This window comes from Mustelus asterias, chromosome 9 (assembly GCF_964213995.1).
Source record: "Mustelus asterias chromosome 9, sMusAst1.hap1.1, whole genome shotgun sequence".
NCBI lineage: Eukaryota > Metazoa > Chordata > Chondrichthyes > Carcharhiniformes > Triakidae > Mustelus > Mustelus asterias.
In genome coordinates, this window is record NC_135809.1 from 38,926,163 (window position 1) to 39,070,341 (window position 144,179).

General features: G+C 40.7%; 2 protein-coding genes across 8 annotated transcripts; both read right to left on the minus strand.

Annotated features, from left to right (window-relative positions):
• Window positions 1-883: 883 nt before the first annotated feature.
• Window positions 884-100,484, minus strand: LOC144498633 (protein kinase C and casein kinase substrate in neurons protein 2-like). Of its 7 annotated transcripts, none has more exons than XR_013498736.1 (12): window positions 100,333-100,473; window positions 54,450-54,550; window positions 46,475-46,631; window positions 37,894-38,129; window positions 36,525-36,680; window positions 32,021-32,193; window positions 29,225-29,345; window positions 20,534-20,661; window positions 19,255-19,362; window positions 17,025-17,215; window positions 1,735-2,688; window positions 884-1,679 (listed from the first exon to the last, which is right to left on the minus strand). XR_013498736.1 is itself a non-coding variant. In XM_078220048.1 (12 exons), the coding sequence occupies exons 3-12, from the start codon at window positions 54,501-54,503 to the stop codon at window positions 2,576-2,578; spliced, it is 1,437 nt and encodes a 478-aa protein (XP_078076174.1). In that variant the 5' UTR covers window positions 54,504-54,550; window positions 56,364-56,442; window positions 100,333-100,449; the 3' UTR covers window positions 884-2,575. The 7 variants fall into 7 exon arrangements, 5 of the variants coding, with proteins under 5 accessions (XP_078076174.1, XP_078076172.1, XP_078076176.1 ...); XM_078220048.1 differs by adding an exon at window positions 56,364-56,442 and having other exon boundaries at window positions 884-2,688; window positions 100,333-100,449; XR_013498737.1 differs by lacking the exon at window positions 19,255-19,362.
• An 11,307-nt stretch (window positions 100,485-111,791) lies between these two features.
• On the minus strand, window positions 111,792-136,036 carry snrpb2 (small nuclear ribonucleoprotein polypeptide B2). Its single transcript, XM_078221182.1, has 7 exons — window positions 135,924-136,036; window positions 131,254-131,341; window positions 125,759-125,931; window positions 121,098-121,232; window positions 120,016-120,072; window positions 113,514-113,602; window positions 111,792-112,044 (listed from the first exon to the last, which is right to left on the minus strand). The coding sequence occupies exons 2-7, from the start codon at window positions 131,324-131,326 to the stop codon at window positions 111,885-111,887; spliced, it is 687 nt and encodes a 228-aa protein (XP_078077308.1). The 5' UTR covers window positions 131,327-131,341; window positions 135,924-136,036; the 3' UTR covers window positions 111,792-111,884.
• Between the last annotated feature and the right edge of the window lie 8,143 nt (window positions 136,037-144,179).

Below are 144,179 nucleotides of genomic sequence, written 5' to 3' on the forward strand. Positions count from 1 at the left end.
GTTTTCAATCTGTCATTTGTCCTCCCACCAAAGCAATCACCTTTCATTTCTTGAATATTGCCTATTGTACACTTCTATAATGGTTTGAAATTTTTGATCCCAGGTCTTAATTTCTCCAACATTCACCTCATCAGTATCCTGAACTTGGGATTAGAATTCATGTCTCTGGATCATTAGTACAGGCCTCTGAATTACTAGATCAGCAACATAATTACTATGCTATCATTCCCCATCAGTTATATTCAGTAATATTTTAATGTTAAGCTGTTGCTAAAGAGAACATTGCTGTAAACGTGTTGCTATGTTTAAAAAAAAGAGAAAAGTATAGCTGAGTTCACAAGACGTTTTCCCACTAATGCCGTGACTCACTTAAAGAATTTTGACATTTTGGGTACCGTCAATGCTGAAAGATGACACTAAATTTTTAAACAAAGTTTGAACTCACAAAAAAGATGTTGAAAAATTGCCATTTTAAAAAGTAAATCAATTTGTTGGAAACGTAACATGTTAGAGAAAAGATTTTACCCCTCTAAATAATGTGAAACAGAGACTAACAACATTTATTGACCAAGGATGCTTTAACTCCATTTCTCCAACTTTTCACCAGAGTAAATGAGACGAGTTGCCAAGAATCATTTCTAAGATACTTTTCAGCATTTTGTACAGTCTTAATTACAGATAAGGAAGAATAAAAAAAACAAGAATATGACATGCTTAAGTTACCAACCATTTTTGAATTATTCCAGTTTATTACAATCGTAATCTACTTTATTCCAATAAAGTTATCTACTCACCTGGCATTAACACAGTTCCTCCATCCACGTTCAACATTGGGGATTGTCCAGCTTTGCATTTTAAAATCACAAGTCGACATCACTGTTACTACGTATAACTTCTAGTTTAATTCTCAGTGAAGATTGATTGGAAGGTTTTACAGAACAAAAAATTACCAAAAAAAACTTATTGTTGATTTAATTGGCATACAATTCACCCATGCTTAGAGTGATTACAGCCCACTCTTATGCCCCTCTCCATATATATATATTATATATATTACACAATAATTTGAATCAGAATATTTTATGACATTGATAGAGCAAAGTATCAACAAAATTTATCTTATTCACGTTTTTAAACAGTCCTTAGATTGAATAAACAATGCAGTTGAAAGCATTCTCTTTTCCAATTATCTTCGTTCAAGTTGAAATTTTATATGTACAAATGCCTATGTAGTTTTTTCTTTAAATAGTTCCAACAGTAAATTTAGCGTGGATCTTCAAATCTTTCAAAAGCTGTTCAATTATTTGAGGTACTTGCTGAAGGCTGTACTAGCAAATGAAATAAATGGAACATTGATGTGTATTCTCTTCAATGTTCACCATTTACAGGCAGTTTGTCTCCAAACCTAACCCCATTCTGAACATGACAGCATGTTCAAAATACTTTCTGGAATCATATTAAAATCAACAAATTTTAGGAAACAGAGTGTTTGAGTTTTAAGGCTGTACTTTCAGCTGAAAGTGAGCTTTGAAGAAATAGGCAACATTGTAGTATGTAACTAACTACACATCCCAGTGTTTCCCTGACATGCTAATTATAGTAAGAAGTCGCACAACACCAGGTTAAAGTCCAACAGATTTATTTGGTAGCAAATACCATAAGCTTTCGGAGCACTGCTCCTTCGTCAAAGGATGACGAAGGAGCAGTGCTCCGAAAGCTTATGGTATTTGCTACCAAGTAAATCTGTTGGACTTTAACCTGGTGTTGTGAGACTTCTTACTGTGTTTACCCCAGTCCAACGCCGGCATCTCCACATCATGCTAATTATATGCAGTTGGCTGTATGAGGTTTTGCCTTCACATTAAAGCAGCACATGTTCTTGCATAAGGGTGAGGGATAAGTGATTGAATGGATGTGCACTTGGGGAAGAAATTAAAGTACAGCATGACCTCATACTTTCATACATCATATTACCTCATGCATATAAAAGAGATTTCTACTGAGCAGGACCGGCAAGGGAGCTGAATTGCTAAAAAGCTAATCAATGGATAAATATTGTGAGACCCACCTTTAAAAATAAAGTAAAAATCTGGTCACAACAAATATGTCATTTGTTTTTAAAATGAAAAAATATCAGGGATATTACTTAAATAATATACAAAGACTGAAATAGGTCAAGGATAAACATTTAAAATTAGTATTCAGCAGTCACACAAGGCAAGTTATTAAATCAATTTTTACAATCCTTTTGTCAATGCAACTGAAGCTGCCATAGCTATGGACTGTAGATAATATTTAAAACTGGTGTCACAGTAACCGTGAAGCTTCAGCTAAGAACTTCAAAATACAATACAGGAGCCTGCTAAAATGCGCATTTTTCACTCCAATGAATAGTAGATTCATCTTATCAAAGCAAAGCATTACCAGAAGTAATCATAATGCTCAATGTAATGAATATGTACATTCTCTACACCGATTCACCATTTTCATTTTAGTTTGTCGTTTTTATTTAAGTTGATGTAACTGTATATTTAAATGTGAAATTGCTGTAGCATTTTCTTTGCTTCATTCTGCATCATGGGATTACTTCAACATAATTGGCAGGGTACAAGCCAACTTGTCCATTCTCCAGTCGCCCCTTACACCAGCCCTGCTCATCTTCATCTTCTACCTTTATCAGTTCATCACCTTTTACAAAAAGAGAAGTGTGTTAGTCAGGATACAGCAATGCACTTAACGCAATCTTAAAAGGAAAAAAAAAGGACAATTCCTAAAACTAAAATGGCATTCATCAAAATTGCACATTTCAATCATTAAGCAATGAATACAAAGTTCAATTATATTAATAATGTAGCACACATTATAGTACAAATTATTTTAAATGTTTAGCAGTAACCTGTTAGAAATATTGCACAAGAAGGTTCTTACTTTGGTAGAAATACAGAACTGTCTGTAATTGTTCACAGACTCAGCTCCTTTCTATTCAAAAGACTTGGTTAATTTTATCTAGCTGATTCTTAACAGAAGTATTGATTGTAGAACAACCTCCACAAAAATCTATAGCAAATATATTTTGTTACAAGTCATGAAGAAACTTTTGTCAAAACATTAATAAAATTCAGTGCATTCTGCCCTTTTACGAGAAAACAATTCAAGGCTTTTGAAGTTCTGATGAAAGGTTATTGACCTGAAACGTTAGCTCTGATTCTATGTTTAAAGTTTATTTATTAGTCACAAGTAAGACTTACATTAACATTGCAATGAAGTTACTGTGGGATTCCCCTAGTCACCACATTCCGGCACCTGTTCGAGTCAATGCACTTAAGCAGCACGTCTTTCAAACTGTGGGAGGAAACCGGAGTACCCGGAGGAAACCCACGCAGACATGGAGAGAAGGTGCAAACTCCACACAGATAGTGACCCAAGCCAGGAATCGAACCTAGGTCCCTGGCGCTGTGAGGCAGCAATGCTAACCACTGTGCCACCGTGCTGCCCCTAGTGGAGTATTTCTAGAATTTTCTGTTCCTCATTCAAGGTTTTTGTTGTGCGACTATAGTTTGCTAAAAAGATAGCTAATTACTGGCTTATGTGAAACTGGAGAAGACTTCCTCAGGTCATTATATATAGTGATAGTATAAATGTATTAATGATTATTTCCTCTGGTCAGTAATACTTGTGTGAAATCAACTCTTTAAATAAAAAGTTGCTTTCTACTCAGCAAAACGAAGCAATGTCATGAATTTAGCATAATTCTCAATGTAATGAATATTTATTTACTAAAACCTTGAGTTCACTACACAGTGACAAAAACAGTTCATAAATTTCATTCTCGATTTATAAGATCTTAGTCCTTGTGAAATTAGTTGTGGTGGGGACTGGTTGCGGAGAACGGGAAGAGGACCTGGCAGACCTGCTGAGTTTTTCAAGCATTCTCAGTTCTTGTTCCACAATATTGTGTTCATCCTGGAGATATCAAGTGGAAATTATTTCTCCTGAAAATGTCTATCACAGAGGCATTGCACAAATCTTAACATCTTGTAATTAATTAGCATTGTTCTAACTAAACTGAACAGAGAAACTGCCTATGCCCTTGGTTACAAAAAGATGCATCATACAGGAAAATTGCAAAAAAATAATGGGAGGAAAGAAGAGAATTTACATCAAATATACAATCCGCAATATTTTCAACTGGTGTAGCCATATGTAGAATAAAGTAAATAATTCAACCTGCAGGATCATTCCATAAGGAATTTATTTCAAAAGTGGATATAGGATGTCTTTTTCCCAAAGAGATAATTCAAGAAATCCATTTTAGTGAAATTAATATGATGATTCTTTTCCTATCCTCTTGCCTCCCAATTTTCAGATTCTCATATCTTTATACACTCTAAGTGTTGACTGCTGCCCTTTGAACAGTATTCACAAAACTTGAGATAAATGTTCACTAACAGTAGTTTTATCCAAAAGAATATCTTATCTATTAATTATTCTAAGCTACTTGAATGATACGATGTCTCCAATGCATCTTAGTTTATTCCTTAATAAGGGAGGACCGTATTCTTGGTTTGAGCTATTAAATATTTATTTAAAAATGAGCAAGTATTTATATATTCCATTAACTATTTCCGAGAAAGAAAATAAAAGGGTGATCCATACACTAAACTGTTCTTCCATAATTAAATGGTTTTTATTCATTCATGGGATGTGGGCATCACTGGCAAGACTCATTTATTGTTCATCCCCAAATGCCCTTGAGAAGATGGTAGTGAGCCACTTTCTTGAACTGCCTCAGTTTGTCTGGCAAAGTTACATCCACAGTGCTGTTAGGAAGTGAGTTCCTGGATTTTTTACCCAGTGACAATAGGCAAATGGTGATATAGTTCTAAGGCAGAATGTGTAACTTGAAGGGAAATCTGCAGGTGGTAGTACTTGTATGAGCCTGCTGCCTTTATTCTCATAGATGCTAGAGGTCAAGGGTTTGCAAGGTGCTGTTGATGAAACCGGTTGTTGCAGTGCCCTTGTCCACTAAAGTCACAGCGCCCCAGTCCCAGCAGTGAAGGCTAAAAGTAAAGTTTATTTATTAGTTGCAAGTAAGGCTTACATTAACACTGCAATTAAGTTACTGTGAAATTCCCTTAGTCGCCACATTCCAGTGCCTGTTTGGGTCAATGCACCTAACCAGTACGTCTTTCAGAATGTGGGAGGAAACTGGAGCACCCAGAGGAAACCTATGCAGACACAGGCAGATGTGCAAACGCCTGTTCTATTCCAGACAGTGACCCAAGCTGGGAATCGAACCTGGGACCCTGGCGCTGTGAGGCTAACCATTGTGCCACCATGCCGCCCATGGTGGTGCATGGGGTGTTAATCAAGCCTGGATGGTGTCAAGTTTCAAGTGTTTTTGCTGCTGCATTTATCCAGACAAGTGGAGAGTATTCTGTCACATGCTAAGTAGTTGGTGAAAAGGCTCTGGAGAGTTAGACGATGAGTTATTCACCAGAGAATTCCCATCCTCTGACTTGCTCTTGCAGCTACAGTATTTATTTGGTAGGTTCATTTAAGTTTCTGATCAATAGTCACCACATGATGTTGATGGTGGGTTATTCAGCATGGATAATGCTGTTGAATGTCATTGTCAAATTTTATGCCTTGATGTGAAAGGCAGTAACTCTCACCTCATATCTCAAATTCAGTTCTTTACGTTTGGACTAATGAGGTCTGGAGCTCAGTGGTCCTGGTGGAATCCAAAATAAGCAATGATGAGCAGGTCATTGCAATGCAAGTGTCACTGAATGGACTCCCAGCCATTTGCCGACGATTGAGAGCAGACTAATGAAATGCAAACTGGCCAGATGGAATTTGCCCTGCTTTTTGTGGACTAGCCATACTGGACAACTTTCCACTTTGTTGTAGTGTTTCAACTGTACTTTAACAGCTAAGAACACGGCTAGTTCTGGAGCATAAATCCTCAGTGCCACAGCTAGATATTGTCAGGCCCATAACATTTGCTGCATCCACTGTCTTCAGCCATTTCTTGATATCACGTGGAGTGAATTGAATTAGCTGAAGTCTAGATTATTAGATAAGGCCAAGAATAATTATCCACTTGGCACCTCTGGCTGAAGATAAATGTTTCTGCCTTGCCTTTTGCACTTGCATGCTGTGCTCCCCTCATTGAGGATGGGGATGTTTGTGGAAACTCTTCTTCTGCTTAATTGTCCAGCACCACATTGGAAAGCAGAGTTTTGATTTGATCTACTGGTTGTGGGTTGTTTAGTGTACATAGGCCGATGTTGGAGCAGGTTGGTACCTCATTTTTCAGTATACCAGTTGCTGCTCCTGGCATGCTTATTTACACTTGTCCTATAACCTAGGTTGATCCCTTGGCTTGATGTTAATAATAGAGTAATGTATATGCTAAGTCACAAATTTACTGATTGTGATTGGATACAATTCTGCTGCTGATGCTGGCCACAGCACCTCATGGATGCCTAGGTTTGAGCTGCTAACTCTTTTCAGAATCTATTCCATTTAGCACATCCACATGGTGGATGTGTTCTCACTGCGAAGATAAGGCTTCACCTCCAAAAGGATGGTGCTGTGATCATTCCTACTAGTATGTTCAGGACAGTTGCATTTGTGACAGATATATTGGTGAGGGTGTAATCATGTTGGTTTTCTCACCACCAAAGGGAAATTGTGTTTGACAAATTTATTAGAGCTTCCTGAGGATGTAACAAGCAGGATAGATAAAGAACCATACCACCAGTAGATTTGGATTTCCAAAAGGTATTTAATAAGGTGCCACATAAAAAGTACGAATATATTAGCACAGGTAGAGGATTGGCTAATCAAGACAAAACTGAGTCAGGATAAGTGGGTCATTTTCAGGTTGGCAAACTAACTGGTGGAGTACCTCAGGGATCAGTGGTGGGTCCTCAATTATTTATGATCTATAATAATGACTTGGATGATGGGATCAGCTGTTTTGTAGCCAAATTCGCTGATGATACAAAGATAGTAAGAAGTCTCACAACACCAGGTTAAAGTCCAACAGGTTTATTTGGTAGCAAAAGCCACTAGCTTTCGGAGTGCTTGCTGCTCCTTCGTCAGGTGAGTGGGAGTTCTGTTCACAAACAGGGCATATAAAAGACACAAACTCAATTTACAAAATAATGGTTGGAATGCAAGTCTTTACAGGTACGGTACAGTAGCACAGTGGTTAGCACTGCTGCTTCATAGCTCCAGGGACCTGGGTTCGATTCCCGGCTTGGGTCACTGTCTGTGTGGAGTTTGCACATTCTCCTCGTGTCTGCGTGGGTTTCCTCCGGGTGCTCCGGTTTCCTCCCACAGCCCAAAGATGCGCGGGTTAGGTTGATTGGCCATGCTAAAAATTGCCCCTTAGAGTCCTGGGATGCATAGATTAGAGGGATTAGCGGGTAAAATATGTAGGGATATGGGGGTAGGGCCTGGGTGGGATTGTGGTCGGTGCAGACTCAATGGGCCAAATGGCCTCTTTCTGTACTGTAGGGATTCTATGAAAAGTCTCAAAGGTACAGACAATGTGAGTGGAGAGAGCGTTAAGCACAGGTTAAAGAGATGTGTATTGTCTCTGAACAGGACAGTTAATGAGATTTTGCAAGCCCAGGCAAGTCGTGGGGGTTACAGATAGTGTGACATGAACCCAAGATCCCGGTTGAGGCCGTCCTCATGTGTGCGGAACTTGGCTATCAGTCTCTGCACTATCGTGTGTCGTGAAGGCCGCTTTGGACAATGCTTACCCGAAGATCAGAGGCCAAATGCCCGTGACCGCTGAAGTGTTCCTCACCAGGAAGAGAACATTCTTGCCTGTGCAGAACTTGGCTATCAGTCTCTGCTCAGCGACTCTGCACTGTCATGTGTCATGAAGGCCTTTCACAACACACGACAACGCAGAATCGCTGAGCAGAAACTGATAGCCAAGTTCTGCACACATGAGGATGGCCTCAACCGGGATCTTGGGTTCATATGTGTCTTTATATGTCCTGTTTGTGAACTGAACTCCCACTCACCTGACGAAGGAGTGAGCGCTCCGAAAGCTAGTGGCTTTTGCTACCAAATAAACCTGTTGGACTTTAACCTGGTGTTGTGAGACTTCTTACTGTGTTTACCCCAGTCCAACGCCGGCATCTCCACATCATGGATACAAAGATAGGCATGCAAGCAATTTGTGGGGAGGATATAAAGAGTCTGCAAAGAGACCCAGTTAGTCTAAGTGAGTGAGCAAAACATTTGGCAAATGGAGTATAATGCTGGCAGGAAGAATAGAAAAGCAGATTATTATTTAAATAGAGGGGGATTGCAGAATACTGCAGTTAAAAGGGATGTGAGTGTCCTTGTTCATGAATCACAAAACTTTAGCACACATATAGAGAAAGTAATTAAGAAGGCAAATTGAATATTGGCTTTTATTGCAACGGGGATGACATATAAAAGTAGGGAGGTCTTGCTACAAACTGCAGAGTGTTTTAGTAAGAATGCATCTAAAGTACTGGGTATAGTATTGGTCTCCTCACTTAAGGAGCAACATAATTACATTGCAAGCAATTTAAAGGTGGCTCATTTGGCTGATTCCAGGGATGAAGGGATTGTTTTAGGAGGAAAGGTTGAGAGGTGGGGCCTATACTCTTTGGGGTTTAGAATAATGAGGGGGGATCTTATTGAAATATAAAAGATTCTGAGGGACTTGATAGGGTAAGTGCCAAAATGATATTTTCCCATGTGAGGGAATCTAGAACTAGAGGCACAATTTAAAAATAAGGGGCCTCCCATTTAAAGTGGAGAAGAGCAAACTTTTTTCTCAGTTGTTCCCCAGAGAACAGTGGAGATGGGGTCATTGAATATATTCAAGGCTGAGTTAGACAGATTTTTGATATACAAAGGAGTCAAGTATTATGAGGTCAGGGAGGAAAGTGGAGTTAAGGCCGTAGTCAGATTAGCAATGATTTTATTGAATGGCGGAGCAGGCTTGAGGGACATAATGGTCTCCTCTGGCTTCTTTTTCTTAAGTTCAGCTGCCAGAGGACCAGAATGGCAACTGTATCATTCAGAACTCAGCCAACTCAATCTGTAGTCATGCTACTGAGGCACTCTTGGAGATGAACATTGAAGTCCTCATAGCTATCATACATTGTGTTCTTGTTACCCTCAGTGCTTCTTCCAACTGTTGATCAACATGGAGTAGTACTGATTCTTCACCCGAGGGAGGGAGGTAGATGGTAATCAGCAGGAGGGTTCTTTGCCTATGTTTGGTCTGATGCCACAAAACTTCTGAGGGTCCAGAATCCTTTTCAAATGTATACCACTGTGCTATCACCTCTGGTCAGCCTATCCCGCTAGTGGGATATGACCTACTCAGGAATGGTGATGCAGTAGTCTAGGACATTGACTAGAAGGTATGATTCTGTGACAATTACTAAATCAGGCTGTTGCTAACTAGTCTGAGACAGTTCTCCAATTTTGGTATAATTTCCCAGATTTGAAAGAGGAGTTCTTTGACCGGACTGGGTGTGCCTTTGTTAATGTTGGGTGATACACCCAGACTGTTCTTAACTTGACTGAGCAAGAGAATTATCCCCAGTGTCCTGGCCAACATTTACACCACGATCAGCAACACCTTAAAAAAAATTAATTGATCATTATCAAGAGGATAGTCAGGAGCAATGTAGGCTCTTTGAAAACTATAATGGTGATGTTGTCAATAAAAATAAGGAAATAGCGGGCATATTGGGGTGGCACAGTGGCTAACAGTGCTGTCTTTTGGCACCAGGGACCCGGGTTCAATTCGAGCCTTGGGTGACCATCTGTCTGGAGTTTGCACGTTCTCCCCATATCCTCATGGGTTTCCTCTGGGTACTCCAGTTTCCTCCCACAGTCCAAAGATGTGCAGGTTAGGTGGATTGACGATGCTAAATTGTCACTTAGTGTCCCAAGATGTATGGGGTAATTATGTGGGGTCACGGGGATAGGGCCTGGATAAGATGCTGTGTCGGAGAGTCGGTGCTGACTCGATGGGCTGAATGGCCTCCTTCTGCATTGGACGTATTCTATTCTTCTATTCTAAATTGCTGTTTGTAGGAGGTAGCTGCGTGCAACTTGGTTGTGCATTTCCTACATTACAACAGCGACCACACTGCCAAAGTACTTCACTGACTTCATAATGTTTGGGATGTCCTGAAGTTGTGAAAGGCGCTATATAAATGCTGTTCTTTCTGGAATGTCGCTGTTCACTCTTTATGCACTTTCTGAATGATTGAAGACTTTAGATTTTCATAACTCCTAGTCAGCATCAAAACAGAACCAATTACAAAATACATGTATATATAATTGCATGCATGTTAGTTAGTTCCTTTCCCAAGCTTGTTGCCTTGAAAAAAATGCTTTATGTAATTGAGATATTTACAGAGCCCTAAGTTTTTATTTTTATGCCTGAATTAAGGTAAAGATGTTTTATTTTTGTCAGTGATATTTAAGTTCAGTTTAATTAAACTCACGATAATCGTAAACTAAACAGAATTCTGAATCAGTGCAGGCTTATTGTGAAACTCAACATAATGTATTGTCAAATTCAACATAATGTTTGAAAGGAAAAAAACGCGAAATAGCTATGAGGGTTCTAGTTTTCGGCAAGGCTTCCTGCAATGGGATGTGACAGAGACTGTCCATTGTAAACAGGGCAAAGTAAAATGACACAACATCAGTGTTAGGTTGTTGAAAAAATAATTCAATCTGATTTGGTTTTTATATCTCTAAGGGGCAAGAGTTTTACTTGCCAAAATGACAAAATAAATAAGAGTTACAACACGGGAGTAATGAAAAGAAACCTGCAAGGGATATCAAAATCAACACAAAATATATTTATAATTGTATTTGGAAAAAGAGGATGGTCAGGAGCAATGGAGGCTCCTTGAAAACTATAATGGTGATGTTGTCAATAGAAATAAGGAAATAGCAGATACATTAGTGTAGATTTTCCATTCCTGCCCACTGTGGAAATCGTCACGGGTGGGATGAAAAAATTGACAGATCATTGAAAGGCCTGTTGACCTTGGGTGGGAAATTCCAGTCTCGGGATGGGCAGGATCAGGAAATCCTACCCACTGAATAATTACTTTGCGTCAATGTTTACTGTACAGGAAGACGTCAACATACCAGATTTCACAAGGAAACTAATATTGCATCAGGGATAGGGACTCATCAAAATTAACATAAACAAAGTAATATTAATGAAGAAAATAATGGCACTAAAGAGCGATAAATCCAAGGAGTCTGTTCACGTTTTAAAGGAAGTCGGCGAAAACACGGTCGATGCCCCAACTACAATCTTCCAAAATTGTCTCGATTTGGAAACTATTCTTTTAAATTGGAAAATTGTGCATGTGACCCTACTATTTCAGAGAGGCAACAGAGGAAAGCATTGAAATTATACACCAGTTAGCTATTTTAGAAAGGTAACAGAGAAAAAGCAAGATGATCTGCTGTCATCAAGTTGCTGATGTCCGTAATTTATAGATGAATTCCACCCAAAGAGTGGTGAGCCTGTGTAATTATTTTCCACAGGGAGTAGTTGATGCCAAAACATTGACTGTATTCAAGAGACGGCTAGATGTAGCACTTGGGGTGAATGGGATCAAAGGTTATGGGGAAAAAGCAGGATTAGGCTATTGAGTTGGACGATCAGCCATGATCATGATGAATGGCGGAGCAGGCTTGAAAGGCCAAATGGCCACCTTCTGCTCCTATCTTCTATGTTTCTATTTATAGGTGGTCAGGCACCTTGAAGGCTTTCAGCTAATCAGAAACAGCTGGTATGGATCTTGTGAAAGGTAGTTCATGTCTAAAAAATATGATACAGTTGTATTTTGAACAGATGACCAAAGTAGTACACAGGAAAAGTCTATGGGTGTTATTTATATGGACCTTCTGAAGGTATTTGATAAAGACCCCTATAAGAAACCATTAGCTGCAGTTGAAGCGCCTGAAATTGAAGGCAAATTATTTATTGGCACAGAAAATTAGAGTGGCAGAAGACAGAATCGAAACAATAGGCATGTTCTAAAATTGGTTGTATGTGACCAGTGGTGTCTAGCATGGATCTGTGTTGAGGCCTCAATCATTCCATGTAGTTATTAACAAATTATATAGAATCCCTATAGTGCAGGAGGCCATTCGGTTCATCAAGTCTGCATCGACTCTCCAAAAGAGCATCACTTTGGAATATAAAACGAATCTCAAGACCATGACAACTATCTACAATTGTTGTAAAACACTTTCGGTTCACTAACGTCTTTCAGGGAAGGAACTCTGCTGTCTTTACCAGGTATGGCCGACATGTCACTCCAGATCCACAGTAATGTGGCTGGCTTTTAACGGATTTCTAAAATGGTTTAGCAAAGCACTCAGTTCAAGAGGCAATCAGGGTTGGGCAACAAATGTTGGCCTGACTGTTGACATCCAGTTCCCATGAACATATAAACCCCCCCAATATCCACCGTTTAATTCTGCATCCTTAACCTTGACAAAATAAATGCAACATCCCTGGAGCGAAAGTAAGAGTGTAAAAACAGAACTGGAACAAATTTAATATTGAATTTAAGGTGGCAGAAGAACAGGGGTCATAGTCATACTTTTGCCTAGATTCATGTGGTGAATGCACCTAAACTAACTCTTTCATAGTCATACTTTTGCCGAGATGCATGTGGTGAATGCACCTAAACTAACTCTGTTGAAATATAGAAAGTTCCAAGCTCCTACATAATAAAATTATAAAATACTGCAGTGCAGAAGAGTCTTCACTGACTCTTCTGAAGAGCAATTCAGTTGGTCCTAATCCTTTGTTTTTCTTTTGTACCAATACATTTTTTTTCTCTTTCAAATATTTATCTAATTCCCTTTTGAAAGCTACTATTGAATTTATTCCCACCACCCTGCCAGGTAGTGCATTCCAAATCCTGACCACTCTTTATATAAAGACGATTTTTTCATGTCACCTTCGATTTTTATGCCAATCACCTTATATCTGTGCCCTCCAGTTACCAACCTTTAAAACATCAGAAACAGTTTCTCTTAATTTTTCTATCTGAACCCTTCATGATCTTAAACACATTTATCAAATCTTCGCCTTAGCCTTCTTTGCGCTAAGGACAACAACCTCCAGCTTCACCAGTTCATCAACTAACGTAACAGTAATCCCTCAACTCTGGAACTCTTCTAATTAATCTTTTTTGTACATTGTCCAAAGTACTTGCTTCCTCAAGTGTGGTACGCAAGTTTTGACGCATCCTCCAGTTGTGGCTGAACTTGTGTTTTATATTGGTTGAGCATAACTTCCTGGCTTTTGTATTTTATGCCTCTATTTATATAGTCCAGAATTTCACCTTCAACAGAAAGTCTGCTGACTCTCTTTCCACTCTCTTTCCTCTCAGCTCTGACGGAGTCATCTGGACTCAAAACATTGGCTCTACTCTCTCTCCACAGATGCTGTATGACCTGCTGAGATTTTCCAGCATTTTTTCTGGTTTTGTTTCAGATTCTAATATCCACAGTATTTTGCGTTTATCTTCATGTTTAAAATTATTCCATTTGGGTTCCATTTATTATTCCATTATCTCTCCTAATTTCTCCTGCCAAAATGCATCACCTCGCACTTTTCTAAATTTGGTGTCATCTGCACATTTGAAATTGTGCCTTGTACCTCCAAGCCCAAATCATTAATGTATCTCAAAAATTGCTGTGGTCCTAAAATTGAACCGAGGGAAACACCACTAAATATCCTCCTCCAGTCCAAAAAACAGCCATTCACCACCAATCTATTTTCTGTCCTTTAGCTAGTTTTGTATCTCTTAGCCAATTTTGCATCCTACAGGCTTCAACTTTGCTAGCAAGTTTGTTCTATGATACTTTATCAAACACCTTTTGAAGTTCATCTTCTTGTACTTTTCTGTTACCTCATCAAAAAACTCAATCGAGTTAGTCAAACACGATTTTCCCTCAGCAAATCCATGCTAGCTCTCCTTTATAAGTCTATACTTACCGTCCTCAAGTTAAGGTGCTAAACTGGGGGAAGGCTAATTACAACGATATTAGGCAGGAACTGAAGAATGTAGATTGAGGGCAGATGTTTAAGGGCAAATCAACATCTGGCATGTGGGAGGCTTTCAAGTGTAAGTTGATAGGGATGCAGGACCGGCACATTCCTGTAAGGATGAAGGATAAGTATGGCAAGTTTTGGGAACCTTGGATAACGAGAGATATTGTGAGCCTAGTCAAAGAGAAAAAGGAAGCATTTGTCAAGGCTGGGAATACACGAAGCAAGTGTGGAATACAAGGAAAGTAGAAAGAAACTTAAGCAAGGAGTAAGGAGGGCTAAAAGAGGTCACGAAAAATCATTGGCCAGCAGGATTAAGGAAAATCCCAAGGCTTTTTATACACATATAAAGAGCAAGAGGGTAGCAAGGGAGAGGGTTGGCCCACTCAAGGGCAGGGGAGGGAATCTATGCATGGAGCCAGAGGAAATGGGTGAGGTATTAAATGAGTACTGTGTGTCAGTATTCACCAAAGAGAAGGACTTGGTGAATGATGAATCTGGGAAAGGGTGTGTAGATAGTTTGAGTCATGTTGGGATCAAAAAGGTGGTGGTATTGGGGCTCTTCAGAAACATTGAGGTAGACAAGTCCCCAGGGCCTATCGGGATATACCCCAAAATACTGAGAGGGGCAAGGGAGGAAATTGCTGGGGCCTTGAGAGAAATCTTTGTATCCTCACTGGCTGCAGGGGAGGTCCCAGAGGATTGGAGAATAGCCAATGTTGTTCCTCTGTTCAAGGAGGGTAGCAAGAATAATCCAGGTAATTACAGGCCAGTGAACCTTACGTCAGTGGTAGGGAAATTAATTCTTCGAGACAGGATTTACTCCCACTTGGAAATAAGTGGACATATTAGCGAGAGGCAACATGGTTTTGTGAAGGGGAGGTCATGTCTCATTAACTTGATCGAGTTTTTCGAGGAAATGACAAAGATGATTAATGAGGGTAGGGCAGTGGATGTTGTCTATATGGACTTCAGAAAGGCCTTTGACAAGGTCCCTCATGGCAGACTGGTGCAGAAGGTGAAGTCGCATGGGATCAGAGGTGAGCTGGCAAGGTGGATACAGAACTGACTCAGTCGTAGAAGATAGAGGGTAGCAGTGGAAGGGTGCGTTTCTGAATGGAGGGCTGTGACAAGTGGTGTTCCTCAGGAATCAGTGTTGGGACCGTTGCTGTAATGATTTGAAGGAAAATGTAACTGGTTTGATAAGTAAGTTTGCAGATGACACAAAGGTTGGTGGATTTGCGGATAGTGATGAGGGCTTTCAGAGGATACAGCAGGATATAGATCGGTTGGAGAGTTGGGCAGAGAGATGGCATTTGGAGTTTTAATCCAGACAAATGTGAGGTAATGCATTTTGGAAGGTCTAATACAGATAGGAAATATACAGTAAATGGCAGACCCCTTAAGAGTACTGATAGACAGAGGGATCTGGGTGTACAGGTACACAGGTCACTGAAATTGGCAACACAGGTGGAGAAGGTAGTCAAGAGGGCATACGGCATGCTTGCCTTCATCGGTTGGGGCATTGAGTTTAAAAATTGGCAAGTCGTGTTGCAGCTTTATAGAACCTTAGTTAGACCACACTTGGAATACAGTGTTCAATTCTGGTCGCCACACTATCAGAAAGATGTGGAGGCTTTGGAGAAGGTACAGAAAAGATTTACAGAAAATACATAAAATACATGAGAGGCTGGAGAAACTTGGTTTGTTCTCACTGGAACGATGGAAGTTGAGGGGCGACCTGATAGAAGTCTACAAGATTATGAGGGGCATGGACAGAGTGGATAGTCAGAAGCTTTTTCCCAGGGTGGAAGAGGGGGCATAGGTTTAAGGTGCGAGGGGCAAGGTTTAAAGGAGATGTACGAGGCAGGTTTTTTTTTTTACACAGAGGGTGGTGGGTGCCTGGAACTCGCTGCCGGGAGAGGTAGTGGAAGCAGATACGATAGTGAGTTTCAAGGGACAACTGGACAAATACATGAATAGGATGGGAATAGAGGGATATGATCCCCGGAAGGGTAGGGGGTTTTAGTTCAGTCGGGCAGTATGGTCAGTGCAGGCTTGGAGGGCCGAAGGGCCTGTTCCTGTGCTGCAATTTTTTTGTTCTTTGTACTTGTTCAAGTGGCTGTTAATTTTCTCTTGCATTATTTTTCCTATAGGCTTATCAACCATCAACATGAAATTTACTGGCTTATTATTGACAGGAATATCCCTCTCTCCTTTTTGAGCAAGGATGTAACATTTGCAGTTCTCCAGTCCTCTGGCACTCCACCTGCATCGAAGGAAGATCATCAACAGCACCATTACAAAATCCGTCTTCCTTCCCTCATCAACCTCGGTGCATTCCGCTGGACCAGGTGACTTACCACTTTTAAGTATTGCCAGTCTTTTCAGTATCTCTTAAATTTTTATCTTATCCAATATCTTGACAACCTTTAGCTTTTGCAAAGACATATGGGGGGGTAGCATTTTCCGGCCGCGCTCACCCCAAAACCGAAAATCCCACCCGAGGTCAAGGGACCTTTGCATGGTCCGCCCCCTGCCTGCTACGATTCTTGTGGTGGGCGGGACGGGAAAGCTCCCCCCCCTTGATCTGGACCCAAGACAGCTACTTGCTGAATAAGGCGACATGCTTTTAAATTAAACCAAACATCCCTGGCAATCAAAAATGTATTTGCTACCAAATAAACCAGTTGGACTTTAACCTGGTGTTGTGAGACTTCTTACAGGAATCAAAAAAAAAGGCAACCATCTTTTTAACCAATTATACTGAGCATTCTTTCCACCACAAGCTAACTGAAAACATGAACTAATTTAATAATGCCTGCCCATGACATGCAGTTCCATCTACTAGGATCCTGGAATAAAACTAGATTCAAGTTTAAAATACATGGATACTTACCTGCTTTAAAACTAAGCTCATCATGTTCTTGTCCTTCATAATCATACAATGCTCGCACTCTGACTTCTGATCCTGAATGATCCTCATCAAAAGGATTATCACCATTTGTTTCATTGCTGTTGAATGGATTGTTTGTTTCATCATCTGACCATTCTGTGGTGTAGTTTTGGTTCTTTTCGTGGCTGCTGACACTGATCAAAAATATAAAAAATTTGTTACTATACTTGGCAATTAAATTATCAGAAGGATGTACATTTCTCAGACCAACTGAAACTGACTATTTTCTAACGTAATTTTCATCTCAAAACACACGGATTACAACTCAAACTGAACAGTGCATTATAAGAGCACAGGGCAATGTATTGGCACTCTAACATCAGCAATGAAAAAGTCCAGGATAATCACTGAGCAATTCCCCACACAGTCATCCATCTAATCTCTGCCATAATTATGGGAAAACGCAGTAAGAAGTCTAACAACACCAGGTTAAAGTCCAACAGGTTTATTTGGTAGCAAAAGCCACTAGCTTTCGGAACAGGCAGTTCCTTCGTCAGGTGGATGGGAGTTCTGATCACAAACAGGGCACAAAGACACAAACTCAATTTACATGAATAATGATTGGAATGTGAGTCTTTACAGCTAATCGAGTCTTAAAGGTACAGACAATGTGAGTGGAGGGAGCATTAAGCACAGGTTAAAGAGATGTATATTGTCTCCAGACAGGACAGCTAGTGAGATTTTGCACATCCAGGCAGGTTGTGGGGGTTACAGATAGTGTGACATGAACCCAACATTGTCTTTACCTTTAAGACTTGATTAGCTGTAAAGACTCACATTCCAATCATTATTCATGTAAATTGAGTTTGTGTGTTTGTGATCAGAACTCCCACCCACCTGACGAAGAAACAGCCTGTTCTGAAAGCTAGTGGCTTTTACTACCAAATAAACCTGTTGGACTTTAACCTGGTGTTGTTAGACTTCTTACTGTGTTTACCGCAGTCCAACGCCAGCATCTCCACATCATAATTATGGGAACTCAGAGATCATGATGGGAAGGTGAGGGGAAAACAAAGAGAAGAGCAAGAAAGTAAGAAAATCACTCTGGTCACTTTCATATACTCTTAAACAACTGGTTGCAAGGACTAGCAGTAGGTCACCAGCCTCCATTTCTAGTGATAGACTACCACCAACAATCATTACAAGTCCACTGACTCCCACAGCTACCTCGACTACAGCTCCTCACATGCTGCTTCCTGTAGGGACTGCATCCCATTCTTCCAGTTTCTCCATCGTTCTTATGATTCTACCTTTGAAAAAGGGGCTTCTGATATGTCTGCATTTTCCCTGAACTGAGATTCAACCTTCTGATGAAACATGTTTCAACCCTCAGGAATTGAGTTCAACAACTTAAAACTGAGACGTTTCTCCTCAATCTTAATTTTTTTACATCCCAATCATTTTTTGTTCCAATACAAAACCCTCCCCCACAATCTGTCACTTGTTCTTAAGTTTTGCTACATCTTTGTTGCAATCTCTACCAGCTCCCACTGATCCCTGACCTTACACTCTGATCCACCTCCTCTTATACAGTATATGATCCAATACATTTCCCTCTCTTTAATTCTGAAGAGGAGTCATATGGACTCAAAATGTTAACTTTGTCTTCTGTCCCTCCGGATGCTGCCAGACCTGCTTTCAAACCTGGAGTTTTTCCAGCATTCTCAGTTTTTGTTTCAGTTTCCAGCATAAATATCTTGCTTTTATTTAAGACATTATTCAATCTTGACTTTTCAGCTTTACTGATGAGTATAAAGACAGCTTTAATTCTTTTCCTCTCCTCCCACCAAACTGATTGAAATTTGTAAAAAGAATTGAAAATTCCAAACGTTTTAAAAATTTCAGCATGCAAACACACACCAAGTATTCACATTCGATAATGTGATAGATTGCACTAAATGAGAAGAGCCACAGGAATCAATAAGATAACCATTGTTAAGATGGCAAGTAGTCCAACAAAGTTAGAAACAAAAGCTGGTAAGTATAAAGATGGCAACTCGAAGTTAAAAATTTGTTTCAAAGAAAGAAGGAAGAGGTATATTTAGAGCAGCATCGACCACAGTGCACAAATCCATGCATTTGTCAGTACACTGACTTTGTGGAACCTAGAATAAGGAAACGTTAAGCAGCAGCATGAAAGTGTGAAGCTCATCAAAAACAATCTTTCACCAACTTTTTGGTTATTGTGTTCTCCTTCTCATCAACAGGTTTGCCATTCTCCTCTTCCTCAAATGGGTTACAACTGGAACGTATCGAATTAGTAGTACTCCGGGTAAAAAGACTGCCATTTGGGAAATAACATCATTAAGAGCAAGCTCTTTTCACAATAAAATTCAAACAATAACGTATTCCATTAGCTAACACAAATATGTCAGTTATGCCACTGACCAGCTTCATAAATTACATTTGTTAAATACCATTATTGTGACTTGACTAAAGGCAAATAGATTCACCTGAACAACACAGGGCATCCTGTAATAACAGCAAAAATTTATTCCTGCAAAATTAGATTCTGAAAATTAGATTCACACAAACAACCTTTCAAAAATTCTAATATAAAGGGTGGAATTTTACACTAGCGGATTTTATGCCCCCACCACAATGAGGACGTAAAATTCCACTCTAACTTTGGTAGTAAAAGTTGTCATTCTGGGATCAAAGGTTTCATGTGCAGCTGCATCACAAATTTTAGTCAAACTTCTGCAGTTATTTAATCCAGAATTTCTGCACTAAGTAAAACTGTGATATCACTTGGTAGTGGCACAACATAAATTTTCTGAGACCTTACTGCATGGTCTTGTTTACAATGGGAAACTTACAGGAAGTTTTTGAGATTGCTGCATGTGATTTTTCAAGCCACACAGCATGTGAAAACTCGCTGCTGCTGAGGGATCTCCATACTCTAAGTATGATTCAGGCACTAGTGGCAAGGTTGCACAAGTCACAAAAATGTGCATTATTTGCAAATTGTTCTTGATCGTAAAGTCAAACTGTACAAGATGACTTCTGAAATGGTAGATTTCAGGAGCCGCTGCTTTTAATCATTGACTGATAGATAATTTGCTGCAAACTTAAACAGAGCTATAAAAAACGTATTTGAAATATTTAGTGCAAATTATACAGAGGTGAATTTCAAAATTACCAATAAAATAGACAATTCATGACTGAAGCATTAATCTTTTTGGTTCATCACTACATGAAGTCATCTGGTTCTGTATAAATCTGTTGAGAAGAACTGCAATAATTGCCTTAAAAAGTATCCAGTCTTCAGTATAAAATTCTCAAAACATAAGCACTATATAATTTGATGCAAGAGAATTATCTACAATAAGCAAAAATTCATATGTATTTAGTTACTACAAAGCTGCATAGTTTGCATTATCAGGTGCAAATTCTTTATTATTTCTCTCCTGTGAAACTGGCAGTAAATGCAGAAATTTTGATGCTCTTACCTGTTGTATGTGGGTGGTTGGGACGCTTGATCTCCTGTCTGACTGATACTAGTCAATGTCACTCCATCCCCAGTCTTTTTAGGCTTTTCCCTCCTACTCAGTGTGCGATTGAGGTCGGCACACCATTCCTGTTTAATTATAGATAAGAGTGCATGAAAAATAAAGAATTTTCTGGCCACAATGTTGTTGTCTGCTAAATTAAACATTTTCAAAATGATAACTATGGCCATTTTATAGGTACAGCAAACAGTCTTGGTGTACTGTTTTTAAATGGTGGGTTCAGTTTCCATTACTCTGTATTATGAGCAAGATAATTGAAAGTTTATGTTCAATGTGGCCATGGAATGCTATTTCTAACCCATTTCTTCCCTTCACCTCTCCAGTCTAATCTTGAAGGTTTAAGTTCCTCCTGTCATCTATTCCAAATCCCTTACATTCAATCTTATATCAATGGGCAATCATTCTTGACCCTTGAACTACTGGAAATGTATGCATCTATCTGCCTTATCACATCCTTTCATAATTTTAAACACCATCATAATATGCAGTCAAACTTTTCATAGCAATCAAAATCTAAAATAGTAAACAACTGCTAAACACTATTTTGCAAATATATTGCTGCATTGTTAACAACTGCACACTGGCTTATGGAGTTTTTGAGTTAAAAGTTTAACTCATAATAAAACACACATCCTCCCAGAAGGAAAAAAAACAATTCAGGCCAGTCGTCTTATTCCAACATTTTACTGTTTTTTTTCCCTTCTGGGCTCATATTGCCATCAAAATTGAGACAGTTTTTGGGTTCCCACATTGCTCATATATGGATGAAGACAAAACTTTTGATACGCTCATTATCGACCACCGGCCTATCTCGAACCTTTTCCTTGGAGGTCTTCAAAAATATTGTTGTCACCCACCTCAGTTCATTTCTCTGTTCAGAACAATTTCCACTCTGCTCACAGCACTGAGACTAAAGTCATGAATGACATCCTCCGTGGCCGAGACATTGGTGTATTAACCCACCTATCCTCTTCTACTTCCCTTGCAAATTTCAATATAGCCAATTATGCTATTCCTCTATACACTTCTTTTGTACAGCCTTCACATGTTCCAGTATTATCTGTCTGAATACAGCCAGCTTATTTCCAACAAGGACTTCTCTTCCTGTCCTTTCATTAGTATGGATTGAGATTTCGCTCCCTCTTCTTCCTCATCCACATTATTCAGTAATGTTCCCAGCAGGCAAAGGATCGGCTTCCTGTTCACACTCCGATCTACTATTTCCTTTGACCCACAATTGCCTCTGTGCTGTCCGATGTCCTGTCTGAGCTATGTCATAAATAAATAAAATTCCAATTTCAGCTCCTGCCATAAACACAATTCCCTTGCCACTATTTCCTTCACCGATTACCTGATCAGACTACATCATGTGCATCTTGTTTCACCCAAGTTTCAAACCCCATATCATGTCCATCAACAAGACCACTTAAATACACATTCACCTGTTCTGCTGTTGAAATCTTTATCCACACTGTTATCACCACTAGATTCAATTTCCTCAGTATCATTATTGCCAGCTTCTCAAACTGCATTCCTTCAGAGATTCTAACTCAGTTGATTGTCACCTGACTCACTCAGCGGAAGCTCTTGTCTGAGGTGAGATTTTGGCTTCCTACCCACTAACCAATTGAATTAATCTAAATTCTGATTTTCAAATCATCCACAGCCTTGCCCAATTTTCCTCTCCAATTTCCCCCAGCCTTTAACTGGTGAATTTCCACTGTGAATGGTGACAGCCTTCAGCCATCTTGGACCTAACCTTTGGAACTCCTTCCCTCAACCTTTCGGCCTCTTCCTACATCTTAAAAAAACTTACTTAAAATGCACCTTTTCAGTTAGGGTTTTGGTCACCTCTCCCAATCTCAAATCATTGCTTAGCTTTGTCCCTTTTATTTTTGCCCTGCTGTGCTAAGCACCTTGGGTCCCACCATAAACACTAGCAGGCACCACAGTCAAATTTGAGGCTGAAAATGAACAAGTCACTATCAGCTTAAACAGTCTTCACTTGACCTCAATCACCAACTGCTGACAGGTTTTCCTACAAATGTGCTTTTTAAAAAATAGACATACTCTTTCCCTATGCTTCCTTTTAGGCCCGCTAAAAGCCAAATTAGAAGGAGTGTCTTTCAAAACGGCATACAAAGAGCAGCTAAGATAGAAACGGGGCAATGGTGTGTCAAATAAGCTCAACTGGTAGCATTCTCACCTCTAGCTCACAAGGTTGCACATGTTCAAGCTACACACTTCCTTGTGTGTAGTCTCAATACAGCACTGCTGCAGCTTCCATCTTTTGGATGAGATTTAAATTAAGAAAGAGCCCCACCACCCACCACTTCTGGGGCATTAAAAGATCCTATAACAATTTTTGAAGAGTAGGGGTTTTGCCTGGTAATCTGGAGAGCACTTCAGCTTCATCCTTTTGGCCATTTATTCACAAACTGTCTGTGGGAATCTTGCTGGTCAACAAATTGTCTGCGTAACTAGTTGAATGATGCTTCAAATTAGGCCACGATTGTTAGGACGGAATGAGGAAGCAGTAAGTGCTGTATGAATGCATGCACATTGTTTCTTTAAGTGGATTGTTTTTGGCTTTCACATTTTTCTGCTTCCCAGTGAAGAAACTACAGCTCGAGGGAATAGCCTCATTCAGGGAATGCATTCTGAACACTCTGAATCATTCTCTAAAGAAGATCTTTCAACAACCTGTGTTGCCTGTATTCAGCAGATCAGTGAACATAAGTTAACTGATTAAACACTGGAGTTACTTGAACCATTATAGAACATTCTCTCATTTATAATATGATGAAATTTGCAAAGTTGACAGGTTAAAGAAAACTTACTTCATCCTGTTAAGTGTTAGCCAGAAAAAGGAGAAAAAGGTTAAAAAATGTATTATCTAGTCTATTGTTAAATAACTCTTGAAAATGTCAGCATATACTATGCCAAGATGTTAGAATAAAGTTCATTAAATTTGATAATTGGCTTTTAAATAAGATTAAAATACATGACATTTTTTAAAGAACCTGAACTCTTCAAACAGCACAAAGGTTTTAAAGATTAGTTAAAATTGTTATCCTGGGTCTTGCCACAGTGACTACACTTCAAAAGTACTTAATTGGCTGTAACACATTTTAGAAAGGCGCTATAGAAATGCAGTTTTTTTGTAGATGTATTGTATCTAGATTTTCAACAGGGTATTGATAGGGTGCCCATTACAGACAAATAAATTGGGTCATAGAATGCAGAGTCAAGGCAGGATAGACTGCTTGATGTCAAGCAGAAGGCGGAAAATGGGAGTAAAGGGTAGTTATTTAGAGTGGCAGAAGGTGGGAAGTGGTATTTTACAAGGATAAGTGCTGGGATCATTACTTTTCACAATTTGTATTAACAATTTGAACTTTGGAATCAAACATAATTTCTAAATTTGCAGATGACACCAAATTGGAGGGGATAGTCAGTACTGAGGAGGACTAAAACATATTACAGGAGAACATTAATAAACTTGCAGGATGGGCAAATAATTTGCAAATGAAGTTCAATGCAGATAAATGTGAGGTAGTATATTTTGCAAGGAAGAATAGGGAGATAATTTACTATGTGGAAAGGACAAGTCTAGGTGGGGTAGAGGAACATGGATCAAGAAACAGACATACATAAATCATTAAAAGTTGATCAAAGCCATAATTTAAAAAACTTTCAATTCCACTCAGGTTATACACAGAAGCAGGGATGTGGGACTAAGTACGAATGTTCCTTTACAGAGCCAGTACAGGTACTCGTCCAGTCTGAATGACCTCCTTCTGAGTTGCAAGTTTCCAAGATTCTAAACAGAACAGTTTTACCACTAAAAGCCTGGTGATCTTCCACATAAACTATTGCACAGCATTTTATACAGACTAGCAATTCAGTCTTGAGAAACATGCAATTATATGCGAGCATGCCTTTGAATAATTTTGAAGCATGCACACCCATAACATCAATTGCAGTCTTAGACTTATCAAGGCAGCATGCGTTTGCAAAAGGAATTAGAAAAATGTATAAATCACATCTGAAAAACGCACAGAAAATGTCGAAACACACATGGAGCTCTTACATTTACTTCCAGCTTCAGTTGTATTCAAACTTAGCGTGTCTGCTGTATTGTAGTGACTGAGGACAGATTCAAAATTTCGCAGGATTTACAGCAGGGATCTCAACCTTTTTGCTTCTGAAAGTCCCCCTCCCATGTTACAAAAATTCCAGAGACCCTTTTGTGACACAAGTGTTTCTTAATAAAACTATTCTCTCAATACTGCTCCCACTCACCATGTTTTGCAGCTGCTATTTTCCCAATATTACAAAAAAACTGGCCTCTTATACCTTTCCCACTTGCTCTTAATCTGCACATGAGCCCCAGTCACCTGAACCCAGCCTCCCTCTTCTCTCCTCAAACTCCAACTACTTGACTACCTGGTCCAGGTACACTAGCCAGTCCCAGTTCTTGGTTTGATTGACAGCCAAATAACTATTTCCCCACACCACCATTTTCTTAATAACGAATAAAAAAATAAAAACGGAACAAACATGGTCTCACTTTAATATCAAATAGCATATAGCAGTCTTCAGATCAATGTTTTATTCCGAGCAACTCCGGGAAAATCCTGAACGGTTGAAATTCTAGTTGGGGAGGCAACACTGGGAAATAAGCAATCAGGTCTGCTAGAAACACTCCGTTTGAAATGAAAATAAAGACTGCTAACACTCAAGGTATATGCTTGCAGAAGAATGAAAGTAGTAAGGCACCATAGGGCAAGAAGCACCCTTGTAACCACAGAACATTGAAGACAGCAGGAGAGAAAACGGGTGCAAATTAATGCAGAATTTTAAAATGTGTTTGCACACAGTTTGCTGATAGTGTGTCAATCCCAATAGCTCCGTAATACTGACACATTCTGCTTTTTTCCCTCCACAAAGACTGACTCGCTGTTTGATACCATCAGCTCCCCCTCTCCTTGCAGTTACCCCTTATTGCCTTGTCCTGTTTTAACTGCACAAATAAGAAACATAGAAAATAGGAACAGGATGTGGCCATTTGGCACTTCAAGCCTGCCATTCATTAGGATCATGGCTGATCATCCAACTCAATAGCCTGATTGCTACATGAAAACAATTTGCATATAACTGAAAAAAGTGGTCACTACGATGAAAATAAATTAATGCAAATGATATGCAAAATCTGGGGCTGATGCACAGATAGAAATCACACTAGCAGATATGTCATTTTGGCATAATTGGCCAGCATTCCTAACCTGTCCGTTAAAGATTCACAATACTGAAATTTAAATTGGAATATGTCACTCTATCCCTCACATATATCACTGCACTGCAAATAATGTATGACAAATCATTCCCTAACCCCTCAAACAATAGGGACCTCATTCAAAAAAAGGTCACTTTGGATTTAACAACTGCAATTTACAATATTTGATAATCCCTCTGGGTACCATTCGCTTAGCGTATTGGAATACTATGTTGAATGTATTGAATGTGTTAGTTTATAACATCTACTGGTCAAAGTCATATTGCTTGGATCGTTTTCACAGAAGTTGCGTACATTTTATTTTGGCTCTCTCCACAGAAACGTTTGGAAATTTTTTTTCAAAAAGGCAGCTTCAATTATTCTGTCATAATTATACTCACTGACATTGAATTGAACATAACATTGTTTCAAATAAATGTCCATTGACTTGGAACAGATGCATATCAGAGAAAATGTTCAAAAACTCAGTAAACATGTCTGTCTTCACTATTCTTCCCATGACCTACATTATCCTCTATCATTAAGAGTAAACAAAACATGCCAGAGATACAAACCTAACCAGTAAAACCTGGTGACAGCAGAACTTAGCTCAAATAACAAGACCAAAACATTGGCCTGCACGGTATGAAAGTTGACACAATCACAGCACTTGGGTAATTTACAAAAATCCTACAACAGTGACCTGTATGTAGAAAACTGTCAAAATGACTCTACTTGCTTTCAAATTAACAATGCTGTGGCCATGCAGGGACACGATATAAATGTAACAACATTTAATAGTCACAAATTAATGAAAAGTTAACCTAAGGAGCAACTTCTGTTGCATGATGCCAGACATGAACTCAAAGATTCAAATGAACAACAATAACTTTGTAAAATTATCTTTAATGTAGGAAAATATGCCAAGGCAATTCATAGGGGTATAATCAATCACCGAGTCAAAGGAGGGGATTTTAAGATAGCTGACCAAAGACTCGGTTAAAGACGTAGGTGTTAAGAAGGGTTTTAAAGGAGGAAGAGGTGGAGACGTTTTAAGGGGAGAATTCCAGAACTTAGGGCTTATGTGGCTGAAGGCTCGACCACCAGGAGCGCCGCAAAGGGAATGGAGGATGTACAAGAGACCAAAATTGGAGGAAGGCAGGGTTTTTGTAAAGTTATAGACTGGAGGCGGTTATGGAAATAGGAAGAAACAAGGCTATCATGGGATTGTACACCAGGGTGAGAACTTTAAAATCATGTTATTGGTGGACCAGAAGCCAGTAATTACGCCGAGGGTGAACGGGGGAAATGAGATGAACATAACAAACAAGGAGTGGGCTATTCAGCTCTTGAGCCTGCTCCATCATTTAACAAGATCACGGCTGATCTGATAGAAACTCATAGCTGTTTTAACCACCTACCCCAGATAACCTATCTTGCTTACCAAAAATCTATCTACCTCCGCCTTAAAAATATTGAAAGATTCTGGAACTCTTTTTCCTGAATGGAAGCAAAGACTCACAACCCTCAGAAAAAAATTCACCTCATCTCCATTTTAAATTACGATCCCTTATTTTTAAACAGTGACCCCTACTCCTAGATTCTCCTACAAAAGGAAATAACCTCTTCACATCTACTTCTGTATTCAAGTTCCCTCGCAACAAATAATACATTCTATTAGCTTTCCTAATTACTTGTTATACCTGCCTTTGTGATTCATGCACTAAGACACCCAGATCCCTCTGCATGAGTTCTGCAATCTCTCACCATTTAGATAACTTGCTTCTCTCTTATTCTTCCTGCCAAAATGGACTATTTTATGTTTTCCCATCTTAAACTACATTTTCCATATCATTATCCACTCATTTAACCTATCTATATATTTTTGTAGCCTCTTTACGTCCTTATCACTACCTACCACAAATTTGGCAATCATTCCATCCATTTCGTCATCCAAGTCATTTATATAAATTGGAAAATTTGAGGTCCCATCACTGATCCCTGTGGCACACAACTCATTACATCTTGCTAACCTGGAAAGAGACCCATTTATGTCTATCCTCGGCTTCCTGTTGGCCAGCCAATCTTCTATCCATGCCAATATGTTACCCCCTATAGCAGGTGTTTTTATTTCCTGCAATAAGCTTTGATGTAGCACCTTAACAGATGCCTTCTGGAAATCCAAGTACAGTACATCCACTGGTTTGCCCTTTATTCACAGCATGTTACTTCCCCAAATAACTTCAATAAGTTGGTTAAACATGATTTCCCTTTCACAAAATCATGTTGACTCTGCCTGGTTACCTTGAACTTATCCAAGTGCCCTGTTAAAGGTTCTTTAATAGTAGCTTCTAACATGACCTGATGCAAGTAGGATGAGATGAAGGGTACAAAATGAGTGACAGCCTGGATAGCACTGATATAGTTGAACCTGAAGCCTACAAAAATCAAGGATTAGGGTTTCAGCTGCCAATATGCTGATACAGAGTGAAAGGAAAACAGTGTTAGAGTTGTAAATAGCCAGTCTTTGTGATGGAGAGGATATGGATTTGAAAGCTCCGCTTATGGCGTCAAATGAGACTGCAAGGTTCCAAATAGTCTGGTTCAGGTTGACAAAATGGCAAGGGGACAAAGTTGGTGACCAAAGACAGTGGCTTTTGTCTTTCTCATTTGTATTTGGAGTGTACTGCAGCTATTTCAGGGCTGGATGTTGGTCAAGAAGTTTGATAACATGGAGGTTGTGGAATCTGATGTTTTCAGATTGTGTTGCTGAAGCAAATTAGAGCAGAAATAGAAGGGGCCAAGGATACATCTTGAGGGCACGCCAAAGGTAATGTCAAAAAATTAAATGATCTGAAACAAGCTGCTACAGTAAGTCTCCTACTTACTAATAATGAATTATTTATTGATTCAGTCTAAATTTTATTTGTAATTAAGCTTTTTTTGGCATACTTCATTCATTATTAATGAAATGTCATGCTCAAACGATGACACAATGTTATTGAATTCTGATAATGACTCAATAATGGGGTCAGTTAAATACAAGCACCATTCGGTTGTAATGAAGTGACAATCATAAGAAATTAGAAACATGCAAAACAAATGGAGAAATCAAAATACTTAATTTAAAAACTAATCATTTCTTATCAGGAAATAACCGCCATTAGAATGAACACCCCGTTGAGAATGCCGAGTCACTTAAGTAATCTCATTTCATCCAGTTAACTCAGCAAGAAATAGACAAAACATGTACTCTAGCATTCAACTCTAACTATTATTAGGTGAAAGTAAACAAATGTGATGAAGTAGGTAAATTTCTAACTGTGATATTGCAGTCAAATCAAATAACATACCTCAAACTGTGGCCAGTTCATGGGCATTCCTGGACCATGTGCACACCTGAACCATTTAAGATCCTCCTCGGGGTCTGCTGACTTAATAGTATGTTCCAGCTCTTGGTATATAGTGCTATAACTGTGGAAAAAACAAAGCTGATATTTGACAAAGGAATGGGTATTTATTAAATTTTCATCACTCATTAGAAATAAAAGGTTTTGTCTCTTCAGTATGGTAATATTGTACAATGCTACAATATGTGTGTGAATGTGATTCTCCCACTACCACCTCACTGTGCTGTTTGTAGAGCACATAATTCAAAATACATCTGTAAAAAGCTACTTTTATAAATCAAGATACTCAAGAATTAACAAATGGCTGTTCCTTTTTTAAAACCACAGGAAGGTATAATGGTTTCCAGCAAGAAATAGCAAACAATTGTTTCTTTTTTAAAACTGCAGGAAAATATATCATGGTTTCCGGTTTAAAAAAAAATCCACAGGCTTCTGCAGGTTCTGACTCGAGAAAACTCACCAAAAAGCAGAAACCTTTACAGCTTCTGCAAATCCTGTCTACTGGTCCAAATTATAAAATGGAACAAAATAATTATAAATACAAACCTTTTTATAGCTAGATAGATCTTTTAATGGAATTAAGCTGCCTGTAAGTTTCAGATAAGAAATTAACTCACATCCAAATCATGGCTGGAATTCTCCGGCTGTTCACTCCAATGCACTCCCGCCCGCGGGTTTCCCGTCGGCGTGGAGTGACATCAATGGGAATTGCCATTAACAGCGGCAGGACCAGAGAATCTCACCACGAGCAAACAACGCGCCACCTCCCGCCGGCAGGAAACACGCGGTTGGGAGGCTGGAAAATCTTGCCCAATATCTGTGTTTGGGATGTGATCTGGACTCAATTGTTGTAAAGTCTTTGCTTTAAATAGTCTCTGTTCCATCACTTTATAACTTTGAGCACCTCTGGCAAACTGGCTTTCTTGAATAATTCTTCATAGTTCATCATACAGCTTTAGCTTTATGCAAAAGACCAACTAATAGGTCAAATTTAAACATATGCAGACACTTGAAAAGATAAATAGTTACCAGTGGAGTAAATATCATTTCCATCATTATAAAGTGTCAAAATTAATTTTATACATTTGGCAACCTTTGGCAAGGCTGGAGGCAGTGAGAAACGGTAGACAACAATGAAGTGAAAAGAACCTCAATGCAGAGGCATGAAGTGGATTATTTGGAAAAATGACTTACTGGTATAGCACTGCTTGCTGGCTGACATAATGGCTTTGCACTTGCATGCGGTAGACACAGTGCCCAAATGCAATATATATTAGGGCACTCAAAAGATAACAGCAAAGCATCATTCTGCACAACAGACATGACGGGTTGAACACTTTAAACTACTTGCAACTCACAAACAAGAAAAAGGCACATTTTAAAAGGAATGTGCTAGCTGTCCAATATTTACCCCTCAACCAACATTAGGTTTCAATCAACACTGCTAAAATACTATCCACTCATTCATCCCTTCCATTACTGTGGGATTTTGGTACGTGCAAAATGGCTGCCACATTTGTCTACTTTACAACAGTAAAGGACACTGTAAAAGATATCAGCTCTGACACGTTGAGAATGTGAAAGGAACTATGAAATAGCAGGTATTTTTAAAATACCTATAAAACATTATCTACTGCCATGACTGAAATTTACATAACACAAGGAATTTACTGTTCCATATTTATTGTTTGCCCATGCCATGCCTCATTAAACCTTTATCACCTTCACTGCACCTCATGCTTGCCGACACCTCAAAGGGCACACCTCCAAATGATAGCAAAAGCCATTCAGGCCGTGAAGTCATTGTAAATCAAGTCTGTAAATAAAGGCGGGCCACAGAGGTGGGGGAGAATGGCGGGCCACTCAGAGATGGGCGGGAGGTTGGACAGACTGAGCTCTGGTTTGCCATTATTTTGAGGAGAAAAGAAGCATGGTAGTGCTTCTACCATAAAAGGCAGGAGTCCCAATATTCCTGAGCATAATGGTACAGCCAGAAAAGCCAGGCATAAAAACCTATGATGAAATAGTACAAATTTTAGGAATGGGAATGAACCGGGTACAGAAGTTCTTGGACAGAACGGAAAATCAGATGAAAGCGATGGCCCAAAATAAAACTAACTATAAGCAGGATTAATGTCCTAAGCAAAATGTTTCAGGCTTGAGGAAGCAGTTTAAGTAGTACAACAATAAAGACAATAATCCCATGGTTACTACTACAGCTACATGCTAGACAGTGCAGGGACAATTAGGTTAGAGGGGTAAATGCATGCATACTTTCTCTCGTGCATAATTTAGGCTGACTCTCCAGTTCAATTCTGGGACAGCACTGCACAGTGATGTAAACAAAGTATTTATGCTCTCTCTAGGGGGGGATCAATGTTCAGGGCATCACCTGAAGATCAATAGGGCAGGTGAGGTCCTGTTTACAACGTATCCCTCAATCAGCATTACAAAAATGTTTAATTTGTCACTTATCAGCCTGGTGTTATTGGGATCTTGCTATAAATAAATTGGCCCTTACATTTCCTTATATTGAAACAGTGTTTACAGCCAATTAAATACTTTTTGAGTGTAAAGTGCCTTGGGGTTGTGTACAGCCCTACATAAAAACAAGCATTTCTTCTGTAAATTTTATGTCATTTAAAATGTTGAATATAATTGTGTCTGAAACTATTTTTAGTGCAAATATTCAGTGTTCAGTTCGAATTGCTTCACAGCACACATTATATTATTCTTTACCTGGTAGCAGAAAGGTCAAGATGTTGCTTCACCTCCAACAGGACCTCTCGAAAGAATTCTAGCCGTTTGTTTTCAAAAAGCTGACACTGTTCAAAGACTTGCTCCATGTTTTCGATATATTGTGGTGTGGACTTATTCAGTTCATCTAGATTTTTCTCATACTTTTCCTGTGTCTAAAAAAATGAAAAAACCTTTAGTGAAATCCATTTCAGAGGATGTGCCATATTCCAAACAGCATGATTCATGAAACACACAAGGACTTGCAAAGTATTCTTACACGCAATAGTTCATTTCCATTATAGTAAACCAACCCTTTTGCTTTCAGCATTTAACATCACAGTTGAAAGAAAGTGGATGGCAATCTTCAATTCCTAAATAGAATCTCACCATCTTTCAGGTCTGTTTTGTAGCTACTCATCAATATTATCATGGGCAAGTACGTTTGCAACAAATAGATTGAGAAGGACAAAGGGCAAAAAAGGACATTATTTCTTTTGCTACGAGAGGCAGGCCAGGTAAGGAGTGCTGAGAAAATGTTACAAGCTTATGAATTAGGAGCGGGAGTGGGCTACTCGGCCCTACGAGCCTGTTCTGCCATTCAATAAGATCATGGCTGATCTGCTTTCAACCTCAACTCCACATTCTTGCTTATCCCCAATAAACTTTCACCTCCTTGGTGATTAAGAACCTATCGACCTTTGCCTTACAACATATTTAAGGACTCTGTCTTTTGAGAAACTGAGTTCCAAAGACTCAGCCCTCAAAAAAGATTTATCCTCATTTTTGTCCGTTTAGGACAAAATTTTTTTTTTTTTTAAAACACAGTACTAGATTCTTCCACCAAAGGAAACATCCTCTCCATACCCACCCTGTCAAGGGACCTTATATGTTTCAATCAAGCCGCCTCTTCCTATTTTCTAAACTCCTGCAGACATAAGCCTAGCTTGTCCAACCTTTCCTCATAAGACAACCCGCCCATTCCAGGTATTCATTTAGTAACTGCTTCCAACACATTTACATCTTTCCTTAAATGAGATCAATACTGTACATAGTACTCACCAACGTCCCAGGTAATTGCATTCAATTCCCCTTCCAATAAATGATAACATTTTATTTGCTTTCACAATCACTTAATGTACTGCATACTAGCCTTTTGCGATTCTTGCAAGACATTCAAGGCATCCAGATCCTTCTGCATCTCAGAGCTCTGCAAACTTTCACCATTTAGATAATATGCTTTTTTATTTTTTCCTGCCAAAATGAACAATTTTACACTTTCCCATGTTATACTCCATTTGCCAGCTCTTTGTCCAATCACCTAACCTATATACATCGCTGTGTAGCCTTCTTGTGTCCACTTCACATCTTACTATCCTACCTATCTTTGTTCCATCAGCAATCCTTCATCCAAGTCATTTATATAAATTGTGAAAAGTTGAGGCCCGGGCACTGATCCCTGTGGCACATTGTGTGCTGCCATCCAGAAAAAGGCCCACTTACTTATGCCTACCCTCCGTTTCCTGTTAGCTAGCCCAGCTTCAACAATACCCAATATGTCACCCCTACGGCTCGAACTTTTATTTTTCACAATTACTTTCAATGTGGCACCTTATCAAATTATTTCTGGAAATCAAAGTACAGTACATCCCCTTTATCTACTGCACGTTACTTCCTCAAAGAACTCCGATGAATTGGTTAAACATGATTTCCCGTTCATAAAACAATGTTGACTCTGCTTGATTAACCTGAATTTTTCTTAGTATTCTATCATTTCTACAGGGTGAAAAAGTTTATAAAAAAAGCAAAGAAACAACCTCTTTACCAAACTCCCAGGTATGCATTCAGTTTCAAAGTTGCTCTCATTTGTTGTTAGACATTGAAAGGCCAGAGCCCCAAAACCGTCAAAGCCTTTGCTTCCTCCAACATGAAGGAGTTACGATTCATCAGTTTGGTGGGTGAGGGTGTTAGGTACAATAAGCAGGGGGTTTCTTGGATCTTGCTTAACTTGAAACCGTGAGACTTCATGGAGTCTAGAATCAAATTGGAGTCTCAGAGCCGAGCCTGCCAGATTGACTGTAGAATCAGGATTTTCCAGCTCTGCCTTTGATGGGCATTTTCCAAGCAGGACAGGAAAATTTGGAGAGCTGTTAAAAGTCAATGGTTCTCTAAATTTTCCTATTCTGTCTGCGATGATACCTGCTGGTGGTATGATAGGAAAATCCTGGTCCATATAACTGTTTCTCCCCGGAAGGTGAGCGTTTTCTGCTTCAGAGGGGATAAACCCAGGGAGGATAATAGAGAGTTCTGGGTAATAATGATACTTGACTTGTTTATCGAACAGATTATTCAACCTCAACACCAGCATTCAGATATTTGAGGGAGATTCTATACAATTAACCGGGATGGGATTGTCTGCATCTAATCTGTATTCAACATATGGGTCATATTAAGTGGGTCAGTCTGATACTTTTCTTTACAATGGTGTTCTGTCTTGATTTTCATTAACTGAAGGGCTTGTTAGGCCACTTCACAGTCAACGGCGCATTATGAGATTGCAGTAATAAGCTCTAGGCTTGTTAGGGATGTGAGCTTTCCTTCCCTGAAGAAAATTAATGAACAAGTGGAGTTTGTAAAACAATCCAATAGCTGGTTATTTCACGGTGCTAGCTCATGAACTACTCAATTTATTGAATTTAATTACACAACATATGGAATAATGTCTGTGTAAAAATGCAGACAAAATGTAGCAAGAGAACGTTAAGCTCTTATTACATTCCTGTGTGCACTAGTTTCCAAATGACACCAATGCCCAAATGTTACTGAAGATATTGCGGACTTGACTGGATTGTGTGGGAGAGAGAATCGGACATCGGGTGGTGTGGGTCAGTGGGGGCTCAAGTTCAGTTGGGGGGGGTTAACAAATCCCATGTAGCTGTGCAGGAGGGGGCATGGGGAATAACATGGGGATGGGGTGCTTAGTCGCTGCGGGCTGATCCCCTTGGAGATCAGGGGTATGTGGGATGTACTAATTTCTAGCCTTGTATTCATCATCACTTTCTGCACAAATATTAAGAGACTCAGACATGAGAAGGTTCAAAGCCAAAGAGAATCATGTAATTGTCGCACATTTTATGATATGTAGTGAATGCTAATTCTTTCAGCCTACGTCAAATAGAATTACTAGACTTCACATGGATAGAAATTCTAGTTTTTCCATTGTTTACCTTCTATTACCACCAAGACTGTGGACTAATGCATTGGAATCAAATTATCAAGTGATTTCAGCATTCAATGCAATTAGTGAATGTAATACAAAATGAAGTCCCCACTAACAGATAAACTTGCTGGATCATGTACGTGCAAAGTGAAACAAGGGACTATGACACTGCTTTGTAAACTGTCTTCCAGTGTGACCCATTTTAACTCAGCATCTCCTTCTGAAGAGCAACCAAGGATGGGCAGCAAACGTCCACATCACATGAAGGAATATATTTTTAAAACTCTCAAACTAACAGGACACTAGACACCAGCAAAACAGCAATAAAGCAGCTTACTAACATTTGGTATTTAATTAATGTTACTGTACTTCCAATATCGTACAATATGAAAATCTGTGTCTTTAAAGTACTTCATAAAAATATTACTTCATATAATCTAGTAGTTTTCAGTCTAGCTTTCGCCCACCAACCGGCCCTGCCAAACCCTACTAATACTCAAGCACCACTGCTCTTTAAAGTTTAAAGTGTCACAAGTAAGCTTACATGAACACTGCAATGAAGTTATTGTGAAAATGCCGTAGTCGCAACACTCTGGCGCCTGTTTGGATACACTGAGGGAGAATTTAGAATGGCCAATGCACATAACCAGCACATCTTTCAGACTGTGGGAGGAAACCGGAGCACCCGGAGGAAACCCACGCAGGTACAGGGAGAAGTTGCAGACTCCACACAGACAGTGACCCAAGCCAGGAATCGAACCCGGGTCCCCGGCGCTGTCAGGCAGCAATGCTAACTACTGTGCCATCATGCTGCTGAGACCTGGGCGCCACCAAGTGGCCGGTAGTAGAGTGCGCTCTCCCTGTGGGATGAGTGGCGACTCCCCCAAGCCTGCTCCCCACCTCATCGCTGGCAGAGATTTTGCAGGCTTTGAGATTCTCTCTTTCTGCCTTTTGGTCACATTGAAAATGGCAGTGGTCGGGGGGAGCCAGAGGTTAGAAAGAAATTAAAAGGGCAGTATTCCATTAGCTAAAAGTCAAAATTCTGTCAAATAGTGGAATTTCTCAACTCTGGAGACAGCCAGAGGTAGTATTCCTGCTTTCCTCTCAGTGGTCTACATTTTCTTTTGAGTACATCTTAAATGCCAAAATATTATTCTGCAATTTGGCATATCCATCCATTTCACAACAGTATGATCTATGGAATGCAAATGGTTGTGCATTCTACTGTGTTACCCAGTTTGTCACCTTGGGATAGTTTGAGTACATAAAATAGTAGCATATTATTACCTTTTGAACATCCTGCTTGGATTTTTCTACTTTATCCTGCACTTTCTTCAGCTGTTCTGGATTTACATTTGAATCAGCTTTGCTGTTTGATTCCCTGGATATTGCTATTTTTTCTTCTTTACAAGCTAGGTGATAGGCCTTCTTGGCAGCTTCCACCTCAAAAAAGCAAAAAAGTTGTTTAGTTAATTACCAAATAAACTTTCCTTTTAAAAATAAAACAAGCTGCAAGATACAGCTTGTGAATTACCACATGTAAAACTTTGGCCATAAAAGGACATTTTTGGCAAAACTAGGTAAGAATTTGTAGCACTGATGAAACAATAAATAAAACTTTATGGCAATTGTTTTCAATATATGAGATTTATTCTTATAGAATTCTTGAACGGTTTACCTTTATTGGCAAGTTACTACTAGAATGACATGGAATTTACTGAACCAAAACAAGGGCTTCCTCTCACTCCATTTACTTCTTCTCATCCTATGAACACACTTCCTTTTTTGGTTTGCGAAATGTTTTCTTTTAAACATTTTTTCCTACATTTTTGGAGGCATTCATACAATAAACTACAGTGTTGATGGAAAGTGGTTTCAAGAACAAAGAACAATACAGCACAGGAACAGGCCTTTCGGCCCTCCAAGCCCGCGCCGCTCCCTGGTCCAAACTAGACCATTCTTTTGTATCCCTCCATTCCCACTCCATTCATGTGGCTATCTAGATAAGTCTTAAACGTTCCCAGTGTGTCCGCCTCCACCACCTTGCCCGGCAGCACATTCCAGGCCCCCACCACCCTCTGCGTAAAATACGTCCTTCTGATATCCGTGTTAAACCTCCCCTCCCTCACCTTGAACCTATGACCCCTCGTGAACATCACCACCGACCTGGGAAAAAGCTTCCCACCGTTCACCCTATCTATGCCTTTCATAATTTTATACACCTCTATTAGGTCACCCCTCATCCTCTGTCACTTTGCACTGGACTAAGCCAGGATCAGAAAATATCACTGTTTCCTTTCAGAGCCTGTCTGTATCTTTGTGCAAGTGCATTCGCCTTTGTGCCTATCTTAAATTTATAGGGCATGACTGTATGATAGATTTCCCTGCATCTCTTCTGGCCAAAAGAATGGACAAGAAACTCATTAGTGGTCCTCTGTCAATTTCCCTCAGAAACAGTTTCATCTGAAGATAAATCACATGATTCTTCCTCACTCTGTGACCAGATTGAAGATAGATCTTTGGTTTTCCCCTCCTTTTGTGGTCTTCACTCCGCACCTAGAAATTCACTTCAAATGTGTTGCTCAGAATGCATTTGAAAAAGTTTGTGAAATGCTAATTATAGTCCAATTTTGACCAACCATTTGTTACTTCCTACCTCCTTCAATTTCTTGGCCCAGGGCTTCTGTGCCTTACGGAATCCATCATCTGCCTCCTTTGTTTCTTTGAAGTTTGCCATCATTTGCTTGTGGTAGGCCTCTTTCTGCCAATTCTTGATTTTTTCAAAGTCTTCGCTCATCAATGCACCCTTGACCTCTAGGTGCAACTCACTGACCTTTTCTGCCTCAGTCATTAACGATAACCATGCTTTCTCTAAAGTTCCGTACTGTGGTCCTGCAATATCATACGTCAACAGATATAAAAAAGTTCAAGCAGATGTATGAATTATATTGGCTATTTGAAGCAATTCCTCAAAATGTTACATTATCCACACAACTTCAATTTTACTTAATACAAAATTATATTTCACTGAATACAAAATCATATTTTTATTAAATAATACAAAAAGAAAGGATGATTTGAACAGAAAGGACAAGAATATAATCTGGACAAAGCTCAATTGTACTCAGGCCTCCAATTTATCATGAGGTGGCAACAGAAGAGATACAGTTGATTACATTGGAAATGCAGCCTCCACATAGTTTATGGAAAAATCCTTTGAGCTGAATAATACGTCAAACTGTATCCGTTTATACTGGCATACTGGTTTATGAGTCAGGAGCTCTCATTGTATTATGAAATTAAACAGCTATTCTCTACCCTGAGCATCAATCCCAGGTATCAACTATTTAAAAAGTTAGAATTGGGTAAGACTTGATCAAGAGAGGAGGCAGACAACATTCATTTTTAGAATATAAATACGAATAACTGCAAAAGACTATTTTCTTTACCATCAGCAGAGGTGACAGTATTTAAAATGCAAGTGGGATATTTGCTGCAAGTTTTGAGGCAGCTTTAAAGATTGTTGCTTATGCTCCAATTTCTTTCATGCACATTGATGATGCAGGTGGCCAATCTCCACACAGCTTCTGTCAATGGCACTCTGAACCAGGAGTCGCATGGCAGAGGTTAGCAACAACTCTCCCAAGTTTCCATTTCCAATTTGACATTTTGTGACATTAAAAACTCCTTGTCATGAGGAGGAAATCAAACCTACATAATACAATGCTAATGACACAGCATATGTTTGTGCTCCAGTGCACTGTGCTCGCAACATAGGAATTAGGAGCAGAAGTTTTTTGTTTCATTCATGGGACATGGGTGTCGCTGGCTGGCCAGCATTTATTGCCCATCCCTGGTTGCCCTCGAGAAGGTGCTGGTGAGCTGCCTTGAATCGCTGCAGTCCACAATGCCACTGGGGAGGGAATTCCAGAATTTTTACCCAGCGACTGCGAAGGACAGCGATATATTTCCAAGTCAGGATGATGAGTGACTTGGAGAGGAACTTGCAGGTGGTGATGTTCCCATGTATCCGCTGCTCTCGTCCTTCTAGATGGAAGTGGTCGTGGGTTTTTAAGATGCTGTCTAAGGATCTTTGGTGAATTGCTGCAGTGCATCTTGTAGATAGTACACACTGCTGCTACTGAGTGTCGGTGGTGGAGGGGTTGGATGTTTGGAGATATGGTGCCAATCAAGTGGGCTGTTTTGTCCTGGATGGTGTCAAGCTTCTTCAGTGTTGTTGGAGCTGCACCCATCCAGGCAAGTGGGGAGTATTCCATTACACTCCTGACTTGTGCCTTGTAGATGGTGGATAGGCTTTGGGGAGTCGGGAGGTGAGTTACTCGCCGCAGTATTCCTAGCCTCTGACTTGCTCTTCTAGCCACTGTGTTTGTGGTCAGTCCAGTTGAGTTTCTGTCAATGGTCACCCCAAGGATGTAGACAGTGGGGGATTCAGTGATGGTAACACCATTGAATGTCAAGGGGCAGTGGTTGGAGTGTCTCTTATTGGCGATAGTCATTGCCTGGCGCGAATGTTACTTGATACTTGTCAGCCCAAGCCTGGATATTGTCCAGATCTTGTTGCATTTGGACATGGACTGAGTCAGTGTCTGAGGAGTCACGAATGGTACTGAACATTATAAAGTCAGAAGTTGCTGATGACTGCAAAATGAAAAGGTGGTCATTGATGAAGCAGCTGAAGATGCAGACCATCCCAATGGTATAGATCCCTCCTGTTCCAATACTGATGCCAATGCCCCATGAAATGGAACCGCTCTTTCCCACACAACTCCTTCAGCCAAATGTTTACTTCCTTAATTTTCTCATCCCTATGCCAATTCGCACGTGGCTCAGATAGTAATCCAGAGATTATAAACCTGGAGGACCTGTTCCTTAATTTAATGCCCAAAAAGGTCCTCTTTCCTAGTCTTGCCTATGTTGTTTGTCCCAACATGGGCCATGACATCTGGATCCTCCCCCTCCAATATCCTTTCAAGCCGATCACCTTGGCACCAGGCAAACAACATACCAGGTGGGACTCTCGATCCTGCTTACGAAGGATGTTATAAATCCCCCTAATTATAAAATCCCCTGCAACTACCACTTGTCTTTTTGCTCCCTCCTCTTACATAAGAACATAAGAAATAGGAGCAGGAGTAGGCCATCTAGCCCCTCGAGCCTGCCCCGCCATTCAATAAGATCATGGCTGATCTGACGTGGATCAGTACCACTTACCCGCCTGATCCCCATAACCCTTACTTCCCTTACCGATCAGGAATCCATCCATCCGCGCTTTAAACATATTCAGCGAGGTAGCCTCCACCACCTCAGTGGGCAGAGAATTCCAGAGATTCACCACCCTCTGGGAGAAGAAGTTCCTCCTCAACTCTGTCTTAAACCGACCCCCCTTTATTTTGAGGCTGTGTCCTCTAGTTTTAACTTCCTTACTAAGTGGAAAGAATCTCTCCGCCTCCACCCTATCCAGCCCCCGCATTATCTTATAAGTCTCCATAAGATTCCCCCCTCATCCTTCTAAACTCCAACGAGTACAAACCCAATCTCCTCAGCCTCTCCTCATAATCCAAACCCCTCATCTCCGGTATCAACCTGGTGAACCTTCTCTGCACTCCCTCCAATGCCAATATATCCTTCCTCATATAAGGGGACCAATACTGCACACAGTATTCCAGCTGCGGCCTCACCAATGCCCTGTACAGGTGCATCAAGACATCCCTGCTTTTATATTCTATCCCCTTCGCAATATAGGCCAACATCCCATTTGCCTTTTTGATCACCTGTTGTACCTGCAGACTGGGCTTTTGCGTCTCATGCACAAGGACCCCCAGGTCCCTTTGCACGGTAGCATGTTTTAATTTGTTTCCATTGAGATAGTAATCCCATTTGTTATTATTTCCTCCAAAGTGTATAACCTCGCATTTATCAACGTTATACTCCATTTGCCATATCCTCGCCTGTCCAAATCTCTCTGCAGATCTTCTCCGTCCTCCACACGATTCACTTTTCCACTTATCTTTGTGTCGTCTGCAGACTTCGTTACCCTACACTCCGTCCCCTCCTCCAGATCATCTATATAAATGGTAAACAGTTGCGGCCCGAGTACCGATCCCTGCGGCACGCCACTAGTTACCTTCCTCCAACCGGAAAAACACCCATTTATTCCGACTCTTTGCTTCCTGTCGGATAGCCAGTCCCCAATCCACTTTAACACACTACCCCCAACTCCGTGCGCCCTAATCTTCTTCAGCAGCCTTTTATGGGGCACCTTATCAAACGCCTTTTGGAAATCCAAAAACACCGCATCCACCGGTTCTCCTCCATCAACCGCCCTAGTCACATCTTCATAAAAATCCAACATGTTCGTCAAGCACGACTTTCCCCTCATGAATCCATGCTGCGTCTGATTGATCGAACCATTTCTATCCAGATGCCCTGCTATCTCCTCTTTAATAATGGATTCCAGCATTTTCCCTACTACAGACGTTAAGCTGACCGGCCTATAGTTACCCGCCTTTTGTCTCCTTCCTTTTTTAAACAGCGGCGTAACATTAGCCGTTTTCCAATCAACCGGCACTACTCCAGAATGCAACGAGTTTTGATAAATAATCACTAACGCATCCACTATTACCTCTGACATTTCTTTCAATACCCTGGGATGCATTCCATCCGGACCCGGGGACTTGTCCACCTTCAGTCCCATTAGTCTACCCAGCACTGCCTCTCTGGTAACATTAATCGTATTAAGTATTTCTCCTGCTGCCAACCCTCTATCGTTAATTGGCCTTGAACAAGGCCTCTTGTACCATGGTGCAGTGGTCAGCTAGCTCATCCTCCCTACAGCCCTTTTCCTCTTCCACACAGGGAGCAAGTACCTCGTACCTGTTGGTGCTACTGTTTTATCCATTTCAGTACTGTATTGCTACTGTAACAACTAAAAGAGCTATTTATCACAAAATTAGTTTCATTTAGACCAAATGATTAATACTTGTGACGGCTTTCACTGAGCGAGATTCCAGGCGTCAGTACTGTGGCTGAATTTATCCTAATAATGTAAGTTTTCCTTCATAAAAATAATAGTTCTTAATAATAGAAAATAAAAAATAAAAATGTTATATGTTTTGTAAATGTTGTCTTTTTCCAAATCCTATACACAAAGGAAACTTTAACCATTACATTTTGTTAGGGGTATAATTATTGATACATTTAAGCACAGAGGTAGACATTATTGTGGAGACAGATCACAGTAATGTCTCATCAAGTATGATGTCTGCCACAAGTATTTATTTTAGTGGAAGATGCAATATAATGCCATCATTCAAACAAATAGATTTATGATGAAATAATAATTAAAAGTACAAACTAGTCTTCATTCACATTTGCTTTTGGTTTACAAAAACAGTGGCTAACCCATCGGGAACTGCATACTGGAACATTCTATGCCTAAAGGCAATGAGTAGTGTTGACTCATTGGCTGAAACCTTCCATCCTTCCTTGTTCACGGCTGGGATTTTCTGGTGCCACTGAAAAGTGAATGGAGTTTAGGCTGGAACGCCAAGTTTTCCATTCTTGCTTGCAACGGGTCCCATCAAGGACGAGACCCGAGAATCCCACCCTTTATCACAGATTCAGTCAGCCGTTCTAATCAATTGTACTAAACTGCTGGGTTAATCAATAATATACTTTGCAGAGTAAAAACTGAGCAGAATTCACTCTTAGGGCCTGATTTTACCATTTTCATTCTAAGTGCTGAATCTGGGCGCAATTCAGATCTGACTTGGAAATCTGCTTTCAGGCGCCCCCATACGCACTTAGCCTGAACAAAAAAAATCACGGGTCTGAATCGTGCTGAGGGCAGGGTTTAGCACACCCGAAACGATCAGAGCTCTGAACTGCGCATGCACAGTTAGAAAAAATTTGAAAAAGCATGCCCGTGTCAGATCGCTCCCAGGCCGCAAAAAGCGGAGAAAGCAGCCCAGGAGTGATGGTTCCCCACAGGCATCACCCCCATCCCCACAGACATCACTGTACCCCTTATCCACTCCCCCTGCCCCCCCCCCCACCCGCTATCCAGACCGATCGCGACCCCCTGCCCCCTTTCATCCTAACCAATCGCCCCAGAGTGACAGCGGACCCCCCGACCCCCCCACCAGTGAGCGATTGGGCCTCCCTCCTCCCCCCCCAGAAATGCATCTTACCCGCTTCCCTCCTCTCCCTTCCCACCCCCCCCAAACCAGAGAATGATCTGGCCTCACTCCCCTCCCCCCCCAGAGGTACATCTGACCCGCTTCCTCCTCCCTCCCCGCCCCAGAGAATGATCTGGCCTCACTCCCTCCCTTCCCCACACTTCCCTTCCCCCCCCCAGAGATTTTTAAGTTTCATCCATTTAAAACAAAAACACTACAAACACTACAAGGTCAGGCAGCAATCATTGAGAGCACACAAATCAGCTTACATGTGATGTATAAACTCTTCCTCAATAGTTTTCAGGACGGGTTTACACCTCAAACATGAACTGACGTATGTTTTATCATCTGATGCTCCCAGATTTACAATTCCCAGCAGTTGTAGCATTTCGTCTTCGTCCATACTAATCCATTTAATTTCCCAATGAGTTTAGGTATTAACCTTTTATTCAGTAAAATTTTCTGCAAAGCAAAAATGGTGAAAGGAAGGAAGCATTTTACTTCTTAATAATAATTTTATTTAATTTATATTATTTTATCATAATTTAAAGACTAAGTCAAGATTTTTCTTAAAAACCTTTTTTATTTGAATACTTAGTACTCTACCAATGAGGAATATTTTTAGGGCCCTCTAAAAAATTTGAAAAGCAAGTTTAAAGATGGTTAATGCTGCATAAAAGTACAAGATCTGGAAAAAGATCGACCCCAATAACATCAATAATCACTAAAACATCTGTAATCCAAAACTTCAATAACAGCAATGATATGAATTTCACAGCAGCTTCATTGTAATGTTAATGTAAGCCCACTTGACTAATAAATAAACTTTAAACTTTATCTGACGTTTGCTATTGCTAAGTACCTCAGCAATTCTGAGAAAATAGCTTGATCTTAGGATCTCAGCTCCTAAGATGTTGGACTGCTGAAATTGTGACGTTCTCAGACTATTTTTAATTTCCCCATGGTCTTGAATGTATTTCTCCCATTTTTTTATATCCCCTTCAAAATCTCTGTGGAATTAATTTTTATATGTGCAACTCTCACCTTCAGTGGCTTATACTTGTGATGTCGTGAACTTTTTTTAAAAAATGCAGCATCATGATCTGAACATACTGTGAAAGGCTAATTCAATAGTGACCTTGCAAGGGATGAAATAAATACTGAAGAGTAAAAAAATGCAGGGCTATGGGGAAGGAGACAGGGGGAAATCAAACTAACTGGATAGCTCTTAAGAGCTGAAACAGAATTATTGGATTCTGAGCTATAGTATTCTAAGTTTTGAAGTCAGCACGCATGTTTTTCCATGTCAAATTGATCAATTACAGTGTGCATGGGCGTAAGAGTATTTATTTGCATTATCACTTACATTGTGCATTACACAGGCATGAACATTTAGATTAACTTAAAAATTGACAAAGCAAGACAACACATGTACCTTTCATTAAAACTGAGTTCATCAACTCATCTCTGTCAATGAAAAATATTTAGGGTAATCTGACAAAAATTTTGTATGAGAAAGATGCTATACAAATGCAAGGTCTTTCTTTTTATTAACTGTAAAGGTTGTGTATCCTCAAATTAGGTGAAAAGTACCATAAAAATACCATTCAAACCCACTGTAGGACATTATTATACAAATCATAGCATAAGATGATTTACAAACATTGAAACGGATGTATTGTGTAAAAATGGTTGTGGTGTCACCATGTGTGCAACAAGCAGGAGAAGTGGACTGTGGGACATCACAACTGGAGAAAGCATTTGACCGAATAACTTACAAAAGCCACAGTGCAATAACAATTTTAATCTTACAAAGAACTAGGTTGATCAAATCGGTATTGAGACAACGACAAGTAAAGTCCGACCTGCGATGACCAATAAAATGATTGAAAGCCAATCAACTGAGCTGAAACTGGCTTTTGGACGAATATGGTTGGAAACAGTAAACATATGGAGATCACGATAGTTAGAATGTAGCCAAGAATTTAAAATGTCGGAGCAGGAGGAGGTCTGTCTTACAATCAGAAGGAGTGAGCTGGTCAGTCACTGGAAAACGTGCAAGGAATCATTGGTGGATCGACCACCTGGGGCAAGCTCCAGCACGCAGAGATACTAAGCAAGTGGTAATTACTGTTTTCTGTAACTTGAAAATAAGGCTGAGTAAAGATGCCATCGCACGCAAGTGGAAATAATACTCTATCTGTCATTATTCTAAATGTAGGGATCCAGCACAAAGTATTAATTCCTAATCTATCCTTCACTGAATACTTACATAAGTTTGAGAAAAGAATTGCCAGGGAACTGAGTCGGTATAAATTTGAGAAATTACACTGGTTAGGTTCAAGATTTCAATGCACCAGCACAATCAGATAGCATAATAGAACATAATTGTTTATTTTTCTTCTTCCTGTTAATATGTGTTTTAGAGTAACCTGATGGAGATATATTAATATAGCTGAATATGGGTTGGACCACCACAAAGATCGTATTTTTAGTCAAGATGTCCAGCCCTCCACCTGCGGGGAACCGGATTTAAAAATCACTGAAAGTAAAGAAACAATTTGCGAAGCTTTCTGACCTAGTGCAATTGGTGAAATCTTTCTAATTTGACCTTGGGTGTAGCCAGTTTGTGACCAGGATCAGAATCAGGCAAATTGAACCAATGGAAAAGATTATTGAAAACAAAAAAGTTTAAGAATCTCCAATCTTTTGCACAGTTTCAACATATTTCACATGGATAACACTGAATGTATTAGTCCGAAAGACAAGCTGGTTAGGTGTATTGACCATGCTAAATTCTCCCACAGTGTACTCGAACAGGCACCGGAGTGTGGCGACTAAGGGATTTTCACAGTAACTTCACTGCAGTGTTAATGTAAGCCTGCTTGTGACATTAATAAATAAACTTTTTTAAAAAATGAGTTTCAAATAGTAAATCTAACAAACCAAAAAATACGTAATATATAGCTTTAATTGACAATAATGCCTTTTCAGAATAATTTAATATGAATAATCATAAGGCAAAAACTCAACCATTACCTTTCTCTAATATCTGTTTCCACTTTTTGGCCCATTCTGTAAGTTGTTGAGCATAACTCTTCTCTATCCGAGCACGGTCATGGAGGCAACTCATGAGGTCATTACAGAGTCTGTGGCCATCATCAAAGCGCTTTACCGTGCGCTTATAATTTCCAACCTATACATACCAAGGAAAAATAGTTTAATAGTACTTGGTAAAAATTATCGGTGTTAGGTAGCGATCTGCAAGGAAAATTAAACAGCCAACTGCATCACATTAGCATGAAGTGTTAAACTCAGTGGTAGCATTCTTGCCTTTGACTCAAAGTTGAGAGATCATATACCTATCCTCCACCCACTCCACATAGTGCATAAAAGTGAGTGCTGCACAGTTGCATGAACCATCTTTTGGATGAGACATTAAACCAAGACCTCAGTTTGCCTTCTCAAGTGGACAATATAGGTACAATGAATCTATGTTGAAGTAGTATTGAGCAGACTTCTCTCTGGTTTTCGGGCCAATGTTTAACTCTCAATCAGCATCTCTAAAATAAAACAGATTATCTAATCTTTATCTCATTGCCGTTTGCAGAACTTTGCTGTGCTCTAATTAACTGTTCATTGAATGTTGCCATTGGATCTTTTATGAGGAGATAGCCAAAGTTTTTATTTAAGCTTGCCATTAGGATTTGGTTCTGAATGTCTACCATGCTTTAAGCTTTATGTCCAGGAGTACTGAAACCAGCCAGTAGTGCAATATAGGTAACTGGGTGATTAAAAGAAATAAACATGACGGAAATATTATTTATTATATGAACAATCACATTTTATATGAATGCTATCAATTTGTGTTCAGCAAATCCTCTTGGTGTATTCTGGGATGCAATTCTTTGGTTTGGTGGATGCTTTTAACTTGATTAAGGAGAATATTACAGTGCTGTTCAGAGTGGTTACAATTTATCTGGTTAAAGTCAAGAGACAATAGAGATACCATTACACTGCTGGGTATATTCTATAGGCTAACAACTCGTGGGAAAAATAAGAACACATTTGCAGGGAAATATAGATAAATGAAAAACTATATTGGTGTGATAATGGAGACTGATATAATGGAGACTGATAAACTGGAGCAGCAATACTGTAAAGGGCAGGGTTTCTGAAACGTGTTCAGGAGAATTTTCTAGAATTCTCTGGCCCAATGAGGAAATCAACATTGTTGGATAAAGTGTTTGTTACAGAACACTAAGCTAAGAATGATCATAGTATCATAAGGTTTAGGTTAGCTGTGGAAAAGCATAAGTAATCTAGAGTAAAAGCTCTTACAAAGGCTGGCTGTACTTAAATGTCGATAAAACACCAAGACCAGATGGGATGCAACTGTAGATACTGAGGGAAGGGAGGAAATTGCTGAGGTATTGGCCATAATCTTCCAAACCTCCTTGGATACAAGGGTGGTGCCAGATGATTGCAGAATTGTAAATGTTACACCCTTATTTGAAAACGGTTATTAGAATAAACTGAGTAACGACCGGTCAGTCACAGTTTGACCCCAGTGGCGATAAAGCTTTTAGAAATAACGATCTGAGATAATATTAAAATATCACTTGGACAAATATGAATTATTTAAGGATAGGTAGCATTGATTGGTTAAAAGTAGACTGTATTGAACTAATTGTTTTGAGTTTTTTGATGAGGTAACAACATAGGCTAATTAGGGTATTACAGTTGATGTGGTGCATTTGGACTTGCAAAAAGCATTTGATAAGAGTGCCACATTATAGCCCTGCCAGCTAGAAACCCATGGAATTAGAGGGATAGTGGCAGCAGAGATACAATGTTGAATGAATAACAAGAAACAGAGACTGGTGGTAAACAGTTGTTTTTCAGACTGGAGGAAGGTGGGGATCTCCAGAGGTCAATAAATACTAGGACCACTGTTGTTCCTCATTTACTTAATGACTAGAATAGGTATGCAATTTAAAACTTGGACAAATTACAAGTTGAGTAGGATAGTAATAGACTACAAGATGACATAAGTTGATGGAATGGGCAGACACGTAGCAGTTGAAATTTAATTTTACTGGGAAAACTAAGGAGAGGCATTAACGTAAAGGGTGCAATTCTAAAGGGGCTGCAGAAATAAAGACACCTGGTATGTACATGCATCAACTTTAGAAAGTGGTAGGACAAGTTGGAAACAGCTAGTTAATGAGGCATTTGGGAACCTGGGCTTTATAAATAGATGCATCGAGTATAAAAACAAGGAAGTTATGAAGAATCTTTACAAAACACTATGCCGGCCTCAACTGTAGTACCATGCCCAACTCTGGGCATTGAACATTAGGAAGGACATGAAGACTTTAGCGAGGATGCAGAAAGATTTTGGAGAAGGTTCCAGTGACTTGGATAGATTGGAGACGCGTGGGTTGGAGAAGTAAGCTCCTCAAAGAAGGTTGAGAGGACATTTGCTTAAGCTAATCAAAATCATGAAGGATCGAGACAGAGTGGATAGAGAGAAACTATTCCCAGTGACAGAAGGGCCAAGGATGAGAGGACACCAATAAAAACATAGAACCCCTACAGTTCAGAACCATTAGCATAACCAAATTATCCCTCCCTTAAGCAATTTACATTTTCCAAATATTTTAAAATATATAACCAACAGAAAACATTCTAATTTATTGTCATGTTTTCATGTCATTACCATTTTCCTAGCATGTTTTGTAACAATTCAATGATTCTATACAAAAAAAAAAAATTTCAAAATATTTTGGTGGATTAAAGGTGGTGAGCTATGGCAAATACAGCAAACACTACTAATTACCACTCAGCAGCCATATCAACTTACATTAGTCCTCTTTAACTGCCATCATGGCGGATGAGTTGCTCTCTTTGCAAAAATTATGTTACTAGGATGTGAAGAGAAGCATAGGAATATTTAATGAAAAAATGGGCAATTCATCTTGGCCAATGCAACATTTGATTGATGAGTCAGTCAGGCTATGATGTTCCAAATTTGATCTCCATTCTATTTTGAATTAGGTGTTTTTTTAAAAATTCATTCAAAAGTTGTGGGCTTCGTTGGCTAGACCAGCATTTATTGTCCATCCTCAATTGCCCTCAAGGTGGTGGTGAACTACTTTCTTGAACTGCTGCAGAACAGGTGGTGTAGATACACCCACAGTGCTGTTTGGGAGGGAGTTCCAGGATTCTGACCCAGCAACAGTTAAGGAACAGTGATATATTTCCAAGTCAGTAATGAGAGTGGTTTGGACGGGACCTTCCAGGTGGTGGTGTTCCCATACTTTTGCTGCCCTTGTCCTTCTAAGTGATGGGCGGCACGGTAGCACAGTGGTTAGCACTGCTGCTTCACAGCTCCAGGGTCCTGGGTTCGATTCCCAGCTTGGGTCACTGTCTGTGTGGAGTTTGCACATTCTCCTCGTGTCTGCGTGGGTTTCCTCCGGGTGCTCCGGTTTCTTCCCACAGTCCAAAGATGTGCAGGTTAGGTTGATTGGCCATGCTAAAAATTGCCCTTAGTGTCGTGGGATGTGTAGGTTAGAGGGATTAGTGGGTAAATATGTAGGGATATGGGGGTAGGGCCTGGGTGGGTTTGTGGTCGGTGCAGACTCGATGGGCCGAATGGCCTCTTTCTGTACTGTAGGGTTTCTATGATGATTCTTTCTATGATAGTGGTCGTGGGTTTGGCAGGTGCCATCTAAGAAACCTTGGAGAGTTCCTGCATAGCATTTTGTAGATGGTACACACTGCTGCTCTGTGTTGGTGGTGGAGAGTGAGAAAATTTGTGGATGGGGTGCCAATCAAACGAGCTGCTTTGTCGTCAAGCTTCTTGAGTATTGTTGGAGCTCCATTCATCCAGGCAAGGGGAAGAGTATTTTGTCACACTCCTGAATTGTGCCTTGTAGGGTGCGGACAAGTTTTGGGGAGTCAGGAGAAGAGTTACTCACCACAAGATTCCTAGCCTCGGACCTGCTAAAAGTAAAAGTAACTATTCTCCCTATTCCTAAGAAATGAGAGACAGAGGTAATTAGTTGGCGTAACTGTTCTGAATTGCCAGTGATTTGTACTGAATACTAGGCAGGCAGGGTCAGGTTTGGCTGTGTTGCCTTCCCCTCCTTTGCTGAATAGCATGTCAGGCTCTCAGATGAAAATGGCCCTTAAGGTGTGGTACTAGACCAGTGCTAGCAATAGCGGAGTTCAGTTCATTTAAAAGAGCATTCGACCATCTAAACACAAAATATACAATAGGAGGAGCTGGTGAATCCATGTGATATTTAATGAAAATAATCTGAAGCTGCTCAAAATGTGCTCTGGCTGGATTAACATTCACAAGAGCAACAAAGGCTGACATTTTAGGTGTGACCCTTCAAAAAAAAACAATTCAGAAGAAGGAAATGTTAAATGTTAATAAATTCAATGTTAAACTTTCTTCCTTGGTCAGATGCTATTTAATTGGCACTGTAATTTCTACAGTAACAACTTTTACTTTTGTCTCCTATATTGCCAATACTTTTTGTTTTGCAATTTCAGCAGCCAGAAGGACAAGACAGATTCAAATCTTCATGATCTCATGGTATGGTCCTCATCAGAGCTTCAAAGAAAGCAATCTGCAAAGCTCCAGTTTACACTGTAAACTTCACCTGACAAGTAACTGTGTGCTGAAAAATATCACCTCACATTACCTTGGTTTATCAAGTTTTGCAGCGTAGGAGGTCTTCACTCTAGCCATTGCACCTCAACTGACTTTCTGAAAATGTTATTCCTTACCCATTCCCTGTAGCCTTTCGAGTTGACACCTCCAGATGTTGAAAGATGCCCTCATATGAACAGCATATGGCGCTCGACTCATCGATCGACAGTTCCGACGCGCCACAGCGAAAAACCGCACCAACCTCCTCAGGAGACAAACACGGGACACGGCCACCAGAGTACCCTTCATCGTCCAGTACTTCCCCGGAGCGGAGAAGCTACGACATCTTCTCCAGAGCCTTCAACATGCCATCAATGAAGACGAACATCTCGCCAAGGCCATCCCCACACCCCCACTTCTTACCTTCAAACAACCGCATAACCTCAAACAGACCAGTGTCCGCAGCAAACTACCCAGCCTTCAGGAGAACAGTGACCATGACACCACACAACCCTGCCACAGCAACCTCTGCAAGACATGCCGGATCGTCGACACGGATGCCATCATCTCACATGAGAACACCATCCACCAGGTACACGGTACATACTTCTGCAACTTGGCCAACGTTGTCTACCTGATATGCTGCAGGAAAGGATGTCCCGAGGCATGGTACATTGGGGAGACCATGCAGATGCTATGACAACGGATGAATGAACACCGCTCGACAATCACCAGGCAGGAGTGTTCTCTTCCTGTTGGGGTACACTTCAGCAGTCATGGGCATTTAGCCTCAGGTCTTCGGGTAAGCGTTCTCCAAGGCGGCCTTCACGACACACGACAACGCAGAATTGCTGAGCAGAAACTGATAGCCAAGTTCCGCACACGAGGATCTTGGGTTCATGTCACACTATCTGTAACCCCCACGGCTTGCCTGGGCTTGCAAAATCTCACTAACTGTCCTTGCTGGAGACAATACACACCTCTTTAACCTGTGCCTAACCCTCTCTCCATTCACATTCTCTGTACCTTTAAGACTTGATTACCTGTAAAGACTGGCATTCCAACCATTATTTTGTAAATTGAGTTTGTGTCTTTATATGCCCTGTTGGTGAACAGAACTCCCACTCACCTGATGAAGGAGCAGCGCTCCGAAAGCTTGTGGCTTGCGCTACCAGATAAACCTGTTGGACTTTAACTTGGTGTTGAGAGACTTCTTAGTGTGCCTTTTGAGTTAAATTTCAGTTAGAACTAATTCTACCAAGTTTCCAAAACTTGAGCATTTCTTTTCTTGTGTTCTGATGTGGATGGATTTTTTGTGCATTTCTAACATTTTCTATTCTTATCTAGGAAGCATAATTATGGGGGATAGGACCATAATGATCCAAGACTACAAAAAAAGCACACTGTGCAAACATGGTTTCACTTGCTTGATCTTAAATGAAGCCTTTGCTTATTTTTCAGGGTTAATGGCACTGCCCAACTACTATAGCTTCCCTAAAGCTGTGCCAAACAGCAATGATTTTTGTTCATTGGTGTACTACTTCCAGATGATACAAGCTGCAAGACAAATTTAGCTCTTCATAATAATGATTAAAACATGCAGGCTAATGTTCTGAATTGCCCACAAAGTGTTGAAAAACACTATATTTATAGTAATATGTGTGTTTTTCAACACTGCTGCAAAACAATTATTGCCATAAGCATCGGATTTACAGTGCTTTGTATTTGTAGAATGGAGTATTCCAAAATGTTATCATTGTGCCAAAACTGCTTTTCAAAATATCACTGCAGCTAAATGGCACTAAACCTGTTGGTTTTTAATGAGATCCATTAATACAGAGCAAGAGTTCGGGAAATTTACGTGATATTTTCCTGCATGTCTTCTCTACACATGCAGATAATTATTTAAGTATTGTATTCAATATCAGATGTAGTTGGTGACGGAGACCTTGGTCAGACAGCATTAAATGAAATACGCTCTAGCAGCAGGGATGCAACTACTAGAAATGCATATGCCACTTAAAAAGGTCCAATTTGTACCTCTGGCAATACTACATCATTAAAAACTTTCCATGTACTCTTCAGAAGATGAAAGTGTTGACGTTTCCTCCAACTGAGTGATTTCCATTTTCTTCTTCTATTCAGCCAAAAGCCAACCGTGGCTTAAATGATATTTTGTCATGTTTCAAAGTACTGAATAGAACCCAAGTAAACTTATGTAACCATATTTAGCAATGAGCTTCATTAATAATTTGTTAATTTAATTTCCACAAGAAATCTACCATATATACTTCAGTAATGGTCGATTTCACCTAAACATCAATCCCTGGCTTTTGTACAAAAAATAGTAACTCTCTAATTTTCATCTGCTCGCTACCAAGTCAAACTCACCCTGATGCAAACCTATTCATTGATAGAATCATAGAATAGTACATTAAAGGAGGCTGTTCAGCTCCTCGTGTCTGCTCAGTTCCTCCTGCCTGCACTTCTCACGTCCTCGCTGGTGCATGCTGTGTTGCTGAAAATGCCACCCTTTGTGGGAGGTGGGGCGTCTAGAACAAGGGGCCAAAATTTTAAGATACGGGGTAGGCCATTTAGGACTGAGATGAGGAGAAACTTATTCACTCAGAGCATAGTGAGCATGTGGAATTCTCTGCCAGATAAGGCCATGGAGGCCAAGTTTCAGAATATATTTAAGAAAAAAATAGGTTTCTAGACATAAAGATATCAAGGGGTGTGGGGAGAGCATAGGAGTGTGACGTTGAGTTAGAGGATCAACCAAGATCATAGTGAATGGTGAAGCAGGCTCGAAGGGACAAATGGCCTAGGCCAGCTGTTATTTTCTGTGTTTCTAATATGGCAACATGGTGTCCAGAAGGAAAGACAGATAAACAGCCCAGTTCAGACATAAAGGTGAGATTGCTCAGCAGACAAAGACCCTTACAGTAGCTACAGAATCCAAGATATCAGAGAAAAATGTTGGGAGATTGGAGGAAACACTCGACACTTAATGACACATAAAACGGCTATTTGGAAGCTCCTTGCACAGCTGTAACATCTCAATACTGTACGTCCCATCTTGTTCCCACTACTCAAGAACAACAAATTTGATGATTGAAGCTAAACTGCATGTAACAGCATCACGAACGAAGGTGATGACTTTGTAACTTTTTAAACATTGTTGATCGAGTCTGCTTGCTGTTCTTCATGTACAAGTAAACTTATGCTATATCGTGCTTTACAATGAAAAGCAACCTAATGAACAATAGAGATGACTTGAGAAAGCAATGACATTAGAATTAGTAGGATGCAGGATGGAACATAAGGAAGATAGCAGTTCAAACATACCTCCCAGAAGCTATCACTGGGTGCTTCATTCACAACTGAATCATCATATGACATGATTGTGCTCAAGTGTTGCCGAGTTGGCAGTTAGCGATCTTCCAAAGCTAAAATAGTGGAAAAATAAGTATTAGTGGAAACATCACATAAAATAACACAATAAATAATTACTTTTCTAGCACATTTGACAGATTTTTAGATTTTCTTGGCAAAGTTAACTATTTGAGCAGAAAATAAACAAATTGAGCAGCTTCCTGCTGTCATAGAGATAGACCTTCACAGCACAGAAAGAGACCCTTCAGCCCATTGTGCCTGTGCCAGCCATCAACAGGATTAGAACAGAATTACCTATTCTAATCCCATTTTACAGCATTTAGCCCGTAGCCTTGCATTTCAAGTACTCATCTAAATACTTCTTAAATGTTGTGAGGGTTCTCAGGGTGACACAGTGGTTAGCACCGCTGCCTCACAATGCCAGGGACCCAGGTTTGGTTCCCGGCTTGGGTCACGGTGTGTGGAGTTTGCACATTCTGCCCGTGTCTGTGTGGGTTTCCTCGGGTGCTCCAGTTTCCTCCCACAGTCCGAAAGATGTGCTGGTTAGGTGCATTAGCCATTCTTAATTCTCCCTCGGTGTACCCGAACAGGCGCCGGAGTGTGGCGACTAAGGGATTTTCACAATAATTTCATTGTGGTGTTAGTGTAAGCCTACTTGTGACAATAATAAATAAACTTCAAAAACTTTAAACCTCTTTCCCCTTTCAGGCAGCGAGTTCCAGATTCCCACCATCCTCACATCTCCTATAAGCCGCCTGCCCCTTAAATTAAATTATGCCCCCTGGTTATTGACCCCTTTGCTAAGGTGAAAAGTTCGTTCCTATCCACCTGATTTATGTCCCTCATAATTGTATACACCTCATTCAGGTTCCTCTCAACCTTCTTTGCTCCAAGGAAAACAACCCCAACCTATCCAGTCTCTCTTGATTGCTGAAATGCTCCAGCCCAGGGAACATCCTGGTGAATCTCCTCTGCACCTTCTCTAGTGCAATCAATTCCTTCCTAGTGTGACGACCAGAGCTGTACACAGTACTCCAGCTGTGGCCTAACCAGTGTTTTATACAGCTCCATCATAACCTCCCTGCTCTTATATTCATAGCCTCGGTTAATAAAGCCAAGAATGCCAAATGCCCTCTTAATCACCTTATCTACCTGTCCTGCTGTCTCCAGAGATCACACACCAAGCTCCTTCTGATCCTCTGCACTTACCAGGGTCCAACCATTCATTATATATTTCCTTGCCTTGTAAGCCCTCCCAAAATGCATTACCTCACACTTTTCATAGTTAAATTACATTTGCCACTGTTCTGCCCATCTAATTAGCCCGTCTATATCATCCTGTAATCTGAGGATTTGCTCCTCACTATTTCCCACACCACCAATTTTTGTGTAATTTGCGAACTTACTTATCATACTTCCAACATTCACATCCCGATCATCAATGTACACTACAAACAAGGAGGGACCCAGCACCGATCCCTGCGGAACACCACTGGACAAAGGCTTCCAGTCACAAAAACAGCCTTCAACCATCACTCTCTGCCTCTTACCACAAAGCCAATTTTGGATCCAGTTTGCTAAATTGCCCTGGATCACATGGACTCTTATCTTCATCAGCCTCCAATGTGGGACTTGTCAAAAGTCTTACTCAAGTCAATATAGACTACATCAACCGTACTACCCTCACTACCCTACAAACCTAATCACCTCCACGAAAAATTTAGCCAAATTTATAAGACAGTCTCTCCTTTTGACAAAACCATGCTGATTACCCTTGATCAATCCTTCCCTCCATTGGTGGAGATTAACTCTGTCCCTCAGAATTTTTCCAATAGTTTCCCTACCACTGAAGTTAGACTCACTGACCTGTAATTTCCTGGTTTTTTCCTACGTCCCTTCTTGAATAATGGTACATTAACTGTCCTCCAGTCCTCTGGCACCTCTCCTGTGGCCAGACAAGGATGGAAAATTGTCAGAGCTGCTTCAATCTCCTCCCTTGCCTCCCACAGCAGCCTGGGATACACTTCATCTGGGCCAGAGGATTTATCCACTTTTAGGCTCATTAAAAGCATTAATACCTCCCCTTCTCAAAGTTACGTTGTTCAAGTAAATCACAATGCCCCTCCCTGGTATCTATACCTACATCATCCTCCTCCATCGTGAACACAGATGCAAAATACTCATTTAAAATCTCACTTGCATCTTCCAGGTCAACACACAAATTGCCACGTTGAACCTTAACGTGCCCTACTCTTTCCCTGGTCATCCCCCTGCAATTAATACACTTATAAAACACCTTTGGATTTTCCTTTATTTTATTGGCCAATGTTTCTTAATGCTCCCGCTTCGCTCTCCTAGTTTCGTTTTTTAAGTGACTCTCTGCACTTTCTGATTTTCTTCAAAAAATGCCATGAGATCTTAAACATCAATGTGACCATCAGAACAGGCAGATAAGTTTGGTTTACTTTCACATCCAAAGGATGACATTGTCCAATAATGCAGCCCTCAGTACTGAACGTAGTGTCAGCCGAAATTATTTGCTGAAATCTAGGAGTGGGTCTTCAATTGCAAAATATAAGAGGGTGAGTCAAGTAGACAATATAACTGCAGAGTACAAGTTTATTTCATTTTGAACAAAGTGGAGAATTCTTCTCTTCGCATTATATTTCTACAAACAATGAAACAGGTTGGCCAATTCAATTGATATCTGGTTATGTAAAAATACAAAATTGTGTATTTTGCACATTAATTACTTGCTGGTATGTTGCTCAAAATTTTCTCTTCTAGTCTCAGACTTGTACAGTTCAATGCAATGACAGCTTCCATACTTTAGGTACATACACATTGTTGTGTGCTGAGGCATCGAGTTTGTCAGTGAAATATCGGAAAGTTGTTTTAGTTTATTTATTAGGGTCAAAGTAGGCTTACAATTAACACTGCAATGAAGTCACTGTGAAAATCCCTGAGTGGCCACGCTCCAGTGCCTTTTCGGATACACCGAGGGAGAATTTAGCATGGCCATTGCACCTAACCAGCATGTCTTTCGGAGGAAACCAGAGCACCCGGAGGAAACCCAAGCAGATTCGGGGAGAACGTGCAGACTCCACATAGACAATGACCCAGGCCAGGAATCAAACCCAGGTCCCTGACGTGGTGAGGCAGCAGTGCTAACCACTGTGCCACCGTGCACTTACCTGGTCTCACTTTTATATACACACACATTGTTTCTGACCGCAACACATTTCTTTTGCTGTAGGGACAGTAAAGATCAAAACTTCCTATGCTGGTCATCAGGAAATCTTGTACTGCAAGAACTATTTTTGATTCCTCTTCTCTTTCTTTCCTACTAAACAGGACCACAGAGTAGTATTTAGGATTTTAAGTCTTAATGCAGACTTCAAAAGCTGTCTTTCAGTCAACTCACAGTGAGACTTAATCTTGTTTGCCCTATACATCAATTTTTTTCACACTCTCACTCTACCCCCTTAACCAGAACTTTCAGTGGATGGCACCACATTTGATTCCACTCTCTTTGATAAATCTTCAAGCCAATGTATTGTGTAGAATAACAAAGCCAATTCACATTGGAATCTACAAATTCCAGTACCTAATTCTTTATATCTTAATAATGTTGATTACTCTATGGGGAGGCGGTAGCATACTGGTATTGTCGCTGGACTAGTAATCCAAAGACCCGAGTTCAAATCCCATCACAGCAGATGGTGAAATTTGAATTCATTAAAAATCTGGAATTAAAAGTCTAATAATGATCAAGAAACCATTGTCGATTGTTGTTATAACCCATCTGGTTCACTAATGTTCTTTAGGGAAGGAAATCTACTGTCCTTACCTGGTCTGGCTTACCTGTGAATTCAGAGCTCCAGCAATGTGGTTAACTCTTAAATGCCCTCAGGGATGGGCAATAAATGCTGGCCCAGTCAGCGATGCCCACATCTCAAGAACAAATTTTTTTAAACTCTCAGCATTTTATCTCAAACTATACTGAAAGTTCCTGAATCAGATTTTCTTAATGGAAAAACCCTGCAGTACCTGTTATACCTATGCTGTGACTAGTATTTACAGCGTTAAAATCTGCAACATGCCTTAGAAATATGTGTACACATCATATAGGATAATAGCGTGAGAATCTGCAGGGAAACATGATCCCAAACTCCAATTTAGATCATGCTGTAGCAGGTTTATAAGAACCTGTACCAAGCATAAAAGTACAAAGTGCAACCAATACTTTGGCATATCATAAAGCTGATTATTTATAAGCTACATTCACTTTCACTAACCATTTCCTGAACCACGCGGTTTTCATTTTTATGCCAGCATGGCAGTCCAACCTCTGTTTTGGTCAGAAAGAAATTATTTGCCTTAAATTGCCAAAACTATTCCCCTGCCTTGCTTGCCAACAATCTAAAACAGTAGTCATGTGGTAACACCAGATAATTATATTGCAGCATTTAATTCCTGACTTTGCAAGACATGTTCGAAATTGGCTGCCACCCTGTTCATGAACAGAAAAACACCATCAGCAATTCCCCATCATCAAAATGACTAACCAAGAATGAGAGAAGTTATGCTGCCATCATCATGTCCCCTCACATTAAGAACAGAATTTTAAAATTATGTTCCCTACCAGCAGTTCAATGTGCTATTTGAAATCTAGCCACCCAACTAAGCAATTAGTGAAGCCTGCTTTAGTTCACATTTCACACCCCAACACTATCAGGATGAGGGCTGAACATTTACCTTTGCCACAGTCCCCAATAGGATGTCTAATGGAACTTCGATAACAGCTGTGGATGTATTGGAGGTTTTGAAATATGGAGTAGTGGAAAAGATGGTCACAGGCTGGGAGATGACAACAGGTTAAATGACCATGCAGAGAAATGGGAGGTTAGAGTTTGCAAGGGTGGCGAGGTCAGGGATTTCTTTTCTAAGGAGAGGTGATGAAAGTAAATTTCAGAGAGAGGGACAATACTTGGAGAGAAAGAACATGAACAAAAGTGGCTGTCGTGGGGACCAGGAGGTGAAGTTGGGTAATCAGCAGTTTAGTGGGAATAGGATCAAGGAAGCAAGAGGTGGGTCTCATGGACAAGATGAGCCCAGAGAACACATGAGGGGAGATAGGCGAGAAACACAAGGAGGAAGAGAGGTCAGGGCTAAGGAAGGAAGGAACTTGAGAGGAAACATGACCCTGCAGACTTGGAGGGGGAATGCAAGAGGGGCAGCTGATCAGATGGTCTTGACAAAAAAGTCCGAGTTCCCTGCACTTACTGTCGGAGGTGATGCGAACATATGAATTAGGAGCAGAAGCAAGCCCTTCAAGCTTGCTCCGCCATTCATTATCATAGCTGATCTGATAGTGGAGGAGAAAGCAGAAAGGGTTAAAAGACATGAAAAATCACTATTTTTACTAATTAATTTTTAGAGGTGAATGATACTTTTAAAAAGGTCAGGCAAGAGCAGATATATTTCACGATACATTACCTTTCTTCCACAATTTGTTTCAAAGTTACAGCTGAAATCTTTTTTCTAACCTCTATAATTACATATTATAAATTCAGTAAGATGCGCTGAGGAACACTATCCTCCTCCCACCGCCCAGCCCCTCCCCGGACCCCCATTGGATACCTCACACCCACGCTTCCCCCTGATCGTCCCATTCTCTGACCAATTTACCCCCAAACACCCTCCCGCCAACTGATCCACCTCCACACACCCTTCCGTCCCAACTGATTGACCCTCACACATCCCCACCCCCCCAACCAATCAAACCCCATGCACCCCCTCCCCCCCCCCAACCGATAAACCCTCACATACCCCTTCCCTTCCAACCATCCACCCCCACACACCTCTTCCCCTCCCAACCGATCCACCACCAATACACCCCTTCCCCTCCCAACCAATCCAACCCCACACACCCCTTCCCCTCCCAACCAATCCATTCCCAACAATCAATCCCCACACAATCTTTCCCCATCCCATTGATCAACTCCCATATACCCTTCCCCCCTCAACCGATCAACTCCCACACCCCCACCGCATGACTGACCCCCAGATCAACACCCCACTCCTGCCCCCCCAAAGCAATCAACCCCACAACCCCCCCCATCCGGGGAGTAATTTCTTCTCCTTCAGGCATGACCATTTTACCATGGCTGCATTGTCTTGCAACTAGTTCGACAGATTTTCAGATGCTCAGTTGGAATCTTTTATGGTGTTTCTCTGCTCAGAATAGTTTCTGCTGTAACTTTTAAAAGCAGGTACAAACATGTCTGCCTTCACCATATCACCTATAGAAGTCCAAAGAACATTCCCAACTAAGATGTACATCCTGTGTTGCTGCCTTTCAAATTTTGGAGCATTTTGAGATGAGGTACCATCACAATACACTGAAAGGTTGATAAGATGCATTTCACATTTGTTTAACAACCATCGAGTTTCGATGTAATTCTTCATATTTTACTCAGGTATTTGCTGGAGTTTCAGGAATTGTCCAGATCCAATATGGCCAAAATTATATGATGTGTTGTCAGCCACCTTAAGAACTGCTGTACCCATTTTACAAAATACAGCCTTAAATTTTTTACCACCTTCATTCCTCTATTGGGCATGATAAGGTTTACTTTTAAAACATCAAATGCAACAGTTCTAGCCTAACAGTTTTTAACTTGATGATTCTGCTGTTTATATAACAAACCTAGCTCTGTAATCTTTTTAGCACTTCAGTAATCATGTGCTACTGTTTTGGGCCTTCACAAATTTTTAACAGGATCTGGCACTACGCAGTTCGAAATAAATTGCTATCATGTGGCCTTCAACCAAAGTTGTATTTATAGACATCTGGTTAACTGCCAAATCATTAGGTATGCTGTAGTTGCTGGCTCATTCAAGTGACGTAAAGGTAGATCTACATAATAGACGCATAAGCAAAATTTAACACATGGAATAAAAAGAAAGTATTAGCTTCGATACAAAGTTGGCTAATGATAGGAAGCAGAGAGTAGTGGTGATTTTTTTTTCAGATTGAAGCAAGGTATAGAGTTTCCCAGTGGTCATTACAAGGGTCACTACTTTTCTTTATATGAATGAACTAGAATTAGGTATGCAGGGTACAATTTCAAAATGTGTAGATGACACAAAACTTGGAAGTATTGTGAACTGTGAGGAGGATGGCAATAGACTTCAAGAGGATACAGGCAGGCTGGTGGAATGGGTGGGCATGTGCAGAGAAGTGTGAAGAATGAGGTGTAGTGTCAAAAGAAAGGCACAATTTTAGAGGAGGTGCAAGAACAGAAAGGTGGCAAGGTAGGTTGAGAAAGTGTTATTAAGACAGACAGGATCCACGGCTTTATAAAGTGAAGCACAGAGCACAAAAGCAATGAACGCATAATGAACCTTTGTAAAACACAGCTTTGGTCTCCACTAGATTATCATGTCCAATTCTGGGCACCACCCAGAAGGGTGAAGAGTGCAAGAGTCATGAAATTCATTTCAAGCTTGAATGACTTCAGTTTATGGATGAATTGGAGAAGCTGGAGTTGATTTCCTTAGAGAAAGTTAAGAGGTGTTCAAAATCATGAGGGGCCTAGACAGAACAGACAGAGCAGACAGGGAGACACTACAATATTCCTATTTGCAGGAGGGTTGAGAACCAGAGGTTACCGAATTAAGCTGATTGTCAAAAGAATCAAGTGACATAGGGGAAATAAAACTTTTCAATGCAAACAGTGGCTCGGATCTGGAATGCACTACTCAAGTATGGTGGAGGCAGATACAATTGGAGCTTTCAAAATGGAATTGGCTAAGCAGCTGAAGCAAAAGAATTTCCAGTGCTATGGGGAAAGGACAGCTAGGGGAGTGAGACTAGTTGAGTTACTCTTGCCAAGAGCCAGCTTCCTTCTGTGCTGTAACCATTTTATGCTTCTATGATCTACAAAAAAACTCAATAACATTAGTACAGTACATTTAGGATGTTGCAAAGTACTTTAGTTTCAGTCGTAATTAATTGGTCCCATCATTTTTATATAAATATAAGTGCCAGGCAATTTGTGCACATTGTTTCACAAACAGTAATAACATAATTGACCAGTTAATTTGTTTTGGTGTCGCTTGTGGAAGAATTTAACATGAATTTAACTGTACCATAAGTAAGATCTTTTACCCAAGGCTGTCAGGTCTTCAGTGACAATGCTAGAACAGAATCTCTTTTAAGAATAAATCAGATCTTGCATCAGAGTGATTTGAGAGCAGGTGATGCTCATTGACGCTTAAGAGCTGGTTTTTGCCCAGAGGGGAGATGCTTCTGGACAGAGAAAGGATTCAGAAGGGAAGATAGGAAACTGATATTTGTACTGAACTATAGTACAGTTGTGAACCACAGAATGTCTTTTGCAGTCCGATTCAGTAAATGGATACTCACCTGTTTTAACATTCGGTTTAAGACAGGATTGGTTAAATGGTAAGAAATGATGGACGAGTACAAGGAGATGCGGCTGAAGCATTTAGAAAAAGAACTGAATAATATAGGTGGTGAATTATTAACAGATATAGTGGGAAGAATTAGTCCAGGCCTTAAGGGATTATTTTATGAACAAAGACACAAACTACTGGACATATTTTCACTGGAGAAAAGAAGCCGAGGGGCATCACGGGACAGATTTTCAAAATAAATGAAATATATGCATGAAGGGGGAAAAAATCAATTATTCACTACGGCAAGAGGATACAAATTCACAAGTCATAAACTAAACTAGGAATTAGAAGCAGTCTTTCTCTTTCTTCCTGCTCTCTCGCACACCTTCCCTCCCCCCCCCACCCCCGCTCGATTTTCCTCTCGAGGATGGGAGTAAATTACATTGTTCCCTAAATCAATAGTGATATGGGGCAGCACGGTGACACAGTGGTTAGTGCTGCTGCTGCCTCATAGCGCCAGGGGCCCAGGTTCGATTCCCGACTTGGGTCACTGTCTGTGTGGAGTTTGCACATTCTCCCCGTGTCTTGTGTGGGTTTCCTCCGGGTGCTCTGGTTTCCTCCCACAATCCAAAGATTGCAGGTTAGGTGAATTCTCCCTCAGTGTACCCGAACAGGGCCGGACTGTGGCGACAAGGGAATTTTCACTGTACCTTCATTGGAATGTGAATGTCAGCCTACTTGTGACTAATAAATAAACTTTACTTTTATATACTGCATCCAGCAGTCTAGTTGGGCTGAGTGGCCTTGGAGGAGGCGGGGGGGGGGGGGGGGGGGAAACAAAAATATGAATCTTTCAATTCTTCAAACATGTTTTTCTTGTGATGAAGGCCATTTACCTTGATGGCTTAGCTTGAGTCATTCTTCATCCAATGTCATTATGGTCTCAGTCACCTCAAATCTCTAGTGGAACTTAGGATGTATGATGGCCCCTGTTTGCTTAATCCCTAAACTAACATTCATACCCATGTTTTCTTTCCTTGTTCAGAAACATTCATCTCTCTATAAAGCCCATGTAGCATCCAAGTTATGAATCTTCTTCAACTGAGAAATGAGTCATTCATCAACCTTCTCACAATTGCGGACCAGATAACAAAAAAAAACGTTTTATCCTACAGGTCACCTGTGTTTCCCTATCCCTCTCTACATTTTTTAATCTGTCCTTTTAGCATTACTGCTGCAGTCAATGCTGGGCTAAAGATTTTTCTCAGCTTCAAATATGCTGTCCTACATTCCATATATACCTTCACTATGTCAGCTGCAAGTGCTAATCAAAAGCTAAATTCCATTCCCATAAATACTTCTGTTATCTTTCAAAAACATAAAAACATTGAACACCAGCATTCCAATCCGATTAGAAATGGACTACTTTTTGTGTGGAAATGCCTCTTCAATAACATGGTCAAATTCCTTATCTGTCGCATCCTGAATTAAGTGAATTGACCACATCTGGCTATTTCCTGACATCACCAGAGAGGAGCTTCTATATTAAAAAATACACCAAACAGTGATTCATGCTTCAAAATATAATCAAGTTAATTTGACTTGTTAATATGCATACTGTGCCAACAGTTTGCAAAATGCAATACATCAACAATGCAGAATCACTCAACTAGAAATGTATCAACAAGTTTCCCGAATGCTCACTTTTAAGTTTCCCCCTTTAAAATCATTTAGTTACCGTGGAACAACTGCTGAAAATTACCTTTTACATCTGCAAAGTATCTTTACTCCTCTCTGCATATTTTAAACTGCTGAAACCACTTCTCATACTATTTGGCCCTGAGATTCACGACAATAATTTAGAACGATAAGCCTTTCAACAATATCCTTAACAGTTTCAAAACACAAGAGACTGGCCTTCAAATAGATTATATTTTTTCTCCCTTTATTGCCAGTTTTCCTGGAGTAATTGAAAGCTGAGTTTTGAATTCATGAATTGTGCTGCACATTAACATTGCAGATTGCACACTGCAAAATCCAAATACTCCATTGTCTTGCAGCCATTTTGACTGTTCGGGGGGTGGGGGGGGGGGTCGATATGAAGAGAAAGCTTGGGAAGTCACTTGGAGTTCCATGGCTCTGGAAGTTTGGGAAATCCTGTCCTAAAGCACTTCACATCTTACAGAGTACTTGAAAAGGGACTATAGAGAAAGATTAAACAGAATGTACAAGAGATAAATTAGTGGGGGATCCAAAGGAGTAGCTGCTAGAGGGACAGGAAGAAGAAGAAGAACTGAATGATTACCAACTATTTAGACTTGAACAAAGGCGACGAAAGACATTCCACACCATTAGCTACTGTAGTTTTCTACAATTTTATTTAATCACATGTACAAACTGTATTCAATTATAAAGATATTAAATAGCAGAGTCACAATTTGACCTAAAGAGTGCAGTCCTTGTAATATGCCAAGTACAAGTTGACTGCATCACATGAATGGTTCTGTTCACAACCAACCAAGAACACATGATTCAGCTTTGCTCATGTGGAAATAGTTTCCAGTATACTTAATGTTCAACAGTTTTCAAAGGAAAACAAGCTGTATTGCTGGTTGGATATGCTGATGTCCCAGATATCAATAGTAGAATCTCCATTTCAGTTAAACAAGGCATCTACACAAATATGAACTAAAAGAATGGAATCAAGTGTTATTATCAAAACAAGACTATAATATTTAAAAAGTAACTCAATCCACAGCCAATCAAATTATGGCTGATTTTCTACCTCAATTCCACTTTCCTGTCTCAGCACAAGCTGGCCCCTTTAAATTACCATGCATGTGGACTGCATAAAAATGATCTAACAGGGTTCGCACTTAAGGAAATGATTTGTGCACTCAAAAACAAAGGAACGTTGCTTGTGAGGCAGCCCAAAATAGGGATGACAAAGGTAATTGCTAATAACTTTAACAAGGAATTCAGGATAAAGTTCGTCACTCAAACTGGTTATAATGTGGAAGTCACTCTACACATTGTTGAAGCACATTGCATGAATACACTTAAGAGGATGCTAGACAAGTACATGAGGGAGAAAGTAACATTTGTATATGTTGATGGGGTTAGTCCAAGCAGGATGGAAGGAGGCTTGTGTGGAGCATTAACACCAGCACAGACCAATTGGAGCAATGGACCTGTGTTGTAACTTTTAGATAATTCTACGTAATTTCTGCAAGTATATAAACAATCTAGATTTTGCAATCCTGAATAGAACACAGTCCTAAAGGGCTTCAAGTGAGATTTAATGAATAAAACAATTAACCACCCCAGGCGCTGGTCAGCTTATCAAATGTAGCCAACTTATTTTATGATTCACTTAACAATTTAATTAAGGTCCTCTATCATCTTCCCTGCATCTGTCTTTAATGGGCCCAACATTCCCCTTTGTCACTATCTCTTAACATATTTATAAAACCTCCTACTCCCTCTACTAGTTTCAAGCTTTCCCCTTCTTTCTTAACTCTTCCTGTTTCCTCCATGGATAACCACTTACTCCAGGCTAGTTTCTCATGGGGATTTTTCATTGCAGTGCTAATGTAAGCCTACTTGTGACACTAATAAATAAACTTTAAAAGAAGTTACTGACAAGAGGCGATTAATCTTTGTGCCACACAAGTGCCAGACAATGACATCTCCAACGAGAGAGAATCAAACCACCTTCCCTTGACATATAATGGCATTACAATTGCTGAATCCGCTCTCCCTCTCCATCATGGGAGTTACCACTGAACAGAAACTGAACTGGACCAGCCTTATAAATACTGTAGGTACAAGAGCAGATCAGACACTGGAAATTCCATAGCAACTCACCTCTTGACTCCCCAAAGCTTGCCCAGCATCAAACAAGGCACGTTAAGGAAGTCTGAGAATGCAGCTTCAACACTTAAGCAGCTCAACAACATCCAGGACAAAGCAGTCTGCTTGATCAGCACCCATCTGCCACTCTAATCGTTCACTCCCTCCATCACTGGTGCAGTGGCACCAGTGTGTACATTTACAAGACGTACTGTAGCAACTCACCAAGGCTCTTCAACTGCACCTTCCAAACCTGCAACATGTAACATGACCATTAGTAGGTTCCCCTCCAAGTCACACATCATCCAGACTTGGAAATATACCATTGTTCCTTAACTGTTGCTGAGTTAAATTCTTGGAACTCCGTCCTTAGCAACAATGTGGGAGTACCTACATCAGATGTTCTGCACTGGTGCAAGACAGCAGCTCATCACCTTCAAAGAGAATTAAGGATGGGCAATAAATATCGGCCTTGCCAGCAAGTCCCATATCAAAAAAACAAATAAAAAATACTCTCAACTCAATGCATCCTGTGGGGTGACAATCCTGTGTATCTCTGCGCAAGAATTTTGTTTCCCTCCCAAATTTTATAGTGTGGCCCAGTTGAATTCCAAGCATTCTGCTTGAAAGCATACTCTTCATATATGTCAAGCATATAGAATTACCCTGCTTGGTCTGCAAATACAGGTACGGTCAAATTGGAGAAGCTGGGGTTCTTCTCCTTGAAGCAAAAGAGATTGATTGGAGTGCACAAGATTATAACAGGTAGACAAAAAAAGATGACCCCCGTTAGTTGATCATGCGGGGATAGGGGACACAAATTTAAGGTTTTGATGCAAGGAAGAACATTTCATACAGCAAGTGGTAATGACCTGGAACTCACTGCTCATGAAGGTGAAGAGGTGGAGATGATAAATGATTTCAAAGGGAAATTGGCTGGGCACTTGATTGGAATAAACTTGTACGGCTACATGACAAGTGAGGTAATAGGACCAACTGGATTGCTTTCCAGAAAGCCAATATGGAGTGAGTGATGGACCATGGCTTTCTTCAATGCTGGAACAACTCCATGACCTGTATCTCCTTCAGCCATCAGATTAGGCATTTCAATTCTGCGCTCTCTCATCACTTGGCCACAGGTTTCATTTGCTGTCTCTTTTTCTTTTTTGTCCTGTGGAACTTTTGCTAAAACTTGAAACAATTTATTTTCCACACATATCCATTATCTTTTTTAGCTGAATTTTGGCTTCAGTCCTTCAGGCTTCCTGAATGCAAACAATTTAACACCTTGCTCCCTTTTGGCAAGATCGCAGGCCTTGCTCAATTTGGCCAAGCATGCACCATGAATAAGTGCTACACCTGTCTAACGTACAATATCATTGGTTGCATAGTCGAAGTTGCTGAATGCTTACAAACCCAGTTCAGCACTATTCATGCTTTGACCAACATAGGTACTCCAAGATCCACTCTGTGGATAGCAGAAACAGATGAAAGCTGATGATGCATTCTTGTTGAACTCCAATGTAACAATAGAGAAAGCTGAGAATATTAATTACCTTGAAAGTTCATTAGACATTGATGCTTCTGAAGATGACATACATCAATAAACAGAGATATGTTCTCTTGACATGTGGAAGTCAAGAACTGAACTATCAACCAAATTGTAGGCATCAAGGTTCTGTCCAGACATGTGCATAGGTCAATGATGACCAGGAAGCACTTAGACCCAAAGGACTTTAAAATACCTCAATTTAGGCTTCAACAATACATGGAACAGCACACAACTTTTAGGACTGGAAACATTGCATATGCACTGGTAGGCTCCATTGAATGAGTGGACAAAGTTGGACTGGTCATGTCCTCTTCACTTTCAAATCAATCACTGTATCTCAACTATTGAGCAAATCCACATATAAAATTGCAAAAAGGGCTAGTTATTGATTTGTTTGTATAGATCTTTCACTGTATTTGAATACGAGTTAATTGAATCTTCTACCTCTCGACACACTGCACCATCCCAAGCCAGTTAGATGCAATATCCTATTTGCAAAAATATTTCAAATTCAGGAAGAATGTTCAGTAATTCTCATCTCCTTTGTGTACAAACACACACCACAACATAATCAGAGTGAAATGACCATGTCATTTGTGTATGAAATAATAGTGATGGAAACAATGCATGGTTCTGCTTGATAAACTTGCTGATATATAGCACCTCTTTGAAAAGAAATAGCAACAGAAAATTGCACAAAAATGCATGAAAAGTTTAACAGGGTTCAGATTTATATTCGTCATGTTTCTGGTCTGTTATAAGGAATACCAGCTGATTATTATGCTGCAATACCAAAAATGGAGATGGTATTTGACTGCACTTCAGCTGGCAGCTTTATGAAGAACGTGGTTCATTTAAAACCTTAAGCTAAACCAAATACATTTATTGTGGTTTCCCTGTACGCTAGGAATGCAACATTGCGAACCCAGAAAATTACCAAGGGTTGCATCTCCTTCAGCTCACTGGTCATCAAAATCAATTGATATTGGAAAAATGACAGACTAAGATTTTTGAACAGCAAAAAATATTTAGTCGAATTTTTCTGCAAGAAACAAAAGAGTCACCCCATATATGGTGCTTAGTTTTGCAACTTCAGACCTGAGAGAAGAACAGGGCTAAAGTGTTCCAATTCCAAAAAGAGATTTTCTCGGATTACTTTGCAGAATGTTAAGGTACCAATCTGGGGCTGGAAAAATAATCACATCCTCATCCTTGGCATTCTTTCTGCACAAATGCCTGTCTCCACACCCAAGCCATGTGTTTTGCAGAATCTGTGACACTAACCTTTCAAGAAGTAATGTTTCTTCCACGATATGATAATGGAAAGGCAAGCTTACAGAAAATTACACATCTTTTTTCCTTTTCTATCTCTCCACTCAAGGAGAGAAAAATTGGACTGGAAATGTTTATATATAGATTTAAAAATGTTGTATGGTTTGTTGGAGACATTTTTCAGTGTTCATTGGGAAGAAATTTAATTTTCCTTTGAGTCATTTAGATCTACACAACTCCTCAAGACATGCCAAACCCCTTTTTAAAAAAACATTCTGCTCACCAAGATCAGGGATATAAAATTGTAGAATAGAACACTTTCTACCTCATGTACCATAAGCATGATTAGATTCTGCATAGTGCTTGAAGTGTTGCCCTTGCTTCAACTCCAAACTTCTTTTCTTCATTTTCCACTTCAGCCACACAGACTTCCAAGTTAGTAATGAGGAACAACTTCTGGTTCAGACAAGTTATCAGAAGAAACTTGATTGATAAATGAGAATATGCACAATAATGTCATTCCAAATACAATGCTACTGCTATTGTTTAGATCACAAACTTTTGTTCCAAGGCTAATATACAAATGCCTTTAAATGGCAAATACTCTAATATTGGCAATGAAATCTGCAAATAGGTGAAGAACTATTCCTAATTTTACAATTGCTTGCCAATTTGAATCTGATCATCATAAAAAATGAAACTTTAAAAGAGAAAGACTATACAGCAGTAATGAGATTTCAATTTTAAACTGTAATAATATCTTATGTTTCAGTGTAGCAACACTTGTCATCCCACGTTCTGCAGTGCAGCAATTTACATAAATTGTAACTTCCCTTTCAAAAGGAAAAACTTTAATATCATCCTTACTTTGGAGACGTAGAACCTCTCTTTAAATCAGTGCACACTGTAAAGCAGCAATACGATTCAGGAAACAACGCTGATTTGTTTATTCAAGATAACTTGCAATAAAATAATTCCAGCATCTTAAGGAGGTCTTTGGACCTCGAGATCCATTTACATTGCGGCTGCCCATCTGAGCCCAGAAACTGTCGTTCTGGTTCCAGCCAGACAAATCGCTGTTTATATTGCCTGGCCCTTGCCCAGCCAAAACTGCCGTGTTTGGGAAACTGCTCTGCAAAGGTCTGAATAAATATATCAGCTGAGCTGCTTCCGGAAAAAATAGAAACTGAAATGTTTGAACAGAGGAGGGAGATGGTACATTTGTGGCGGATCATTTCTAGAATAACTGACTCTGCTGAGCATTTGTCAAATCACATTTAACATTGCAATGGATTTACACTCCCTGTAAAAATGAAGCATTGTGGAATTAGAACCAAGAAATCACTTTGCGCTCATGCCAAGCTTGCAGTTTAAATGCACTCTTAAAGTTTTTAAGCACAGGTTATTGCTAAAGCAACATTGTGCATTAGCAATTTGATTATTTGCACAAATCTTTGCTCAGTGTTTTGCAAATAAGTCTGACTATCACATCAAATACAGTACGTACTCCAGTTAATGCTATGGATGCTGCTTGCCTGAGACATGGCTGATAGGGTGGGTGCTAAGAAACTTAAAATACTCAGCATATTCAGAAAATAACGATGATATTGCAATAGTGTTTCAAGAGTGATTCCCTGCACTTTGCCATCAACTCTGGATTTTAATTTTAAAATTAGGGAGACAACTACTGTTACGTTTTGCAGATAAAGACCAACGACACCAGCCCACTGTAATCATGGTTATGTGAATTCCTCTGTTCGTTTTAGGTATTGTCACAATGTTTTAAAGGTTTCTTTAAAAAAATTAAACTGCATTCTAACATTTGATCTCAATCAATCCAGACTGCATAATCTCCTGACATAATAATCAATGAGTCTCATTCTCTCGTTGTCTGAAGCAGAGAGACAATGATAAACATAGCAGGATTAAATATCGCAATATTGAAGACCCTCCTCTAAAAAATAAACAATCTTTTATGTTTCTGATTTCGATGGCATTCGATCAAGTGTTACTTAAAGTTTTAAATATGGGTCACTACATTGATATTTAATTATTTGCAAATTGCTGCTGTCATTCTAATGAGATGTTGTTTCTTATTGTTGTCAGGTTTATGGCTCATTTACTCAAACTGACTTAAGAAAGCAAATTCCTTGTTGGTAATGGGCTCTTGCCCATTCAATGAGGAGGTTAGATCTGTTCAACTCTGCCCAAAATCTGACTGGATTCACTTTCCAACTATTTTTTTTCCACCCTGGTTAAACCATTCCTGTTCAGGTTTGGACATTCCCCATAGGCACCTTGTTACCCAACTTTACGCATCCAAGTTCCACATGGGTAATTCCACGGTTCTCAGGTTATTAAAATATGACTAAAGACATAGTATTTTATATTACCAATGTTAATTTTACTTATTTTTTGTATTGCATAAGTTTCAAAAGTAAACATTTCAGAAACGCACTTGAGAAACATTGCTAATTTAAACAATTTCTAATCTTGTAAGAAATGATTTCAGCAAACAAAGTGGCTCTGAATAGTGCCATTATGCAATACTTAAAGAAAAAGCAAACTTGCAATTGTGTAGTGCATTTTATAACCTCAGCAATGTACTTTAAAAGTAAACTCACTATTTGGAAATGCAGCAGCCAATTAGCAGAGAGAGAGGTTCCATAAACAGCAACCAGATAACCAGTTTTTCTGGTCTGCTGCTCTACGTAGAAATAGAATTGAGGCTGCCTTCTCTTTCTGAGTCACATTTATACAATGAAGCCACTGGTGAGAAACATAGTAGAGGACTACCAATTACAGGTATTGACATATAAATACGATTTCAGCTCTGGCGAAGGGTCATCTAGACTCGAACATTAGCTCTATTCTCTCCCCACAAATGCTGTCAGGCCTGCTGAGATTTTTCCAGCATTTTCTGTTTTTGTACACAATTTCATAGTCTGATTTTAGACAGTGTTGTGCCCTAAAGCAAAATTCTAAAAAGGCGAGTCTTTAATTGTCATGTCAGTATTGACTCAATAATTTTGACAAACTTAAATCAATTCCAAGTGTTTAGGACCCTTGGCAGAACTTTCCCCACTTACTATTTGTATATAAAGAAAGGTTCAACTTTTTGCGCTGGTCTAATTTTCCTACCATTAATTTTCTAAACAAGAAAACAGATTTGTACAAGGGCAAACATCTTCGGAAGGTATTGCAAACACCAAACCACATACATGATACTCTTTTGTGCTTAAATCTGTAGAAATATTGGCACAATGCTTCACATAGAAGGCTAAACCATCAAGTCAAAATTTGCTGCAGGAGTGAATCTAGCAACATCTGTTGTTTGTTAGATTCATCCTTGTCCATTTAATCTCGAAAACATCTTGTGTTACAAGCAGCTGTGTGTAGGGGCTGAAGAACTTGCGGCAAGGGAAACTGGTCATTTGTGAACATGGAAAGCAATCAGACTGAAGGATTGCAAAATTAGTAGTACAAGAACCGAGAAGGACATGTAAATTAGAGTGGATAAATTAAATGCGAACCAAGACAAAAAGAGAAAATCAGCTAACTATCAGATTGAGAGAAAAAGGTAAAGTTTTAAGAAGTTTTATTTTATTTCAATTAAAACCTAAATGAAAGTATAATTAAGTTTTTGGTGCCATAGAGGTACATTGGCAATAACTAATATTAAGTCATCTAAAGATCTGACAACAATTTCAGGCTTAATTAAATGGCTCACAATAGGATCCTTGCAACATTTCGACGCAGCTCCAACTTAATGATGCATTTTGTTTGCATATAACATTCAAATTCTCATCCTTGTTTTTAACTCTCCCCATCACCCATCCCTACCTCCATCATAAATAAAAATTAAATGCTGGAAATACTTAGCAAGTCCGGCAGCGTCTGTGGAGGGAGAAACAGAGTTAACATTTCAAGTCCAATATGACCCTGAAATATGTGTGCCATTCTAATTCTAGGCCCTTGAGTATTATAGACTTTTGGTCCACTATTGGTGACTTTCACCTGCCAAGGTCCTAATCTCTGAAATTCCCTCCGTCTCTCTGATTCTCTATCTTTATTTCTTCCTTTAAAATGCTCCATAAGCCTACCTCCTTGACCAAGGTTTTGGTTATTTGCCGTAATATCTCCTTATATGATTCTGCACCTAACATTGCTTTACAACATTCCTGTGAATTTCCTCTAATGCAATACCTTCAGCCAGCAAAGACCACCCCAAATCTTTTAATTTTACCAGGTGGACTTTCTTTCCAGACTGGAAATAATTATAACCAGATGTTGCATAGACTGCAGTTACCAGACCTGACCATTACCACAGTGTTATCTTGAAAATTCAATTTACATTAACAGGATACTCCAATATACAGACAGAAAACAGCATGAGGAACATTACAATGTGAGAAGATTTAAATAGAGTCTTATGAGGATCTGACTGATCCACAAGGTGACCAGGACAATTAGACAGCCTTACATACACAAGCCTAACAATTGAAATACACATCCAAAAAGGAAAAAAACATGATCTTGATTCAATTTACCAAATCTATCCTCCAGATCCTGCACAGAAAGCCAATTTTTCATTGTGGGAATGACTTAACACTACAAGTCCAACATCCAGAGCCAGCAAAAAAAGCAAACAAACTCTTAAATCCTTTGTTCCTCTTCTCGACTCCAACCCAGTCTCACTTCCTGTTTAATCAAAATCTTCCTGTGTTTAATTACAATTCCCAGCCCTCATGGTGCTTTCTCCAAACAAGCACTTCTTGTTTTGAAATGTGAAGGTATTGACTCAGTCCCGAGAAGCGACCCACAATTCATGTAACAATGTGTCAGGAGAAAGGAGGGCGGGGAGCAAGACAGGGGGCCAGCATTTATCAGGGAAGTATGTTAATTGTTTTTAAGATCATTGGTACATGATATTAAATGCCTTAGTATATCTCAGGAATTTTGTGTTCTTTTGCAACTGAGATAATTTCCAATATGTATCCCAACATAACCCAAGATAAGCCTCTCATTTCTGAGTGCATATATCCAGCAATCACTTACTTCTTCAATCACAACATACATTTGATCAATGACTGTCCCTCTTCGGCTTAGGACTTTCATGTCATCTCTTTGTTTTACAACCAAGGATCTAGTATTCACTCAAAACTGGGAAAACCAGCATCAAGATCAACAACTTTCAAGTCTTGGTATTCTCCAACACTTATCCAGTTTTCAGGATCTTTTATGCCGATTTAAAAACATCATTCTGAAACCAGCCCCACCCACAAAACTGGTCAGGCCTTCAGATCAAATTAATGAGCATGGCATGTTTCTGCCAATTGTGCCAGTTTGCAACTGTTCAAAGATGCTCTTCAAATGAAGATGGTTCTTTGGTGAAAAGTCACTAGTTTTAAAACTTAAATGTTAAGAAAAAGTAATTTACTAAAAGAAACTGGCTACTATGTACCGGTGAAACCAGCAAATGGTTTTCTGTGTTGCGTTATTTTCAGTTATTTATAATCTAGTTACTCAGATGATTGACTGGACAACAACAACGTATATTTATACTGTACTGACACTTGCAATCCCAATTATTTGTGATAAACCCATTTCCAACTGTTTAATTGAAACGGCACCAGGTCACTATTCTTAAATACCAAGTGTGACATTAGTGTACCTTTGAGAAGTGTTTTTTTAAAAATCATGATCTCTGCAGCTCTCTCAGTCAGTGTGTCTCATGCTCACAGCCTTAGGTGATGTCATTGTTGGGAGGAGGAAAAAAAACTGTGGACAGGTCAGGTGACAAGAGTTCATTTTCAAGGTTGGAGCTGCAGGTTTGAGTTTTCAGTTTTAGAAGGGACAGCAAGCTAAAAAGAAGTCTTTTCCCACTCTCCCTGTTGTTTTCAAAAGTCTGTTGGTTTGCTGAAAACAAGATCTTGTTTTCCTGAAGGGTGAAAATCTGCTGTTGTTGGGGGCTGGACCAGAGTCTCTCTGGTGTCCTGGGAAGCTGTCTCATCTTCAAACTGTTCAGAGTCTCAAGAGCATTTGACTGCAAAATTCAACTAACGGCTTCAATCCCAGTTGTTACTTGTGCTTTAGTCTATGCTGTGTTGAACCATTTTAAAGGGGAACCTGTCTGAAGGGTTGTTTATGGAGGTTGGTTTCATTGGGACAGCTTTGTATATATTCATTAAGGGTTATACATTATTGCGGTTGTTTTGTTTTTGCATGTAATTGTTAGAAGTTGTTGCCAATTTTCATTCCATACACGTTAACTATATTCTTAAATAAATTTTGTTTGACAAATGCTCCCTAGTGGGTCTGAAGTGGAACACATCATGCTTATCCTAGCCAAATTCAAGATGCAAAACTTATAATTCAGGTGGGCTTCATAAAACACTTTGGAGTTTCTAACCTGAATCATAAGACAAAGAATATTTTGTAATGGTTGGGGGGGGGGGGGGGGGGGGGGGGGAGAAAGAAGAAAAATCATATTCACTTCAGAGAACTCTCATAATTATGCACAATGACTGTTCAGATTGACAACTGTGCTCTAAGTGGAAACATACACCATTCACGCCCAAATACATTTCATCAAAACATTATGATATGGTATCCTGTGTACAAAAAACCAAACTCATACATCATGTGAAGGAACCATCTGGATCCATGATTTGTGACCAAATTTAATAAAACCAGGTTTCGGATTAAGGTGGAGTTACTTTAAAGAGTTGACCATTCTAATCATTAAACTTGGATAGTGCAGCTGTTTTCTCCCAATGCAATTTTGCCCACTGTTGGTTTCAACCAAGAAATTGCGGACGTGTAGCTTTCAAGACCAGAAGGGACATTTTCAAAGAGAACTGTTGTGGTACATGGTGCACTAAACGTAGTATTATAGAGTTTTTCCTAAAACAATGCAAAAGTTTTATTCAGCGGTATCCATAATTTTGAATAGCAAAATTAGCTGCTCATTTGTCAAACCGTCCCTATTTATTGACTACTAAAATATTAAAATATAAAAAGCATTATATTTTCTAAAAATCTGTCTGTTAAAATATATTTAAATAGGTATTTAACATATTTAAAGATGCATAGGAATCAAATTTATAAATTAAATGTTCTAGTGGAGAGATACATGTGGTGGAAACACATTTCATGAGGTGCAAAGGTCAATTTACCCTGTAAAATGTTACACCATTCTTTTTAGTGCCAATGTTGCAAAACCAAATGCCAAGCTAGGCACCAACAATAGTTGTTGACAGGAGCAATAGATCATCTGTATCTTGATTCCAAAATCTGCATGAACTGCTTACAAATTTCGACCTCATTTGAACTATTGTATTATAGTCTTTTGTTACATCATTGTAACATTTACAATTATTTTATTTCATATTCTGGAACTTTCAGTATGTTCCATGAAACAATGCTGTGACGTTTGTATGACTTATTTTATTGTTAATACTTTCTACTTGCTCCCTTTGAAAGTATGTTAAGGTAAGATTGTCACTGACTGGGTCTCGCAGAGTTTGGGAATTACAGAACCCTGAACTTACGTAGAAAGCAGTCTTCCCTGGCTTTTATTTTAAACAATGAAAGAGCCAACAGGAATAAGATCTATCTCCTGGTATTAGAATGGCCCGGAGGTACATGCATAAATGTTAACTGTGTAAAGGATTGGAATCATACACATTCAATGCATTTTTTTAACAAGTATATTTGGGAGTTCTCTCTAACTCCTGAGCTACTCCAACGTTGTGTGTCCATGTGCTTCTGAAACTGCTTTATGTTCTCAGAATGCGTTATAGCATAATTGTTAGAGAATTAGATGCAATAAACAACAGTTTCTATTTCTAACATGAAATATTGCATTTTAAAGAAATTGCTCACAGTAGCATAGAATGTCACTGAAAAGCATTTCAGTTTTTTGAGCTAAACTCAATGTAAGGAATATGTTCCTTACATCTGTGTCTCTTACCTCATTTCCCTATTTTAAGGCACTCCTCAAAACTTGGCTAACAAACTTGCCTCATTAGCCAAGTTTTTGGTCATTTGACCAAATCTCTCTTATGTGGCTCAGCATCATGATTTGTTTTATAATGCTCTTGTGAATTGCCTTGGAATGTTTTACACACTCCAAAGATGTGCGGGTTAAGTTGATTGGCCATGTTAAATTGCCCCTTAGTGTCAGGGGATTAAGCAGGGTAAATACGTGGGGCTGCAGGAATAGGGCCTGGGTGGCATTGTTGTTGGGTGCAGGTTGGTTGGGCCAAATGGCCTCCTTCTGCACTGTAGGGATTCTATGATTAAAGATGCAATATAAATAGAAGTTGTAAGAAAACTGTCTTTACTTGTTTGGTATAATAACATTGCAGCCAGCTGCTACGAAATTGACTGCATCTTAAATTGCTGCAATAAGATCTTGTGCCCCAAATGCTCATTAAGAAAATTCATCTTTAAAAAAATGCATATAACCACTGATTTATTCTTCTGTTAAAGCATCCACTACAATTCATTTATTAGATCTCAAAATCAATTCCAAACAGACAGATACTGTAATGGTTGGATGGTGAGTGGGGTTTTAGAAACATTCTGCACCAGTCAACATCGTTCAGACATCCTATGCAAGATTGACGAGATTCAACTATTCCTGCATTCAACAACAAATCTTAAATATATTCTGGTTACATGTCTTAAGAAGTGGCAAACCAAATTTCTGGATCACTTCAATGATTTAATCATTAGAACTCCAGCATGCTAGCGGCGAGACAATAGTGTTTCTGACCATTGGAATGAATGCCACGTTCCTAATATCAATCCTACTATCCCAAGCAGAACTACTTAAATATAAGCAACTAGTGTGCTGAGCATCACTTAATAGCTAGCTTCCTAGCCTGGGAGAATACTGTTCATCTATTCAGCCAGGAATGATATATAGAGCAAGAAAATCTGGAGAGAGAGGTAGATCTTGAAAAGGCATGGAATTTTTAGACTTTTTAAAAAGAAAATTACTGTTAATGCCACAACCACACACGAATTAAAATTTGAAAGCTTGAGTCATGTACATAGCATGAAAAACATAATGACATGGCAAATACTGGGAAGATCAGTGTCAATGTCTATTTACCAACAAATTTTACACAAAATCAAACTCCAAGTATATTTTTGAATAAAGAATTCAAGAGCTGGTTAACCCTGATAACAAACAAGTATGCTATTTTGCATTATTATATTCATTTAAACTGCCAACTTGAAATCAAATGAAACACAGAACATTTATCTATGCCACCATCATATGTATCAATAGTTTAGAGTATATAGGCACTGGAGCAGGTCAATTAGTTCCTCAAGCTGTTCCACCATTTTATGCTCGGCAACATTAGTAACAGTGACAGAAATTTCAAAAAGCCCTTTGCAGAGCTGTCCTAATGCAAGTAACATTAATTACACCACCACCCCCTTTCCCTCCTCTTCCGCCCACCCCCCTCCACCCAAATCTGAGGGTCACTTGTTCAATGAGTTTGGGATTTAATCCACAACTCCTCGGAGGGCCACATGTCTGAGGTTTGCTGTTGAGTGAAAAGTCAGGGGATTCCTCATGAATAAAACTTGAGATAACCACCCAGGAATGCTTCTGACAATTGTCAATGGCCACTTACAGCAATTCAACAGAATACAATTGTTTAAAAGATTGAACTCTATGTCCAATGCATTTTTCCAATTTTCTTTGATCATCAGTTTTCTTTAAAGGAATAGAGAGAGAGCTTTGTTCACAGCTGAACACAAATTGCTATGCGAATGGCTGTAAATTAGGAGAGGAGAGTGTGCAGCGAGACCTGGGTGTCCTTGTGCACCAGTCGCTGAAGATATGCATGCAGGTGCAGCAGGCGGTAAAGAAGGCAAATGGTATATTGGCCTTCATAGCATGAGGAGCAGGGATGTGTTGTTACAATTATACCTCTACTATCGCTTACAACACCATAAAACTCTGGCAATCTTTTTGCATATATGGTATACCTGAAGTCCTCATAATGGACAATGGGATCCCGTTTACCTGCAGGATGTTTCAACCCTTCATCAATACAAATGGAGTGAGTCACATCTGCATGGCGCCCTATCACCCAGTCTGGCTGAGTAAGCAGTCTAGTTATTCAAAAATAACATGAAAAAAAACGACGGCTCTTTGGAAATGAAGCTTGCATGTGTTCTTTTCAATTATAGGGCAATATCGCACATGACGACGCGAGTAGCCCCAGCAGAGCTATTGATGGGCTGATGCTTAACCTGACTTATCACAGTGACGTTTGTGGGAGATTGTTGTGCACAAATTGGTTGCTATGTTTTTCCTACATCACAATACTTCAAAAAGTAATTAATTAATTAGCTGTAAAGTACTTTGGGACATCCTGTGGACATGAAAGACACTATATAAATGTGAGCCTTTATCACGAACCCTGCTGACATTAGCCAAAAGTGTGTCCCAACTTGGAAACACTGGTTCATGCTGGTGAATAGTTCTGGCTCCAGGAAAGGTATAAGGGGCCACATATGATGCCCAGTGAGAACTGCAACCAGCCCAGTCGTAGTATAACACTTATTAAAGACTATTTACTACAATTAGGAAAAGACACATACACTTAAGTGGTATTTCACAGCCACTTCTCTATTTCTTCAATGCTGTAATTAAAAAAAAGCACATCACCCCTCTGCTGAAACAAGTACAATATATACAAAACAAAAATTGCGCATCAACCCACTTCTGCTATGACCACTCCCTAAATTCTAAAAAGCCTTCAAACATTCGTGCTTCAGGGTTCAGACAGATGCTTTCACAGCAGAAACTGAATCTCTCAAACACAGCCATGCAATTTCTTGTAATTACTAGGAGACAAAAGTATCATTAAACGAGGACACTGAAATTATGCATTGCAATTTTTATTGGGCAGGTCCCGATAACTGTCTTCAAATAAACTCACCTAAACTACACATACAAATGGCATGTACAGCATTTAAAGTTTTGAAACTCTGGTTCTTGCTTAGACACAGCAAAGAGGAAAAATGATGACAAATATTTCATTGATCCACTGCATAATAATAAAGTTAGTGTGCAGCTATAGCAAGCAATTAGGAGTAAATGGGGGTAGTCTTTGCAACAAAACAATTGGATTGTAGAAGTAAATAGGTTTTACTACAATTATTCAGTGCCCTGGTAAGATCACAAATTGAGTTCTGCTTACAGATTTGATCTTACCTAACAAAGAGTATACTTGCTTTAGGGAGTGCAACGAAGGGTCACTAGACAACTTAGGAGAATGAGGGGCAACATATAGGTCTGGATTTTGCAGTATTAATGGTGGTGAATGCCGACGGTGTCACAGTCATTATTCCTCCGAATCTAACTTCTAGAGTCTACACACGTAGTTAAATGAGGAAATCCAGGAGTTGCTGTCAGGGATTCTATGCTTCTCTCCAGAATGCACTGTTGAAGCCCCACAACCCCAACCCCTTTTCCCAGACTGCAATAAAGGAGAAATCACTGATCAGGAAAATCCCATTCCCATCTCAGCTTACTATAAAACAGATGAAAGTTAGACTTTCTTGAATGAAGTGTGACTAAGTTTTTATGGACTCAGTACATCATTAATTAATAAACAGCCTCACTGGCCCTGAAAAAACACAATTTGTATTTGTGGAATTTCAAATATTGCCAAATCACATTCGAAACTTTTTTCAAGTTTGTGATATTTCCACTTCTACCCTGATCCCATGTCTATGTTTCAATCATTTATTTCGCTCGCTGTAAAATTTTAATTTAAAGTGGAAAAAATAGTGAATTTACTTCTTGGTTTGCTCTGAGAAAACGTTAATGATTCTCTGCACACCCTGCTTGACAACATCACTGTTGCTAGATGTTGGGAGATTCACTCGACTTGACGCCAGATTCAACCTGACATCAAGGGGAAGCCATGCTACTGACATCACTAGGTCTTTATAGTCAGCTTTCATAGAATCACCACAGAGCAGAAGGAGGCCAGTCAGCCCATTGAGCCTGTATCAACAACAATCCCACCCAGGCCCTATCCTGTAACCCCACATTTACCATGCTAATCACCCTAACATTAAAGGGGCAATTTAGCATGGCCAATCAACCTAATCTACACATCTTTGGACTTTCAAGGTCAGCAATTAATTTCGCTTCACCGCTGTCTGCAAAATCTAGACTATAAAATTCTCAAGAAGCTTGAGATGATATTGCTTTCCCAACATGATACCTCAATTAAGCATTAAATGGAGAGGGGAGTTTACAGAAACTAGGGTATATTCCCAGAAATTTAAAAAATTAAGGGTGATTTGATCAATGTTTTCAAAATTAAGTGGACAGAAAGTATAACAGAAATGAGTGTAGGGCTGATGGCATAGTCCAAAAATTAAAGCCAGACATTTCTAAACAGGGAAAATATATGGATGATTATGATGGGGAGGTGAATAAATGTTGAGGAGCATTGATATTAGACCAAATAAACTTGCATTTATATAGCACTTTTCATAAACACCTAACATCTCAAAGCACTTTACAGTCAATGACTCTTTGTTGTGATGTAGGAAATGCCACAGCCAAATTGTACACAATAAACTCTCAAAAACAGCAAGATAATTGAAAGGGTTAAAAATCATAAGTTTAAAAATCACATAAGCTACAAGCTGAACCTCAATCACACAGGGAAAGCTACATGCAAATGACAGGTTTTTATTAAAGTAAGCCCAGATAAGAGTCAAACTATCCAATTGAATGATGTGCAGCTGCAGTTCATACCTGCCCATTAGACAAGGAACAATGGAAAGGAAGGTTGAGATCCATTGGTCAGAGACATAGCTATCAATTCTTGATAATACAATATGCACAAGTTTTAACTGGACATTATATCCTTATGTATGCATGATGTAACCTTAACTATGATTGGATAGCGATAACTCCTGTACGCCTATTGGTCTATACTAATTACTTGTAATCAAAGCTGAGACTTTAATTGCCTTTGTATTTTTCACTCTGGATGCTCTGAATGGACATTCAGGGTCCTACAGTAAGCTATCGTTTAATAAATCATCTTGAAACCACTCTGTTACTTTGTTTGGCTACTTGAGGGGAACAATAGCTTTTAAATACAACAAGATAACCATCATAACTGCCCCTAACAGTGATAATGACCAGATTTTCTGTTTTCTTTAATGCTGATTGAGGGATAAACATTGGCCACAACACTGGGTATAGCTCCCCTGCTCTTCATCAAAATAGTGCCTTGGGATCTTTTACACCCACAGAATAAACAGATGAGGCCTTGGTTAAAAGCTTCACCGGAAAGACACCACCTCCAACAGTGCTGCACTCCCTCAATGCTGCACTGAAGCACAGCCTTAAATTTTTTGCTCAAGCCTGGGGTGAGTCTGGAATTCAGGACCTTGTAACTCTCAGGCAAGGTTGCTACCAACTAAGCTACCGCTGACACTGCAGAGCCATGGCTGATAGACAATATCCACTCCATCTGACGAAGGAGCAGCGCTCCGAAAGCTAATGGCATTTGCTACCAAATAAACCTGTTTGACTTTAACCTGGTGTTGTTAAAACTCTTACTGTGTTTACCCCAGTCCAATGCCGGCATCTCCACATCATGATAGACAGGTCAGCAGCACAGAAATAATGAATGGGTATTGTCAATATTAATGTGAAAACTAATGCTCTTACAATGTAATTAAAGCACCACAATGATGAAAAAATAGGAGGCCAATGGTGGAACCTGGTAACACACGAGTTAATTTGGGGCATACTCGAGTTAATTTGCAAGTGCAGACAAGAAATGACTGCCAGAGATAAGCTGACAATGACAGAAATAGGAATGTCAATATGATAGAAGACTACCACAGAGATGGATGACAGAAGAGAGATGGTGGAAAAGAATGGTGTGATCGGTGTCAAGGACTTCAGAAAGGTTAAGAGGAGATATCACTCCTTAGGCATCATCACACAAAATGTCAGTGATGAGTTTGTCTAGGTTGGTTTCACTACCATGGGTAAGATGGAATCCAGATTTATGGCGTTCAAATAAGGTTCATACAATGGGCATGTATTTGAATAACGAAAAGAAATTCCAGAGCTTAAGGGAGGTAAAAGTTGAAAATATTAGATAAAAGTGGTGATGGGTAGTTTATTTAAAAAGCAAGGCGATTGCACCAGTTTGAAAGTGAGTGCATGTGCCTGCCTGTGCATTTGTGCCTGTGGGCCTGTGAGCCCGCCTCTGTATGGGCGGCATCATGCCCCTGCCTGTGGGTCTGCGTGCACGCAAATGGGTCTGCATGCATGCATTCGGTGGATTTCCATGCACACAAGCATTCCTGGGTGCATGTCTGCATGCATGCAGGCCTGCGCATATGTCAGCACGCATTGGCAAGTGTACGCATGCCTGCGCATGTGTGTGCGCCGCCACGTGTGTGTGTGCACGCAAGCACGAAGTTACTGATTATGAGGGAATAGTTCAGTATGTTAATAACTATTGAGCTGAGGATAGATTGAGTGATCAGGGACAATATTAGCAATTCTACAAACGCAGTTTGCTTTTTAAATTCAAGAGCCTCATAGCTATGTGTTGGCAAGTCAAATCATTGGGCCAAATGAAAGGATCAGATCTTTGGTGGAGTGGCAATGAGGAAAAGCCACCTTAGTGAACATGCTCGGTTCAATTTCACTAGTCAAAGTGGATGAAAGTGTATGCAATTGTATCCATTACCTCGGTGGTAGAGCTGGGAGGACTCATTAGGGATGAACATAAGGTAAGTTTAGACATAGATGTGACAGAGCCCTGGAAATAAATGGAAGTGTTATACTAAGTAAATCTTCCATTAATTTCTTGTAACTGCAAAAATAAGATGGAAAAACTTCAAAATATTAGAATATGCACTAAGTATAAAAGTTTTCTTGGCATCTTGTCCTCTTTTGGCACTCCTAGGAAGTAAATCCTGTACCTCTAGTGCTCATATCATCCACCATAAAATTCTAGACCATGAGATATAGGAGCAGAAGTAAACCACTTGGCCCATCAAGTCTGCTCCACCATTCATCGAAATCATGACTGATCTGATGTGATAATCCTAATCTAAATCAGCAAAGGTGAGAAAACATACTTTCATATGCTTTATTTCTTTAATGTGCAATACTGTCGTACCCCAAAACAGTAATGTTCTCCCCATGAATACTGTTTTTCCAACATTATTTCTATTTGTTTCAGGGGTTTAACATTTGTGGATATTTTGCCTTTTACAGATGATGAAATGTTAGGTTTACCTACAGTTGAAAATGCAACAATGTCAGACTCCACTCAGTTTAACAACTGCAATAAAGACACTATTTCAATTGGCTACTTTTTGGAGGCGATGCCAACTTTTTCTAGATTACGTGTACACTATGGAGTACCATGGCCAGTCTTGTGACGAAGAACAAAGAAGTGTCTACACCGTCGGCTGATACTGAGTCAGCTCAGCAGCAAATTAACATTTGCAGAAGTCATCTGAGTTCTGAAGACCGAACCTAATTTTAAAAAAAACGGTGGTGCAACTAGTGTATGAAAAATATATTAACAGATACGTTAGTGGACTTATCATAATCTCGTCTGCAATCTACAAAACATAAATTTAAAATCTTACCAATAAAAAAAGTAGTTCTAATTGAATTGAAAACAAATTTCAAATTAAAAAAGCTGAAGGTCAACAGAAAATAGATTGCCAGGATTGATATTTCAGTGATTGTGAAGCGTACAGTCATCTTAAGACATCTGTTGTGTTTGAGGTTCTATTTCTGTTGAACCCAGAAACGGACTACTCCATTAAAAACATATTTCAGTCGCATGGACTAGCAGCACGGTTTATTTGCAGACCACACCCTCCAAACTGGCTGCAAGCCCATTTAGAACTGAAATAGACGAGTTTTTAAAAAGTGGTTGTCCAGGGTTGAGTTTAAAGTTTACTAGTGCCACAAGTAGGCTTACATTAACATTGCAATAAAGTTACTGTGAAAATCCCCTAGACGCCACACTCCGGCGCCTGTTCGGGTATACCGAGGGAGAATTTAGCATGGCCAATGCACCTAACAAGCACGTCTTTCAATCTGTGGGAGGAAGCCAATGTGACTCAATGAAATGTGTAAAGTACATTCAACAGTTCAACGTCATATCAGATTGCTATGCTACAATGCAAGTACTTTTGCAATCAAATTTCAAGGAACAATGACCATTCGCATCCTTAAGGGCTTCACAGAAACTGATGCAAATCTCCCACCTGAATCTCAAATGTATTTTTAAACAATTATCTTCACTGTTCATTTTAGGGTTAAAAGCTGGACTCTGTTCTAACTGCAGATGTTCTAATCTGTGCAGAATTGCACAATGCACTACAATTGAAGTTTACATCATTCAGAAAACTCAAAACCATAATTCTCTCCCCAACACACACTGCATTGCTGTTCTTGCTATACAAAAGGGAAATTAGGGATGGGTAATAAATGATGGCCTGGCCAGTGATGCCCACATAGCATGAATGAATAAGCAAGTTTATCCAACCATTCCCTTTGACATTCAATGACATTACCATTGCTGAATCCCCCCACCAACATCCTGAGGGTTACCACTGACCTGAAACTGAACTGGACCAGTCATATAAATACTGTGGTTACAAGAGCAAGTCAGAGACTGGGAATTCTGTGGAGGATACCTCATCTTCTGACTTCCCAAAGTCTGTCCGCCAGCCACAAGGCCCAAGTCAGGAGTGTGATGAAATGCTCTCCACTTGCCTGGATGAGTGCAGCTCCAACACACTCAAGAAGGTCAATGCCAGACACAACAAAGCAGCCCCCTTAATTGGCACCCACACACCATCTTAAACATTCACTCCCTCCAGAATTGCCACACAGTGGCAGCAGCATGTATTATATATACACAAGGTGCACTGTAGCAACTTCTCCCAAACCTGCAGCCTCTATCACCTAGAAGGACAAGGACAGCAAGGCACATGAGAACACTATGAACTGCAAGTTCCATCCCAAGCTATCCTGACTTGGAATTATATCGTCATTCCTTCACTGTCACTAGATCAAAATCCTAGAACTCCCTTCCTAAAAGCACAGTAGGTGTACCTGTACCAGATTGCAGAGTTCAATAAAGCTACTTGCCACCACCTTCTCATGGGCAATTAGGGATGGGCAATACAGGCCAGCGATGCCCACATCCATGAAATAATTGCTTAAGAACTGCAGTGAAAAAGGCGGCAAAATGTAATAATTAAACTATGCTAAAAACTTCAAATAATTCATTTGATTAATTCATCAATATACTTCATTACTTTTCAAGAAGGCAGAAAACCAAGGATCCATTCCTCAGGAACTTAAAGATGCCCATTGTTCAATCTTTACTTTGATTATATTAAAAATGAAAATTAACAATGAACTCTCATCTCAAGATGGAGAAAACATTCATGATAACAAAAAACACACCTTATTATAATTCTACAAAGAAAGTCTCCCGTCGCAACTGTTCATGCATTGTTATCCAGCTGTTACAAGCGGGTGGTGTTCACAAAAAACGTGGTGAAGTCAGAGTTCCCAAGTTAGGATCTGAAGTCAGACTGACATATGCTTGCTGAATATGGTTCTTCCTGCCTTTGACCAATTAAAAGACCATACATACACATTTTTGAATTACATCATTTATATGTCACACCAACTTGAGTTTGCATAACACCTTTAATGTAGTAAAACATCAGTGTTTCATTTCAAATAAAATTTGACACCAAGCCACACGAGCTATGAGAACAAGTGGCCAAAAATACACAAGTAGGTTTTTTAAAAACATTTTTATATCTTTTATTCATTTCCTATTTTACTATTGTATGGAGCTCTTCTTGTATGTATACATTATGTACAGCGCCATGGATGACCCACTGGTAGTAGCCGAAGTCACGAAAGCTGTTAGCCAGCTATCTAGTGGCAAAGCCCCAGGGGCAAACGCCATACCCGCAGAGATCTACAAAGCTGCTGGTCCTGTATTATCGAGAAGCTCACCGAGTTGTTCCAGTCCTTTTGGAAGCAAGGATCCATTCCTCAGGAACTTTAAGATGCTTCCATCGTACACCTCTACAAGAGGAAGGGCAATCGGCAAGTAGGCGACAACCATCGAGGAATCTCGCTGCTCTCCATTGCAGGAAAAACCCTCGCAAGAGTCCTGCTAAATCGTCTGGTCACTCACCTGGAGCTGGGCCTGCTTCCAGAGTCACAGTGTGGCTTCCGCAAAGGTCGCGGGACTATTGACATGATTTTTGCCACGCGCCAACTTCAGGAGAAGTGTCAGGAGCAGAATTGCGAGCTCTACACAATCTTTGTTGACCTCGCGAAAGCCTTCGACACCGTCAGCCGACAAGGTCTGTGGAGGATCATGTCAAAGTTCGGCTGCCCCCACAAATTCATTCAGATGGTACGCCAGTTCCATGATGGCATGATGGCCAGAGTACTGGACGGCGGAGAATCCTCTGAGGCATTCCCAGTCACCAGTGGTGTCAAACAGGGCTGTGTGCTCACACCCACACTGTTCAGCATGATGTTTACTGCCATGCTGAATGATGCCTTCCAGGACAGTGTTGCTGGAATCAGCCTTAAGTACAGAGTGCTTGGGAAGCTCTTCAATCTGAGGAGACTTCAAGCTATTACCAAAGTGAAGTAGACTGTTCTGAGAGACTTCCTCTTTGCCGATGACTGCGCCCTGTATACTGGCTCAGAGCCAAAGATGCAAGTCGGTATGGACAGATTTTCCACAGCTTGTGACAACTTTGGACTCACCATCAACATTAAAAAGACCGAAGTCATGCACCAACCTGCTCCTCATGCACAGAACCCATAATCACAATCAAAGGGCAGAAACTACAGGCAGTGGACCAGCTCACTTATCTTGGCAGTACCCTCTCCCGAGCAGTGACTATTGATACAGAAGTTAACTGCAGAATAGCAAAGGCAAGTTCTGCTTTCGGTAGACTGCGTTCCACTGTATGGGATCGTCGAGGAATCAGCCCAGCAACAAAACTGAAGGTCTACAGCACCGTGGTACTCACTACCCTCCTGTATGCCTGTGAAACGTGGACTGTGTATCGAAGGCATGCAAGACAGCTCAATCATTTCCACATGACTTGTCTTCGCAGAATATTACGCATTAGATGGCAAGACAAAGTACCAGACACTGAAGTTCTCTCTAGAGCAAGTCTACCATCAGTCCACACACTGCTGATGAGAGCACAGACCCGGTGGGCAGGTCATGTCATCCATATGCTGGACGAGCGCATACCCAAACAGCTCCTTTTTGGGGAACTCTCTGCTGGAAGACGCTCGCATGGAGGGCAGAAGAAACGTTACAAAGACACACTCAAGACCTCCCTGAAGTCACTTGACATCGACACGACCACCTGGGAAACGCTGGAACAAAACCGCCCTACCTGGCGCTGCCTCATCCACAAAGGCTGTCAAGCTTATGAAGCAAGGTGCAATGCTGAAGCACAACTTAAGTGCGAGCTGTGCAAGTCCAGAGCCACCAGCGCAACAACTACAGCGCCTACACATGTTTGCCCAATATGTGCCAGGACATTCCGTGCCCGAATTGGTCTGATCAGTCATCTTCGGACATACCGCATACAGCCTCATAATGACTAATGGTGTCGAGGTCCTCATCGACGACGATGGACGAACAACATCAATACATTATGTACATATTTATAAAATATATGTAGTTATAGTAATTATTCAACATAGTTCTTAGTCATCTGATCACAGTAACCATTTCCATGGCCTCGCTCAGTGAGCATTAAAGTCTACACACAGTACAGTGGCTGCAAAAAACAGATGACAGCAAGTGAACCTGAATATGGATTCCATAAATCCACAGAATTTAGGCAGTTCTGAAGACAGAAATGGGGGAGAGAAGAGGAGAAGTTGAGGGAAAGAATTCCAAGGCTTATAGACAACTGGTGTCACTGCAGCCAATAGTGAAGTTTCAAAATAAAGAAATGCACCACAGGCCAGAATTTGAGGAGCGTAAATATTTTGAGGGCTTGTAGATCTGGAGAACACAGAGAAAGGGCGGGGTAAGGTCATGGAGGGATTTGCAAATATAAATGAAAATTTCAAAATTTAGACCAGGAGCCATTATAGTTCAATGAGCAGGGGCAATGGGTTAACTAGACTTGGTGCAAGAAGAATGACAATAGTGTGACCTCCATAGTTCTCCAAAATGGAGGATATGTACCTCTCACTGCTGGTGGATAATGGAAAATGCTATTTCATCAACAATGCCCGAAGCACAAGAATGAACGGAGGTATCAAAACAAAAATAATAATGCATTATTTTAACATCTTATATAAGCATTCTCCCACAAACTTTCTGGCAAATAAAAAAAGGAGGTACATGGTGAGAAAATTGCAATTCCTTATAAAAGTTTTATTTTTTAAAAAGATTTGCAACGTTTGAGATCATGACCTAGACACTGATCAAACCCAAACATGTGGCACTTCAGTAAATTAACCTATTTTGTTAGTTATTCTAACTAGCATGAATGAATACACTGTCAAGTATTAATCGAGTAATCATAAATTCCACAATTTCCAACTTCACATCTGCCCATCATCCTAAATGAAATTTACCCAAATAGGTACGATTAAACAAAGACCTGTTTACACAGTGGAATGACGGCACTTTATTGCAACTATTTCACTCGTGTTCATATTCACGGTTTTATGCATAGTTTTTTTTATTTTGTTTTTTGGTGTCACAAGTAGGCTTACACGAACACTGCAATGAAGTTACTGTGAAAATACTCCGTCGCCTGTTCAGATACACCGAGGGAGAACCAATGCACTTAACTAGCATGTCTTTCAGACTGTGGAAGGAAACCAGAACACCCGGATGAAACCCACAGACACGGGGAGAACGTGCAGACTCCACACAGACAGTGACCCAAGCCAGGAATCGAACCTGGGTCCCTGGCGCTGTGAGGCAGCAGTGCTAATCACTGTGCCACCATGCTGCAATTGAGTGGCTTGCTGGACCATTTCAGAGGGTATTTAAGAATCAAACACATTGCTGAGAGTCTGGAGTCACATATAGGCCAGACCAGGTAAGGACGGCAGATTTCCTTCTCTGAAGGACATTACTGAATCAAGTGGGTTTTTACAATCATCGACAACGGTTCCATGGTCATAGTTAAACTTTTTGGTGGAATTTTTTAAAATCTCAATAAAAATATCTGGAATTCAAAGTTTAAAAATAAATAGTAGAGAATGCACATGGTGAGAAAATTGCAATTGCGATGAAAGTGAATGTGTTGCTCATTCATTCTCGTTAGAACAACCAGCAAAATAGGTTAGTTTATTGAAGTGCCACATTTTTGGGTTGGATCAGTGTCTCGGTCATGATCTCAAATGGTGCAAATCTTTTTAAAATTAAAAAAAACTTACCTTGTAAGGAATTGCAATTTTGTGGGATCGTAGTCAGTGCAGACTCGATGGGCCGAATGGCCTCTTTCTGTACTGTAGGGTTTCTATGATTCTGTGAATTTTCTCACCATGTGCGTCCTCTTATTATTTAACGTTAAACTTTTAATTCCAGATATTTTTATTGAGTTTTTTTTTTAATTCCACCATCTGTCAAGGATTCAAACCTGGGACCCCAGAGCATTAAACTGGGTCTCTGGATTACTGGTCAAGCAACAAAACACTATGCCACCGCCCCGCCCCCCCCCCCCCCCCACCCCTCCCCCATCATCAATCACAGACTGTCATTCAAAAAAAGAATGCCTCATTCAAAACACCCAATGTCAATAAAGAACAGTCCAAGTTGGTCAATTGATAATGAATTGCCTGAAGTAGAAAAATAGTTTAAGAAAAACTAAGGCAAGTTAAGAATCTTACACAATCTTACAATTACTTTCCATCTCAATATTCCTTAATTTCGCTCTCCTATCCCTAGACACGTGCAAATTACAGACTTAGAATGATTGATAAAATGCAGCCTGAAAGTATTCCCTGCTGAGAGATGACAATTTCTTTCTTTAATCTCTCAGTCTCAAGTATAATTAAAATGGGGATATGCCAGAAAATGTTTCCAGAACTTCCTTTCTCAAGCCAAATCTGCAATGGTGAGAGCAGTTTCAAGGCTTCCACTGGAAGATAAATGATCCTAGAGTGAAATTGGTGAAGCTGACAAGGCCTTAAGATTTCATTTAACATTTGTGTCACTTTACTATTTTGACTGAAGTGGAGAAAAAAGTGAGGGACAGAAAATCCAGGACTTCATAGCTTTGGCAAAGGCCAAACTCCAACTCTGACACTTTTTCCCACCATTACCCCACAACTGAACATCGAGCCACTGTCCTCATTTCCCCTAGAGAACTTTCCCCCACAACCTCCAAACTCACTTGTCTTCCTCCTTCCCAAAATCCATAAACAAGACTGCCCTGGTCAACCCATTGTTTCAGCCTGCTCCTGCCCTACTGAATTTATTTATTTATATCTCAAATCCACTTTCTCTCTCTTTTATACAGTCTCTTCCTGCCGACATCCATGACACTTCCAATGACCTATGTATATTCTCCCCACCCACCCCAGGGAGGGAATGTACAGAAGACTGGATTCATTGAAAGGGTGTGGGGTGGAGGGCGAGAGGGTGGTGTGGGACAGAAGTTTACACAGATAAAGAAATGTTGCCTTGGAGGATGGAGGAGCTGATCAAACAATGACAAACACAGGCTGAAGTGAACACATTTTGTGAAATGAGTGGGCTTTTTGGAGCTGCCCAACTTTTCAATGCATAGTAGGAGAAGTTGTTGTTAAAGACACGATGTCCAGAAACTTCCCCAAAATACAGTGTTAACTCAGGAGAGAAAACCAGACTGCACAGCCAGCTTTTTTCGCTGTATTGAACAGCACTTTGCAATTTCAAAGGGGAAGTGAGGTTTAAGGGGAGGCAATGGTCTAGTGGTATTATTGCTAGACTATTAATCTAGAAACTCAGCTAACGTTCTACGGGACCAGAGTTCGAATCCCACCACGGCAGATGGTGGAATTTGAATTCAAATTTTAAAAATTTGGAATTAAGAATCTACTGATGATCGTGAAACCATTGTCGATTGTCTGAAAAACCCATCTGGTTCACTAATGTCCTTGAGAGAAATAATCTGCCTTCCTTACCGAGTCTGGCCTACATGTGACTCCAGAGCCACAGCAATGCGGTTGACTCTCAACTGCCCTAAAAGGGCAACTAGGGATGGGCAATAAATGCTGGCCAGCCAGCAATGCTCATGTCCCATGAATGAATAAAAGAAAGTCAGCTGGAGGGGCCTCAGAAAGCCAGCAATGCTGGTAAGCGGGGGGCTCCAATCTCCGATTTAAATAAAAGGCACCCCCTCCTCATACACACCAAAATCCTCCAGGGACATTGTGACCCCACACACAGAAGGGCAACTGCACCACATCCACACTGAAGGGAAACACCACTCTCAACCCACAGGGATAAAGGGAACACCTGCAATGGAGCTCCCAGAAGGCCTCCTGGCATTGTCAGAGAGCAATGCTCAAGCATGTCCCATACCACTCTGGGACTATATTGTGTGCTCCCTGGCATTGTCAACACAATTGGTTTTCATTTTTGAAAACCAGTGTTGATTCACGCCGGGGTAATGTCATGCCTGCTGAGTGGGATTTTAGGACAAGTTCAGAAGTAGTGACATCAAGCTCATTAATATAGTTAATTTATGCAAATCAGGCTCACACCCTTCTTGGGCAAGAATTTGATTATGCCACTGGCAGGAGGCGGGGAAGATCCCATTCTGTGATAAAATTACTGTGGATGCTGGAATCTGAAACCAAAAGAGAAAACACTGGAAAATCTCAGCAGGTCTGGCAGCATCTGTAAGAAGAGAAAAGAGCTGACGTTTTGAGTCCAGATGACCCTTTGTCAAAGTTCAATCTTGCTGGCACAAATCCAGTTTTTGGCCTCTTATAAGATTTAGTAGCCATTACAGGATTTGCGCCCGCAGCTAAAGTGGGCACGGACCCGTGAGAATATCAAATAAATAATGTAAACAAGCATGCGTGGTCCCCCTAAGCTTTATAATAGACTTTTTTGCCCATGTTTGACCCGATGCTGAGATATTAAGGGGTCTAGAGTCAACTTTGAGAACTCCCAACGCCACTCCTTCCCAATTGGACACCACTATACCTGCACCTCTGGTGAATCTTGTCTGCCAGTGGTTCAAGACATATCCAGGGATGGTGGTGGTGGAATATAATGTCAGACTGTTGTTTGACTAGTCTCTGGGAAAGATGACCCATTTTAGTACAAACTCACAAATGTGAGGGAGGCGAATTTTGCCTTGGTCGATGGTCCATCAGCTTATTTGTCAGTTTGGTACAACTGAGTGGCTTGCTAGACAGTTAAGAGGAACCACATTTGGTGTGCAGCTGGAGTCACATATTTGTAAGATAGGTGAAAGGATCGTAAATTACTTTCCTAAAAAGGGCATTGGTAAACTAGATGGGTTTTTATAAACATCCAGTAGTTTCATCGTCACCATTACTGATAGTAGCTTTTATCTGAATTTAAACTCCCTTATTACCATTGTGGTAACGGAACTCACGTCCAGTTTCAGGGTTACTAGTTCACTAACATAACCACAATGCGACCACGCGCTGTTGTGTTGATTGATATAAATAAACATATTGAATAGGAGAGATAACATATTGTCAGCCTATAATTTTATGGAAAAAAATCAACATTACATTTTTCTTAAAAGAGTATCATGATATATTTTAACAGTTTCATGATAAAAAAGAGTTGTCAGATAAAATAAGAGGCTGCATATGTTGCAATTACTGAAAAAGTATGTTTTGGATATAACACAATTGTTTTACTGCATGGGATCGTTGCCAGACTCAGATATATTATCCTCCAAAATCAGCACGTTTCAAAGAATTTATAGGTTATTCGAGAATATTTAAAAGAATATGTTTTAAGGTTAATGTTCACTGCAGTTTGCACCATTCTACTGAACAAATAAAGTTACAATTGTTCAGCACATCACTGAGTGAAACAGTCCCTGTAAACAGGAAAATAGAGAATAAACTCCCTGAATATGGATCAATTCAATCAAAGTCAAACAGCGTAAAGTCACAATCATTAAGGTCAGATTCCAGCATAACAAAATCTGCAAGAAAAACACCAGCTGTATCTTTATGATAATACAACTATTTTTGGAACCACTCACTGAACGAAAATAATTGCAAATTAACAAATGGCATCAGGTATTTTCCCCTCCAAACAAGAAAGTTATAGTTTCTAAATAAAGCTTAGAAATATCACATTATTTTTCATAATTATTAAATGTTCATTCTAGCCCAATAAATTACCTATTTATACAATTGAAATCACAGAATCATACAGCGCAAAAGAGGCCCTTCGGTCCATCAAGTCCGCACTGACATTAGAAACACCTGAACTCCCACCTAATCCCATCTGTCAGCACTTGGCCCATAGCTCTGAATGTTATGGTGTGCCAAGTGCTCACCCAGGTAATTTTTAAAGGATGTGAGGCAACCAGCCTCTATCACCCTTCCAGGCAGCAGATTCCAGACCGTCACCACCCTCTGGGTAAAAAAGATTTTCCTCGCATTCCCCCCCTAAAACTCCTGTCCCTCACCTTGAACCTATGTTCCCTCATGACTGACCCTTCAAATAAGGGGAATAGCTGCTCCTTATCCTCTCTGCCCATGTCCCTCAATCTTGTACACCTCAATCAGGTCACATCTCAATCTTCTCTGCTCCAATAAAAACAACCCAAGCCTATCCAACCTCTCTTCATAACTTAAATGTTCTATCCCAACCAGCATCCTCGTGGATCTCCTCTGCACCCGCTCCAGTGCAATCACATCCTTCCTATAATGTGGCGACCAGAAGTGCACACAGTACTCTAGCTGTGGCCTCACCAAAGTTCTATACAACTCCAACATGACTTCCTTGCTTTTGTAATCTATGCCTCGATTGATAAAGGCAAGTATCCCTTATGCCTTTTTCACCATCCTACCAAAATGCCCTTCCACTTTCGGAGATCTATGGACAAACATGCCAAGATCCCTTTGTCCCACAGAACTTCCTCATGTCCTACCATTCATTGAATACTTTCTTGTCAAATTACTTCTTCCAAAGTGTGTCGCCTCACACTTTTCAGGGTTAAATTCCACCTGCCACTTATCTGCCCATTTGACCATTTAGTCTATATCTTCTTGTAGCCCAAGACACTCCGCCTCACTGTTAACCACCCGTCCAATCTTTGTGTCATCCACAAACTTACTAATCCTACCCCCCCACATAATCATAGTTGGGAAAGTTGAAATCACCTAATATAATTACCCTACTGTTATTGTTTTTACACACCTCCACAAACCAAGCACGTATTTGCTCTTCAATATCCCTCTTACTATTTGGGGGTCGATAATAAACATCTAACAATGTAGCTGCCCTTTTTTTATTCCTAAGCTCTACTCACAAAGCTTCATTTGATGCCCCCTCCAATATCTCTCCTTACGGCAGTAACTGACTCCTTAACTAATAATGCAATGCCTCCTCCACTTTTACCTCCTCCCTTGTCTCGCCTGAAGATTCTATATTCCAGAATATTGAGTTGTCAATCGTGTCCTTCCTTCAACCACGTCTCTGTGATGGGTACAATATCATATTTCCACATGTCAATCATGGCCCTCAACTCATCTGTCTTACCTATGATACTCTTGGCATTAAAATGGAGGCCATCCAGCCTGGCCTTACTCCCTTGAAACTTAATATAGCTGCACTCCCTCTGACTTGTTTGTTTTGCTGTATGATTCCACACCTTTATTCTGCTAACAGTCTGCGTCCCCTCCCCCTGCCAAATTAGTTTGAACTCCTCCCAACAGCACTAGCAAAACGTCCTGCAAGGATCAGAGCCCTGTTCTGGTTCAGATGTAGACCACCCCGTTTGTACAGGTCCCACCTTGATGAGAATCAAATATCCACATTCAGCCTTATTGTTGATTGTATCAATAAGTCACCTAATCTTGGTTTCTTAAGTTTGGTTAGTGAGTTTTATTAAATGACTTATCCCACTGTCCAATGCATCTGGTTGTCTTAATTTTGAGCCTCAGTATATGCATACTACCTTAGAACTGCAGTCAATTAACAGGCCCTTAGAAGAACAATGGAAATACATGCAAACAGCATCATCTTTAAGCTCCCCCCATGTCGCACATATCCCAGCTTGAACATCATCACGTTGGACAAAGTCCTGGAACTCCCTACATAATTAAATTATGGGAGTACACTCAACATTACATGGACAGCAGCAGTTCAAGAAAACGTCCCATCCCCCTCTCAAGAACAACTAAGGATGGACAATAAATGCTGACTTGCCAGCGACATAAAGGGAGGATGAATAAAAAGATTGCCATGTCCATACAAACAATTTTTGTATTTTTGTCTTGATTGAACACTCAACATTGAGGAAGGTCCATGGTTAAAAGCAAAAATTGTCAACCACTAAAAAATAATTTTTTAAAAAAATCAGGACTGGTGAGCAAAGCAGCATTGAACCAATGCTGACTTTATGACTGACTAGCTGTTAAATAACCAGCTGGCCTTAGAAACTCAACACATGTTCTGTGGCTCTCATTTTAAACAATGCCAGTGAGCAGAAAGAAGTTCAATAATTGGCAACTGTAAACCAATTAGTAAACTGCTCACCAACTTCCTTCACTAGAGGTTGAGAAATATGCTACTTAAAACTGATGGGGAAAAATAGTAAGATTCGCAAATATACAGCACTTTTCATGACAAAAGGGCACCCAAAAAGGAGAGAAAAAGTGCTGAGTGGAACTAGAAAAAAAGTTCACAACTGCTCAAAAACGTAGCTATAATCTCCACAACCATCCTGATATGTAGCAATTTTGCTGCAATCAAATCACTTGCCCTATTAATAATGGCCTGGATTTTCTCAGTGTTAAAACAATGGCATTCACTGTTGACCTTGAAAAAGGCTGCCCACATCTAACAATCTTTGTGATGTCAATTCGCAGAAAGATCAGTAAAAAGACACAGATTTAAGATGATTGGCAAAAGAAACAAATGAGACGAGAAGAACTGAAGAAAACATTCCTTATGCAGCAAATCGTTGGGATCTGAATAAATATTTGTGGCTGAAAATTTGCACGGTAATGAAAATAGAGCAGGGGAACGGGACTGATTGGATAGCTCCTTCAAAAAGTCGACACAGGCATGGTGGGCCAAATAGCCTCCTCCTGTGCCATATTATTCTATGTTACACATTTCCCAACATTCATTTGAACCAGAAGCCAAGTCAAAGGGATGAGATGCCCCACACAGCGATACCCTCAAAGTGTCCAGCCAACCACACTGAATAATTCTGACAGCAAATCAGGAGGTAACATACACTCAATAAAAATGAAAACATTTCACAAACACCAGGGCTTGTAGTAGTAGTTAGGACTTTGTGTAAACTTTAAACCTAGTTACACCTCATTAACAAGGTGTAACCCTTTGAGGGATTTCAAAGCAATAATAGTGTAAAAAGGGGAAGTTCTCATCAAGCTCAGTAATTTCTAATCGACTTCCACATGCAGAAATGTCAACATTGTATCTCTGGAGGAACACAGATTCACTGACTGCAACTTCTGTCATTCTCATTTTCACTGTACATATGTGGCCTCCAGACGTTGTAGTTTTAGAGAAGCAATGACAGTAAATACCGAGTTCTGACCACAACATCCGGGCCAAAGGATTTATTCATTTAAACAGAACTACTTGATAGAGTAAATGATGGAGGGCTCAAAGAAAATTTTAACGTAAGATAATCAGCAACTTCAAATGATACTCTAAGCCACAAAACTAAAATTCAAGTCGTTTGTGACCACAATCTCTGCCCTAAAACCAGATACAGCCTTCTTATGCTTAGACAGTTTTCACTTATATTTACATTAGTTCCAGGTACTTTCAATTTTGTGACATTGTTGCAAGTATCAGCTGGACAAGGAGGATGTTTAGGGAAGAGAATCAACTTGATTTTAGGAGCAGAACCAGTTGGTCAGCTATTTTTAAATATGCAGGCCTTTCTTTAGGTATAAATTTGTCAACGAGATTACAAAAAAGTCCTCATATTAATAAATCTGCACAAAACAACGGTAAAAAAGTAAAAATTAAGTTTATAGGACTTTGGTCATCTCAAGGTGCAGTTAGTTTTCTTTTTTTCATTCTTTTCATGGGATGTGGCGTCACTGTGTAGGCCAGCAATTATTGTCCATCTCTGTTCCCCTCGAAATGAGTGGCTTGTGAGACCATTTCAGAGAGGAGTTAAGGGTCAACCGCATTGCTGTGGGGTTACCCAGGCAGGGTAAGGATAGCAGATTTCCTTCAATTTGTGATAGTTTCGTGGTTACCATTCCTGAGACTAACTTTATATTCCAGATTTATTAATTGAATTTATATTCCACAAACTGCTGTAGTGAGATTCAAACCCTCTTGATGATCAGTTCAGTGACATTACCACCACGCCATCTCCCAACAAATGTAATATGGCCCCACCTTGTTACAACCATCAAAATACTTAAGTTCCCAAGGAGATCTACTTTAGGAATAAAGGTGAAACACTGACGCAATCTCTAATATTAGTTAAACTGATTACTGTTCAACAATAAATACGCCCATGTGTGGAATTTATCGGCAGAACCACATTTAGGCGAGAATGATTTTATAAAACAAATACACATCCGAAATAAAAGCCAACCCTTATTGAAACCAATAAACAGAATCTACACACCCTCTCGCAGAATCGTAAATGCATGAGCCTCTGTTGTGGGGAAAAAAAGACCTCAATGTCCCATCTGAAGTTCAGCTTCAGTCAAGATAAGGGAACGATTAATGAGCCAGTTAACTTTGTTGGCTGCTTTTTAAATTGGCACTGCATTGCTGGTTTATGACATCCAGAAACACATGCCAAAGACCTTGAAGTGGACATTAAAACCTTGTGTCATGTTTTTTTTAAAAACCTGCAATCATAAGACCTGCAGGAGCAGGCGGAGAACTTCCGTTCAGTGTTGTACAAATACAATTCCGTGACCTCGCAAACGGATCTGTGACCTTGGAATAAATGAGAAGGTTTCACTGGTTTTTTTGGGGGAAACCCTACGACAACACGATGGTGAACAGGGTGTCAGTTTGCAGGTTAGAACCGGACGCGTTCGCCGCTTGTAACACAGAACAGGGCAAAGGCAAGAAGCCAGGGAAAGGCTAAGAACAGAACACATACCAACACAGTGGCGTCACCTGATGCAACGAGAAAACTCCCAGAACAAACTCTCACCTTTGAACTTTTTTTCTGGGCTAGGGTGGGGCAGCTTGGATTTAATTAAATAACTAAACCAGTCACTCGCTGTATGTATCCTGTCCCCGTTCCCCAGCCCGATCACCTGCTCCGACAATTCCCTCTGCACCGACGACTACTGACCGAGGCCTCCCCCTCCCCTCACCACATCAACTCTCAGCAAAAAGAAGCTCCTTTACAAACCGCCCAGCGGCTCGAAACTCAACTCTCCAACTATCAAAATCTCCCATTGCTTACCGTTGAAAGGCTGCTTTGTGTTGTTGCTGGGCTTGTTCCTCACTCTGACCCTCACTGACAGACTCCACTACCTCCCGATCGCTTTCCGCTCTGGCAGCAACTCCCTGCGTGTTCGCCGCCGCCCCATCACCCTGCGTGCGCGCCGCCCCCCCCACCCCTCTGCGTGCGCGCCGCCGCCCCCACCCCTCTGCGTGCGCGCCGCCACCCCTCTGCGTGCGCGCAGCCGCCGCCGCCCACCCCCCCCTCTGCGTGCGCGCAGCCGCCGCCGCCCACCCCCCCCCTCTGCGTGCGCGCCGCCGCCGCCCCCCACCTCTCTGCGTGCGCGCCGCCGCTGCGCCCTGCCCGTGAGGGCACTCCTGTGCTTCAGGCTGCTTGTTTGTCATTGTGAGGGGGAAGTCTGCTGCTGCTGATATTTCATTCACTTTCGACTGTTCTGATTTGCTCTGATTTATTATTGTCACGTATTTGGATACAGTATTGTTTCTTGAGCACTATACTGACAAAACATACCGTTCATAGAGTACAAAGGGGAGAAGGAAAGGAGAGGGGGACAGAATATGGTGTTGCAGTTACCAATAGGGTGAGGAGAAAGATCAGCTAAATATGAGGTAGGTCCACTCAAAAGGCAGCAGGGAAGAAGCCGTTCTTGAGTTGGTTGGTACATGACCTCAGGTTTTTGTATCCTTTTCCGATGGGAAAAGCTGGAAGAGAGTATGTCTGGGGTGTGTGGGGTCCTTGATTGTGCCGTCAGCTTTTCTGAGGCAGCAGGAAGTGTAGACGGAGTCAATGGATGGTGGTAAAACATATAAAACTGCAGGAGCACAGAAACCTGGGCTTGTATGGACACAAATACTTGAAGATGGCAGGGCAAATTGGGAAAGCTGTGAAAGAGCTATACGTGATCCTTGGATTTGTAATCAGAGGCAACAGAGTACAAGAGCACAGATGTTATGCCAAACCTTTATAAATCACTGGTGGCCCCCACCCCCAGCTGGAGAATTGCATCCAATTCTGGGCACCATGCTTTAGGAAGGTTTAGAGGCGATTTACTAGAATGGTTTCAGACAAGAAAGACTTCATTTACATGGAGATACTGGGGTTAAATCAAGTGCATCCAGTGATTTATACCTTTTTTATTCTTTCACAGGATGTGCATCACTGGCTGGGCTGGCATTTATTGCCCATCCCTAATTGGCTTTAAGAAGGTGGTAGTGAGCTGCCTTCTTAAACCACTGCGACCATGTGCTGCATCATGCTCAGCATTTAACTAAGTTGTCAAAAGAGATACATTTTCTTCAATTCTGGATGTACTCTGAAAGATTCAACAGTGTAGGAGATACATATGAATTGCTTCATCTATACATTTTGCTTTTTTGCTTATTTTCTTATTACTCATGACAATTAAGTTGTTGAAATGCACGCAAAACCTTACCATTGACAACGATATGATTTGACAATACAGATTTTCTCTGGCTTTTGTTCAAAATCACTTCAGCAACAGTTAGAAATGTTAGTAGAAAGAAGTAGAGGAAAAATAATTTAAGGCTTCAGAATTCTGTAGCAGCCTCACGACCAGGAAGGAAGCTGGCTTCCGAAAGTTTTGTGAAAGCAGAAGAGCAGTTGTGGTAAAACCATTGGGAAGGAAAATAATCAAGGATAGTATCGTAGTTGCGAATGCAAATATGCTGCAATCAGAAAAAAATAATAACCCACCTATCCCAATGATCAGCAAGATATACATCACTCTCTCAACCACAGAGCAAGAATTTCAACCCTCCACCCAGCCCTGTTGATCAAGAATAGCTGGAGAATATTTTTGGTCCAGTAGTCTGTATGAATAAGAGGAACAGAAACAAAATGTGCAGCAAAGTGGATCAGTCCAAAGATGTGCGGGTTAGATTGATTGGCCAGGTTAAAAAATTGCCCCTTAGAGTCCTGGGATGTGTAGGTTAGAGGGATTAGTGGGTAAAATATGTGGGGGTAGGGCCTGGGTGGGATTGTGGTCGGTGCAGACTCGATGGGCCGAATGGCCTCCTTCTGCACTGTAGGGTTTCTATGATTTCTATGATTTCTATGAAGTCTACTGCCCTCCTGGATAAGAAGCTAGATAAGAAACAATCCTGCCCCCACTTACCATGAGAAAGAATTGAAAATGTTCATGCCCATCCTGCACCTTATCACCCAAAATTCTAGATGGAATAGCAACCTCACTTCCCTACACTCCAGGGTCACCAACTCCAGCTGGAGGTAAAGTAACCTGATGTTCGAATCATGTGACACTTGTATTTATGTAATCCTACTGCATAGCACCTGATCGTGTGATATCCACAAATATTATTATATCTCTCTCCCTATTTCGTTGGACTCTGGTCTCTTTACAAAGATGGCAATTCTGAACTGGGAACCTCAAACAGCCTTGGACTTTACATGTCAAAACTAATTAGTTTGAAAGAACAATGGGCAGCATGGTGGCACAGTGATTAGCACTGCTGCCTCACAGCACCAGGGACCCGAGTTCAATTCCGGCCTTGGGTCAACATATGTGTGGAGTTTGCACATTCTCCCCGTGTCTGCATGGGTTTCCTCCGGGCGCTCCAGTTTCCGCCCACAGTCCAATGATGTGCGGGTTAGGTTGATTGGCCATGGTAAATTGACCCTAGTGTCAGAGGATTAGCAGGGTAAATGCATGGGGTTACAGGAATAGGGGCTGGGTGAGATTGTGGTCGGCGCAGACTTGATGGGCCGAATGGCCTCCTTCTGCACTGTAGATATTCTATGATTCTAACGTGCTTCATGTTTAGAGCACTTCTCATTGAGAAAAGCATGGATGTTAGGGAACTTGGGGAAATAAATAGTGATGTCTTGAGGAGTGTACATATTACTGAGAAGGAGGTGCTAGAAGTCTTAAAGCACATCAAGGTAGATAAATCCCCACGACCTGATGAAGTGTATCCCAGGACATTGTGAGAGGCTAGGGAGGAAATTGCGGGTCCCCTCGCCGAGATATTTGAATCACCGATAGTCACGGTTGAGGTGCCTGAAGATTGGAGAGTGGCAAATGTTGTGCCTTTGTTTAAAAAGGGCTGCAGGGAAAAGCCTGGGAACTACAGGCCAGTGAGCCTGTGGTGGGTAAGTTGTTGGAAGGTATTTTGAGAGACAGGATCTACAGGCATTTAGAGATGCAAGGACTGATTAGGGATAGTCAGCATGGCTTTGTGAGTGGAAAATCATGTCTCACAAATTTGATTGAGTTTTTTGAAGGGGTAACCAAGAAGGTAGATGAGGGCAGTGCAATTGATGTTGTCTACATGGAGTTTAGCAAGGCCTTTGACAAAGTACTGCATGGTAGGTTGTTGCATCAGGTTAAATCTCACGGGATCCAGGGTGAGGTATCTAAATGGATACAAAATTGGCTTCTTGACAGAATGTGGAGATGCCGGCGTTGGACTGGGGTAAACACAGTAAGAAGTCTCACAGCACCAGGTTTGTAAATTGAGTGTGTCTTTATATGCCCTCTTTGTGAACAGAACTCCCACTTACCTGATGAAGGAGCAGCACTCCGTAAGCTAGTGGCTTGTGCTACCAAATAAACCTGTTGGACTTTAACCTGGTGTTGTGAGACTTCTTACTCTTCTTGACAGAAGCCAGAGGATGGTTGTAGAGGGTTGTTTTTCAAACTGGAGGCCTGTGACCAGCGGTGTGCCTTAGGGATCAGTGCTGGGTCCACTGTTATTTGTCATTTATATTAATGATTTGGATGAGAATATAGGAGGCATGGTTAGTAAGTTTGCAGTTGACACCAAGATTGCTGGCATAGTGGACAGTGAACAAAGTTACATCCGATTGCAACGGGATCTTGATCAATTGGGCCCATGGACTGACGAATGGCAGATGGAGTTTAATTTAGACAAATGCAAGGTGATGCATTTTGGTAGATTGAACCAGGGCAGGACTTACTCAGTTAATGGTAGGGCATTGGGGAGAGTGACAGAACAAAGTGATCTAGGGGTACATGTTCATAGATCCTTGAAAGTGGAGTCACAGGTGGACAGAGTGGTGAAGAAGGCATTCGGCATGCTTGGTTTCATCGGTCAGAACATTGAATACAGAAGTTAGGACATCTTGTTGAGGTTGTACAGGACATTGGTAAGGCCACACTTGGAATACTGCGTGCAGTTCTGGCCACCCTATTATAGAAAGTATATTATTAAACTAGAAAGAGTGCAGGAAAGATTTACTAGAGATGCTACCGGGACTTGATGGTTTGAGTTATAAGGAAAGGCTGGATAGACTGGGACTTTTTTCTCTGGAGTGTAGAAGGCTGAGGGGTGATCTTATAGAGATCTATAAAATAATGAGGGGCACAGATCAGCTAGATAGTCAATATCTTTTCCCAAAGGGATGGGAGTCTAAAACTAGAGGACATAGGCTTAAGGTGAGAGGGGAGAGATACAAAAGCGTGCAGAGGGGCAATTTTTTCACACAGAGGGTGGTGAGTGTCTGGAACAAGCTGCCAGAGATAGTAGTAGAGGCGGGTACAATTTTGTCTTTTAAAAGCATTTAGATAGTTACATGGATAAGATGGGTATAGAGGGATATGGGCCAAATGTGGGCAATTGGGATTAGCTTAGGGATTTTAAAAAAAAGGGCGGCATGGACAAGTTGGGCCAAAGGGCCTGTTTCCAAGCTGTAAATCTCTATGACTCTATGACACGGCAACTTAAATTCAACCCAACCCAACATTTTAAAATCACTCTTTGGACTTGAATTTAAGAAAGGAGCATTTTCATAGAATGATAGAAACTATAGCAAGGAGTAAGGCATTCAGCTCAATGCCTCCACTGGTGCTATGGCTCTCTTCTTTAAATCCCATATCCCAGTTAATAAAAGCAAAATACTGTGGCTGCTAGAATCTGAAACAAAAAACAGAAAATGCTGGAAAAACTCAGCAGGTCTGGCAGCATCTGTGGGGAGAGAAATTTGAGTTAACGTCACAAATTCAAGTCCGTATAGCACTCAAAATGTTGGGTGGAATTTTCCCATCCCTCCCGCCATGGGAATCATAGTGGGTGGGACAGGATCATATGGACAGATCCTGGCTATTGCGTTTTATTTTAATGTCAAAGCCATTACTTCTGAATGGTCCTTTCGTCCATGTGATGAGCCAGGAAGAAAATATCAACATTCCCAGGGTGACCATTGACTCTGTAGGCTTTGCATCTCCATCCTCACAAAAATGGAATGCAAATTGTGGCAGCCATTTTAAGTTTCAATCCATCCTTGACATTCGCAGGTGTGAAATTCAACAAGGGTTAGCTGGCTATGTACTATATCAGTTTGGAAACTTCGAGAAGCTTGACCAACCTGCAGTTGCAGACATGTTAGGTGACCTCTGTCAGCCATCTGAAGTCAGTATCTTTGTATTAACAATTGAAACTGCCTTTTTTCAAATGTCCCAGATGTGAGACCAGCAGATGACATTGAAATTTAATATTTTGCATCAACAGCTCCATAACAGAAGAGTTGATCTTGTACAGAGGCAACATAAACACAATAGCCTCCTTCTTTGCTATCACCATCCTATGAATCTAAAATCCTTCTGAACACCAACATTAACAGTTTCTCACCATTGCGGTCAGTACTAGACAACTGGTTTTCTTGATTTATATGACTCAGACTTGCATGTGCAGGACACAAGTTCAAAGTTTGCAGATGACACAAACTTTAAAGTAATGTGAAACTTGAGGAGGATTGTGATAGACTTCAAGAATACAGGATGATGGAACAGGCAGATGAAATTTAATACTGAGAAGAGCAAAGTGATATTTTGATAGGAAGAATGAGGAAAGGCCATATAAATTATTGGGTAGGGTTCTAAAGGGGGTGCAGGAAGAGGGAGATGTAGGTATATATGCACACAGATCATTAAAGGTGCTAGGGGAGTTTGAAAAAGTGCTTTAAAAGACATACAAAATCTTGATATTAATTGAGGCATATTGAACAAAAGCAAGGAAGTTATGATGAACCTTTGTGGAACACTCCTTCAGCTTCAACTGGATAATATGTTCAATTCTGAGCACTGCACTTTAGGAAGGACATGACGGCATTCGAGAGGGTGCGGAAAAAATTTACAAGAATGGTTCCAGAGATGTGGGACTTCAGTTACCTGCATAGATTGGAGGTGCTGGGGCTGTTCTCCTTAAAGAATACAAGGTTGAGAGGAGATTTGCTAGAAGAGTTCAAAAGCATGAGGGGGCCCAAATAAAAAATTTATTTATTAGTATCACAAGTAGGCTTACATTAATACTGCAATGAAGTTACCGTGAAAATCCCCTAGTTGCCACACTCTGGCACCTGCACAGATAGACTGAGGGAGAATTTAGCATGACCAATGCACCTAACCAGCACGTCTTTTGGACTGTGGGAGGAAACCGGAGCACCCTGAGGAAACCTGTGCAGACATGGGGAGAATGTGCAGACTCCGCACAATGACCCAAGCCAGGAATTGATGGCGCTGTGAGGCAGCAGTGCTAACCACTGTACCACCATGTATAGATATAAAGGTAATGTCATTGGTGGAATGAATGAGAACACTTAATTTGAAGTGATTGGCACAAGAACCAAAAGCATCATGAGGTAAAACCTTTTACATAGCAAGTGATTAGGAATTGGAATGCATTAGCTGAGAGGATGGTGGAGGAAGAGTCAATCGTGGCTTTCAAAAAGGAATTGGATAAACACCAGAAGGGAAATGAATTACAGGGTTACAGAGAAAGGGCTGCGAGTGGAAATTGCTGAATTGTTCTTGCAGTGAACTGACAAGGGCTTGATGGGCCAAATAGAACATTCTGTACTGTAACCATTCTATTATTCTACTTTCTTTCTGTTTTCTGTATCAAGGTGGATAATCTTATGCTTTACCACATTATACTCCATCTACCACCTTCTTGCCAACTTATTCATTTATATCCCTATGTAGTGTCTTTGGGCAGAATCTTACCACCTTAGTCCCTGATGCAATGACAGGACCATGTTTGGGTTTGAAACCTAAATGCACAGCATATTCGGTCATTGCTCTTTACCAGAGCAAACTAATTGTTTTTCCATATCTAGCCTTCCTGACCAAATAGGGAGGGCAGAGAAGCATCCATTCGGTCAAAGGAAGAATTAATAATTCAAGCTACAGCATATGTCAGAAAACCTTGGATTTTACAGTCAGCAGCAACAACAGAAATGGAGAGATCTCTTTTACCTGGGGATCTGCTGTGGGACCTGAGGGGCACAGTGAGGTGTGCCCTGCCAAGGACAAGAAGAGGACAACCTCTCCAACTAAGCAGGCATGGATGGAAGTGTCCGAGAAAGTCAGCAGGAATGTGGTCCCTCAAACCTGGAGACAGTGCTCCAAGAGCATCTAGAACCTGAGGAGGGAATGACAAATGAGTGCATAATGCACTCAGTTACCAAACCCCACATTCTGACTTGCTCAGTATTCACTTGCATGGCATACGTCAGGTCAACATACCTTGCAACTCCACTCATTCCTCTCGCTGTAGGCATCTCATATCCCCATCTGACCCACCTAGTCAGACATACTCTCAGCCTATTGCCCTCTTGCACCTATGCCTCACAGTCACTCTTCAAAAATGCAAGGTGATGCATTTTGGTAGATTGAACCACAGCAGGACTTACTCAGTTAATGATGAGGCGTTGAGGAGAGTTATAGAACAGAGATCTAGGGTACAGGTTCATAGTTCCTTGAAAGTGGAGTCACAGATGGACAGACTGGTGAAGAGGGCATTCGGCATGCTTGGTTTCATTGGTCAGAACCTTGAATACAGAAGATGGGATGTCTTGTTGAAGTTATACAAGACATTGGTAAGGCCACACTTGGAATACTGTATACAGTATTATAGAAAGGATATTATTAAACTAGAAAGAATGCAGAAAAGATTTACCAGGATGCTACCGGGGCCTGATGGCTTGAATTATAAGAGACTGGATAGTGAAAATTGAGGCTGAAGCATTTGCAACCATTTTCAAAGAGAATTGCTGAGTGGATGATCCATCTGAGGAACTTTTTTTCCCTTGGAGCCTTGGAGGCTTAAGGGTGATCTTATAGAGGTCTATAAAATAATGAGGGGCATAAATGAGGTAGATAGTCAACATCTTTTCCCAAAGGTAGGGGAGTCTAAAACTAAAGGGCGTAGGTTTAAGGTGAAAGGTACAAAAGGGTCCAGAGAGGCAATTTTTTCATACAGAGGGTGGTGAGTGTCTGGAACGAGCTGCCAGAGGTAGTAGTAGAGGCGGGTACAATTTTGTCTTTTAAAAAGCATTTAGACAGTTACATGGGTAAGATGGGTATAGAGGAATATGAGCCACATGCAGGCAATTGGGACCGCTTAATGGTAAAAACTAGGCAGCATGGACAAGTTGGGCTGAAGGGCCTGTTTCTTTGTTGTAAACTTCTATGACTCTATGGTGCTCATACATGGCAAGAGATCTAGGCCTCTGCTCTTTTTGGTGCAGATGCCAGTATTATACTGTAACAACCAGTTCTAGACCACAAATATTTCATACGGCAGCAGGGATGTTGTCAAAGCCAATAATCCACTGCACCCAGGTGATATCACATGATTTGAATCAAATTGGCTTTTGTGTTGGTGGGAACCTCTGTAGGAGGTTCTTCAGAAGGATCATCCACTCAGCAATTCTCTTTGAAAATGGTTGCAAATGCTTCAGCCTCAATTTTCACTTATACTGAGCTCTATCATAATTAAGGATTAGGATACTCAGGGAGACTCCTCCTCTCTTTGTTCTTTAATTCTCCACAACTATTGATGACTGGACGTGCAAGATTGCAGAGCTTTGAACTGATCAGTTAGTTGTGGGTTTGCTTAACAATCTATGGTGTGCTGATTCTGTTTGGAATGCATATAGTTCTGATTGTAGCTTCACAAGGTTGGCAACTCCTTTTTGGATACACGTGCTGTTTCACCTGGAATGCTTTTCTACCACTCCTCGTTGAACAAGTGTCCCCTGGCTTAATGCTAATAGTAAACTGAGAGATATGCTCGTCAGTAGCAATATTACTGATTGAGGCAGCTCAGTAGTGAAGAACACTACTAGACCAGACTGGACTGGAGATGTGTGGTGAGAGAACTAACAAAGGAAAAACTGGCTTGACTTCATCCTTCTCAATGTCTGTCACAATGCATCTGTCCATTATTAGTAGGAATGACCACTACACAGTACTTGTTGAGATGAAGCCCTGTCTTCACACGGAGAACACCCTCCATCACATCCATAAATTTACAAATTATGGTAGAATGCAATTCTACAGCTGCCTATGGCTCAAAACTCTCATGGATGTCCAATTTGAGCTCAGAGATCTTTCTGAATCTAACCCATTGTTCACATTAATAGTGCCGCATAATGTGATGGACGGTGTACTCAGTGTGAAGACAGGACTTCATCTCCACAAGTACTGTGTGGTGGTCATTCCTATCAATGCCATAGGCACCTGTGACTGGTAGGTCGTGGAGAATAAGGTCAAATAGGCTTTTCCTTTGTGTTGGTTCACTCACCATGCATCTCAGGCCCAGCTTGACAATTATGTTCTTCAGTACTAAGCTGGTTCAATCAATAAAAGTGTTACTAAGCCATACTTGGTGATGCAGATTGATGACTGTCCTGATTTCATATTTGCCCTTAATCATAGTACTAAGAAATATTAATTATTCCTGGGATTTATTTGTTCAGTCTTTTCTAGACCAAAGGCATTTAAATATATCAAATACCACGTGCTTATCCTTAGTTTTCGCTCCAAGTTTTTACCGTTTTATGTACTACTTCCTCTTACTGCTAGAATTTTTTTTTACAACTCCAGCTGCTTTTTGGCCCTTAGATTTGCTTCTAACCTGCTGATGTTTTACTTCTGAGTCATCCAACATTCATCCGGTGAATTCCGCCACTGTTTTTTCTGTAGAGATCATTTTTCCTCCTCCTTTACTTATTGAGTAATCCATTTCAAGTCAAGCTTGGTTCTAACTAGTGACAACCACCTCGATCTTATCACCATCTTTCTTGACCCCCCTTCACAGTTCAAGTTGTCAGACTGCTCATCTGGTGGCCATTATTTAAACAGCAGAAATATTCTCTAACTAAATATTGGGAAATTGACATTGTCATCAGTATCTGCCACAGATTTCACTCCCTAGCCAATGACTCCATCCCATTCTCTCTAAACTATGAGGTTAATTCAGATTGTTTGCAATCCAGATGTCATATTTGGCCTCAGATTCCAACCATATGTGCTCATCATAACTGAAACTATCTGTTTTCACCTCAGTGACATGACTCAATTTCACCCTACCTCACCTCAGCTGCTTCCGAAACTCTGCAAAATTCCAACGCATTCCTGGCCAGTCAAAACATTTATGGCCCATGTCCTAATTCACACAAGACCTGTTCACATAACCTCTTGTACTCACCGATCTGCGTTGGCACTGTTAAGAGCCGGCTCAACGTTAAAATTCCAATGCTCATTTCCAAATTGCTCCATTGCTGTGAACCTCCCTATCCCTTATTCTTCCAGCCCTCAAATATTTGTGCTCCTTCAATTTTCAACTATCCAAGTTTAGTCACTGCACTATGTCTTCAACTGCCAAGTCCCAAGCTCTCAACTTCCCTCCCCAAACATAGCCACCCTTCTCTTTCCTCATTTAAAATACTCCTTAAAGTCATCTGCCCTTATATCTTCTGTGGCTCAGTAGCTTTTTTTTTGATAATACTATGTAAAACATCCCAAGATAGTTCATAAGTTATGTCTATATTTGCTACTTTCATTCAGCACTGATTCTGCATGCTCAGCTGATATCTATAAGATGTGCCATCCGATTCCCAATAGCATTTTTAAGTGAATGTCATCCAATTATGCAACTCCCTGTGTCTTTCAATTTAAGTTACCCAATTTAAAATTATACAGTGGCTCTGCGGTCTTCATTCTGTCTAAATGACAGATTATGTGGAACTTTATTAGGTGGTTGCGTTATAATGAAGATCAGCACTATTAGGGGTGTTTGATTCCATGGTTCTGGGGCAGGAGTGACAAATAAGTTTAAGAATCTGAAAGTGGGATATACATTTTATAACTGCTATACAACTTTAGTCAAAGTTTATATGGCTCATTGTAAATCACAAAGAAATCTGAAATGCAAGGACCTGATTCCAAATTTTACTATAAAATAACTGATTTTATTCTGACAAAGTTACAGAAAAAAAATATTCAATTGTATAAAACATTGGAGACAGTCTTGCATTCTCAGATGTCAGCAGCCAATATCTGCAGAAAAATTATTTTCCATTTGTAAGCCACATTTCAATTTTTGATGGACTGCTATTGTGGAGCGAATGCCACAAAGTAGCTAATTGCTTCATAATTTTTATTCCCGTCCCCCCCCCCCCCCGCCCCCACAACCCTGGTGATAAGTAAACTGTGCAATCAAGATCAACATAAGGAAGGTGGAACAGTTTTTCACTGATGACTTCAAAAATTACTTCTTGGCATAAGTGATCTTCATGGCATGAGATGGTGTAATTCTGAATCCCTGTAATGCATCACGTGCAGCCCCAGCTTGTCCTTCATTCTCGAATTCCACAAAAGCTATGTCATGTCGGCCAGGTACCAAACGCACTTCTTTGAAACCAGGGAACCTAAGTTATGAAAATAGAAGCATCCTGGTGTTAAAATATGCAAATGTGTCAAACAGCGAAACACACCTTTGATTAAATGAAATTTAAAAAACAATGCCTGTGAGCATTTTTTGAACAAGCTTGGTCATGCAAAGCTTGCTTTGAGACAACTCAAATTCACTAACGTGAAAATTAGGTAATAGTGGCACTGCCACATGAAACTGGAGACGTGAGTTTATGTCTGCAATTCACCCAAACTGCTGAATTCCTGATTTCAGTTGTGCTGGTAAGGGGGGGGGGGACCAAACAGAAAATAGACTTCCTAAAAGGCTGCTCCAAAGTGAAAATACACTCACTGACTAATGGAGAGAGGTAGCTGCTTGACCACAAGTCAGCAGACTGCTGGGCAGACTTAGCTCTAATTTTACCCATGCAAATGCTCCCACTGTCAACTGTGATCTTATTGAATAAACACAGTTACCTTAAGTGTAATAACCCAGGCTAGCCACATGGCACAGTGGTTAGCACTGCTGCCTCACAGCAATTCTGGTCTTGGGTAACTGTCTGTGTGGAGTTCGCACTTTCTCCCCGTGTCTGGGTGGGTTTCCTCCAGATGCTCCGGTTTCCTCCCACAGTCCAGAGATGTGCAGGTTAGATGGATTGGCCATGCTAAATTGACTCTTAGCGTCAGAGGGATTAATAGGGTAAATATGTGGGGTTACGGGGATAGGGCCTGGTTGGGATTGTTGTTGGTGCAGGCGCGATGGGCCAAATGGCCTCCTTCTGCACTGCAGGGATTCTATGGCACTTGTTCAAGTTGCATTTACCAGTTTCCCAACTAGATGCCTCCATTTTTTCATAGTTACTTTAATTCTTAAAAAATTATATTCTAAAACATGAATAATTTTTGCAACAATGGTTTCGGTAGACAGAAACATCTGCATGTAATCTGAAATAACACCATTTTACTTTATGTGCAAAGCAGATGATCAGTTAAAAGAACGCAAGAAAGGGAGCATAGTTTATTGAAAATACTATTATTTGTAAAATAGCTTACTTTTAAAATTTGATGATTTGAAAATGTTACTTTTCCTTCTGCCACTGCTAGGCAGAGCATGTGGCTCCATTGCAAATTGACACACAAGTTCAAACCAGTTGGCTGAGTGAAACCACCCTACTGGTATGGAAATTGTATCCTCAACCTGTGGCATAGTTTTCCAGTGTTGGTTAACTTCACAGTAGTCTCAGGTGGGTGTTAAGCTGCACTCCATTTGCAACTGAGTTGCTCCTAAATGCTCTATGTAATGGACACTGAAGTTATAATAAAACACTTTATTCTTTTATTAATAAAGTGAATAAATCAATGAATATATTAATCATGTCCATTAATAAAAAGAATGTTTGTTTTGGAGAAAAATCCCAGTCTTTTTGCGACATTATTACATAAAATCAAATTAACATTTATTGGAATTTTCATAATTTCTACTTACTGATTAAACAACATGGACAACATCATCTCATTGGTCTCTTCAGGCAAATTAGTGAGGAATAGAATATAGTTGGGTGGATTATCTGGTACCTTTGAGACATAAAGACAGAATTCATGCTAAAGACTTTTATTTCTATTTGGAATGAGAACAGTGGAGAAAAATAAAATCAACTATAATTCATGCATAAAAATAACTTGATCAATTGGGATATCTAAAAACAGCTAGTAAATGTAATTCAATTCCTATTTTTACATCACAGATGAATAATGCAACTTAAATATACACCATGTACATTTTGTATTATACAGATCCAATTTAACCAGAAGGCAACTGTGAAACCCAAGTTACTTGATAAAATCAGGATGTTTAAGATGTGTGTTTTTTTTCCAGAGAATAGTATACATCCTATAATAAAAAGGATGCATAAACAAACACTAGGGAAAATTTACCACATTTCTCTGTGCTGTGGCTTCCTCAGACTACCAGTGGTCCAAGGGCTGTTTCATCTATTCCTAGCCTTCAGTGGTGCTTCTCTGATGTCACTTCCAGAAAATGCGCAGTGTGCAAGATTAAGAACCAAGACCTTGTCCTTCAATATCTCCCAGATTGGAATCATTACACTGACACAAAGAGATGCCAACCACCCGGATAGGAGGGATTGAAAAGGAACAACAATAGACCAGCCAGTATGCAAACCCGAGGCCACTGAAAATGAGCACCTAGAGCAGCAGCTGAATGAACAGTGCAGAAGGGAATAAAATCTGATATCACAGGACAACAGGTAGGTGATTGGTTGGTGAATATTACAAGGTTAATATTCCCTCCAAGATAAGAACTGTAAACTTCCTATAACACTAATAATTGAGTAACTTAAAACTAGATAAACTAATAAAAAAACCCAAAATAATCAATTCAATGAAAATTAAGTACCAATACTCAAGTTTTCTTGTCAGTATGGATTGTTTTAATTGCAGTTTAACGGGTGCGTGTGTTGGTGAGTGGTGCTTTGAGCACACGGTGGCATGAGCACACAAAAACACAAGGGCCGCTGCTCAGAGGACTGGAGTGAGTGACGCGTATGCATCTGGCGGTGGTGGTTGGACAGTTGGTGAACAAAAACAGTAGAAAGCAAGGGAGGCGATAGCCTAATGGTATTATCACTAGACTATTAATCCATAAACTCATCTTATGTTCTAGGGACCCGGGTTCGAATTGCGCCACGGGAGATGGTGGGTTTGAATTCAATAAAAAAATATCTGGAATTCAGAATCTACTGATGACCATGAAACCATTGTCGATTGTCAGAAAAACCCATCTGGTTCACTAATGTCCCTTAGGGAAAAAAATCTGCTGTCCTTACCAGGTCTGGCCTACATGTGACTCTAGAGTCAACAGCAATGTGGTTGACTCTCAATTGCCCTCAGCATCTGGGGATGGGCAATAAATGCTGGCCAGCCAGCGACGCCCATGTCCCACGAATAAATAAAAGAGGACCCCAACAATAAAGTTACCCTTTATTATATCAGAGGAATGCGATTAATGGGAGAGATGGGGATGGCATGGGAAGATGATGGAAATAAATGTGACAAATGGCAGGGACAACAACTTGATAGAAATTATTTAAAAGCTATTATTTGTGCTAGAAAAACTGACTAGATTTAAATTAAAACATTTTTATTTTAAAAACGATGCTCGGTAAATTGTGTGGGAATGTGTTAACTCTATAAAAAGAAGACAACAGTCTATACCTTCCAGTTTTTACACAGTCCAACCTCAACGGATACGGCATTGCACATGCTTAAGATTTAGAGCAAAGAGTAGTTACAATGTTACTATGAAACTTGAAATCCTAAGCAAGGGCTTTGTCATGGATCAGGATTGGCAGTTTGGAAGCTGTTCTCTTTGATGATAGATGCTGAAATTACAACAGGCAGATTTCAAGGAAATGATGACCTGAATCTTCCAATAAGGGGAACCGCAAGTTACTGAACTTAAGTCGCTGATGCTCTTTGAAACCCGGAGGAAGTCCTGTAACACGTACATGCAATGTTACTCACGTGGAAAATTTAAACTTCCAACTACCAGTCTTACCCTGCCTGGATTGCTGCAAGATTTCCTACAACAGTGGGAACAGATGACCAAGACCTTTTTTCTTTAAAAAACAGATTCATTTGAAGTTTATCTTATCACATGTAAAGCCTGCTAAGGAGCAAAACTCCAAGTAAATACTCCCCGCCCCCATCAACTTCTGGAATTCCTGGCTCCAGTCTGGCCAATGCCAAAAGAACCAGAGAGGGGAAATTAGAATTTTTCAAGGTGAACAATGTCGGGGGGGGGGATTGGTGAGGCAGAGGTGAACATTGTTGTTGGGGGCGAGGCCAAGCAGTTTGAAGTTGACAGATCCATTTAAAAACAGTATATGCGTCAATGAACTGAAAACAGACCTTGAGGAGCACGTCTTTAGTTCATGATGAACAGGGGGTGTGGTTTCATTGAAATAACACACCATTTGGCCTCCCACACTGTTCGTCACCTGAAGGTACAAAGGCTCCAGTTTAAAATGATAAGCGGGTAGTCAGTAGCAGGCGCACCCATTCTGCTGGAATATCTGGACCAGTGTGTTTACTCCTCAGATAATATCAAGCCTATCAGATGTAAACCAGTCTCTTCAACTCAGGAGAAAAGAGCTCCCAATTAGACTTTGTGTAAACAAGTCACAAGGCCAGACTCTTGAAAATCATTTGTATTTATATTCCTCAAATTGTTTTCACACGTGGATAGCTTTCTGCAGTCTTTTCAGAGGGAGAAGTTTTGATCCAGTTGAAGTATTTGTTGAAATAACTAGAAGTCCTTTACTTATAGAACTACTGTTGCAATAAAATTACTAGTTTGACCCCAAATGTTTTCCAGATCTGCGAGTCAAATAATGTACAGTTAGAAAGACATGGCAGTGCATGTGGTGTCAAAAACCACAGCATGGAGAAACACACTGCTATTCAAGAAAGGAGGGAAACATGACAATCACTAAGAAAACATTCATATAAATTAGAAGTAAGAGGCCGCTCTGCAGAGCAGGCTCCGCCATTCAATTAGATCACAGCTGATCTGATTGTAGCCTCAACCTACATTTCTGCCTACTCCCAATAGTCTTTCAACCCCTTGTTAATCAATAATCTATCTAGCTCTATCTTAAAAATATTCAAAGGCTCTGCTTCCACTACCTTTTAAGGAAGAGTTCCAGAAATTCATGACCTTCAGAATTTTGTTCCTCTCTGGTCTTAAATGAACAACTCTTATTTTTAAACAGTGACCACTAGATCTAGATTCTCTCACAAGAGGGAACATCCTCTCCACATCCACCCTATCAAGACCCCTCAGGTTCTTAATCAAAACCTTTAAGTCGCTTCTTACTCTTCTATACTCCAGTGAATACAAGCCTAACCTGTCCAAGCTTTCCTCATAAGACAATCTGCCCATTACTGGTATTAGTCTAGTAAACTTACCCACAAAACACAATTACATCTTTCCTTAAATAAGGAGACCAATCCGGTACATAGTATTCCAGATATGGTCGTCTCACCAACGCCCTGTGGAACTGAAACATAACCTCCCTACCTTTGTAATCAATTCCCCCCACAATAAACAATAACATTCTACCAGCTGGAAAATATTAAAGGACAAGGCTAGAATGTATTAAGGAAACAAAAAATTCTAGTATGATCAGACAGAGCCAACATGAGTTTACAAAATTTAGAGATTTTTTGAGGATGAAACTAGTGGGGTAGATAAAGATGAAAACTAGTAATGTAATCTACTTGGATTTCTAAAAGACGCCACACATAAGTGGTTAATACTCAAGATAATGACTCATTGGAGTTAGGAGTGATGTAATAGCATGGAGGAGGAACGGGTAGCAGATAGGAAGCAGAAAGTAACAATAAACAAAGCGTTTTAAATTTGACAAGCTGTAAATAATTGAGAATTGCTGCAAGAACCAGTGTTGAGGCCTCTACTATTTACAATTTATCAATGACTTACTGTGATTTACCAAGCTCACTATCAATTCAAAACTAAGTGAATGAACAGAAGAATTAGCATCAGGAACAAGCCACCTTCCCCTTGAGCTTGCTTCGCTATTCAGTAAGATCATGGCTGATCTGAATGTGGCCTTAAATCCAGTTTCCTGCCCGCTGTCTACTAACTTTCGACTCCCTTGTCAATCAAAAATGTACTGACTCAGTCTTGAATATTAAGTGACCCAGCCCCCACTGCTCTCTGATAAGTAAATTCCACAGACATACACCCAGAGGAAAAAAATTCCTCATACCCCAATTTAAATGGGCGACACCTAATTTTAAAACTATGTCTCCTAGTTCTAGACTTCCCGACAAAAATCCTCTCAGCATCCACTGTATCAAATTCCTTCAGGATCTTTTCTGTCAATCAGATCACCCCATCATTCTAATTTGTTATTCATGCACCAGGACACCCAAAATTCTTCTGTACTTCAAGAGTACCGCAGTCTCTATTTAAACAATATATTGCTTTTCTATTCTTCCTGCCACGTGGAAAAGTTCACATTTTCCTACATTATACATCATCTGTTAAATTTTTGCTCACTCACTGACCATATCTAAAATCCTTCTGACTCATGACCTCTTGACAACTTATTATTCTACCCATCTTGAGTCATCAGCAAATTTATCTGCTATATACTTGGTCCCTTCATCCAAGTAATTGATAGCGCGCAAATAGTTAAGACCTTAACAGTGATCCCTGTGGCATTCCACTAGACACACTTACCAATACAAAATTGACCCATTTATCCCGATTCTCTAATGCAAGCTATTTTAACAAAGTGATGTAACTAATGAACTGACCTAAATGCAAGCTGTGCAGAAGAACAGTAAGAAGTTGCAAAGAGACACAGACAGGCTACAAGTGGGTAATAAGGTGGTAGATGAGTATAATGTGGGGAAGTAAGACTATTTTTAAAAGGCATGAAGCTTTTAAATGTTGATGTTCAGAAAGACTTGAATGCATTCATACAAGGAACACGAAAAGTTAGTATGCAGGTACAGAAAGGAATTAGGAAGGCAATTGGAAAGTTGACCCTTATTCTCATTTTAAATAAAGTGGCATGACTAAACTAACCAAGTCATTAAGCACAAAGCAATACTCTCCAAAACAATGTATTGGTATGGTATAATGCAGTTAAAAGATTATTTTCAAATTTTCCATTTCAAAACAAAATTTGCACCAGAATTTGAAATATTTGAGTAAAACATTAAGTAGATGTCTCAGAGTTTCGTCAGTAGTGAGATTTTTCTAAAGTAGCATGAATCACTAATCCCCATGCAATCTTGCTACAATTGTACAGTACTTTGGTGAGATCACACCTGGGGCACTGTGCTGTTTTAATCAGTACATGAACGTTCACTAGATTGGTTCCTGTAATGAAAGGTTGTCCCATTTAAGAAGAAGCTGAATAAATTAAGCCTATGCTCTCTCGAACTTAAAATAAGGATGAGGTGATCTCATTGAAACATACAAAATTATGAAGGGTAAACACAGAGGCAGGTTCCCCAGATTGGACAATCTAGAACACAGGGTACAGCCTCAGGAACAGATCACAGGTCAATCAGGGGCAGCACAGTGGTTAGCACTGCTGCCTTACAGCGCCAGGGACCCGGGTTCAATTCCGGCTGTTAGTGACAAATTTGTGTTGGATGTAATGTGACCAATGGGAATAAGGGTCAGCTGACCCAGTAAAACATGGAACCACTCACAGAGTGATGTAATAGTCAGCTGACCAACTGATTCACTATAAATAAGGAACTATGTAGAATTGTGCGAAGCTTGGAGTGGCCCAGGGCGAGGCCCCAAATTTGGAGTAATGATGTTTCTTTATTAAACCCTTTCTTTGACTTATAAATTGGAGTAAGTTTTGTTGTTGCTTTATTTGCTGCATTTTGAAGAGTTCCTTCTGAAGAAACACCAGCCTTGGGTGACTGTGTGAAGTCTGCATGTTCTCTCCACTTGTCTGCATGTGTTTCCTCCGGGTGCTCCAGTTTCTGCCCACAGTCCAAAAGACGTGCTGATTAGGTGCATTGGGCATGGTAAATTCTCCCTCAGTGTACCTGAACAGGTGCCAGAGTGTGGCGACTATGGGATTTTCACAGTAACTTCATTGCAGTGTAAATGCAAGCCCGCTTGTGACAAATAAATAAATTTTACATTTAGGACTAAAATGAAAAATTTCTTCATTCAGTATACTTGGAATTCACTAACCCCTGAGCATTATGGATGTTCCATTGTTAGATATATTCAAGGCTAGGATGGATAGATTTCTGATTTCTCAAGAAGTAAAGGGATAGGGGGAAACGGGTAAGAAAGTGGAGTTGAGGCAGATAATCAGCCACAATCATATTAGATGTTGGGACAGGGTCAAGGGACAATATGATCTACTCCTGCTCCCATTTCTTGTGTTTTTAAAGCATACCTGATTTGCTGAGGAGGTAGTCTGGTTAGAGTTTGAAGTCGCCATCTGTGATGCTCCCTAAAATGAAGAAGTAATTTTAAGTTCCAGACTATGCAAAAGTGCTTCCAAACAACAAGGACATTAAGTTTACTTCTCACTTTAAACAAAGTGGCATGACTAAACTAACCAAATCATTAAGCACAAAACAATACTCTCCAAAACAATGTATTGGCATGGTAAATTGCAGTTAAACAGATTATTTTCAAATTTTCCATTTCAAAACAAAATTTGCACCATAATTTGAAATATTTGAGTAAAACATTAAGTAGACATCACAGAGTTTATCTCTCAGTAGTGAAGATTTATCTAAAGTAGCATGAAAAGTACAATCCCTTTTGGACATAGCAATGAATATTATATTGAAATTATTACATTTTAAAATGAAGATGAGCCTCACTTGAACCATTAGGATTGTGTGTTTTATTTCAGTGAGAAAACCTTCAGGATTGTGACTAATATGGCAACATTTAAAAGGTTATAAATTTCAGTGAGGTATTGGGAAAAAATATATTTAATACAAAGGCGCAGTTAACACTCCCAACGGATAGCTATTTTTAAACGTTAATTCCCCCAACCACAAATCAAGCTCCTTAGCCATAACTTATACAATTTGAATAAATGACTTCAGAGGAAATACAAGCTCAACTTGCAGTCTAACCAGGAAAGGTTAATAGCAGCCTAAGCTCTATAGTCCATTTAAATAAAAGCCTTTTTATTGCATACTTTTATCTGAATGAGTTAACATATTTCATTTGTTTAGTGTCAAACATTTTAATTCAATTATGAAATCCTTTGAGGGGGGGGGGGTTCAAATTTTAACAGCTGCCTTGTCATAGTACTACTGGCATCTCACCAAATGCAAGATACGTTGGTACTCATCGCATCATCTTCAGGAAAGTTTTTTTTTTGGGAAACAGGTGATTCCTGGACATTCTAAAAACCATAAACTACAAAGACAACCACGAGCAGTTATGAAGACAATCACTTTAAAACCATCTCATTCTATGAGTAGGAAATCACAAATTAAGTGCAAGAGTCCTCACCGGATTAGTCTTTTTGTTCGCTGCAGCTTGTTCTTGGGTTTTAGCCTTTTTCTTTTCTTTTTTCTTTTCTTTATCAGCAAAGGTGCCCCTCATTTTTGAAATTACATCAGAGTCAGTTTTTGCATACTGAATGCGCTGAGGAAAATACAAGTTAAAGTTACATATTCTTGTATATGCCAATTGGCACTTCCTGTTCACACTTCACTCTCTCCATCCAGAAGTAATTTAGCTCTTACTAAGAAAAAAAGTCTGATTTTAAAGCCAGAAAAGTCTAAAGAACATTGGACATTTGCAGGTGATATACTGCCTTTGTATATACACAGTAAGAAGTCTCACAACATCAGGTTAAAGTCCAACAGTATTGTACTGTTCAGATTGTATATACATGCATTCCATTTTCACAGCCTCTTCTAATTCCAATTTCAAAACTTGGGTCTCCATATATTGGGCAGAAAAGGCAGGGAGAAAAATATTGTCGGTGTTTGCATTTAGATCATTAATTAAAACTCTGGATTAGAATTTTGGACTGTTTCTGATTTGAGATAAATTGGAATTTGTAATGGCTACTTCCCAAATGATAAATAATTAGCATAGAAAATTCTCCTCATTTTTTGGAAAACTAAATGAAGTTCTGAATTTGGTTTCAGTCACCAAAAATGAAAAGAAGAACCACTTTCGTTAACCTTTAATTCACAGTTGAGGCCCAGAAACTATTTTTGAATACGGAAACAGGAAAATATTTCTTCAAAGCTTACAACCAAAGAATGAACAAACTTGTATTTAACATATTTTACAACTCCTGGATAACCCAGTACACTTTGTAGGAAATTAAGTACAACAGTCAAAGCAATATGGGCAAGCATGGCAGGCATTTTGTGCACAGTAAGGGCCTATAAACAAGTGAAGATTTAATAACAAGATAATCTGTTTCTAGGTGTTGGGAGGAGTGATAAATATTGACCAGAACACATTTGCAATGCTCTCTTTGAATAATGCCATGAAGCCTTTTATATCCACCCAAGAGGACAGAAAGGTCTTAGTTTAATGTCTCCTCAAGAAGACAAGACCATGATATTTCAGCTATCAATTAGTATCGTACTGAAGTGACAACCTAGGTTTTGTGCCATCTTTGGAGTGGGACATGGATCCACAATCTTCTGACTCAGAGGCCCGAGTGCTATATAGGTTCAAGATATAAATATTAACAGCAGAAAATTTCACCACAATACTTATATGTTTGCATTAAAAGGACTTCAGTATTAGGAAAAGAACATTGTCCTAGTTCACAATCCCTCGGTATAACTCATATTGGACTCAAAGCAAAGCTCCCTTCATCATAACATTTAAGAAAGATCTTAGGTGTTAACTGTAGCAACATATTTGTACAGAGCATATTTACAATTTCGTCACACCTAACAAATTGAGGAAATTGTTCCTAAAACTCTTTAACCTGTGCACTATGGTGCAACACTGCGCATTTTTCCTTTTCAACATCAGCAATCCTTTCCAATCAAGTTCAATATGGAGTTCCACCGAGTTAGAATTGTATAAATATTTCACCTGATCCTGGAGTACAAGGGCAATATTTCTGGATGTCTAACCAAAATAAAATGATGTGGTGCCTATTCCATTGCTTGAAAATGGAAAGTGGATAAGTTTTTGGCTCTGGGTCTCAGAATTGAAAGCCAACGCAATAATTTATTTTAATGCATGCAGCTGCCTTTAATTGAAATTAGTAAATCAAAACTGAAGGTTAAATCCTGCATTAAAAGTAAACGAGAAAAATAAAAACGATACGAAATCTGAAAATGCGCAGTCCACGTTGTGTCACATATAGTGCTCTTCGGGAGAGAAAGTTCCAAGATCCTGACCAAGCAATGGAATGGTGATATTGTTCCAAGTCAGAATGCTGAGTGACTTGAAGGGAAACTTGCAGGTGATGGCGTTGCCTGTACCTCCAGCCCTAGTCTTTCTAGATGGTACAGATCATGGATTTGGAAGATGCTGTTGAAGAGACCTTGGCAACTTGCTGCAGTGCATCTTGTAGATGATACACACTGCTGCTACTGTGCACTGGTAGTGGAAGGAGTGAAAGTTTAAAGGTGTTGGATGGGGTACCAAAGCGACTTGAAGACTACTAGCTCCTCTAGCATGTTTCTTGTTAATGTTTCTTTAAAGATTCCATCCCATTTGCCAAGTTTATCTGCCTCAGTCTGCTGACTCCACCTTTGAAATCAGTTTCTGAAAGATCATGTTACTCCTGCCAGGTTCCCCATTAACAGAATTGGCTGTGATCCATTTCATTACCTTGTCTTTGCTGGGTACCCTCTTGCTCCCACTTTCCACCCAACCAGCTTCTGCAGTCTACACAGCATCTGCTATTACTTAGTGATTATGCAACCAAAAACACCATCACCCTCCACTTCCTGCTTTGCACAGGGGCCCTTGTTGACTTTTCCATCACTCCAGTCTTCATTTACCCTTCCCCTGATCTTTTGCTTTGCAACCAAGCAGGGTGGATACACCTCCTCTGATTTTATCAATGCAAGGCAATGGTTTCATATCTCTTTAATCTGGTATTCTATATTTGCTGCTCAGTCTTCTCCACATCATGGACACCAAACACACAAGGTGTCTTTGCTGAATACTACTGATTGTTCCACAAGGATGACAGTTTCCTGTGGCTTGCAATTTCAGTTTGTCCATCTGTGTTCACTCTGATTTCAGCATGCTTGGGACACTGTTCCAAACAAGTTCAGTGTGATAAAAACAGGAATTCTGGGGGGAAAGTTTAGCAGTTTAGGCAGCAGCTGTACAGAGAAACATTTTTTCAAGTCTGTGACTTTTCATCAGAACTGGGAAACATAATATGTTTATACGTAATATGTTTTGAGCAAGGGGTAAATGGGGTAAAGGCAAAAGGAAGGTCTACGTCATGGTGAATGACAGGCGAGATTGAATGACAGAAAGGTTTTCCCTCCAGGGAAAACCAGAATAGAGAGATAGGGCAAGAAAAGTAACAAAGAAACAAAAGATGTGCCAAAGCAGGTGTGCTAACTGAAAGATCAAAAAAAAAGGAAAAAGTCTGAAATTATCAAACTCAATGTTGAGTCCGGAAGGTTCTAAAGTGCCTAATTGAATGACGAGGTGCTGCTCCTCAAGCTTATGTTGAGCCTCACGAGAGCCAAGATATAAGGACAGGAGCAAAATGCCAGCATGAGAGCAAGGGGGATGTTACCTTCCACTAGAGTTCTTCTGAGCTGTAGAGGATTAAAACGACAGGCCACTGGGAGCTTGGGGTCCTACTTTTGTATTGAACAGGTGTTCCCGCAAAGTGGTCACCCAATCTGTGTTTGATCTCGCCAGTGTGGAGGAGGACACAATGTAAACAGGAAATACAATAGACTAGATTGAAAAAAGTAAATTGCTGCTTCACCTGAAGAAGCGTTTGGGGCCTTGCACACTGAGGAGTGAGAAGGTAAAGGGACAGATGTTACATCTCCAGCATTTTCATATAGATCCATAGAATCCCTCCAGTGCAGAAGGAGGCCATTCAGGCCATCGAGCCTGCACTGACAACAATTCCACCCAGCCTTTATCCCCGTAACCCCATGTATTTACCTTGCCAATTGCCCTAACCTACACACCTTGGGACACTAAGCGACAATTTAGCATGGCCAATCTACCTAACCCACACATCTTCGTGGGTTTCCTCTCAGTCCGCAGACACGGGGAGAACATGCAACTCCACAGTTGAGGGTCCTGCCGTCCACATGGGCGGGGGGGTGGGGGCGGTCCTCAGCTGAGGGACAAAATGGATCTCAGAAGCACTCTTATGGAAAGTAGCAGCAGAACAGATGCAATAGAGAGACAGCTGAACCAGGAGAATGGAGTCTTTACAGGGTTTAAGGATGTTTAGTCAAGGAAGTCGTGGAGTCACCGGGCTTACAGTGAATATTAGATAAGGAGACATAGAAGTCACGGGAGGGAAGAGCTGGAGCTGGTGAAACAGAGAGAAGGATGGAAATTGAAAGCAAAGATGATGAAATTTTCCAATTCAGGGCGAGAGCAGAATGCAGCACTGATTCAATCGTCACTGAATGAATATACCTAATCTGTGACATCACCACATTACAAAGCAATCCTTAGAGAAGCCTGGCTACATTTTAGAATTTGGATAGCTCACAAAGGTATATTATCCAATGAAGATCACTTAGATCTTCTACCCATATGATCATCCACAAAGGATCAAGGAGAAACTTTTGATGGAACACATAAACCTATTACAAGTGTCTAGTGCTTTGCCTCTCCCACAAAGTTAGAGTATAACGAAATATGGACATGGAGATGAATTCAGCCAAAGATGGGGACAAACGCCTAAGGATGCAATATCATACTCTTATTTTTAAGACATAAACAAGATAGAGAGTCCAAATCTCCTCCTGACCAATGACTGATTTCTCAAACAATGAAAAGTTCTGATCCAAAAGAATGTTAGCTTTCAGTTTATCAAGGGCAAATAGGGATGGACAATAAATGCCAGCCTAGCCAGCAACGCTGTGAAGAATAAAACGCTGATGAATAATGTGGCTTATTCTTCTAGACAAGCTCTTTATTTCTGTGTCTTTGTAATGCAATATCAATTTTCTGTAGCTACTTACCATAGGTTTGCCATAAAATGGAAATCCTTGCAACTGCCGTAAAGCACTTGTGGCACATGTTATCTCTTTAAAAATTACAAACGCTTGTCCTCTCATTTTCATAGTCTTCAACGCCACAATATCAATTATTTGACCAAATTGAGAAAACAGTGCATATAATGCTCTCTTCAGCTCTAGAGAAAATAAAAATACATTATTAATTTGCTACAGTCAGTTCTTTTAGAACTTGATATTCATTATAATACATTCCATAACCAAGAATAATGTTTATAGAGCTAGAATGTGGGCATGTACCCACATTCTACATTTTACTGATGTCATGATGCCCTATACCAGCATGCTCCTTTCATACACATTTTTGATTTTTAATTGCTTCAGCAAAATATTCTTCTCCCTAAATAAGTATGGACACGCACATAAAGGAATCATCAAGGACTTAGTAATTTTCCAAGCAGGTTTTAAGAAAGTGGGCAGCATTAAAACACAGTAAACTCATGTGTAAATATTTCCTTAATATAAACAGCAATGATAAAGGCAGGAAGAACAAAACTGCATTTACGTAGCACTTTTCAAATCCTCAGGACATCCTAAAACGCTTTAGTGTCAATTAATTATGATTGAAGTATACTGTGGACAAATGTAACAGCCAAACTGCTTACAGCAATATTCCACAAACAGCAAAAAAGTAAATGGCCAGTTAATCTCTCTTAATGGTATTTATTGATTGAGGGATGAATATCAGATTTTTTTTCCATGCACATTTAGGATAAGCAGATAAATTATCTTCTAAAGGATAATGCAACCTCAATGCTGGAACAAATTGGTGGCCTAGACGTGTAGAGCTGACTGACAGGAGGCTTGTACTTAGGACCCTCCAAATCAAAGACAATAATGTTACACAAAGCCCAATGTGCACTAATTTTTGAGTTTATGCAGCATCATTAACACAGTGTTTCACAGAGGCATAAAATTAATACATAGCTGGGGGAAATTAGAAAGAGTGAGCAAAAAGCATAGAGGTGGATTTTAAGCAGAAGAGGGAAACAAAGATTTAGGGATAGAATTCTAGTGTGGAGCCTAGATTGACCAAAGAGGGGGTGGAATCAGAGGAATGGAAAAGAGTTAATGGCTGGACGATGCAGAAATAGGAAGAGGGCAAAATCTTATTTTTATACATTTAGATAGCAAAAATTTAATTTCACTGACACTTTGTCACACAACATATAAAACCCATTGAGAATTTTTAAAACTTCTACTGATACAGAAGAATAGCCACTGTTTTTAACTGCATGTTGGCCTCTGTTACCCTGAGCCACCATTACCCTTATTCCATTACAAAAACATTAATTGTACAAAACGTGGGTGGATAACAGTTTTAGGGCTGAGATGTTACCCAAACCAAATACAAGAGCCTGATAGGTATTCACACCCTCCATTGTGTTTGCACGGAGACTTGAAACCTTTGTGACAACTTACATTGACTATGCTGTTCCCAGTGGTTCTCTGGCATGCCAGTAGTTCTCCTCGATGTGTCCTAGCTTGCCACAACAAAAGTAGCCCTGCTGGTTTGTTTTCCAGACCCTTTTTAAAAAAAAATTGGAAATAGATTTTCCCTGCTTTCTCTACTCTCTTTTGCCTTGAATTGACTTTGACCCTTCGATCTTCCTCATTTACTTGCCGATATGAACTACCTGACCCAGGTCTGCTGTGGTTCGAAAATCAGTTTATAGTCCTCTACCATAACTGTGGCTGCCCTTGCAGAGGTAATTTTTTGTTTTCATATTATGGGGGAGGCAAGTTATTAATTCCTTTAACAGTACTCCATTGAAGCCCAGGATCCCATATGGTTTGCTAATTACTCTTTCAATATGCACTTGCATCTTCAATGGACAAATGGACAAATGTAACAGCCAAACTGCTTACAGCAATATTCCACAAACAGCAAAAAAGTAAATGGCCAGTTAATCAGTTAATACAATACCCCTTTGTAGGTACACTATTTCTAAATCATGAACCCACTGCTGGAACAATATTAAATTCTTTCAAATTCCAAATAAGTCTATGTGGACTTCTTACCAGAATTGCTTACGATAACTTCTGGGACAACTCTTAAGCACTGAGACCAACTCATGAGCACTAAGAATTGTGGCTTTGATCTGTTTGTAATTAACTGTCAATTCAGGGGACAGTGTGGAATAGATTTCCTGAGCCTTTCCTGATAGTTGACCCTGTGTGATGCATGCCTAAAATTCTTGCCGTCAATGTAGCTGATCAACAACCTTTTTAAAAGTGGCAAAAAAGTTTTCTACATCCCCCTCTTCAAACCTGGGAATAAATTTGGAGAATTTCAGGGCCTTAAAACCTGTTTCTAGGTACGGGGATTTGCACTTTTACTGGGGAGAAAGATTTTCCCTCGCAGTCTCAACTCCATTCTCCAATATTTGAAGCTGGAAAATGCCTCCTTTCTGTTTTCAACACGGCCCCAACAGCTGCTTGGGCTGCATTTATCCCATTTTCTAGTTAAACATTAATCCTCCCAGAACTAAAAATCATCTGAAATAGTAATATGAACCATGAACTAGATATTCACAGCAGGATACACGTGCATTGAAGATGCAAGTGCATATTGAAAGAGTAATTAGCAAACCATATGGGATCCTGGGCTTCAAAAATTAAGTACAAAAGCAGGGGAATAATGCCAAATCCTTATAAAGCACTGATTAAAACTCCATACTGCATCCAAATCTGGCCACCACACTTTAGGAAAAATGTTTAGGTCCCCGAAAAGATGCAGGGCAGATTTACCAGAACGATTCCAGGACTGGCTATTTCAGTTACAAGGTTGGAAAAGGTTGTTCTCCGTGGGGAAAAGGAAATTGCAGAGAAATTTAAAAGCAGTGCACAAGATCGTAACAGGTTTAGATAAAGAAACGTTCCCGTTAGTTGATAGTGCAAGGGCTCGGAGACAGATTTTACGGTCTTGGGGAATGTGAGGGCGACCTTTTTTTTTAAAGCAGTGAGTGTTATTGACCTGGAACTTGATGCCCATGCAAGGTGAAGTGGAAACAATCAATGATTTTAAAAGGAAATAAAACTCGGAGGATTACAGGCATCAAGTGAGACTCAGTAAATTGCTCCACGGAGAGCAGGCATCGACTTGATTGGCAAAAGGGCCCCTTTTGTTTCATAAATAACTCTACCTACACTGGTTTAATGCGTCTTAACCACAGGTGTTTCCTTTTCTTTCTTGAAAGGTTACAAAGATTCAAGTGGGGGCTCTTGTGATGCAGTAAGTCGTAGCCCTGCCTCTGAGCCAAAAGCAACAGGTTCCACTCCAGAACTTGATGGCCAAGGTGTGTGCATGCATGACATGGCCAGACAGGTTTGAATGTCAATCTGCAAATCCTTCAATCATTTGCCATACACCAATGGCAGGAGGTAAGAATGGGAGAAATTCCTGGTTAGTCACGTGATGGAGAGAAAACTGCAGTCTCTACCATCACTATTCATGACTCCAGGCTCCAACATGTATGCTAATGTGCATGTTGCCACTGCAACTCGGACTCCTTCCTCAGTTGGCTGGTGTGGATCAGACTGATGCCAACAGCATTCCTGTTCCAGGAATCAAAGTGCCACTGTGAGTCGGACCTGCCTTCAGGCAGAGAACTGATAATGATTCAAGACTCATTCTTTTGTTATCTAGATTTATAGCTGGCTGATCAGTTCCCCAAACAAAAAAAAACCTGTCCATGTCACTACTCCAAATTCAATTAGTTAGACTGGACTTATTTCCACTTGAGCTTAGAAGAGTGAGGGGTGACTTAATTGAAGTGCACAAGATGCTGACATGGTGGATACAGAAAAGATGTTTCCTCTTGCAAGTGAGCCCAGAACTAGTAGGGGCAGTGTTTTAAAATTAGGAGTCACCTTTATAAAGAACAAAGAATAAAGAATAAAGAAAATTACAGCACAGGAACAGGCCTTTCAGCCCTCCAAGCCTGCACTGACCATGCTGCCCGACTGAACTAAAACCCCCTACCCTTCAGGGGACCATATCCCTCTATTCCCATCCTATTCATTTATTTGTCAAGACGCCCCTTAAAGTCACTACCGTATCCGCTTCCACTACCTCCCCCCGCAACGCGTTCCAGGCACCCACTACTCTGTGTAAAAAATCTGCCTCGTACATCTCCTTTAAATCTTGCCCCTCGCACCTTAAACCTGTGCCCCCTAGTAATTGACTCTTCCACCCTGGGAAAAAGCTTCTGACTATCCACTCTGTCCATGCCTCTCATAATCTTGTAGACTTCTTTCAGGTCACCCCTCAACCTCCGTCGTTCCAGTGAGAACAAACCAAGTTTCTCCAGCCTCTTCTTATAGCTAATGCCCTCCATACCAGGCAACATCCTGGTAAATCTTTTCTGTACCCTCTCCGAAGCCTCCACATCCTTCTGGTAGTGTGGCGACCAGAATTGAGCACGAGATTCCAAGTGCGGCTTAACTAAGGTTCTATAAAGCTGCAACATGACTTGCCAATTTTTAAACTCAATGCCCTGGCCGATGATATAGGACAGAGACGAGGAGAATTTTTTTCTCTGAGGGTTGCGTGACTTTAGAACTCTCTGCCTCTCTGAAGGCAGGGTCATTGAATATTTTTAAGGCAGAGGTAGATTGATTCCCTTGCCGAACAGGAATCTAAAAACTTAAAGGGTAAATGGAAATGTGGAAGTTGAAACACAAAGAGATCAGGCACTATCTTACTGAATGGCAGAGCAGGCTGGAGGGGCCGAATGGCCTACTTCTGCTCCTATTTTGTATGTTAGAGTCTGTTTTTAAAAAAATCTATCCCTTTCTTTATTTCACAAATGCCACAAAATATTTACCAGGGCAAAGGATGTTGATAGAATACTTTAAACCCCACTTTTCTCCTCCATTCCTGTGACCAAAATCATAGAATTACATACAATATATAGCACAGAAACCCATGATTTCAATCATTTATCACCACGTAACATTTTTCTTGAGAGTTGAAGGATTGTTTTCATTATTTTGTTGTAGTTTCCATTTTTCTCAACGAAACTCCATGTCTAACCAAGGATTAAATTAAATGATTTGTTGTGGAACATCCACCGATGTCAAATCCCATAGCTTTGATTCTATAGAATAATTTTCTTTTCAGCGCTTCCTTTCACCAGCATAAATTTTAATCAGCTGTGTGTGTTTTAACATATAGATGTGCTGCATAAGAAGGAGCACCAAAGAGAGAAAGGAAGTCAGATTGTTACTACAGGAGATCATATAACTGTTCAGCTTCATGTTAAAATGAGATTGAACATAGTGAGCAGAGCTGGGTTCCTATCAGAGAAATAACTTGAATTGTAAAAAGAATAACTGCCCCATGATTTTCAGTCATTTTTTTGCTCATCTCACGTCTTACAAATAATGCACCTGGAATGATGGTCAACATAAGTGAAGGAAACTTCAGAACTACTTACCTTCCTTTTTAACTTTATCATTAACGTTGTTAATATAAATTGTCTGATTAGGTCGGATATCCATTGCTTGCATCAAGTAGATCCAAACCTTAAGTTGAGAAGAAAAATATTAAATATTACAAAGAAACTACAATGTCAACTGATTAATTACAACAAGAAATATGCATTTAGTTGCATCAGCGCCACCTGTCCCCCAACTCCATCACATCAAGCCAAACTCCACCTCCTCAAAACTTAGTCTTCTCACTTCCAAACCTCCAATCTTTAGTTTTTCTATCAACAACTAAACTTCCTGTTCTGGTCTCCATGCTAGATGATAAAAGCAAGTGGTTCACTCTACCCCTCAGATACTCTTGCCCTCACTAAAAAACCTCAAGCATCAACCCTCAAAGAAAAACCTCAATTCCTCTTTCATGGTAAACTACTACACCATCTTCAACCTCCTTTCTTCTCTGAAGTCCTTAAACAGCTTTCACTTCATCACATGCATGTCCACCTTTCCAGAGACTCCATATTTCAATTTGCCTTTTACTCATTCAAAGAACAAAGAACAATACAGCACAGGAACAGGCCCTTCGGCCCTCCAAGCCCGCGCCGCTCCCCGGTCCAGGATTGAATCCTGAATCCAGGATCCCCGCCCAATTTTCCAGCCTATCTACATACCAATATCCTATCCACCGAGCTGTCCCTCACAGCTACGATGCTTTGTTCATCACAACCTATTAACTCACCCCCACCCCCCCATTCCAGACCATGTGATCTCCAGGGAGAGGCGAAAACCCAGAGTGAAAACCCCAGGGCCAATATGGGGAAAAAAAATCTGGGAAATTCCTCTCCGACCCCCTGAGGCGATCGAAACGAGTCCAGGAGATCACAATGGCCCTGATCGGAAAATGCTTCCCAACCCTAGTCATTTCCACTTCCACGAACACCATATGAATTCCCTGCCCCCGAGACAGGTTCCCAACTATCCGCAGTCTCGCTCTGTACTGGCACCAGCAAGATGATCATAGAATGAAGCCTTGAAACGAGAAACAAGGAACAACTAGACCACTCTTTTGTATCCCTCCATTCCCACTCCGTTCATATAGCTGTCTAGATAAGTCTTAAACGTTCCCAGTGTGTCCGCCTCCACCACCTTGCCCGGCAACACATTCCAGGCCCCCACGACCCTCTGTGTGAAATATGTCCTTCTGATATCTGTGTTAAACCTCCCCCCCTTCACCTTGAACCTATGACCCCTCGTGAACGTCACCACCGACCCGGGGAAAAGCTTCCCACCGTTCACCCTATCTATGCCTTTCATAATTTTATGCACCTCTATTAAGTCTCCCCTCATCCTCCATCTTTCCAAGGAGAACAACCCCAGTTTCCCCAATCTCTCCTCATAACCAAGCCCCGCCATACAAGGCAACATCCTGGTAAACCTCCTCTGTACTCTCTCCAAATTCATGGGACATGGGCATCGCTGGCTGTTCAGCATTTGTTGCCCATCCCTAATTGCCCTTCAATAGAGTGGCTTGCGAGGCCATTTCAGAGGGCAGTTAAGAGTCAACCACATTGATGTGGTCTGGAGTCACATGTAGGCCAGGCCAGGTAAGGATGACAGATTTCTTTCCCTAGAGGACATCAGTGAACCAGATCGATATTTTACAGCAATTGACAATGGTTTCGTGGTCATCATTAAATTTTTTATTCTGGATTTTTATAGAATTCAGATTTCACCAACTGCCATGATGGGATTGAAAGCCAGGTCCCCAGAGTGTCACCCTGGGTCTCTGGATTACTAGTCCTGTGACAGACGCCATCTTCCTGGCTTTACACTCAACCCTGGTACATCTAGATAACAAGGACACCGATGTCTGACTCCTATTTATTGATTACAGCTCAGCCTTCAACAACATTATTCCTACGAAACTAATCTCCAAACTCGGTGGCCTGGGGTTCAGCTCCTCTCTCTGCGACTGGATCCCAGACTTCCTAACCCGCAGACCGCAATCAGTAAGGATAGGTAACAACACCTTCTCCATGATCATCCTCAACACCGATGCCCCACAAGGCTGTGTTCTCAGCCTCTTACTATACTCCGTATACATCTATGCCTGTGTGGCCAAATTCCCCTCCAACTCGATTTTCAAGTTTGCTGATGACACCACTGTAGTGGGTCAGATCTCAAACAATGAAAAGACAGAGCACAGGAAAGAGATAGAGAATCTGGTGAACTGGTGCGATGACAATAATCTCTCCCTCAATGTCAACAAAACGAAGGAGATAGTCATCAACTTCAGAAAGTGTAGTGGAGGACATGCCTCTGTCTACATCAATGGGGACGAAGAAGTAGAAGTGGTCGAGAGCTTCAAGTTTTATGTATCCAGATCACCAAGAACCTGTCCTGGTCCCTCCATGTCGATGCTATAGTTAAGAAAGCCCACCAAAGCCTCTACTTTCTCAGACGACTAAGGAAATTTGGCATGTCCACTACAGCTTTCATCAAGTTTTACAGATACACCATAGAAAGCATTCTTACTGGTTGTTTCACAGCTTGGTGAGGCTCCTGCTCTGCCCAAGACCACAAGAAACTACAAAGGGCTGGAAACGAAGGCCAATCCATCATTCAAAGCAGCCTCCCATCTACTAATACTGTCCACACTTCTCGCTGGCTCGGAAAAGCAGCCAGTATAATCAAGGACACCATGCACCCTGGACATACACTCTTCCACCTTCTTCCATTGGGAAAAAGATACAAAAGTCTAAGGTCATCTACCAACCGACTTAAGATCAGCTTCTTCCCCACTGCCATCAGACTTTTGAATGGACCTACCTCGCATTAAGTTGATCTTTCTCTGCACCCTAGCTATGACTGTAACACTATATTCTGCACTCTCTCCTTTCCTTCTCTATGTACGGTATGCTTTGTCCATTTAGTGCACAAGAAACAATACTTTTCACAGTATATCAATACACGTGACAATAATAAATCAAATCAAAATCTCCCCAAGATTTGAATCTTGCCAATCAAGTTCCCATCCCTGTCTTAGTAGTGAAATGACCCTAACCATAGTCACAAATGATTCCCTTGGTTACTATTATCCTGGTGCATTATGCCTCCTTGTCCTCCTGCTATCTTTGACAGTCAACTACACAGTCTCCTCCTGTGCCACTCCTCTGTCGGCTAGCTTAGCAATATTCTGCTGCTAGCGCATCTGATGGCTGAGCATCTTCAGAAATGTTATCTCATTGTCGCACCATTATCTCAGTAATCATCCATGTATTTATCTTAGCATGTTTCCCCTCAATTGCATGCTTCCACATGTGCAGAAACACCCAGCTCTATCTCTCCCAACCTCTCCACTGCACAGCACGTTGCTCGTCTTATATCCAGGCATGGTTGAGGCACAATCTCTTCCAGTTGAAATGTAACTGAAATCATCTCCATCTTTGAGATATTACCCATTGAAATCCTTATCCACATCAAATCTAACTATCCCAGTGTTCAGCCTCCATACCCTGTAGATTCCAGATCACCCAAAACTCTACTCCTTGTATCCCATCACAAAGTCCTACTCGACTTCCATCCTGTCCTTGTCACTAGAATGGTTTCTGGATCACTTCTGTTTATAAACCCCTTTTGTGAATCGTGCCTTTCCCCACCTCTAGCCAACTCCAAACATTCTTGTTCTCTGACCTTTTGAGCATTCCTCCTCCTTTAGTTATGCCATTGGTGGATATGCCTTTGCCTCCTGTCATACTGCATTTCATTCACTATACTGTTCCATCATGCTCTTTTAAAACTACTAAAACCCATCTTTGGTCACCCTTCCCAATTTCTCTTAACTCAGTATCTATTTCATTTCTGAAGGCCTCTGCAAAGTGCCATTTCTCTGTATTAAAAAGACACTTTATATGCAAGTTGTTTTTGGAAGTCAATTATCTCCTCCCAATGTTCATTGATTTTAAACTTCCAGAACTCCTCCAACGCGTGCACGTTTTTCCCTTTCCTCGACACTGTCTAAAAGAACACTTGGTGATGTTCCTGAGCAGATATGATGATGATGAGCAGTAGATCGCAAGTGATTTTACTCAGGAATTAATTGCATTTTGTTTGACCCATTATATTTTCTTTCAGTACCCTCTTCGTTAGCTCCACAATCAGGTAGGTATGATTGTTGAAGCACCGACATTGTCCCTCGCCAACACAACACGAGAGGTGTTTGAGCAAATCGGTGCTGAAATCCCTGGCTATTATTTAAACCTTCAGTATAGTTAGTGATGGAGAAGCAGAATTGCTGCCGGTTGGACCACTCCAGACGCAGCTTTAAACATTCACACATGTGGCTGATCGTAAAGCGGCGCAATGCCAGGTCAATCCCGGGAGGGTAAATTGAACAGATTGAACCCAGTGGCAGAGACCGGTCTTCACCCAGAGGGAGCTCAGGTTTCCCGCCAGGCAGACTCGCGTTAAACAAAACCCTGCCCGCCTATAACTGCAGGGAGGACACCTCAAAGCCGGCAGTCCCTCAGTACCGCTCCGGCCCCGCCAAACTCTTGCCTCCGCCACACCGCCCAGTCCCCTCTCTTCACCACCCGGGGCCTGGTTCCCAGTCTCTGCCACACGCTGTCACCGGTCCCCAGTCTCCTCTCCGCACCTCCCGGTCCCGATTCCCACTCACCGCCGCTCTGCCGGGCCCTGTCCCCGCTCCTCACCGCCGGGCCCTGTCCCGGGTTTTTCTCGATGGTTCTGGGGCTCTTGCGGCGCACACTGATGACATCACCAAGAGGCTCTGAGCATCTACAACGTTTTCAGTTTTTATTTCAGATTTCCAATATTTTGTTGACGTTCTGAACTGTGGTTCCCGCAGTGCAGTCTGTTAGATTGGGGGTTTAATGAGTTATTTTTAATTTAATCTGCTAATTATGTACATCAGTTACACCAGTGGTTCCCAAAGGGTGCGGCGAGAGAGGATGGCAAGTGTGGCGGGAAGATTCAAGGACAATCAAAGAAACATTTAAACATGGTTTAAACAAGCATTGTTTTATACTTTCTGGATGTCCCATGATCATATTATAAAGTAGTTGTGTTCTATGTTATGAATCAAGCACTGCTAGGAGTTGTTTTTTTTTTGTTTTTGAATGTATTTCTTATCAATAAAAAATTCGGTGTGGCGCGAGCAAATTTTTATTCCGAAAGTGCAGCCCAGTGAAAAAAGTTTGGGAACCACTGAGTCACATTCATCATCACAGCTGGGGATATTTCACATCCTTTAGCGTCTGCTACAGCCTGATGGAAGTTGTGAACCAGAGCAGCAGTTCCTGTTCCATATATCCTGCAGATTTATGAAAGCAGTGATAGAGAAGTTTCTATCATTGCCGGAAAGATTTGAGAAGGTGGCAGGCATCAACCAAACACCGCCAAAATTTAATAATAAATTTGCCAGATATATTACTGCGTCAGGCCACGCTGTGAAGGCGAGCAGTGAGCAGGTCAGTACGTTGTTATTAGGTGATGGGGACTTCCTGATGATATCCTGTATGACAAGGGTATCAATGAAGAGTACAACAAAGTAATCAAAGCACCTGATACATACTTCAATCTGAGAAAGAATACCATTGTTGAGTGGGCTAAGTTTAACAAATGTGTCCAATGTGAGGGGGAAAGCATTGATGCTTAGATATATGACATATAAAATCCTACAGTGCAGAAAGAGGCCATTCAGCCCATTGAGTTTGCACCAACCACAATTCCGCCCAGGCCCTATCCCCATAACCCCATGCATTTACCCTAGCTAGTCCCCCTGACACTAAGGGACAATTTATCATAGAATCATAGAATCCCTACAGTACAGAAAGAGGCCATTCAGCCCATCGAGTCTGCACCGACCACAATCCCACCCAGGCCCTACCCCCATATCCCTACATATTTTACCCGTTAATCCCTCTAATCTACGCATCCCGAGACACTAAGGGGCAATTTTAGCGTGGCCAATCAACCTAACCTGCACATCTTTGGACTGTGGGAGGAAACCGGAGCACCCGGAGGAAACCCACGCAGACACGAGGAGAATGTGCAAACTCCACACAGACAGTGATCTAAGCCGGGAATCGAACCCAGGTCCCTGGAGCTGTGAAGCAGCAGTGCTAACCACTGTGCTACCGTGCCGCCCTATTTAGCATAGCCAATCCACCTCACCCGCACATCTTTGGATTGTAGGAGGAAACCGGAATACCCAGAGGAAACCCACGCAGACACAGAGAGAATGTGCAAACTCCACACAGTCAGCGACCCAAACTGGGAATTGAACCTGGGTCCCTGCCACTGTGCCACCCATATAAACTTGAAGTTCTGTGTGTCTGTTTGCACCCAGAAAGGTTTATCATCCTCCCTAACCAAAGGTAAAGGAGGAAATTGGCTGTATGTTGAAGCAGGAGATTATTTCACCTGTGACAGAATCAATAAGCTGGTGCTCTGGGATTATTTTACCTGTGACAGAATCAATAAGATGGTGCTCTGGGATGGTCTGAGTGCTAAAATTCAATAAATCTATTAGAATTTGAATAGATCATATACAGCTGAACAAAGCAGTTGGACGCAAAGTTCATCCTATATTGTTTATGGCCAAGAGTCCAACAACTTTGGAAGAGACCTCAATCTTCACAAAGCTAGATGCAAAAAATGGTTTTTGGTGACTGCCCCCTCAATGAAGTTTCTAATTTGCTCACAACCTTCATTATTCCATTTGAATTCTACCTTGAATTCAGCCAGTGGTCAGGGACAACAGGGTGTGACTGAGTGAGGCAGATAGAGGGATCCAAGGGATAGTACTGCAGGAGCCTCAGCTCTTGTCGCTGTCCAACAAATACAAGATTTTTGCTCGTGTGGATAAGAGAGGGGACTATAAGAAGGATGCACAAACTGACATGGCACCGTGTTCAGGGAGCCGTTCAAATGTGGGGTGGGGGGTGGAGAGAAAAGACAAAAGTAGTCATAGCTTGGAATAAGACACTGTTCTCTGTAGTCACAATCAAGAGTCTCGAACAAAAACAGAAAATGCTAGAAAATCTCAGCAGGTCTGACAGCATCTGTGGAGGGAGGATAGAAAGAAATCTCACAACACCAGGTTAAAGTAGCCACAAGCTTTCGGAGCGCTGCCACTTCATCAGGTGAGTGGGAGTTCTGTTCACAAACAGGACATATAAAGACACAAAATAATGGTTGGAATGCGAGTCTTTACAGGTAATCAAGTCTTAAAGGTACAGACAATATGAGTGGAGAGAGGGTTAAGCACAGATCAAAGAGATGTGTATTGTCTCCAGCCAGGACAGTTAGTGAGATTTTGCAAGCCCAGGCAAGTCGTGGGGGTTACAGACAGTGTGTCATGAATCCAAGATCCCGTGTGTGCGGAACTTGGCTATCAGTCTCTGCTCAGCGACTCTGCATTGTCGTGTGTCGTGAAGGCCGCCTTGGAGAACGCTTACCCGAAGATCAGAGGCCGAATGCCCGTGACCGCTGAACTGTTCCCCAACAGGAAGAGAACACTCTTGCCTGGTGATTGTCGAGCAGTGTTAGAAACATAGAAAGAAACATAGAAAAACTACAGCACAAAACAGGCCCTTCGGCCCCACAAGTTGTGCCGAACATATCCCTACTTTTAGGCCTACCTATAACCCTACATCGTATTAAGTCCCATGTACTCATCCAGGAGTCTCTTAAAAGACCCTATTGAGTTTGCCTCCACCACCACTGACGGCAATCGATTCCACTCGTCCACCACCCTCTGTGTAAAAGACTTCCCCCTAACATTTCCCCTGTACCTACCCCCCCAGCACCTTAAACCTGTGTCCTCTTGTAGCAGCCATTTCCACCCTGGGAAAAAGCCTCTGAGAGTCCACCCGATCTGTGCCTCTCAACATCTTATACACCTCTATTAGGTCTCCTCTCATCCTACGTCTCTCCAAGGAGAAAAGACCGAGCTCCCTCAGCCTATCCTCATAAGGCATGCCACTCAATCCAGGCAACATCCTTGTAAATCTTCTCTGCACCCTTTCAATCTTTTCCACATCCTTCCTATAGTGAGGCGACCAGAACTGAGCACAGTACTCCAACTGGGGTCTGACGAGGGTCTTATATAGCTGCATCATTATCCCCAGACTCCTAAACTCAATCCCTCGATTGATAAAGGCCAGCATACCATACGCCTTCTTAACCACCTCCTCCACCTGCGGGGCCAATTTTAGAGTCCTATGGACCCAGACCCCAAGGTCCTTCTGATCCTCTACAGTACTAAGAGTCTTTCCCTTTATATTGTACTCCTTCATCCCATTTGACCTGCCAAAATGGAGCACTACGCATTTATCTGGGTTGAAGTCCATCTGCCACTTCTCCGCCCAGTCTTGCATCCTATCTATGTCCCTCTGTAACTTCTGACATCCCTCCAGACTATCCACAACCCCACCAACCTTTGTGTCATCGGCAAACTTACCAACCCATCCCTCCACTTCCTCATCCAGGTCATTCATGAAAATGACAAACAGCAAGAGTCCCAGAACAGGTCCCTGGGGCACTCCACTGGTGACCGACCTCCATTTAGAAAAAGACCCATCTATACCCACTCTCTGCCTCCTTTGGGCAAGCCAGTTCTGGATCCACAGGGCAGCAGCCCCTTGGATCCCATGCCCTCTCACTTTTTCTAGAAGCCTTGCATGGGGGACCTTATTGAACGCCTTGCTAAAATCCATATAAACCACATCTACCGCTTTCCCTTCGTCAATGTGTTTCATCACATTTTCGAAGAACTCCACCAGGCTCGTAAGGCACGATCTGCCTTTGACAAAGCCATGCTGAGTATTCTTGAGCATACTAAACCTCTCTAAATGCTCATAAATCTTGTCCCTCAGGATCTTCTCCATCAGCTTACCAACCACTGAGGTTAGACTCACCGGTCGGTAATTTCCTGGGCTATCCCTATTCCCCTTCTTGAAAATAGGAACCACATCGACAATCCTCCAATCCTCCGGCACCTCTCCCGTCTCCATCGACACGCAAAGATCATCGCCAGAGGCTCTGCAATCTCTTCCCTCACCTCCCATAGTAACCTGGGGTACATCCCATCCGGACCTGGCGACTTATCTATCTTGATGCCATTCAACCTGTCCAGGTTCATTGGTCAGTATCAGATCAAGTGTTCATTCATCCGTTGTCGTAGCATCTGCATGGTCTCCCCAGTGTACCATGCCACGGGACATCCTTTCCTGCAGCGTATCAGGTAGACAACGTTGGCCGAGTTGCAAGTGTATGTACCATGTACCTGGTGGATGGTGTTCTCACGTGAGATGATGGCATCCGTGTCGATGATCCGGCATGTCTTGCAGAGGTTGCTGTGGTAGGGTTGTGTGGTGTCGTGGTCACTGTTCTCCTGAAGGCTGGGTAGTTTGCTGCGCACAATGGTCTGTTTGAGGTTGAGGCAAGAAGTGGGGGTGTGGGGATGGTCTTGGCAAGATGTTCGTCTTCATCGATGACATGTTGAAGGCTCTGGAGAAGATGTCATAGCTTCTCTGCTCCGGGGAAGTACTGGACGATGAAGGGTACTCTGTCCACCGTGTCCCGTGTTTGTCTACTGAGGAGGCCGGTGCGGTTTTTCACTGTGGCGCATCGGAACTGTCGATCGATGGGTCGAGCACCATATCCTGTTCTTTTGAGGGCATCTTTCAGTGTCTGGAGGTGTCTGTTGCGATCCTACTCATCCGAGCAGATCCTGTGTATATGGAGGGCTTGTCCGCAGAGGATGGCTTCTTTAACGTGTTTAGGGTGGAAGCTGGAGAATTGGAGCATCGTGAGGTTATCCGTGGGTTTGCGGTACAGTGAAGTGCTGAGGTGACCGTCCTTGATGGAGATGCATGTATCCAAGAATGCAATCGATTCCGGAGAGTAGTCCATGGTGAGGCTGATGGTGGGATGGAACTTGTTGATCTCATCATATAGTTGTTTCAGTGATTGTTCACCATGAGTCCAAAGGAAGAAAATGTCATCGATGTATCTAGTGTATAGCATCGGTTGAAGGCCCTGTGAGGTGAAGAAGTCTTGTTCGAACCCTGTGCATGAAGATGTTGGCATATTGAGGTGCGAATTTGGTCCCCATGGCTGTTCCGTGTGTCTGGATGAAGACTGGTTGTTGAAGGTGAAGACATTGTGGTCCAGGATGAAGCGGATGAGTTGTAAAATTGCATCTGGAGATTGGCAGTTGTTGGTGTTGAGTATTGAGGCAGTTGCAGCAATGCCATCGTCGTGGGGGATGCTGGTGTAGAGTGCCGAGACACCCATTGTGACGAGGAGTGCTCCTGGCTCAACTGCTCCATGTGTGCTGAGTTTCTGTAGGAACTCCGTAGTGTCGTGACAAAAGCTGGGGGTTCTTTGTACAATAGGTTTCAGGATTCAGAACAGATTCAGAACAGAATTGGATTCAGAACAGTGACCACGACACCACACAACCCTGCCACAGCAACCTCTGCAAGACGTGCCGGATCATCGACACGGATGCCATCATCTCACGTGAGAACACTACCCACCAGGTACACAGTACATACACTTGCAACTCGGCCAACGTTGTCTACCTGATACGCTGCAGAAAAGGATGTCCCGAGGCATGGTACATTGGGGAGACCATGCAGACGCTATGACAACGGATGAATGAACACTGCTCGACAATCACCAGGCAAGAGTGTTCTCTTCCTGTTGGGGAACACTTCAGCGGTCATGGGCATTCGGCCTCTGATCTTCGGGTAAGCGTTCTCCAAGGCGGCCTTCACGACACGGACAATGCAGAGTCGCTGAGCAGAGACTGATAGCCAAGTTCCGCACACATGAGGACGGCCTCAACCGGGATCTTGGGTCCATGTCACACTATCTGGAACCCCCACGACCTGCTTGGGCTTGCAAAATCTCACTAACTGTCCTGACTGGAGACAATACACATCTCTTTAACCTGTGCTTAACCCTCTCTCCACTCACAGTCTGTACCTTTAAGACTTGATTACCTGTAAAGACTCGCATTCCAACCATTATTTTGTAAATTGAGTTTGTGTCTTTATATGTCCTGTTTGTGAACAGAACTCCCACTCACCTGATGAAGGGGCAGTGCTCCGAAAGCTAGTGGCTTGTGCTACCAAATAAACCTGTTGGACTTTAACCTGGTGTTGTGAGACTTCCTATTGTGCTTACCCCAGTCCAACGCCGGCATCTCCACATCATGAGGGAGAATAGAGCCAACGTTTCAAGTCTAAATAACCCTTCATCAGACTCGAAACGTTGGCTCTATTCTCTCACCACAGATGCTGTTAGACCTGCTGAGATTTTCCAGCATTTTCTGTTTTTGTTTCAGATTCCAGCATCCGCAGTATTTTGCCCTTATCAAGACTCTTGAAGGCTGTGCTTGTCTGCCTGATGCCAGGGTCCTCAATATAAAGAAAAGAACTGAAAACACTAGAAATATCAAAACGTAAGCCATGATCCCACTATTTTATCTAGCCCTTGATTAAAAAAATTAAGCCTCCAATTGTCAAGCAATTATTTGGTTTAAAAGCCTAACCCTATTTTCTCATTCACAAAATTAAGCACAACTCTACAATTTTAATTGATTTTCAATGTGTGATTCCTACTTATCAAGCATAATTTCTTCAATATTGCCAATGTTGGCAACAATGCTAATTGAAGATCCATTATTTCTTCTTGACTTGATATATATGAAGAATGCTGTCGGAAATATATGAATTAAGCCAGTTAGAATTTATTGCAGAAAATAATGTCCCAGATCACACATGTTGTTATTCTGATTTTTAAGGAAACTTTGAATATCATAATCATATTTTTGGCTACTGACTGTATGGTGCTATTTTAATTCCCTGATTTGTATTTTATTACAAAAAACCAACTGTGCAATCGTAATTCCTTGTCCACAAGGCTGTATGGGTATGAACAACTGGCTAATGAAAAGGTCATACAGAGGAAATTTGATACTTCTCACACCAAATATCTTTGGCACACTTTACTTAAATATTTTTTTCTTTCGTGAAATATGAGCATCCCTGGCAACAATCCCCAATTTCTTTGAATTGAGCAACTTGCAAGGGCAATTCCAGACAGCAGTTAAACGTCAACCACATTACTGTGAGTCTAGAGTCACATGACCAGGTAAGGCTGACAGATTTCCTCTCCTAAAGAGCATGAGTGAATCAGATTGGTTTTTATGGCAATCGATGATAGTTTTGTGGTCACTATTCCTGAGATTATTCTCAGATTTTTGTTAATCAATTGAATTTAAATTCAATTGGTGGGATAAGGGGAGATGGTGTAGTGGTAATGTCAGTGGACTAGTAATCCAGAGGCACAGCCTAATATGTCAAAACAGATAGCAAAAGTTTCTACAAATACATAAAACGAAAAAGAATGGCTAAAGTAAACATTGGTCCTTTAGAGGATGAGAAGGGGGATGTAATAACTGGAAATGAGAAAATGGCTGAGGCATTGAACAGGTATTTTGTGTCAGCCTTCACAGTGGAAGACACAAATAACATGCCAAAAATTGGTGACAGGAAAGCTATGGCAGGTGAGGACCTAGAAACTATCATTATCACGAAAGAGGTAGTGTTGGGCAAGCTAATGGGGTTGAAGGTAGAGAAACCTCCTGGTGGAATGCATTCCAGGGTACTAAAAGAGATGGCGGGAGAAATAGCAAATGCACTAGTGGTAATTTACCAAAATTCGCTGGTCTCTGGGGTGGTTTCCGCAGATTGGAAAGCAGCAAATGTGACACCACTGTGTAAAAAAGGAGGTAGACAAAAGGCAGGTAACTATAGGCTGGTTAGCTTAACTTCTGCAGTAGGGAAAATGCTTGAATCTAACATCAAGAAAGAAATAGTGAGACATCTGGATATAA

Coding starts and splice junctions, on each gene's coding strand:
- LOC144498633 (XM_078220046.1), bottom strand. CDS start 54,503: ATGTCATATGATGATTCAGTTGTGAATGAAGCACCCAGTGATAGCTTC. Junction 46,632..54,449: donor CCAGTGATAGCTTCTGGGAG/GTATGTTTGAAC, acceptor TGGTATGTATAG/GTTGGAAATTATAAGCGCAC. Junction 29,346..32,020: donor CTTGACCTTTCTGCTACCAG/GTAAAGAATAAT, acceptor TTTTTTCCACAG/TTATAGCACTATATACCAAG.
- snrpb2 (XM_078221182.1), bottom strand. CDS start 131,326: ATGCAAGCAATGGATATCCGACCTAATCAGACAATTTATATTAACAAC. Junction 125,932..131,253: donor TGATAAAGTTAAAAAGGAAG/GTAAGTAGTTCT, acceptor TATTTTCTCTAG/AGCTGAAGAGAGCATTATAT. Junction 113,603..120,015: donor CTACCTCCTCAGCAAATCAG/GTATGCTTTAAA, acceptor TATGTCTCAAAG/GTACCAGATAATCCACCCAA.